The sequence below is a fragment of the Callorhinchus milii genome, unplaced genomic scaffold (genome assembly GCF_018977255.1).
Source record: "Callorhinchus milii isolate IMCB2004 unplaced genomic scaffold, IMCB_Cmil_1.0 Scaffold3, whole genome shotgun sequence".
Lineage (NCBI taxonomy): Eukaryota > Metazoa > Chordata > Chondrichthyes > Chimaeriformes > Callorhinchidae > Callorhinchus > Callorhinchus milii.
In genome coordinates, this window is record NW_024704744.1 from 92538096 (window position 1) to 92682274 (window position 144179).

At 42.4% G+C, this 144179-nt stretch overlaps 1 protein-coding gene across 1 annotated transcript in view; it reads right to left on the minus strand.

Annotated features, from left to right (window-relative positions):
- Positions 1-139777: 139777 nt before the first annotated feature.
- Positions 139778-144179, minus strand: part of LOC103189618 (leucine-rich repeat and fibronectin type-III domain-containing protein 2) — an 8775-nt gene continuing 4373 nt past the window's right edge. The window contains exon 2 of the mRNA XM_007910069.2: positions 139778-140976. Coding sequence (XP_007908260.1) covers positions 140064-140976 — 913 coding nt within the window. The 3' untranslated portion in view covers positions 139778-140063. The remainder of the gene's footprint in view (positions 140977-144179) is intronic.

Genomic DNA, 144179 nt, shown 5'->3' on the forward strand with positions numbered 1-144179 from the left:
CCAGGAATCCCCCAGTGAGTCAAACTCTGGCTGCAGTGCCACATTAGGAGAATTATTATTATTATTATTATTATTATTATTATTATTATTATTATTAAGTGAAGCTCATTATAGTGTGTGAAAAGGGAGTTTGGCCATTCGGTTCATCCAACCTCCTCAGCCAATTATCCCTTCAGACCAGCTCTTTTCTCCAAGTTGTTCCAGACTATTATTTCTCAAGCTTCCATCTCACTCCTGCTTAGACACCTCAAATAATCTAATAATCTAACATCTTTAGAATGTGTACAATGTACATTCCCATAGTGCTTTCACGTTGAGGTAATGTCCCAAGGAAGCTGGGCAATCCAGGGTTTGCACCCGAGCTGGGTATGTGGCTGGGGACTGGGGCAATGCAGGTGATTAGGGGAAGATGGCCAAAGCTTTGTCAAAGATTAAAGTTTGGAAGTGTGGCCAAAGGGCTCCTGAAGAATGTGAGGGAAGAGACAAGTTGAAGGAATTCCGGGAATGGATTTCCAGAGAGTGGGAACAGATTTGCCTAAAACACAACTGCTGAAGGAGGAGATGGTGAGGCAGGAGACATGAAGCAGTTATAGTCTACTCTGCACCTCTTGTATAAAAAACTCTTGTGTAGAGTCATTATAACTTAGTGCTCTCCTGTATTACTGTTATATTCAAATCGGTTTTGAATGGTTTCTACTTCACTCATTGACATTCTTGTTATTAATGAACTGATGCAAACATTGTGATATTTCGCTTGATAACATAAGCACTTTTCACTCTCTTCATAATTCATTGGTCTCCTTTCGATGCTCTCTACAATTCTTGCACTTCAATGTCTACAACGCTATATCAAATGCAAGGATTATTATTATTATTATTGGTATTTTCCTCTCATAATACGGCACTAACCACTTTTACACACTGCAAATGAAATGTGTGAACATTGCAAATGGCTGGGATTTATGCAGAAAGCATGGATTTGTACAGATTTGTAAAGTGTTGATTATTCTTGCTGAAACTACATGAAGGGAATAGAGTTAGCACTGTATTAATAAGAAAAGAATTAATAGAACGTTAGAAAATGAGTAATAAACAAATTGTAAATGTTTCTTTTCAGGTATAATAGTTCCTGTCTCTGTTCCTCTGGCGCTCAATGTATTGACAACCCAGGATAATGTGGAACAGAATTTCACAGTGTTTCTTTCCATCCCTCACTCGGTTGTTAATCCACCACAACCAACCGATGACAGAGTTAAGTTGTCAACTGTTGCTGATTTCTCTTCGTATGTAAGGTGAGTGTCTGGTGATCTCTGGTAACCTTCATGATTGCATTGATTTTCTTGGCCACAAAGCCTAGCCGATACTGTGACTGTCTCTCTAGCTAGGAACATCGCTTCTCAGGCTTTTGGCTAAGATGAAGTGAAATATCTGTTCTTATCAGTTACATCTTGAGCTGACACCTACCGGAAAGCCTGTGGTACATAGAGCACAGCAGAATCTCACCAATAACTGGGGTCTGTTACGGGTGGGATTGACCTCCTGGCAACAGCGATGCTTTCAACCCTTTGTTGGCTGGGATTGGCATTGCAGTACTTCTTAACTGAGGAGTTTGATCTGACCTCACAAAGAGGAAGCAGAGATATTGGATTGGAGAGCTCACTTGAGGACTTGGACACTTGGCTCAGGCCAGGCTTGCCCTGCTGGAAATGGTATTCAGTGGTCATAAAGACAGGTATCTGGTCCTCAATGCCCTATGACGTAGAGGGGCGTAGAATGAAGTGGAGGGGTGAGGTGGTGGGGTTAGCATCTTGGCTGCGGGTCAGCCCTCTTTCCCCATTGGAACACATTTCTCTCTAGTTTTGTTAATAAGGCCTGAGCAGGACCTAACTGTGCCGACTCTTTGAAAGAGCTATTATCTAATCCCACTCCACACCATGTGAGATTCACATTCACATCCTGGTTTGTGATCAGATCAAAGCAGATGCAGTGAAAGCAGATTTGAAAATAGCTTTCCAAAAGCAATTTTGGAATAGCTACTTAAATAGAAAGCATTTGCAGAGCTATTGGGGTAAGAGTGAGGAAGTGTGACAAGTTAGCAATTTTTTTCAATGATCCGGCAAAGGCATGATGATTCGAATGGCCTCCTTCTCTGCTGTAAATTTCTATGTTTCTATGATCAGGAGCAGGAACATTGTCTTGTTTGTCTTTCCATAACCACACTGTACTGTGGACTGTTATAATCCCCATCACTGCTGTTCCAGCTCAGTTCAGCCACTTCAGTAGAAACCATCTATGGATCCTGGTGCTGTCTCATTCCAGGAGTCACAGGGAATAATCCTCAATGGGGTATTCCAGCCATCAAAGGTAGCTCAATAGATGTGCGGACAGGGAATATTACAGGACAAGAGATGGGGAAAACAATCTTGAAATATCTCTTCATTATTTTTTTCCAGGTTTTTCCACCAGAACTTGACTGTTGCTGAACTTGGTGGAAAGGCGGCAGAATTTTTAAGTGACTTGGAAGCTGACAATCAGCCCATTTTCAAACAATTTTATACAGTAGGTTGGATTGGTAAAGAATACAGTACAATTTCCTTTGTGAAAAAGAATGATTGAAAGCTTCCCCCATGTCAAATGTATGAAACAGTAAGATGTGCTTCAATCTATTCTGCCGCTTTCATTAGTTTGTGCTTTCAGGTCCTGAGTCCTGATTGTCTAGCGCCTTGGCACGTCCTCCTGACATTAAAGGCGCTCTAAAATGCAATTTTGTTGTTGTTGTTTCTGCCCAAATAAACAATCGGTTTTAACTTTGTCAATGGACAAATATTGGATGTGTTTAAAAACGATGCTTTATGTTATGAGGTACTGGGAGGGTGTATTGGACACCTCGGGCCTCATCCAAACCCTGATTGGGAATTCACTCCTCCGTGTTAATACTGCCCTCTCGTGGCTGTGGGCTGCTTTTGTCGTCCCTTCAATGCTGCATTATCTTTATCCTTCTGAAACCGATTTCAGCTTTTAATAATTATTTGTTTTGAACAAATTAAAACACATTTAAAATTGACATTAAATTGACTTTCTCAATCGATATATCAGTCACTTCCCAAGTGATATCCACTTAGTCTTCCAACCACACAATCACCAAACATTGTGCCTCATCACACTTTAATGGGTTAAAATAACCAATCAATTCACATCAAGATATTCAGTATAATCTGTGGACCTGTAACTATCAGAAGTGTGGTGCAGCCTGGAGAGATATCTCTTCATATGAGCTAAAAAACTGTTGATCTTTTTGCTGTTGTTGAGCGTTTCTGTATTAATCTGCTGGGAATATACTCTTACTGTGAAATAAAAGGGTGTTGCATCAATGTGTTTGGTTTATGTTTGATTCTTAGTCCATATGGTGGTCTCGGTAATCTGCATCCTGAGTCAGGACGGTCTGCAGTGTTCCAGGGCACTGCTGATGATAGACCTGCAGCCTGACTGTTTTGTAGGATTTAAAGTGGCAGATTGGTCACGAGGAGAAGGGATGAGTGGTATAGCATAGAGCATGAAATCTTGAATCAGCTCGTATGTCTACGGTTTAAATTTCACTGGTTAGTGTGGCACTAAACAGAGACTTTTTGGAGAAAAGAGCAGTGTTCGAAGTGCAAGCAAAGGATTGCTGATATGGGAAATGGAATTGAAATTTGTACATATATATGCCCTTAACACTGGGAAATTTTCCTGAATTTCACTTTCTTCTCAGGAGATGTAACTTGCTCACTTAATTGGGGAGAATGTTAGGCTGTATCAATGCATTTACCCACTGAGCCATCAGAATCTCGGTTTAATGTTTATTTCTGACGTTTTAACAAAAAGGCAATAACCAGGGAAGAGATGCTTTGGACTTTGTTATTACACTGGAGGAACATTTACTCTTACCACCATCATTGGCACCGGCTGCATATTCCATTACTCATTTCTATCCAGTCTCAGCTGCACTCAACAAATCTGTTCCATTAAACCAAGTTGAATCCCAGTTGAATGCTGGAAAGACTTTGCGATCTCCACATGGCAGGAAAAGCGCTATATCAAATCAGGGATTATTAATATTATGACTAACAATTATTTTACTTACCTCATACTATGTAATCAGGTCAGGTATAGGGCAAATAGTTTGTTTGCAGAAGTCTGCCAATTTGGAGTCCTGTAGCTCAGTGGTTAGAGCACTCACCTTGCAAGTGAGACACCTGGGTTCAATTCCAGGCAGGGCAAAACCTTGGGCAAGTTTCCTTACTCCACACGTCTAATAATAATCCCTCCAAAACAAAACAATAATAAATTGTTCATTTTCAATCCATGACTGTTTGTGGGACACTGCTTTGCCAATTGGCTGCCGCGTTTAGCCCACAAATATATGGTCAATTCACTTTACAGTCTATTCTGTGAAGCGCTTTGAGATGTTGAGAAGACGTGAAAAGTGCTATATCAAATGCAAGGAATATTATTATATTATAATCTCTGATCTGCTCCTGTTCCTCCAATTTGAAGCATGAAAAAATCAGAAATAAGGCAGCAAAGACTCAGTAAAGTGACTGGTTCTTCAATCACTGTTGAAAGCAGCAAGTCTCTCTTGGTACCTTCAGGTGGATCAGTAATGTAACTGGAATCTTTTATATGCTTGAAGGAGTTACTTTGAATATTTTTTGTTCTGTAATTGTATGATTTAGGGCTATTCATCAGCAAATTGATGATGGAATTTTCATATTGTAAATTTTCCAATGAATTTCAGAACAATTACTCCAGAGTGGCTGGAGCTCTGGAAATTCTGCTGTCAGTTCCTGAATTTGGGCATAACTATTGTTCACACAATTCAACACTGAAAATCGCTTAATATTCCAGGGATAAAATAACTGAAATTTCAGGAGTATTTTTCTGACCATAATATTAAGGAAGTTCTGATTTGATGCACTTTCCAAATTGCTAAACATTAAATCATGGGCACAGGTCACCAATGGGGCATATTGTACAAGGAACATTATGAAGCTGATGTTTGCTGACTGGAGGTAGTATCCAGAGCAATGAGTGTCAGATGCTTACAGATCAGTGTTGTATGGCACTGCCCAGAAGAGTGGGACCTTCTATCTATCTTATATCTTATTACTATACTAATAATACAACAATGTCTGTCTGTGCTTCAAGAAGAATCTCAATAGGCAATTGACATAGAGACACAATTCTACCTCATCAGAAAGGTCTTCCATCTGTGAGTGACATGGGCATATTTGTTTTTGGGTATCTCTTATTGTTCATGAGTTACTTGTGTCTTTCGCTGCAGGTAAACCTGGTGGCGGCCGAGTCAAAGTGGCATTGTGGCATCGGGAACAAAATAATAACAAGAACAACAAAATTACATTTGTATAAAGCCTTTCACATCAGGAGGACGTCACAAGGCTCTGGAGAATCAATATTTCAAACCCAAGCTGGAATTCGGGATCAAGGAGGCTGGAGGACGGGGGGGATGGAGGGTCACTGAAGGCACAGTCGAAGAGGAGGGTCTTGAGTTGGGTCTTGAAGGAGGCAAGGGAGGGGGCGACGCCGAGGGACTGTGGGACGGAGTTCCAGATGTTGGGGACAGAGTGGCAGAAGGCCCACCCACCAATGATGGAGCAGGTGAGGTGGGGGACCTGAAGCAGGCTGGAGCCTGCTGAGCAGAGGGAGCGCACAGGTTGGTAGGGAGGTTAGAAGGTTACAGATGTAGTGGGGAGCAAGGCCATGGAAGACTTTGAAGATGAGGACCAGAATGTTGATATGTATCCTTTGTGTGATGAGAAGCCGGTGGAGTTGGGTGAGGATGGGAGTGATAGGGTCACGGAACCTTGTGTGAGAGAGGACATGCGCTGCAGAGTTCTGGATGACCTGGAAGCCATGGAGGGAGGAGTTGTGGAGGCCAACAAGCAGGGAGTTTGCTCTGTCAAACCTGGATGCTATGAACGCGTGTGCGAGAGTTTTGCCAGCCTGCACTCCTCCCACAGAAGTCCTCCCAAGATGAGTATAGATAAAGATGATATATCTGTGTGTCAATCTACATTCCATATTGAATCATTTGGTTATAAGCGAAGGAGCCACTATGATGTGAATATCGGCACAAAGAGAAAACCACAAACCTAAGCATATTATAATCAACTACTTAACTGTATTATACTTCATGTTATTGGTAAACAGTAATTAGTGCAAACAATAGCATGCCGCAAACAATGCATGCATCAATAATATGTTGATAAAATGGGATTCTCTTCAGAGAATAAGAAGTTAGTAGTATTTCCCAATTATCAGAAGCAGATAAATAACCACAATAATAACAATGCTTGCATTTGATTTCGCAACTCTCAGGTCAGGAGGACATCTCAAAGAGCTTCATAGGATTTACTTTAAAGTGATGTAACTGTATACTTTTGTAGGCGAAAGCAGCAGCCAATTTGTGGCTTTCTGTGTTATACTTCATATTATTGGAAAACGTTGATTTAAATCAGACTGACCTAGACGAGGGTGAATGATCGGCTGGCCACTGGTTGATGTCGGTCGCCGCTTGACAGAAATGTGACATGGGCCATGGATTTGCCACGACTGTGATAGTCAAACGTTTGAGTTTGCTGCTCTCTTCTGCCAAATATATGCACAAATCTGCACAGATGGAGCAGCAAAATTATGTAAAATGAGATGAAATCCACATTGTCTCCCTGCCCCACAGATCAATTTCCAGATCTTTGCAGATAACACACCAATGTATTTTTCTTCTTCCCATCACAATCTCAAACCTACAATTATTTCGATTGTTTGCTTGCCTGACATCAAGGCTTGGTTGAGCAACAACTTTCTGTAGCTGAACATGGACAAGACAGAAGCTGTCCTAAACTTCAATTGAATGTCAACAAGACTGAGGCCCTCCTGCTTGGCTCCCATCAGTGCCTCTTCACCTCAGGCACTGACAGTATCACTATTCATAGCTGCACTCTACACCTGACTAAGCCGCTACAAAATCTCGGTGTCCTGTTCAACCCTCAGCTATCCATTCGTGCTGTGACCGGTTCCGCCTTACCTCACCTCCACAAAATTGCCCGCATCAGCCATTATCTTTTACCTAAGGCTGCTGAGACCATTATCCATACCTTCATCATGTCCTGTTTTGATTACGCCAACTGCCTGCTCGCTGGACTTCCCAATTCTTCCCTCCACAAGCTGCAGATTATTCAGAATTCTGCAGCTAATGTCTTCTCCTATACCAGGCTCTGCGATTGTAAAATGTTAGATTTTGTTGGAAATGTCAGATGAATATTGGTCATAAGTTGTTGAGAACTATCCTCCCAGTTATCTTTAGTCCACGCTGAATTTACTGGTGAGGACTGGAAACCAATTCATAGCCATCAAAATTGCCTGAAACAAACAAAACAAAGTATTCACTTTACAATATAGCCTGTGAAGCGCTTTAACACGTCTCAATGATGTGATAAGGTGCTATATTAAATGAAAGGAGAGAAACACATCATGAGATGAAGAAACGTCTTTACTCTCAAATAATTGTTTCACAGGTCACATTGTAGAGCTATGTCGAGAAACACATCTCCATGTATACGACTATATGTTACTTATAACAACCATGTGCAGTAGGTACCCCTATTAAAGACAACATGGCACCGATCACCCCCACCCTTGGCCAGCTTTGCTAGCTTCCCATCCCTCAGAGAATCAAGTACAAAACCATCATTCTCACCTTCAAAGCCCTCCACGGTCTTTCTCCCCCTTATCTCTCCGACCTACTAACTCCATATCAGCCTGTCTATTCCCGCTGCTCAGCAGACACCAGCCTGCTTCAGGCCCCCATTTTCCATCCCACAGTTGGTGGTTGGGCAATCAGCATCTCTGCCCCTACACTCTGGAACTCTAACCCGCAATCCCTCCACCTCACCCCCTCTCTTGCCTCCTTCAAGTCCCGTCTAAAGACTTTTCGACTGTGCCTTCAGCGACCCTCCCATCCTCACTCCCCTGCCCTCCACCCCTCCTGATCCCAACTCCTAGCTCCGGTCCAAAACCACTGACTGTCTAGTGCCCTGGGACATCGTTCCGACGTGAAGGGCACTGTACAATTTTAATTTGTTATTATTGTGACTGCTAGTGCCTGCCAGTAACTGATGGTGACTGACTGACTGACAGTGACTGACTCTGACTGACTCTGACCGATAGTGACTGACTGACTGACTGTGACTGACTGTAACTGTGACTGTCAGTGACTGACTGATTGACTGACTGACAGTGACTGACTGACGGTGACTTACTGTGACTGCTGGTACCTTTTATTATTTGCAGTTTAAACAGTAGCATAGACGAGCTTGGTCTATTTCCATGCTGTAATGGTCTAAGTAACACCCCATTCCTTAATTAAGGAATAGGATGTTTAGGAATGCCTCAATATTGACGTCAATATTTTCCTTTCAATGCGGTTTTGTTAGAATGAACGGAAAAAGGCTATTCAACCGTGGAGTATATCCCACCATTTGGTCATGGCAGATCTTTTAATTCCATTTCTCCATCGCTTTCATCTTTTCCCCTCAATATCTTTACTTTCCAACCTCTCATCTCAGTTTAACCTTCCTTTCTAGATTTAATCTGGTGAATTGTCAGTGGACACTCTCCAAGGCTTGAAACAAATAGGGCACTTGCACTTATTTTGATAGCTCTGAAGCAGGGCAGATAAGTGCAGATGTCACTCAAATGTATCCAACATCTGCCTCCGCCCCCACCCACCTCCCAATCCAACATAGAGCTGAAAACTCAAGTTTCTGTTACTCAAACACTATTAACAAAGGTGGATTGTAACGTGCAGAAATCAATATAATATATTCACATTTAATAAAATGTGTTCATATACGAATTAAATATTGTATTCATATGGAACATTGTCAAGATTGATTCAGGTTCAATTACTGGAAATGTGCAGCTAATAAAAATCCCATTCTTTCAATCCCCTTGAGGAATAATTGAAAACTATGATAATTTTGAAATCAATTTAAATTTTAATGAAGCCTTTAAAAATTCTGAAACTTAAAGTCCCATGGCTGTCAGTCCCACCACGTTGGCTCATTTCCTTTTGTAAGCTCACCCTCTCTCTTTCCTCTGAAATGATTTTTGGTCTCTACTTTTTTGTGAACTTTGACTTCCCTGAAGACAAGGTGGTGTTTGTCCTGATAAATGGAATGCTTTCCCATTGACTGTGTGTTTGTAGACAAACGCAAATGGCAATTTGTGCACAGCGAGGAACAACTTTACAGGCAGCTATGAAGTGAACAATTGTTTCATTCATTGCACAGGACAGAGCACCAGGAGAGACTCACTTCTCTTTCAGATGTTTTTCTGCAATTTCAACAGTGCAGTGCTCCGTCAGTTTAGAATTGGAGTTTCAACAAAGCCTGATGCAGGGCTTAAATCCATAACCGTTTGACCGATCCAAAGTGACACTGACTGAGCCTGGAGTTGATAAGAGTATAAGTGAACAAGAGTATAAGTGAGGGATGAGGTAGTGGCCTGAGGGGTGAGGTAGGGGCGGAGTTGGGCGATGTTATCGAGGTGAGGGAAGGCAGGGCGGGTCATGGCTTGGATGTGTGGAAGAAAAATCAGTTGAGGGTCGAACAAGACCCCAAGGTTCCTGACTGGCTGGTGAGCTGTAGTGTGGGACCATGGAGGTTGATGCTGCCAGAGCCTGAGGTGCTGAGGCGCTGGCGTGAGCCCATCAGGAGGGCCTCAGTCTTGTTTACATTCAACTGTAGGAAATTTGCCCTCATCCAGGACTTGATGCCTGACAGGCAGTCTGTCAGGACAGCAGTGGTACTGGAGTTGAGGGTGGAGGCAGAAAGATAGAGTTGAGTGTCATCCGCATACATATGGAAGTTGACCCCATGTCTGTGGATGATATGACAAAGGGGGAGCATTTAGATATTGAAGAGGAGAGGACCAAGGACAGAGCCCTGGGGGACGCCAGATGTGACAGTGCGGGGGCTGGAGGAGAAACCATTAGAGGCATCAAAGTGTAGACGGGAGAGAGATAGGATTCGATCCAGGCAAGGGCAGGTCCTTGAAGATTAAGTAAAGAATATGGACATTTTCTTACAAGCCACACTCCTGTTTGCTTTCCCTTCTTTTTACCCCCATCCCCCTAATCTACCATTTTTCTTTATCCTCTTCCTCCTCCTCCTGAGAAGGATCTGATTCTTACTACTCACTTTAATCCTAACCTCACCTGTTTTCCACACACACATGTGCTTTCCAACATGTGCTGAGGATAACAGCAGAAAACTTGACCGATTTGCCCCCCTCTAACCCAATGGCCCTGAGGCCACATGTAACAAAAGCAGCAAATTGCATTTATATAAGCCCTTTCAAGGCAGAAGGACATCTCCAGGTGGTAGACAAAGATGGGTTTGCGCCTGAGTTGCAGGTTGGGATCAGAGCAGGGTCGAGGAGGGAAGATGACTGAAATCACGGTTGAAAAGGAAGGTCTTGAAGGAGGCAAGAGAGAGGACGAGCTGGAGGAGCTCTGGGTTGATGTTCCACTGGGTTGAGGCAGAAAGACTGAAGGCCCAGCCACCGATAGTGGAGCAGGCCAGTGCCAGCAGAATGGAGGGAGCGCACAGGTTGGTGAAGTTTTAATAGGTCACAGAGGTAGGGAGGAGCAAGACTGTAGAAGGGCTTCAAAGGTGAGGACGAGGATCTTGAACTCGATCCTCTGAGGGATGGGGAGCCAGTAACGGTGGACAAAGATGGGAGTGATCGGCTCACGGAGCTTAGGCAGGAGAGGATACGAGTTGCAGAGTTCTGAATGATCTGCAGTTTATGGTGGGAACAGTTTGAGAGACTCCACCTGAGGTCAGATAACTTCACACAGAGACCCACAACAACAACAAGATTATATTTGTATAGCGCCTTTCACGTCGGGAGGACGTCCCAAGGCGCTGAATAGCACTGATACAACTACCTTTTGTATCAGGAGAACATCTCAAAGATACAGCTTAGTGGTTAGAGAACTCGTCTCGCAAGCGAGAGGGCATGTGTTTAATTCTCGGGCACGGAGAAACGTTAGGCAAGTTTCCTTACTCCTTATGCCTCTATTTACCTAGGTAAGTGGGACGTTGTTAGTCAATTGGCGGATCGCTTCTCCAGGGATAGTAATTCCTTCAAAAAATAGGGGGTGTGGAGGTGAGCTGGGGATAGGAAAGGGAAAGGTAGCCTAAAGCACAAAAGAATCGAACCTGGGACCTTCCCATTTTGTGTGCAATAGTTTCACTGCAAATAATGTGCTTACGAATAAAGGCATCAGAGGAAGCAGCTCTCAAATGCTTTTCTTAGTGAGACATTTAACCTTTTTGTACCATGTTGGAGGAAAGCAGACAGCAGAGAGCAGTGTTGTATCATGTTAGAGTCTCAGTGCACAGCTGCTCCATTTGATGGCAGAGAATAGTATTGACTAAAGAGAAGTTTTCAGCTTGTTATTTTAACAATCAATGATCCTTACATTTGATTCACAGTTGCACCTTTCGCATTAGGAGGACGTCTCAAAGCACTTCACAGGATTTACTGTGTTGTGCCATGACTGTGTATTCTGTAGGTGAACCAGGCAGTCAATTTGCCCAGAAACGGCGATCACAATTATTATCTGCGGGATTGTTGGCCTGGACACCAGGACCATCTATTTGCACACCAAAGTATCCATAAATAGCTATGGGGTCCTGTAGCTCGGTGGTTAGATCAGTCGCCTCTCAAGTGAGAGGACTTGGGTTCGATTCTGGGCAGAGCAAAACGTTGGGTAATAACCGTTTAATAATAATATTAATAATTTGGTCGCTCAATCCATGACTGTATGTGGAACACTGCTGTGGCAATTGTAGCATTTTGTCCACAAAATGCACAAAATGCACAGTCAATTAACTTTACACTATATTTTGTGAAGCGTTTTGAGACGTCTTAAAGATGTGATAAGGCGCTAGATCAAATGCAAGGATTATAGGATTATTATTAAATGAATGACTAATTTATCTGGGGATCACAACACTGGGAGAAACTCTCTTTTCAAATACTACCTTGGGGTTTTAATGTCCTCCCGAACAGACAAGACAAGACCTCGGTTTTAAAGTCCCACCCAAATAATACCTTTGACATTGCAATGCTCTTCCAGTCCCCTGGACTGTGAGCTCAATGTCATACAGCTTGAACTAACAATCATCTGAAGCTGAGGCTGAGAATCCAGTGACATATTGGGGCAGTGCTGCATTGTCACAACTGTTCTTCGGGTGAACTCTTAGACCGAGGTGCTGTCTGCAAATTCTTCATCGTCACTACCCTGTTTGGATATACCGGTGTCCCAGAGGTGAGATCATCAAGATCCAATTTGAAGAGTTTGACCTAGAAAGAGACTACGATACTTTGACGTTGGGCGATGGAGGAAAAGTAGGAGATACCAGGACTGTTTTGTATTTGTTGGTATTGCTTTCCGAAATTCCTGCTACTTAATCTTATTGGTCTTCTGTGCCCTTGAAGGTTATGCATTCAATAAGGTTTTCTGAATGATTTGAACATGACTGAAGCATAGAGAAAATTCAAGTTAGCAATCTGTTTGGAACATTTTTTACCATCCAGTTTGTGAACATTTATAAATGGTGCAGGCATCAAGTGGAACATATTGGGATGTGTGTTCCCTGCAAATAGCATAGTGGTTTAATTCACCCCTACCGATCCCAACCCCCAGCTCAGGTCCAAAGCCCTGGCTGTCCAGAGCCTTGGGACATCCTCCCAATGTGAAAGGTGATTTACAAATGTAATTTGTTGTTGTTGTCTTGTTACACTGCATTCGTGACTTCTTGTCTTTTTAGTGAGCACAAGCTCAGTGTCAGAGAGGTTGCATTGTGATGGTCAGAAAAATCTGACAAAAACTGTTTGAAGCTCATTCGTTGGTTTTCTGCATGCCAAGTGAAATCCTGGATATGAGGGAACATCTTCCATGTAACCTCTTCCCATAGCTTTCAACCCACAAGCAACCAGAACTGTTTGGACCGAGATTCCAATAATTCATTCTGCTTGAATCAGAATTTCCAGGAGGTAAAAATAGCCAGTCGGCAGATTCTTCCCCCACAAGCCACTTAATCATCCATCATCTCAGCAGCACAAGAGGAAAAAGCTGCATTTTTATAGGATCTAAAACATAAAACACTTCACAAATAATTACCGGTACCTGTAGACCCTCTTTTTGTAGGCAAATGTGGCAGCCATTTTGTGTGCAGCAAAGTCTCAGAAACAGCCATGAAGTGAATGACAATTCAACCTGGAGGATATTGGCCAGGACGTCGGCTGACACTTTTCCCCTCTTGTCCAAATGCAGCGACTCTGAATTTAAGATTTTTAATCGATTCTGCAATATCTTACATTTTAAAACTAAAATGGTCCTATAGGCTAAGCCTCTATGTTAAAGCGCAAGTTGAACCATCACCAACACAGCTGGCTCTGACTCAAACATAAGATGAAATGTTGCACCTTAACAGGAGTGACTTTTCTTCTGATTGGGCACTGCTCGCATTTCAACTCAGTGCTCATTTCTCAGGTGACGAGGACTTTAATGGCAGGTGAATGAAGGCTTTTTCAGATAATGGATGGCTTACCTTCATCCTCAGAAGTTTTCATTCTTCAACACCCTGTCACAACTGACTTGGCGTGAGTACTCTGGATGATTGATGACTGAAAGACTTCTTTCAATATGGTGTAGGTAGCCCACAATTGATGAAAGCAATGGCTTCTCGAGTCTTAGAAGTTGTTTGGCGCTTTGTGGAGACAGACTGTCACTCACCACTGTAAACACTAAACATGTTTGAACCATTCAAAAAGGAAAGTATTTGAATCAAATGAATCAATTTAAGATTTAACAGAGAGTAGATGTTATTGATATCATGGGGAGGAGGGTAAAACAAATACTGAAAATGTTTGAATCATGTATAAGTTGCTGGTTTGACTTAGTTGGTGTCATGTTTCCCCTAAATAAGATGGTCGTGAAGTCAAACCGCACGTCTGAACTTTGAGCTCACAGTCTAGGCTGAGCCTCGATTGCAGTGCTAGGGGAGTGGCTCAATAGCAACAACAACAAATTACATTTGCCTAGGGCCTTTCACCATTGGGAGGATGTCCCAAAGTGCTGGGCAGTCAAGGATTTGTACCCGAGCAAGGAGTTGGGATCAGAAGGGGTGGAAGGCAGGGAGGGTGGGTGTAGGATGGTGGCTGAAGGCGCAGTCGAAGAGGAGGGTCTTGAGAAGTGCCTTGAAGGAGACAAGGGAGAGAGCGAGGGGAAGGGACTGTGGTATAGAATTCCAGGGGGTGGGGTAAGAGAGGCTGGAGGCCCGACCTCCAATGGTGGGGTGGGGCAGGTGGGGGACATGGAGCAGACCGGAGCTTGCTGAGAATAGTGAGTGGACAGGTCGATATGGTGTTAGCAGGTCACAGAGATATGAAGAACCAAGTCATTGACAGAGGTGTTTGTTCTTTGGATGTGGCATTAAATTGAGGTCCTATTTTTCAGGCTGCTATTAAACAAAAACAGCAATAACTTGTATTTAGAAAATGCCCTTCACCCACCCTTCATCCTGAAAAGTGCTGAAAAGATCCCGTTTTGCACTATTTGAAGAAAGAATGAAGAGACTTGGGCTGACAATTCTCCAAGTAATAATAATAATAATCCTTATATTTGATATAGCACCTCATCACGTCTTCGAGACGTCTTAATGCACTTCACAAAAAGTTAATTGACTGTATATTTTGTCGATGAATCCCGGCAGCCAATTATGCACACCAGAGTCCCACAAACAGTTGTGGATTGAGTGACCATATTATTATTATTATTATTATTCTTTTAAGGGATGATTACCCCCTGGAAAAGCAATCGGCTAATTGACAGGTAATAATAATAATCAATCACTTGATGGCTGTTTGTGTAACCTCGCTGTATGCAAAATGACTCCTGCATTTTTTTTTCTACAACTCTTAAAAAATATCTGGCTTCCAAATCAGTACAATCAGACATTTTAAAGCAAAATGGTCTTAGATGCTAAGGTGAAATTTTGCACCTCAGGATTCTGAAGGACAGCTATCCCGTTTGTAGTAGCCATTGGCTTTCAAATCTTTTGTTGGACCTTTCCGAGTTATCTCAAAGCAAAATACTGTCGGTGATCACATAATGGATAGTCTTTTAATGGATTAGCTCAGTGACATCTGGTCTGCAGATGCTACATTTTAACTTGTTAGTATATTCTTTTAATCAGATGTGCCATTTACTTAGCTATAAACCAAACACATGCTGACGTAAAGTGTTGGGTGTCAGCCTACCTTAGCTAATAGCACTCTTGCCTCTCAGTCAGAAGTTGTGAATTCGAACCTCATGTCATGACTCTGAGCTTATTATCTGACTGACACTTCAATTCGGCACAGGGTGTGTACTGCAATGTCGGAAGTGCCAATCTTCAGATAAGACTTTAAACTAACGTTCTGTCTACCTGTTCAGGTGGGTGTTAAAGATCCCATGGTGCTATTTTAAAAGTACTCCAGATAAAATTGTTCATTTCATGGCTACTTGTGGGACAATGTTGTGTGCAAATTTAGCTGCCAAGATGGAATACAAAATATATCAAATCACTTTACAACCCTTTACAATAAAATCTATTAAGAGCTTTGAGACATTTTGAGGATTTGATAAGGTGCTATATCAATTGCAAGGATTATTATTATTTTGTATTTAACAAGGAACAACCTTTCTTCTTGCAAACACATATTAACAAGCATTGTACATTTACTGTGCAGACTCTGAGGCAGTAAAGGGATCCATTAAGCTGCTTCAAAGCTGTATTGTTTACTTCAAAGTCAATGTGTTATTTTTAAGAGGGAGAAGCAGAAAGTTTGTATTCATTGTCAGTACTTAATTAGTCTAAATGTCAGATGTGGGAATGCTAATGGAGTTTTAATGAGTGATGTCTGTCATGTTTGACCCTCTGGGTTCCACAGAAACATATCTGTACACAGACAAAAAGATCATTTAGAATGAAAGATAACATTTGCTTGAGAACACGTGCATGCAATAGTTCACTGAGTGGCAATTGGACTGATTTAGGAGTGTTTTCAACACAACTTTAAATTGAAAATCTGTGTTTTACTTGGCTTCCAGATATCCAGAGAACATTGCAACTAATAAATAATCCTTGCAATTGATACAGCATCTTTCGTGTCTGGAGGATGTCTCAAAGTGCTTCACTGGATGTAATCTAGAGATGTAAGGACTGTGTTTTGTAGGCAAACGTGGCAACCAATTTGTGCTCAGCAATGCCATGAAGTGAGTGACCAATTTTGTTTGGGGGCTTGTTGACCAAGGCACGGGGAGAAACTTCTTTCTCTTTTTGAATAATGCCTGGGATCTTTAGCATCCACCTGAACAGATAGACGTGACCTCAGTTTAACGTCTCATCCAAAGAACGGTATCTGCAACAATGCAGTGCTCCCCTGGTATTATCCCCTCCATGAGCGTACATCTAAACACCATTACATTGGTGTCAAGACATTTGCACATGTTCCAAGTGACACTGGAATTTTTTGGTTGGTCTCAGCCACTCAAATTCTGTGAGGAGGCATTGAATCCCTACATCAAATGCAAGGGATTTTATTATTATTATTATTGACCCCAAATTTAACCACCATTTAATGATCACATCTACAGAATGCAAGGGAGTTACAATACTAGACAATACTAGAAAGTTAAAGTTATCTGTGTTTGCTAGACTGTGTGAGGGAATGGGATGCAAGAATGGATAGTCTGTGCACATAGGGAAATTCAAGCATTCGAGCCTCTCAAGCATTTCCTGAGATATATATGACTGAGGCAGAGAGATCCTTTGGACTACCAGGAAATGCACACCTCAGGCATCTTGCCAAAATAGGTGGGGGCCTTGATTGGCCACCTTTCCCAAGGCCATGGATGCTTCCCTGCTATCTGAGAGACCGAGATGGCTCAGAGTGCCTCCAATGAATAGCCACCTTGGAATATTAAGGAATGGATAGCTCAGGCAGTCAGTCAACAGTAGATTTGGTGTGCAAATGTTGGTCTTCTAAGCAGCCAGAAGCACAGATACTTGAGAATCACAGGCATGGAAGTCAGATGGTTTGAATGCAAAAGACATCAAAATAAAATAGTAACTATAATTTTCCCTACTGCTTGCTGCTTTCCTCTTGCAGACTCCAGAGGCTAATAATTATACTTATATCATAAGTTAACATTGTGTAGAATTTAGGAAAAAAAATTAAATCTAGTCATCATTGGCTGCAGTATTTCGCCCACAAAATATATAGTCAATTTACTTTACAGTATATCCTGTGAAGCGCTTTGAGACGTCTCTAAGATGCGATAAGGCGCAATATCAAATAGAGGCTTATTATTATTATTGTCATTTGGAATGCTTTTTTTTAAAGGACTGTAGAAAACGGACTTCCAATTCAAGACTGGATATCAGAATTTTCCAACATTTTGGAATTTTGAATTTTAACTTGTTTTTCTCTTTGCATACCACGCTTTGTGGTTAAAGATCAGCTGAGACACTTTCATCATCTGACTTGTTCTTTGAAACGTCGCAATGATCTTTGGCTATTTGAGGTTTTCCAAACCAGAAATTTAATTTGCCTTCAGTTGATTGACATCTCAAGCTCCAAGTTGATATCGAGTTGCTGATAATATTCCAGCTAAGTGAGAGGACTGTGATGTATAGCGGGTAGTACGTTACTTCACACATTTACTCTTTTTGGTTCTCTCTCCTCAGCCCAGAACGTGTGAGAAGGATTAAAGAGTTGATATCCCTTCCGTTTATTTGCTCAATTCAATGATAGAAGTTGAAACTACCTTAGCGAATCAGCTTCTCAGAAACCTTTGCAATTTGGTGCATTTGACCAGAATTATGGATTTTGAGCTGAGCTTTTCATTCTCACCGATTTGAACAAAGTTATCCCTAAAGTTGCCATTATCTTTTAAGAGCTTATCCTGTAATAATACCCTTTTTTCTCTTGTCCTTAAAGTAGACAAGTGTTATAGGACTTAAATTTATTCTCATGTTGTTTGGGTACTCACTGTGGAATTTACTGTCCACTTACAGAGTTGCTATTGTCTCATCTCATGAAAGGTAATTACAATTTATTGCTGAAAAAAAAACCGTTCACATCGGGAATGGCTCTCATGAGGAATTCCCTTTTCTACATTGATGCTGATCAAGCTCGGAACCGATCGATGAAGCTGTAAAGCTTCTCAAGCAGATGCTTTACTTTGTCCAATAACTTTTTTTTAAAAAAAGGACTGCAGTAAATCCATCAGTTATTCAACAGCGAGACAAATGCAGGCTCAGGAATGCTGACTATTTAAGAGGCTTTACACATTAGTAATGACCATTTGGACAAGGTATCAGAGACTGGTTGGTACTGTGCTATAGGTAAGGATCTTTCAGGAAAAAGTCAGCAAGGCAAAACTGCAAAAAAACCTAAAAGCATTAGCTCATGAAAGAAACAATTGAAAACTCCATTGTTGGACAATCAGGCTTAATAAATGGTCACTTTATTTCTTAATGCTATACTTTTCTTTTCATCTCTGCTTCAAACACTATAGCGCCATTCAGGTTACAAGATAGGGTGGCTGAGGTCAGGATGCTGGATTCAAAGAAGGCACAGGTTGATGCTGCAATGAGAAGATAGGCTGGGTATTCTTTAAGGATGAAATCCTTGCATTTGATATAGCACCTTATTATGTCTTCGAGATGTCTCAAAACGCTTCACAGAATACACTATAAAGTGAATTGATTGTATATCTTGTGCGCAAACCGTAGCAGCCAATTGCACATGGCAGCGTCCCAGAAACAATTATGGAGTGAGTGACCAAATTCTGTTTTTTAAAAGAATTATCCCCGGAAAAGTGATCCACCAATCGACTAATAACCGGGTGCCTACTTATTCCTAGGTAAACAGAGGCGTGTGGAGTAAGGAAACTTGCCCAACGTTTCACCCTGTCGGGAATCGAACCCAGGTCCTCTCGTTTGTGAGGTGATGGAAATGAATGGGAACGGGTTAGGGCATTGGAATTTTGTACAGCTGGAGTGAATGGGAATGGGTTGGGGCCATTAGAATTACATCCAATACAATGGAAGTGAACGGGAAACGATTGGATCCATGTAAATCCTGAACAAAATCCTGAATGGTAAGAAATGGGGAAGGGCTTGCTCCTTTGGAGTGCGATATCTGCATCAGGATTACGCACTGATCAGATATGTTTCTATCTGGATTGAACATTCCTCTCTCCATCCCTGCCTCAAAGCTCTTTCTCTGTCCCAGGTCACACTTCTATTCCGACCACTCTCAAACTTGCTGTAAAACTCACTTCAACTTAAGTACATTTTTTTCATGGAATTGAAAAATAAAATGACTTCAGCGTGGAATAAATCAGCTACCATCTTTCTTGATGGGTCAGAGAAATGACCTGGCTGGTTTCAAATTTAAATTAAAATTGAATTTTCTTGAAAGCGCTGAGATTTTTTGGCTGTGGTGGGGCAGGCGGGGGTTGGGGGAGCGTGTGGGGGAGGGAGGGGAAGACTAGTGCATTTTACCATCTCTGATGAGGTTTAATTGGAGTCTAAGTGAAGCCACTGAACGGAAAGAGGAAATGTGCGTTAAGTTTCCTCGAAAGATCTGTGTCGATTTGAGATCTAACTGCAACACATTACTGTGTTTAATACTTCCTCTCACACAATCAACTGCTAAGAATATGAGGTTGTCAAAAGGAATCGCTACTTAATGATAGTGATAATAATCCTTGCATTTGATACAGAGCCTATGTGTCGAAACGTCGTGAAGCGTTTCACAGGCAATTGCTGTCAAGTTTCGAAACTCTGTATTTGTAAGCCAACACATAGCTAATTTTTTTTTAAAATCTTGCTTTCGGTCTTTATTTTGAAGTCAGTTTTACATAGTTCTGTTTTAGACCACGAGAAAATTCCGGTCTGCCACCCGGTCATCTCCCTTGCACTTTTCAGAGGAACCACTGGATGGCAATGAGGAACATGTCTCCGCCTGGCTGTCTCCGCCAATCCTCAGCCCAGGGACTGCAATAGGGCAATACAATGTGCTGATTGTCACCCCCCCCCCCCCCACCCACTTAATAGGTATTAGCGAACTTTAGATAGAGACCCAGAGGTGAACTGGCATCATCAGCCTGTGTGTTATTCTGTAAAAAACACACACTAACCTGTATGTTATCCTCTGTAAATGAACCACCTCTGCATACGCATTACCAACAAAACAGGTTGGGGTGTGTTTTTTTTGCAGAATAACACACCAGGGTCTTGGGATGTCCTCCCGACATGAAAGGTGTTAAACAAATGTAATTTGTTGTTGTGTTGTTGATTCTTTGTATGTTAGTAAGCAGACTGTGGCTGCTAAGCATTCTTTAAACAAGTAATAAGGGCAAGGTACTGGAACGGGTCATTGCTGCCCAGCTTTGCCCTTTCCTCTCCCTTGACCCCGACATGAATCGCTCCAAACCGGCTTCCTCGTTGCCCCCTAGGGTTCTCTCTGCCTCCTTATCCTTCTTGACCGTTCTGCCGCCTTAATCACTGTCAACCACTCTATTCTTCTCCACCAGCTTTCCTCTCAGTTCCACTTTCACGGTTCTGTCCTTTCCTGGTTTCATTCTTACCTATCACGATGTCTGCACTTCGAATCCGCCAACAGCTTCTCCTCCCACTCCTGCACCATGACATGTGGCATTCCTCAGGGCTCTATCCAGCACCACTGCTGTTCTGACTGATTGCCTGTCGGACATCAAGTCCTGCATGAGAGTCCTGCCTCCTCTCTCTGAAACTACATCCTAGAGTCCCTTCATCTCTATCCTTCCCTTGCCTCCTTAAGGGTCTGTCTCAAAACCTTACTCTTTAACTCAACCTTCAATCATCTTTCCACCTGCACCCTCCTTGGTCCTCAGCACTTCTGAATCTAATCCTCACTCACTCTTGTGTTCAAATCCATTCACTCCCTGGCACCTCCCTCCCTCTCCGACCTCCTCACTTCCCAATCCACCAACCGGTGCCTCCACTTGACTGGCACCAGCCTCCTGCTCGACCCTCACACCCCCCGCCACACCATCAGAGGTTGAGCTTTCAGCCATGATGCCCCAAAACTCTGGAACACTCTCCCTCAATCCGACCACCTTGCCTCCTCTCTCCCCTCTTTCAAGTCCCGCCGGAAGACTTTCCTGTTCGAGTGTGCTTATGGCCACCTGTCCCCCCTCCTCCCAGCTCGGAGTCAGGCTCCGCCACTGTTAAGCGCTATGAGACAGTACCCTGCGTGGAGGGCGCTATATAAGTGCAAGATGTTTTTGTTGTTGTTCTTGTTGTAACCCCCAGGTCACGTGCAGAACCCTCACTGTCCTGCAACTTGGGACATCCTCCTGATGTGAAACGTCCTATGTAAATCAATTTGTTGTTGTTGTTGTTGTTGTTGAGGGAGCTTTCCAGTGGGTAGTGTTCATTTCAATTTTGAATGAACAGATTTGGGACCAGAAAGGGTTAAACCTAATTTAACAGCAGAATAAGAAAATAGAGGAAATAGACCTCAAAGAGACCTTAAGCAGCAGATTACTGTGGATATAGCACACAGTTGATACCTAGAATGATCCACCGACTCCAATTATGTCTTTTGATATTATGTCTGGATATTATTATGTGCATTTCCCTGTCGCAAGCAAAAACTGCGCACTACTCAAACATCATACTGAAGGCCAACAATAACTCCAAAATCCTATTCTCCACCGCTCACCACTTCCTCCGTATGTCCTCTCAAGCTCTTCAATCATCACATCCAACTCCAATGCAAAGAGGTGGTGGACTTCCTTACCTCTAAAATTGACATTGCCTGGCAGCTTCATCCTTCTGCCCCATGTCGCCTACCGCCACCCCCATTCTGCCTCCCTCACCCACCCTGCCCTCAGCTCCTACCATGGCACCCATCCTATATTCATTTGCCCCCATCTCTCCTTCCTCCCTCTCATTCACCATCACCACAATGAAACCCACCAATGGCTGCCTCGGCCCCTTCCCCACTCAACTGCTGATCACCCAGCTCCCCTTCCTCTGCCCACTCCTGGCAGTCTATAAACCAGTCTCTCCTCAGGATCAGACCTACTCGCCCTCAAAACCGCGATCATCACCCCACTCCATAAAACCCTTCCCTTGATCCCTTCAACCTTGGCCACTACCGCCCTGTCTCAATCCTGCCCTTCCTTGCCAAAGCTCTGGTACACATGTTGCCAACTAACTTTGTGCACACCTCTCCCTCCATATCCCACTTGAACACTTCCAGTCCGCTTTCCGCCCTGACTGCCCACAGCGCAGAGATAGCCCTCGTGCAAGTCACAAGCTATATCCTTTATATCTGTGACCAGGGCTCCCTCTGCCTCCTTGTCCTCCTGGACCTCTCCGCCACGTTCGACACAGTCGATCACGCCATCTTCCTCCACCGCCTGTCCTCCATCATTCACCCAGTGGGACTGCACTCATTTGGTTCGAGTCCTACCATACAAACAGCCAGCACTACATTTCTGCAAATGGCTTTTCTTCTCGCTTCCCCCGGTCACCTGTGGGGTACCCCAGGGATCCACCCTTGGCCCCCTTCTCTTCCTCATCCATATGCTTCCTCTCGGTCATCCGCAGATATGGGGTTAACTTCCACATGGATGCGGATGACACTTAACTCTACTTTTCCACCTCCAGCTGTGACCCCCAGTCCCCTGATGTTCTGTCAGCTTGTCTATTGGACATCGAGAGTTGGATAAGCGCAAATTTTCTGCAGTTAAACTTCAACAAGAAGGAAGCCATACTCTTTGGCTCCTGCCGACATCTTCTGTCCCATGGTTCCGACCTCATCAACCTGTATGACCTGTCCTTAAAACTCTCTGAACCCATTTGCACTTAGGCTTCAGGTATGGATCCCCAGTTATCTTTCCTCCCCACATCCAGTCCCTAATCAGCACCGCTTTCGTCCAGCTCTGCCACATTGTACGTCTCCATCAATATCTCACCCCAGAAGCTGCCGAAACCCTCGTGCATGCCTTTGTCACCTCTCGGCCAGACTACTCTAACGCCCTCCTCACTGGTCTTCCCTCCTCCACTATTCACAATATGCAGCTCATTCAAAACTCCGCCGCCCGCATTCTCGCACGCATCAAAACTTGTACCCCGATTACTCCAGTCCTGGCCAAACTCCACTGGCTCCCTGTTACAGAGTGGATCCACTTCAAGATCCTCACTCTAGTGGTTAAATCCCTCCATTCCTTGGCAACCCCCGCCTATCTCTCTAACCTCCTCTCTCCCCATACCAGTACCCGCTGCCTCCGCTCTCCTGGGTCCGGCTTCCTCCGTGTCCCTCGAATCCTCTGCTCCACCATCGGCGGCCATGCCTTCAGCCACTACAGTCCGAAACCTTGGAACTCCCTCCCTCAACCCCGTCGCTTCATCCCCTCCTTCCCCATCTTCAGTCACCTTCCCCCTCCCCCTGGTTCGGCCTTGGGCTCCGCCATTGTTAAGCACTCTGAGACGCCACCCAGAGTGGAGATCGCTATAGAAATGCAAGTTGTTGTTGTTGATATGAATTAATTTGCATTCCCTTACATATTGATTAAAAAAAACAGTTAAGGCAGAGTTTCATGCCTCTTGTTCTCTGGTAATGCTGTGATGAGTTGTTTATCTATCGGAAGATCTGATTCCTCACTTCCCTCAGGATAAATTGAGGCAGTGTAGGAAAGTGTCCTCATTACTTGTTTGCAGAATGTTTAGTAGCCAAAGGCTGCTTATTAACATGCAATGTTCATTAAAATGAGCTTACACTTTTTACCCTGAATGTTATATCCAAAGTTCCACATCTGATTCCTTTGTCTATTAACTCAAAAAAAATAGAAATGAATAAACATCTAGTTGAGAAATGTATAGGATATTGTAAGCATTGCGAGACACTACCCCACATGACAGGCACTATATAAATGCGAGTTGCTACTGTTGCTGTATTTAGAATTACATATAATAATCCTTGCATTTGATATAGTGCCTTTCACATCAGGAGGTCGTCTCAAAACAGTTCACACATTTTATTATAAAGTATAACGTATTTGTAAGCAAACAAAAACAGACACATATACACACACACACACACACAAACAGAGAGACATAGAGAGATTAATATGTTAAAAAAACATGCACACATGCACTCTGGGTGGTGTTCAGGATTGAATTGGTCATTCACTTGAAGGCTATTTGTTGGGCATTACTCCGTACAAAATTGGCTACACAAAATCTTTAAATACACATTCATGACTCTTTACAGCAAAGCCTTTTAAGACATTTTGGCAGTGTGTTAAGACTTTATTTAAAATTCAGTGATTATTATCTGCACTGTTTTCATATCTGGAGTGGGTCTGACCCAATTATTGTGAATATAGTTTCCCCCAAAAAATCTACAGTCAATTCATTTTACAGTATATCTTGTGAAGCGCTTTGAGATGTCTCAATGATGTGATAAGGCACTATATCAAATGCAAGGATCATTATTACTATAGGACCTTTTTAGTGTGCTGCTGCCTGGTTGTATCTGGAAGTACTGTCTGGATTTATTCTCTATCCCATTCGTCGTTTTATAGACCTCTGCAAATTATTTTTCCTCTCCTCCCTTTCATCTATACTGAGTGTGCAGTGTACAGTTCCACATTTGTCCTTCAATACCTTGCCTAGGTGGCAGCTATTTATGTGTGAGCTTTGTCAGGAAGTGTCTGCAGACTAACACACAGTCACTTTACAGAAAAAGGGGGAAGGGGGAAGGAGTCCTGGGTAGTGTTCAGGAGTGGATGGAAATCCTGGCTGATTTTCTCTCTTTCTAATCCTGGAGCACAGTGACCAATTGTCGCGTCCCTTCTGCTGCCCCGTGGATGTGAAAGGTTACGAGGAGACCTAATAGAGGTCTTCAAAATCATGAGGGGATTTGATAGGTTAGAAAGGGAAAAACTGTTTCCACTGGTGGGTGTGTCGGTGACTCGAGGTCACAGATTCAAAATAGTCTCTAAAAGAAGCAGAGGGGAGGTGAGAAGACATTGTTTCACGCAGCGAGTTGTTCGAATCTGGAACGCATTGCCTGAAAGGGCGGTCAGAGGCCGATTCGATAACTACTTTTAAAAACGCGGTGGACGGGTATTTGAGGAGGACGGGGTTGCAGGATTATGGGGAAAGGGCTGGGAGTGGGAATGACATTAATTGCTCTATTCAAAGAGCCGGCACAGACTCGATGGGCCGAATGGCCTCCTTTTGTGCTGTACAATTCTATGATTCTGTGATTCTATTCTATGAACTCCTCACTGAAATTTAAATTGCCTTCCAGTGTGGGTGGCCAACTTCTACACTGGTACCTTTACTGTAAATAATAATAATCCTTACACTTTGATACAGCGTTTTATCATATCTTTGAGACATCTCAAAGCGCTTCACAGGATACACTGTAAAGTGAATTGCCTCTATATTTTGTGGGCGAAACATGGCAGCTCACTAAAAAATGAAAATGAAAAAATTAAAAATTAAAATCAGTGAATTAAAACCAGTAATGGGTTTCGTATTCTCACGAGCCTCAATGTGAAGAGGTCTAAAGCCAGTGCAATCTCAGTCACTTTCTGATCTCTCTTCTGATCAATTTAGATCCAAATTTAAGATTGTTGTTGATCTAGATACGCAGCGGCTTCTGTGGAGCAGAAATGTGACTGGATTCTGAGCAGTGTGTAAGCAGAGAGGATTGTGCAGTGAAGAAGAGCTTTTGTCAAGGGTTAATTCTCCTGAGCTCAGTATTTTTCCATGCTGCAATCCAGAGACTATAGACAGGGTTTAGTATTAATGTGTCCGGTAGATATCTACAAGCATCATTTACGTATCAAATGTAATCCAGAAACTAATTACAAAACAATACTAATGCATATTGGATTAAAGGAAGAGCGCATAAAGGGCTGATGAATGTGTAATTGAGGTAAGATCATCACATACTTCTTTGTATCAGTTTGGTAACACTCACACCCCTGCGTCAGAATGTTTTCTGTTCAAGTCATATAATGGGATTTGAGCTCCAAATCCAATGCAATCCTGGGGGCCATGCTGCATTGTCAGATATGGCATCCTTCTGATGAGACCATATGCAACCAAGTCCCATCTGTGTGTTTTTCAGGTAGTCAATAAAGATCTCATGACACTATGGGAAAAGAGAAGGGATTGCATTCAGCAGTTTAGGTGTCAGTTTGGCTAACATGATCACACTTTTGCCTCTGGAGTTGAAGCCCTACTTTGGGCCACTGAGCTCATAGCCCAGGCTGATACAACAAGTAGCAATGCAATGTTGAAGGTACCAGCTTTTAGCTGAGACGTTAAACAGAGTTCCTGTAGGCTTGTTTACGTGAATGTTAAAAGATCCTAGGAGACAATTGAAAAGGTGAAGGGAGTTTCTCCTGATATCCTGCAGATATTGATCATTCACTGGATGGCTGTTTGTGGGATCTTGCTATGAAGATATCGATTGCTGTGTATGTCTACAAATACACAGTCACTGCACTGGACAGCAATTACCTCAGAAGTGCTTTTGTGATGATCTCAGCACTGTATCAAGTGCAAGGATTATTATTCATAAAAAAGGGCAGACTCCACAGATCTAAGAGATTCAGCTCTCTGCTACTCCCAGGTGCTCAAGGATAATTTATCCTATCTAGTCAGACACTGGACAGCTAATTCTAATGATTAAACATGATGATACAAGATAAAGATACAAGATACAAGAGAAACTGTGTTTTTAAAATAAAAACAAAAAGACTTGTACAGATATTACCCAAAACAATGTAGGGCAATCCTCCCCATTTATTATGGTGTCACAGTAACAACTGCAATTATTCCAGTTGCTTTTCTTTGGCCTCTTTATCTCAAAACCCCTTACTGCACCAGTGTGACATTTCATAGGAACATTGGAATAGGAATCAGCCATTTGATCTGCAGATCCTGCTCAGTTATTTCATTATATTATGTCAGCTCTAATCCCATCTTCTCTCTATCTCCTTTAATATCCTGACATCCCAAGTCCCTATCTACCTCCCTCTTTGAACAACTCAAGTAGTTCAAGTGCTGCCTGCCGCTCAGCCCTCAGTTCCATCATTGGTGGCTGAGCTTTGAGCCATTATTCCCTCCCAAAGTACCCCTGCCTACACTTTCCCTTCCAAAATCCCTCCACCAACACCTACTCTCCCTGTTTTCAAAACTGTTCTGAAAAGCTACTGTAACTTCAGCCAGTACCCTCCTCTGCCTACTTCCTGTCTTGCTTGGATTTTCAGTTTCTGTAGCGTGCTTTTTAGCCTGCATGAAAGGTGTTATATAAGTGCAAGCTTTAAGTGCAACAACAAGATGCGGTTGTTCTGTGTGTGTCTGCAGTGCATTCCACAATCACATACCTTTGGGTCAAGAAATGTTTTTTACATTCACTGAGAGTGAAAAGTGCAGCATACAATGTGATAATTATCATCTCTGAGTGGAGACGAGTTCCCATGTGAGGTGGTTCCAATTATCGGAAGGAGTGCTTCCTTTTGCATGACTCCAATTCCCCAATAAGGAATTCCAATAAGAAATACTGTAACATAGTTCCCTCCATCAACACCCATCTTCTTGAACAGTGCAAAATTCCTGGAAAATTAAGTGGCGGCACAACATTGCAAATCATCCTTAGCATCAGCTTCAGCATCCAGATAAAATGCAGCCCATAGAGCAAGAGTTAGAAGGATCACAAAGAGTGAGTTGACTGACCCCAGTCCATTTATTGGTTTTATAACAGATGAAATAAACATTGGTGTATAGTAGGGAATATTGAGTGAACTGCTGAATGTGGGGTTGGTTTGAGTTAGATAACAAAGGGTAGACAAGGACCAAAAAGACAAGTCATAGTTAACATTTACGTTAAGCTACACAGAATGCTGAATATAATCCTAAAGACAGTCTGGTGAATTTTGATTTCAACACTGTAAAGATGTGGGGAGGAGTAACAATGGGAGCAATAATGAAGGAGTTTCTACGGAATGCATGACTGTCGATGTATCAAAAAACAGAGAGAAACGAGAAAGGTAGTTAGTGAAAGAGTGAGAAATTAATAAAACATACACTCCAGAGTCCAATTCTTCATGCAATACAAATCACAGGCAAAAACAAAAACCTCAGCAGTCCAACGATTTCCAAAATAACCAAGATTAAAATGAGAGAAATAAGCCTTAAATATCAATACGTCTACAAATTAAACATGTTAAATTGAAACCAATATTTAGGGAACTTGAGGCTCTGCTCTTCGCGAGATTCACACAGAAACATTTTCATTGTAAGATCAGCACTTCAAGCTGTCAGTAAATGAAGCCAGGGCAGGGTAATTGGATGCACCAAGCAACAATCTCAAGATAGAATGAGAAATGCAAGTCAATTTTGCAAACAGTATTCAACTAGGAAAGATAAATACGCAGTATATCCAATATTACATTTCATAAATGTTTCACAAAAAAAAATCTTAGCTGAAACCTTAGACCATTTTCAATCTTCTAGGGTGTTTTTAATAATCCCTTATATTGGGACAGCTCATCTTATGGGCAATTCATTATACCAAAAAGCACGAAGCTCTTTTTAAATTCAATTTAATGTCTGCTGGTACACAAACATATAATGTTTTGCTTGTCCTAGTCCCTCAGGAGCCACTCAGATCGCGTCAGGCAGGAATGGAAACTGTTGCGGGGATGAACTTTACAGTATTGAAGACAGCTATGATTGGTAGTGCAGACTTTTGGAGGTCAACATCTCATTGACCTGTCATCAGATTTCAGCCTGGCACATTTTGTAGCTCTCTCTTTCCTCTCCTTACTGCTTGCTGCTTCCCAATTTTTTTGTGAAGCTTTTTGACATATTACAACAACAACAAAACAACATTTAGGATACTCATACAGTGAGGATGAGGATCTTGATCTCAATCCTCTAGGGATGGGGAGCCAGTGGAGTCGGGTGAGGGTGGGAGTGATGGGGTCGTGGAGCCTGGAGCGTGAGAGTAAATGAGCTGCAGAGCTTTGGATGATCTGCAGCCTGTGAAGGGAGGAGTTGGAAAGGCCGATGAAGGAGTTTCCGTAATCGAGCCTTGATGTGACAAATGCATGGGTGAGGGATTCGACAGCCTGAGGGGTGAGACAGTGGGGGAGTCTGGCAATGTTGCGGAGGTGGTGGTAGGCAGTGCTGGTCATGGCGCGGATGTGGGGGAGAAAGGACAGTTCAGGGTCAAACAAGACACCCAGGTTCCTGACCGACTTAGTGAGGTTGAGTGTACAGCTGTGGAGGCTGATTACTGCCAGTGCCTGAGGTGCGGAGGCGCTGGCGCGAGCCAATCTGGAGGGCCTCGGTCTTGCTGCTGTTGAGTTACAGAAAGTTCTCCCTCGTCCAGGACTTGATGTCGGACAGGCAGTCGGTCAGGACGCCAGTAGTCCTGGAGTTGAGGGTGGAGGCAGAGCAATAGAGTTGTGTGTTATCCGCATACATGTGGAAATTTACCCCATGTCTGCGGATTATGTCATCAAGGGGGAGCATGTAGAGGGTGAAGAGGAGGGGACCAAGGACAGAGTCCTGAGGAACACCGCACGAGACGGTGCGGGGGCTGGAGGAGAAACCGTTTGTGCGATGAAGTGGAGGCGGTGTGAAAGGTAGGACCTGAACCAATCAAGGACAGAATCTTGAAGGTTGAAGTGGGAGAAGAAGCGGTGGAGGAGGATTGAATGGTCTACGGTGTCAAAAGCGGCGAAAAGGTCGAGGAGGACGAGGAGTCAGAGGGAGCCCTGGTCGAACATGGTCAGGATGTCATTTTTGACCTTGACCAGAGCAGTTTCCGTGCTGGCACTGGCATCTGATCGGCACTGCCTACCACCAGCTCCGCAACATTGCCAGACTCCGCCACTGCCTAACCTTGCAGCACGGATACCCGATTGGAAGGGTTCATGGAGGGAATGGGAGGATAGGAAAGAGCGAAGCTGGGAGACAACGGCTATCTCAAGGACCTTGGATAGGAAAGGGAGGTTGGAGATCGGCCGGTTGCTGGATAGCTGTGATGGGTCAAGGGAAGGTTTCTTCAAGGTGGGGGTGATAATGGCTGTTTTGAGGGAGGAATAAAACAGCGCCAGATGACAGGGAGAGGTTGATGATGTCGGCGAGTAGTGGGGCAAGGAGGTGGAGCTGGGATTTAAGGAGAGGGGTGGGGATGGGGTCCAGGGTGCAGGTGGTGGGCTTCATGGAGGATATGGTGGTGAAGACAGAGGAGGGGTTGACAGGTTCAAAGGTGTGGAAGGAGGGATGGGTAATTGTTGGAGTGTGTGGTGGGGGGGTAGGTAGGGAGTGGAAGTTGAGGGGGCAGTGGCAGCTGAGCGGATTCCCTCGATTTTGGACTCGAGGAGGTCCAGCATTTTCTCGCAGTGCGAGGCAGAGGAAAGATATCTACCAGGCGTGGTGGTGCGGGCAGAGGAGCCGGTTGGCTCCCCTATATAATAAAATATCCCCTATGTATCCCCTATATAATAAAAGCCCCTATAAAAGTACAAATTGTGGTAATGAACACAAGGGCAGGGCTTGTAGTTTGGATCGTTTGTGATAAAAAGAAAATAACTTGTATTTGTTTTTAGCAGTTTATCACATCGAAATTTCTCAAAGCATTAAAAGGGTAATTAGTGCAGTGCAGTGGAGTGACTGTTTTGTAGGCAAACACAATGTCCATTTTGCACACAGGAAACGTGTCAAAATTATAGGTGATGCCGTTTCTTTTTCTCTAGTCCTATCCTCATCATTGAAGTCAAATCACCTACTGATATCTATATCATCTATTATTATTTATTATTTTATAGATCTGCATAATGTCACTCCCTGCTCCTTTGCCCTAAGAGGAACTCTCTGGGGGTTCTCTTTTGATAAATCAGAGCTCCAGATTCACTGTAGACACATCAACTTTGCCAACCAACTTTGGAGGTCATTGAGTCCATTGGGTCTGTGCCATCTCTACCTGTGGGTTTTCAAAGTGTTTTTTTTATTAGATCTGCTTTTTAATTCTTTCCCTATATAGTTTAATAATAATAATAATAATCATTGCATTTGATAGAGCGCCTTATCATATCTTCAAGCCGTCTCAAAGTGCTTCACAGGATATATGGTAAAATAAATTGACTGTATATTTTGTGGACGAAACGTGGCAGCCAATTGCACACAGCAGCGTCCCACAAATAAATGTGGATGAGTGACTGAATTATTCTTTAACTTATTTTGAAGGGATTATTACCCCTGAAAAAGTGATCCCCCAATCAATGAACAAACAGGTTCCTATTTACTGCTAGGTAAACAGAAGCGTGTTGAGTAAGCAAACTTGCGCAACATTTCGACCTGCCCAGGAATCGAATCCAGGTCCTCTCGCTTGCGAGGCAAGTGCTCTAACTACTAAGCTACAGGACTACACGCTTAATGCTTTTCCTGCTCAGATGCTTTGGCCAGTTCTCCTTTGAAGGATTCTATTGATCCAGCCTTAATAACTTGTAATTAATTCCAAACTCTAGCAACCCCCTGAGTAAAGAAATTCCTTCGAAAAATGCTGAGACTGTGTCCCCTTGTCAACAATGCCCCCTAACTAAATGAAACACAGTCGCTTCAATTTACAGTGTATTAAATTGTTTCCCTTTGGAAATTTGAACACCTTTACCGTACGATCTCTCAATCTTCTCTGTTCCAGTGAAAAGGCTCCAGCCAGCCTTGGCATTGTACATTGGCAGTAGATACACAGATACACAGACAAGAGTAGGGACAGAGGCAGCATTCACGGGCTATCCTCCCTTTCACCTTTCGCCTCACCAACATTGTATGACTAACATATCCCAGGATTTGGACAAGCAGCATTCTCGGGTCCAGCTGGATGCATCTCAGGGTAGTTGATTGAGGCCTTGGTTTATTGTTTGGACTCAAAGCACGTAAAAAACTCATAAGGGAAAACTTCTATTATAGCTTCCAGCACTTCATCTTGATGCAAGCACGACAGCACTTGAGGGATTCGGCATCACTGTGAAAGGGTATAAGAGCATCCATTTTATTGATGTTGGGATGAGAAGCGTGATCACTCCATCTTGTTAACTCCCTTCCAGATGGGAAAGAGAGCAGCCTCCAGGCAATACCTGGTATTTGCTCCGGTGATATTTAACTGCATTTGTATGCATTTTACACTTCAGCTCCTGAACGAATAACCATTAAAAAAAATTACATATACTGTACTGAACTGACAGGCCCATGTTATAATTCAAAAGGACAAAGTGAAGCATTCCATAGCTTAGTGACTAACACTCTCCGCCATTAGATGTCAGGGAGTATGCGAATGGAAACCACTGATTACCACAATGTAAGGTGCCCACCCAATCTCTGCAAGACTGATCTCTAGTGTTAGAGAAATGAGGAACAGCTGGATAAGCTGAAGCATTTCAGCCTTGAAAAGAAGTATTTTCAGAAGCATTTAAGGAGGTAAACAGGGTGATAAATGGCAGAAAGAAAGTAATTTGAGAGCAATACATTCAGCTAAGCCAAGGCAGCAATAGGACACAGAAGAGATATTTCATAGAAGACCATATAGAGGTCCATAAAATGCTAAATGCGATTGAGAAAGTAAACCCTGAGCAATACTTTCAGATATGCCAAGGCAGCAGAACAGGACACATGTTCCAAATTATAAAGGGCAGTATTGGATAGACAATGGAATTTTATTCTTTCCCTCCCTCTCTTTGTTTCTTTCTTGCAGCACTCACTGAGGAAATCAGACACATACACTGAGCAAATCAGACATATATACTGAGACAATCTTACCCATAACTAGAAAATGGGTAAGATTGGGTAAGATAAGATAATGGGTAAGATAACCACTGGAGAGAATGAGCAAGGCAAAAGGGATTCCGGGTGAAAGTTCCAGAGAGCAAGGATGCAGCACTTGAAATTTAGCCCACAGAATGATTCCATTGATTTTAATGGGAGTCCATACTTGCCCTGGGGGGGATCTGATGCATGACAACTCAAACACTTGGAACGTTCCTACCAGCTGAGTCTGCAGAAGCATCCAGGCAGAAACAATTAGTTCCCAGGCTGTTCTGAGACGCCAACTCTTATTAAACTCAATGGATCTACTTGACCCCCCTCTGTAACCTCCATTAGAGGGAGTATCCCAAACAACTGTTCAAGCTTTGCTGTAGAGCAACAGTAAACATGTCTCACTAGACCATCAGCAATGAGATACAGAATAATAATAATCCTTATATTTAATATAACATCAATAATGCCAAAAGTAAATAAATAAAATAATAATTTGGTCATTCAATCCATGACTATTTGTGAGACACTGGTACGCACAATTGGCTGCCGGGTTTAGCCCACAAAGTATAATTAATTCACTTTACCGTATATCCTGTGAAGCTCTTTGAGATATCTCAAAGACATGATAAGGTGCTATATCACATGCAAGGATTATTATAATAATTGAAACATCTTGAAGGAGTTCACAGGCAATGGCTAACAAGTGCGGTGACTGCATATTTGTATAGGCAAACATTTAATAACGAATGACTGGGAAACATGGATTTATTTTTATTCCTTCACTCCAAGTCACCCTTCCAAAGAGCACTGGGTAATCAAAGGCACACTCATCATTACAGCACCAGGAATATGGCTGTAATCCTAAACCCCAACCCAACAGTCAGCTATTTGGGCATAACAAAATACAGTAATTAGATATAACATATTTAAAAAAGGCCTCCACTAGTAGCCAAGGGTATGGCATTGCTCATATTCTTAGAGTTAAGATATTAATTTTAAATTTTATTTCATGTAGAATTTTAGAAAATTAACTTCAATTCAATCTTAATTTGGAAGCATAGTTTATTCTGGGTACTGTGGTAGTACCTAATGTTACTAGGATTTTTTGGATAATAGATCTGGATAAGTAGAGCAAACTATGTCATGGTCTATTGCTTCAGTGTTCCAGGAGGTCAAGAGAATTTTGGTCTCATTGGAGCTCTTACCTTTTTAATATTATATAATAATAATCCCAGCATTCGTCATTACACCTTTTACATTGGAAGAATATCTCAAAGTGTTTCACATTACTGTAATGTGTAGTGACTGTGCATTTTGTGGGTGAACATGTATTTTAAGAGTGGCAGCATTCTCAGTCCAATCAGTTGAGATACTGAATCACAAGGTCAAGAGAATTTCAGTCTCCTCGGGCTGGTCACTTTTTAATAGTTTTTTTAAAGCGTGGTAGCATTCTCTATCAGAATGGTTGAGAAAAGTGATTCACATGTCATAAATATATTGGAAAGTGTATTAAAAGATAATCACCCAAGGATAATCACCCCAGACAACTAAACGAGAAATGAAATCCCTAGGAAGAGGTTGGAAGTATGTTCTTTAATAATGCATCATTTGATGATAATGTGTGAAATTCAGGCCTAATGTTTTATTCAATTAGCTAAGAACGGTTAGCTTGATTAAGGACAATGGATGTCCACATGAGAAATGCTCAATTCACAGATGAGGGCCCTGCAATAGTAATCAATGACGGAAATGGGACACAGCACAACTGTTGCTATTGGTCTTCACCATCAGGCCTGAAATTCCACTTCGCCTTAACGAGAGAGACCAGTACGTCATTAAATTTTAAATCTTGTACAATGGTCGACGATAGTTAAATTCAGTCTCAGTTGGAAGCATTGTTTATAGGAATATGGACAACTGGCTTCCAAATTCAGAATAATTTAAGAATCATACAGTGGTGTCACAGGCAAGGGCTTGGTGATATTTGGGTCTCTGTCCTTTGTAACCACTGCTGTTAAGTTAGCATTATAGAAGCTTTAGGTGTTAATGTGATTTCTCAGTCTTAGCACGTACAGCAGTCTACACGTGATTTCAGTTTAGAAATTCCTAAAGCATCCAATAGAAATGTGTGCGGATGTGCTGTGCGCATACAGCTCCCTTCACTCCCAATACCGTTCTCAATTCTAAAACCTGTGAAGCTGGGTCACTTAATTGGTTTCTGGTTAGCAAGTCATCATTTTATACAAAACAAAACTGATAACGTAAGAGTTTAGTCAAGTAAATTTGTAATGGAGAGAGAGACAAAAGTTAGGGATTCCACTGATGATGTCAATGTCACTCATTTGGTAGTATCTTACCATTGGATCAGAAGGCTATGGGTTCAATCATAATGTTGGGACTTTGAGCTCACATTCTTGGCTGACACTCAAGTACAGTACTGAGGGATGATTCTTGTCAAACAGTCCGCTGGATAAATTCCTTAATCACATCATGACTCAAACGAAAATCTTGGTGCAAACGGGCTGCTGCATTGGCTTACAGTCACTACACCAAAGAACAAGTAACTTAGAGATGTTTTTATGCCATAGTTGCTGTATCAAATAGAGAGATTATAATTATATCTATGTATCAGACAAGTTTGCAGTGATTGGCAATGACTGAAAGATATTATGAACTTTGTTTAAGTTCATATTTGAATTGCTGAGGTTGAAGCATTTTCTTCCATCTGTACTAATCTTTATATCGATGCTAGTATCTGTGTTCTGAAAGATGGATCCAAAGGATAATCTGAATTATCGCTAACCGGCTTTGCTCACACCTCTCCCTCCACTCCTCCTCGAGCCCCTCCAGTCTGGTTTCCACCCTGCCCACAGCACAGAGACAGTGCTTGTCAAGGTCACAAACGATGTCCTCTCTCTGTGACCAGGGCTCCTTCTGCTCCTCATCCTCCTGGACCTCTCCACCGTGTTCGACACAGTTGACCACAACATGCTCATCTACCGCCTCTCCTCCCTCATCCACCTTAATGAGACTGCACTAGCCTGGTTTGAGTCTAACAAACTGTCTTCACTTTGTCTCTTCAAATGGTTTCTCCTCCTACCCCAGTCCACTCACTTGTGGTGTACCCCAGGGCTTCATTCTTGGACCCCTCCTCTTCCTCATCTATATGCTCTGTCTTGGCAATGTCATCTGCAAACAGGGGATCAACTTCCACATGTATGCGGATAAAACACAAATCAACTTCTCTTTCAGCTGCAACTCCCGGTCTGCCGATATTCCCTCGGCTTGTCTGGCGGGCATCAGTGCCTGGATGAGCAAAAACTTCCTACAGCTCAATGTTGACAAGATAGAAGCCATACTCGTTGGCTCTCATCAATGTCTTCCTTCCTGTGGCTCTGACCTGCTCAAACTCCCCGGTCTATCCCTCAGGCTCAGCAAACTTAGCACCAGGTTCGACCCACAGCTGTCCTTCCTTCCCCATGTTCTGTCCCTGATCAAGACTGCCTTCCTCCACCTCTGCCACATTGCCTGCCTCTGACTATACCTTACCTAAGCCGTGCTTTCAGCCACTATGCCCTGAAATTCCGGAACACTCTAGCTCTATTCTTCCACCTTGCCCCTTCCTTCCCCATCAACAGGTTGTGCCTGAAGACCTTCCTCTTCAAACACGCCTACAATCACCTTACCCTCCCTCTGACTCGGCATCATGCTCCGCCACTGTCAAGCACACTGGGAAGCTACTCTGTGTGAGGGGCTACTATATAAATGCAAGTTGTTGTTGTTGTTGTCTGGGGGCTAGATCACAGCCTTGCTTTGTATAGTCCAAGATCAGGAAGTGATCAGAAATCTTGCCATCGGCATTACTCAATACTGATATCTTGACCTTCCGATGAAACGTTAAACAAATGTCTCATTTGATTGTTATAGTCTGCTTCAGATGGGAGTTAAAGGTCCCATTGCCCTATTTTGAAGAAGAACAGTGAGTTTTCTGGTATATCCGGGCTAATATCACTTTCTCACCCCCAAAAAATACTTACAAAGGGAGAAATGAAACATTTGTTAACAACAACAACAAGATTCCATTTATTGAGCGCCTTTCACGTCGGGAGGACGTCCCAAGGCACTGTACAGTCGGGTCAGGACCCGAGCAGGGGGGAAATGGTCAGGGTGAGGGCAGGGAAGGGAGGGAGCGAGGAGGGGGTAGAGAGTCGAGAGGGGAGCTGAAGGCACAGTCAAAGAGAAAGGTCTTGAGACCGGCCTTGAAGGAGGAAAGGGAGGAAGCGGCGAAGGCACTGGGGGACAGAATTCCAGAGCCTACGGGCTGAGAGGCTGAAGGCCCAGCCACCGATGGTAGGGCGGTTGGGGCGGGGGATGTGGAGCAGACCGGAGCCAGAGGAATGGAGGGTACGGGCAGGTAGGTAGGGGGATAGTAGGTCGGAGAGGTAGGAGGGAGCGAGGCCGTGAATGGCCTTGTAGGTGAGGATGAAGATCTTAAAATCGATCCTCTGGGGGATGGGGAGCCAGTGGAGGCGAGCGAGGGTGGGAGTGATGTGTTCCCGAAGTCTGGTTAACAGATTTGATTGATTTTAACTGTCATGAAAGGCTCCATTTTTTCTGCTTCACTTGATCAGTCACCTCATTGATGGATGTGGGACTTTGCTGGCTCTGAGCAGCTGCCAGGTTCCCCAACATAACAGTCATTGCACTCATTGGGCTTGATCCTATGGCAATTGTTAATAATACCAATCACTACAATCTTATTACAGCTAAAATCCATCATAGAGATTACATCTTTTAGCAATCATAGACTGTTTGATCAAGACTGCCTTCCCCCCTCTCCTTCCACCATATTCTGTGCAGCACTTTGAGACACTGCAGCTAATTTAACAGTACATTCAATATTCTGTGGCTTGGTTGTACCTGGAATAAATGGCTTCCCTGGTGTCGTTCTCACTGGTAAAGTTGAGGTCACTGGGCTTCTGACATTAACCTCACCATTAGAAACTTATAACCCATTCTGAGCCAGCATCACTCATTTAGATGACCCATTGTATTGGAAACTCAAAATGACATCAGCAGCATTTCAGCCATAAAAAAGTCCATCTTCTTCTATCTTCTTCTATATTAATAAAATAACAATGTCTATCTGCACTTCAAGAAGGATCGCAATGACCAATTGACATAGAGACATGGTTTATATCTCGTTGTAAAGGCCTTGCATCTAGGAGTGACATGGGCATATTTGTTTTCAGGTATCTCCTATCTTTCATGAGTTATTTTCAGTTTGGTGTTGTTCACTGCCGTTACACCTGGTGACCACCGAGTCAAAGTGGCGCTGTGCCATCCTGATCATAAAGCATGCACGTAGCTAAGCGGTGGAAACAAAATAAAGAATACAGACGAAGCTAAGCCACGGCAATAACAACAAATTAGATTTTTAGAGCGCCGAGTCCTCCCACTGAGCCCTTCCACAGGAGTCCTCCCAGATGAATATAGATAAAGATGAAATGTGCGGCTGTCTGTGTGTCAATATACATTACGTATTGGATCCTTTGGTTGTAAGTGTAGCTGCAACCGGTACAGCTAGTTAACTCATAAAGAGATCAGCACAGGAAAGAAAAAACTACAAAATTCTCTATTAATCTATCACAGATAACATAGATTACACTTGGCATCACAAAGATCATGACCTCAACATAATATCTGGTGCCTGACTGATAGCTTTATCCAGATATTCCTGTCTTGCACAACTTAATTAAGGCATAGAGCGCTTCAGTGTCTATAAATCTAAAAGTATTGACTTGAATATTAAACTTAACAGCAAAATTTGCAGATGTGCACCGCTTAACACAATCTCATTAGTTAACACTGCACGGCGATCAGTTTTTTGAATTTTTTTGTTAGGCATCTCTCATATTAAAAATGATTAACTTTTAAATCTATTCGTGATAGGCGAACATTAAGCAAATGGCTCTGGGGCATTCAGATCTCCTGTTAGTAATGGCAAGGTCATTAAATCTCTTAATTTTCCAAATTATGTTTTTCGTGCAGCCTGAAAAAAAATCTGAACTTTTCAAAAGTTAAACGTTTGAGCTTGCAGGAAAGGAGGATGCATTCCAACCTCAGACTGCATGTAGGAAAGGTCAACCCACATTTAGTGGAGTCGAGACTGTTCATCTTATTTGGATTTATGTTGACTGGTTCTACATATAGTCCTGTATTTGCCTCGCAAGCAAAAGGACCTGGGTTTGATTTCTGGCCAGGGTGAGACCTTAGGCAAGTTTCCTTACTCCACACACCTTTGTTTACCTAGCTGTAAGTAGGAATCCAATTGTTAGTTGATTGGAAGATCGATTTCCAGGGGCAATAATTCCTTCAAAAAAATAATAGTCATAATAATTTGGGTCTCAATTCTCGACTTTTTGTCGGTCACTGTTGTGGCTGCCGCTTTTCTCTCACAAAATTCCTGTAAATCACTTTGAGATCTTAACAACGTGATAAGGCACTATATCAAATGCAAGAATTATTAGAATTATTATTACCTGAACTCACTTTGGTTATACTGTCGGAATACCTATTAATGACAAAAGATCACAGAGTCATTCGCTTGACTCGGGTTGGGTTCAACATAAACAGTTGAACCCGGCCCAAGAAATGATTGGATTATTGCCCTAAAATAAAGTACTAGTTTCAGGAGGAATAAATCATTGATCTATCTCGCTTACCCATATATATTCATATTCAGTATATGCCCACATAGGCGGTATATTAAGGATTATTATTATTATATGCCATTCAACTTTCCAAAAGAGTTCTCCAAAACTTCTACCATCTTCTAAGAGCCCTGATTCCAATTAATGTCCAGGACTTATGTAATTTATTTTTGAAACTCTTTATAGTTTCTTTTCCACCACCTTTCTTTTCAGTTCATCCCATTTGCTTACCACTCTTGGGCCTAGAAAAGGTCATCTTTCCACCTCTTCCATAGACCATCTATAATCTATTCTACTCTATGGTAGACTATCCCATCCAATTGATCTTCTGGGTGAAAAATATTCTCTTGCTTCCCAAAAATTCCAGAACATCTATCCATTCTGATCACTTTGGTAGCTTTCCACACATAACAGTAATTCCTTCCCCACTGTAACCATTTAGTTCCATGGAGCGCTTGATCTCTAGCCAGATATTTCCCTATAACATTCAACCTGATTGCCTATAGCCTTTATTGGGTCATCCCAACTGCTATCCCAGTGAAGACCAGTTAACTCAGAACAAACCAGGGACCAAACCAGAATCCTCCTGATCCTGGTCCAGTGCTTTATTGCTTTTTGATAATTATGTATTATGTATTGACTGAAAACTTTCAGTAATGATTCATAATTGGTCTAACAGCATGCATTTCCTTACACACAGCATAGTTAACAACTGGAATGGGTTACCAGGATGAGTATGTGAGGCCAGGATGCTGGACTCATTCAAGAAACAGCTGGATGCTGTAATGGGAGGAATGCAGTGTGAGTATTCTGGAAGGATAATAATAATCCTTGCATTTGATATAGCGCTTTTCACGTCGGGAGGACGTCCCAAAGTGCTTCAAAGAATATACTGTAAAGTGAATTGACTGTATATTTATTATACAGGGATTATTGTTAGGGGTGTGGAGTAAGGAAACTTACCCAAGGTTTTGCCCTGCCTGGAATTGAACTCAGGTCTCTCACTTGGAAAGCGAGTGCTCTAACCACTGAGAGCTACAGGATGAGATCAAATGAGCCAAAGGGCCTCCTTCTCCAAACCTCTATTGCAATCTCTTTGATCTTGTGATATTTCCATCACCACATTCATCAATGGACACTCTGCAATCGCATGCAGATGCTTTCTGTTCCAAAATCCAAAGTGTTGCATTTAAACTCCATTAAAATCCATCTGCAATGCCCGAGACCATCTGCTTAATTGATCTGATTTCATTTTGAATGTTATCAATCTCTCTTGCAAATCATCATCTGGCCCCACAGCTTGGTGGCATTAGAAACATGTATAGTATACCAAATGGCACTCTCCTCCTTAGTGAATACCTAATCCAATGAAAATGCATCCCACTGATTGCTTTCTTTTTGTTTCAGGCAGTAATGGGTGTATTGTGGCTTTCCAGCTTTTATTTCTGTAGCATTTGCATGCTTTCTGTTTTGCCTCACCTTAATATGGTTGAGTCCAGAATAAGAACCAAAGCGGAATTTCAGATCTCGTGCTAAACCCTCGATCGATTGTTGCTTTGTGCCTCAAATTCTGAATCCTACACAACATGGTTTTGTAGGCCAGGATGGTCCAACCTTTTAGCTGCTGAGGGCCGGATGCCCTATTTGAGAAATGTGCTGCATAAGCAATATATTTGTGTTTCCCTTCCAGAAACATAACATTTACGGGTTATGGAGGGAGCCAGTGGGCCAGAGAAACAGAGGGAGAGCCATTTAGACCACCAGATAGAATTTTGGACTTGAATTTCCAAACCAGCAATTTCTTATATTTATTAAAGTTGAAAAAAATCTCGGCAGTATCAAACAACAACATCAACAAAATTACAATTTGTAAAGCGCCTTTCATTTCAGGAGGACGTCCCAAGTCGCTGAATTCACATTTCAGTATTAAGTTCTGTGCTCATAATACTACCCGGAACATTATTTGGTAATTAAATTAGCCTTGCCGCTTGTGCTTAATGAGGGAACAAAACAAAACCTATTTTTTTGGCTGAGGGATGCTGCTTGAGTAATGTAACACAGGCTAGCACACTGCGGAAAGATTCATGCAGTGTGTAACACTTCTATTTGTGTCTACTTGTCTCACTTGCTTCTGGGTCAGAAGGTTTGTGGGTTCAAGTCCAAAATAAATTCATGGCTGGCACTCCAGTATACAGTACTGGGAGAGCATTGCACTGTATGAAGTACTAAATGGGTGAGACGTTAAAATCAAGGTCCCATCTCCCTATTTAGTAGGATTTTAAAGATATCATGACTATTTGAAAAAAATAGTTATCTCTGGTATCTTGGCCACCAATACTCCATCTTACTTTTTCATTCACTTCATGGCTTTTTGTTTGATTTTGCTGTGTGCAAATTTTCTATTTTATTTGTCGACAAATATTCAGTTACCACAATTGACAGCAATTACCTTGCGAACTATTGTGAGAAATTTCTGGTGGAGGCATTGTGCAAAATGCGAGGATCATAATTATTGTAATACAGGAATGAAATCCTGTATCTGTTGAGAGAAGAGATTAGAAGAGCACGTAAATATGAAGGGTCATGATGGGCAAAGTAATGATTGTATAATTGTATAATAGATTATTTCCATTAGTAGGGGGAAAGGAGGAGGTGAGCATAGTTACGATAAATTAAGTAGATTTTAAGGCAGATTTGAAGACAGATACGAGATGGGTGAGACCAAGGGCTTGAGAGAGGATGTTCCAGAGAATAAGGGGCAAGTTTCTTCTTAAGAACTGTGGACTTCCAAAACACTGGATTTAAGAATATTCCACAATTTCTTAACTTTTAAGACAATTTTTATCAATGTTGACTTGATGAAAATTTGGGACAGATTTATGGTGGTGCTCTTTAAGTTTGCATGTGGAGCTTTTACGTTTAATGAAAAGATTTTTTTTCACATTCAGCTTTTGCGGAAATCAGACAGAAACATCAGAGGGAAAGACATCAAAGGAAGCATTCAGTCTCTGCTTATCTGCAGTTCTCAGCTTGCTTTTAGGCTGCAGTGTTGATAGAGTTGTCACAGATGACCTTCAGTCTTATTTGCCATTGGCTTCTTAACCTGTTTCCAACAGTAGCTGCCCCTTTGCCTTTGCCCCTTGCCTCCCCTCCAAGTTCATTTGACTCAATATTAAATATTAAGTGAAGCTGGTATTCCATGAACTGGCGCTGAGAGACTGGAGTCCTTTAACTTAATGGTTAGAGCCCCTGCCTTGCAAGCTAGACGACATTCCCGGCAGGGCGAAACGTTGGTCAAGTTTCCTTACTCCACATACCTCTGTTCACCTAGCAGTAAGTAAGAACCTAGTTGTTAGTCGAAAAGCGGATCTCTTGTCCGGGGGTAATGATTCCTTCAAAACAAATAAAACAACCTGGTCATTTAATCCACGACTGTTTGTGGGACACTGATGTGCGCAATTGGCTTCTGCGTTTCACCCACAAAATATAGTCAATTCACATTACAGTATATTCGGTGAAGCGCTTTGAGAAATCTCTCAAAGTCCTGGGGTCCTGTAGCTCAGTAGTTAAAGCGCTCACCTCTCGACCTGGGTTAGATTCCAGGCAGGGCGAAACCTTGGGCAAGTTTCCTTACTCCACACGCCTGATAATAATCCTTCAAGAAAGAAAAACAATAATAAATCGGTCACTTCAATTCCCAACTATTTGGGACACAGCTGTGCACAATTGGCTGCTGCATTTCATCCACAAATATACAGTCAATTCACTGTACAGTATATTCTGAGAAGCACTTTGAGACATCTAGAACATGGGAAAAGCGTTATATCAAATGCAAGGATTATTACTATTATTATATCTCGAAGACCTGATAAGGCGCTGTATCAAATGCAAGGAATAGTATTATTATCATCAGCAAGGGAGCAGATTTGAGGTGGCCAGTCTCAAAGCTGTCACAAGCAGAATTGTGCCCAACCATTTGCCAAAGTCAGATGGTGGGGGGCATGACTATTCAGTCATCGACTGGGGCGTCAACTGGAGATGAAAGTTCACTGAAGTGATAATTATCATGCGGATTGGAGCATGTTTCAACTTCATATCTATCATGAGTCACATGACTCCTCAGGATTATTGCTTAGTGTTTCGCCGACAAAACACACAATATTAACAACAACTTGAGTTTACATAGCACCCCTCACATTGAGTAGTACCTCGGAGCACTTAACAGGGTTGAAGCCTGACCCTTGGTCAGAGAAAGAGAAGAGGTGCGGTTGAAGAGGAACATCTTCAGGTGTGATATGAAGATGGGCAAAGAGGGGGCAGGGGGTGAGATATTGAGGCAGAGAGTTCCAGAGTCTCAGGCGTAGTGGTTCAAAGCATGGCCACCGATGGTGACGCAGAGGGGACAAGTGATATGCAGGAGGCCGTAGCAAGCTGAGACAGGGTCAAATAGAGAAGTGGGATGTAAGAAGGACAGAGAAGTAGGGAGATACTATGTTATGAAGGGATTTGTCCATGAGTATAAAGGTATTGAAATCAATCCATTCTTCACTGAAATCATTACACTTTACATTATGTCTTATGAAGCGCTTTGAGACATCCTCCTGATGTGAAAGGCGCTACGACAAATGCAAGGAGTATTATTTTCAGTTAGCTTCAAGTCTACAGGCAATCGTAGTTGATCATAGATCCCATCCTCTACGATCTGAAGCCCAACATTCCAACTGCTAGACGTGACCTGGAAGTCTTAAAATTTAAAATGCAAAAAATTGTGGAAAATTCCAAAGATCATTACTTTCAATTTACCACCAAATTTATGGATAATCTACAATTCTGCACAATCTGAAATTTTAAGACAAAATGGTTCACACAGGCATTAATAAAACAGACGTCAGTTTTATTAACAGTTTTATTAATTCTACCTTTACATACAGTTTACATATGGTTAGTTATCATCAACACAATTGTGCAAGCCAGCAACCCCTCCAGAGAAATTGTTCAGTCACTTCATGGCTATTTGTGGGATCTCAAGGTATAAGCAATTAGCTGCAGCATATACTTACAAATGCTCAGTTGCTGCACATTTGGCAGTGATTCCCCGTGAAGCGCTTTGAGGCAGTTCGACATTATAGGCAGGGTATCAAAAACAAGGATTATTTTTATTATCAGTATTCTGAGCAACTCCGAAAGGCTCTCAAGAACACACTCCAAAACTAACAGCCCTTTAACATGAGAGTATCTCTGTAGTTTGCTGTCTTGAGGGTTTCTCAGTTTTTTTCTTCCTAAGATTGAATAACAGCTCCTCTCCATGGCCATGTTCCAGTGTTGGATGACAACAATTCTGGAGTTCACTAGGCTCATGGCAAAACTGCTTTCCAGCTCAAATTTGTAATTGAATTTTTCCTTTGATCTATAGCGGTTGTTCTTTGAAGATGAATTTGCCAGCCGATATTAAAATTCAATGGTGCTTCCGCCAATGGAACTACATACCCTACTTTGAATTCCCTCTACCCTATGAAAAGAACTGGCATTTTATAACACGTATAATGTTGAAACGTCTCAGATGTGCTTCGCATTTGTGATTGGTTTTCTTTGGTAGGCAAATGCAGCAGACACATATCTACAGCAAAGTTACACACACTACCAACAGGTGAACACCAATTGATCTAGAAGATTATTTTCCAGTCTCGTTCTTTGCATGCATGCGTTTGTCACCTCCCGCTTGGATTACTCCAATGCACCCCTCACCGGTCTTCCCAGCTCCAACATTCAAAAGATCCAGCTCATTTAAAACTCTGCAGGTCGCATACTGACTCGGACCAAACTCCGTACCCATATCTCATCAGTTCTGGCCCAGGCTCCACTGCCTCCCTATCACCGAACAGATCAACTTCAAGATCCTCACCCTCATGCTCAAATCCCTTCACTCCCTGGCACCTTCCTACTTCCCAATCCACCACCCGGCCCCTCTGCTCGACTGGCACCAGCCTCCTGCTTGTCCCTCGCACCCTCCGCCTCACCATCGGAGGTCGCGCTTTCAGCTGCTATGCCCCAAAACTCTCCCTCAATCTCTCTGCCTTGCCCCCTCTCTCCCCTCTTTCAAGTCCCAAACTTTCCTCTTCGACCATACTTGAAGTCAGGCTCCGCCACTCTGAGACTCTATCCTGTATGGAGGGCGCTATATTGTTCAAGTTGTTGTGGTTAATATTTGGGTCTACAATCCACAATCTTTTGAGTCAGAAGCGAGACCTATTTAGCCAAGTTGGACCCCTAGGTGGGAAAAACGTGAAATATAAATATCTCGGCACTGAAAACCGATTCCAATGGTGGGCACAAAAAGATTTGGGCTGGCTTCAGGCTTAACTATTGTGTCAAAGCTGAATGGGGAAGAATTTCATTCATACCAGTGGATCAGTTGACAATTATTATATTTCACATTGTTCACCCTATTTACAGTACAGCTCCCCCCAACAACACCCCTACCCCTCCACCCACCCCCATAATACACTTTACTATAATGCAAATTAATTTATCGGGGGGGAAACTCTGTGGACTCCCTTCACTGTACATGGGCGCAACTAGCATGTGATGCCTGGCTTTTCGTGCTATAATGGTTGATTAGATCATGGCTGATGCACTACCTTCTTTGCTGCTGATGGGTAAAGGAGGGTAAAGTGACATCAATGGTGACCTAATTTTCCAGACATCAGCCATTTCCGCTTCCTGCGTTAAAAAATATATACATGACCTCAGAGTCATCAGATTGCTGCAAACATCGTTTCCCACTTTGTGAATTTATGCCAATGGAATGGTCAATGGCAGAGTAAGCATCACGGTGGAGTGTTCTTCTCCTGTTTGTAATCTCCTTGGGCCCTTCATGAAAAGGGCCATTGTGTTCAAAATAATGAAGGGCTTCGATAGGGTAGATACAAAGAAACTATTTCCTCTGGTGGGGAATCCAGAACAAGGGGGGCATCATCTTAAAATTAGAGCCAGGCCATTTAGGAGTGAAATCAAGAAGCATTGTTTCAAAGGGTAGTGGGAATCTGGAACTCTCTCCCGCAAAAGGCTGTGGATGCTGGATCCATTTGTGTCTTAAGACTGAGCTGGAAAGCTATTTGTTAGATAAAGGTATCAAGGGAAATGGGGCAAAGGTGAGTAATTGGACTTGAGGTATAGACCAGCAATGATCTAATAGAATGTTGGAACTGGCTAGAGGGGCTGAATGGCCTACTTCTGTTCCTATGTTTCTATGTTCCTCAAGGCAAGGAAGTAGGGAAGGGAAAATAAAATAGCACATTAGTCACCCTTCGGAATGATTAGTGCTATTATATTCGTTAGATGAGTGTCTATAAAGTAATGTAAAGGAACACTGTTTCCTGGTTTCCGCCAGACTGACTGCATTCATTGAACCAGCAAATTTCTGACAAAACTCATCACTATTAAGGCACAAGCAGAGGCCCGAATAACTCATAGTCTTAGCCTTTTGTCAAAAGTCTGAAATCTCACTTAGCCTTAAAAGGAACTGCATAAAACAGCCTCAGACTGAATTCATGAATTTTTCACAATTCTGCAATTTAATAATACTAATCCTTGCATTGTGATATAGCGCCTTATTACGCCTTCGAGAAGTCTCAAAGCGCTTCACAGAATATACTGTAAAGTGAATTGACTGTATTTTGCGGGAAACGCGGCAATTAATTGCGCACAGCAGTGTCCCACAAACAGTCATTGATTGTGTAACCAATTTTTTTTGGAAGAAATTATTACCCCTGGCAATCCACCAATTGACTAACAACCAGGTTCCTACTTACTGCAAGGTAAACAGAGGCATGTGGAGTAAGAAAACTTGCCGAACATTTTGGCCTGCCTGGAATCGAACCCAGGTGTCTCACTTGCAAGGCGAGTGGTCTAACCCACTGAGCTACAGGACTCCAAATTTGAAGGTAAAGTCATTATATACTATAGTTAAGACAATATGAAATGTTGTGGTCTGGAGCCAGCCAGTTGGCTCTTGATGGGGACTGAGCCTTACAATCACCTGCTCATGAGACAAACGTTGAGACGTCCACCTATATAAATGCAAATTGTATTCTATTGTACACATGCTACATAATAAGTAGTCACTTTACAATCTATTCTGTGAAGCAGTTCTGTGAGACATCTCAACGATATGATAAGGCACTATATCAAATGCAAGGATTATTATTATCATGTTTTCGAAAACTTAGATTTATCTTATGAAGCCTTGCAAGGAGCAGAGTTAGTCAACATAATATTTTTTGTTCACATCTGAGCAGAGGTCTGAAATGTCACCAATAAAAATATAAAAAATATTCATCTTAAATCTTAAGATTGCACATAATTGTGGAAAATTCTTCAGTCCTGGTTTAATTTAAGACTCATTTTCTTTTTAAGAAACATTACAAATTAAGAATGAATTGAAGAACTTGCATCAAGTTTATTTTTTTTAAGTTCACAAAAATTCGCTGTCAACATTCAACAGGCGTTGAAAGAGCAGTGAAGGCCAATAACAAAATGAACCATCTCAGCATGTGAAACCCCCAGACTAACAATTATTGTGCTGAAAAAGGAAGGAGAGCATTCATTACGAATTATTTGTAGTTTAAGGTGCTTATACTTTAAATTGCAAGACAAAGTAGTCTCGCAGGCTAAGCAAGGTAGAATTTCAGGCTCACTGATGCCCACCTTCCTTTCTTCATGAAAGGAAAAGCTTTATAGGAAAAAAAATAGACCTTCAAAAGACAGTGTTAAAAGAGTCAGTTGATCAAAAAGCGAGCCAGGTGTAATATATCCTTTGGATACATGTATCGACCTTGGCAAATTTAAATGCATCAGTTTGAGAAGGAAAGCTTCTCTCTAGCCTTGAACTGTGTTTGCTATACATCGCTTGCTAACAATCTTCATGCCTGTTATTTTTTCCCGCTGTTCTTTCCCTTAACTATTTTTTGGGGGTGGTAGGGTTGATTAAAATATGATTATTAGATGAATTCAGTTTTTGTGTTGTCGTGACCTTTGGAGAACCAGTAAATTGTAAAGATTACTGGGATAAACATGTGTCATGTTTATGAGACAGCAGAAATTTCGATTGATAATTTTCAGGTGGTTTCCAGTCTGAGCCCTGCCCCCTCCTTGGAGCTTCTGACAATGTTTCGGCCGCCATTGCACCGAGAGGCAGAAATCTAGGAGTAAAACTTGGGTGTTATTTAAAGAACATTCCATAAAAACCTGCAGGGGTCAGACCAGATGATTTGTTCCTCTCCAGGTCTAAAGTGCTACCAACTGAGCCATTTTCCTTTGGTCAGTTGGGTGTCTCATACATGCAGAAACCCATCATCATGCTTAAGCTGAATAAGACTGGGAGCTCCACATGTATATGCCATCCACATGTGGAAACTTCTCTGTGCCTGTAGAAGAATGCATGCGCATAGCGTAGTGGTTAGCTCACTTGCCTCACAAGCGAGAGGACCCGGGTTCGATTCCAGGGCAGGGCGAACGAAACCTGAGCCAAATTTCTTACTCTACACGCCTCTGTTTATCTAACAGTAAGTAGGAACCCGGTCGTTAGTCGATTGACCGATTACTTTCCAGGATAATAATCTCTCAAAAAAAAATTCACAACTGTTGTGAATTTTGGCAATTTGTTTGTGCAATTGGCTAAAGTGTTTCACCCGCAAGATACATAGTCAAACCATTTTACAATATATTCTTTGAGCCGTTTTCAGATGTTTCAACGATGTGATAGATATTAATTGCAAGGATTATTATTATTATATTACTTCTTCCCAGAGGGATGCACCCTACTTACCTAAGTCCTGAGAGCATTAGGCATAGGTTAGCAAGAGCTAAGACTTAGGGACCCGAGAGTGTGCATTGAGGTACTGCTGGTGCTTATCTGGATAAAACCTCATAGCTTGTCATTGAGGGTCCTGTCTGGTAAGCATTTCGTAGCTTGGCCAGCCTTGAGCCCTTCCCTCCACACCCCACCACGCATTAGGGCTTTGGCTTGCGGGGTTAACAAACTCATTGGGTATTAGCTCATCTGGACATACTAGAACCAGTGATGAGACATATCTATTCCTATTTGATTTGTGTGCCAAGTCAAAAAGTCAGTGTTAGTTCTTTGGCCACTTTGACGTGAATCAGAGTTGGCCCATTTCTCCTTTCATTTTATCCTATGTACAATTTTCATCATTATTTATACGTATTTATACTTCTCCCCCTCTCTGATCGTAACTTAAAACAAGCTTTTTAAAGCACTTTGCCGACTGAGAGACAAAGGAGTCCTCATTACATTGCATTTTTAATGAAAACCATCACGATATGGCTTTTGATGAGCTAGACTTGGCACCTGAATTAAAGCATGATTTACTGTAGCAGAAACAAAGAATTCCCCAAATACATCATTATTTCATGTCAATAAAAGTGCCTACAGCTATCTCTATGCTAAGTAGACTTAAATCGCCCATAATGACAGATTTTGTTTAGTGACTTATGTATCCACGCTTCTCATGTGTGATAACAAGCTCACAGCAGTTCACTGCCTCTCAGCTCCTGTGCGTCTCAGCTGGCCTGTCATTCCCTCTCTCTGTCTACTGTGCCAGTTACCAAGGCAATATGTTGATAAGGACATATATTATCCAATACATGGGATATAGCATGTGACGTTTCAAAACTCATTCCTCGTTAATTACACAAACTCAGGATGAATTGCCACACTTAGACCCATAGAACCGTAGAAATTCAACAACAACAACTTGTATTTATATAGCACCCTCCAGGCCGGATGGCGTCTCAGAGCGCTTCTAAGCGCTTCGAATTCACCGCACACAAGGAGGCCATTCAGCCCATTATGCCTGTATTGGCTCTCTGAAAGAGCACTTAAAGTTATATCGCCTTTTATTTTTTTTCCATCCGTTGGAGTTGCTAACTGCAATGATTCATAACAGATTCAGCGTGCTAATTATCACACCCAGTTTGCTAAGAAATAGTGTAAGCTTAGTCGATAATGAGGAAAGAACAAATAATAACAATAATTTGGTGACTCAATCCATGACTGTTGTGCGTAATTGGCACATTTCGCCAACAAAATATACATTCAATTCACCTCACAGTCTGTTCTGTGAAGCGCTTTGAGACAAATAATGGGGGAGCATTGGAGAGGTACCATGTTTTGGATGAGACATTAAATCAAAGCATGGTAGCTCTGACAATGCAGTGGATGTTAAAGATCCTATGGAACTACTGGTAAAGAGAAGGGAGTTTCTCCCAATTTTCCAGCCTTCAATCCACCGGATAAATGAATCATTCACTCCATGACTATTTCTGGGATCTTGCTGTGTGCAAATTGACTGCTGTACTTGCCTACAGAAAGTCACTATTCATGATAGTAATTACTTCAAACTAATTTGAGATGCTTCAACGCGATAAGGAGCTATAGGAAAGCAACTTTTTTCTTCCATTTGCCATATGAGTAATTCTCGTGCTCTTCAACGAAAATAAATGACCCATAGGAGGTACTTTAGACTATTGAACTGAAGTCACATCAGCCTTTCATTAAGCCACACTGAGTAAAGCTTTGATGAACGTTCATTTCACACCATGAGAAAAGGCTTAAATTCAATTTTAAACATTATATGTTTAAAAGCACATTCCCAATTAACAAAAGCCTGAGAAGTTTGGTATAAATCTGCAGGAGACAATACTCCTTTACGTAGAATACAGGTTTGTCTCAATTTTTAAAGTTATCGACCAGGTCAGGACAGGAGTAGGAATTCCGACATTAATAATTAATTAATAATTAATAATTCTTGCAATTCATGCAATGCCTATCATATCAAAATGTTTCAATGTGCTTCCCATGTAATTTCTGTCAAAAGCAATTATTGCATTTGTGAATGCAGTGTCTGTCTCACAAGAAGCCACAAAGTGAATGATCAATATATTCGAAGGATTGTTAACTGGGACACAGGGAAAAACTCCCTTCTGTTTTCAGAGCCACCTGAACAGGTAGACTTCCTGACACGTAAACTTGGGATGTCCTGATGGGAAAGGCTCTATACAAATGTAATTTGCCATTGTTGTTGCATCTGAGTTTAACTTCTCATCTGAAGAATGGCATCTCTGGCAATGTAGCATTACCCCCCACTCCACACACACATCCTTCCCCCCTACTTCCCCATATACTGCCCTGAAGTGTCAAATTGTAAATTGTAAACTAGAAATCTTAAGATGGAGTTTGAATCAGCATTTTCTGACCCGATGCTGAGAATGCTTTCAACTGAGACAAGTTGACTTCGCTATAAGTAACTGTGGCAGTATATTGCAGCCACATGTCACTGCAGACCACTCCAGCCAACAGACTATGCTGAACAGACTTGGTTTACAAATCAAGTGGTTTGTTAACACAGGAGAGAATTTCAGCAGCCACCAGCAGCTCTAACAGAGGCAAACAAGAATCACTACCTCTAACAGACTTGGAGAGGTGCAGGCACCTTGCTTCGGTGACCTACGTGTTCTGCAACCTCTCTCAATAATTTTTGCATTTGATGTAGAGTCTTTCAGGTCAGGAGGATTCATGATTTATAATAATCATATGATTATTATACATCATGAATCATCATGACCTGAAAGACTCTGCATTTGATATCGTGCTTTATCATGTCTTCAAGACTTCTCAAATTATCCCGGAAAAGCGATCTACCAATCGACAAACAATCGAGTTCCTACTTACTGCTCGGTCAACAGAAGCGCGTGGATTAATGAAAATTGCCCAAAGTTTAGTATACTGTAAAGTGCAGTGACTGTGTCTTTTCTGGGTGAATATGGCAGCCAATCTTCACACAGCAATGTTCCACAAAAAGCATTGGGGTGAATGACCAATTTTATTTGAGGGATTTGTTGACCAAGGCACCAGAAGAAATTCCCTTCCTTTTTTGAATAGGGCCTTGGGATCTTTAACATCGACCTGAACAGAACAGAACAGGGCCTCAGTTTAAGAGAAGGACGAAAGTCGAAAAATGCAATAGACTCACAGCACTGCATTAAAGTGCTGGACTACACTATATCAGCTTCAGCTGTATCATTTCAGCTTCAGCTGTATAATTTCAGCATGGGGTTGGAACCCTCAACCTTCTGACTCAGGTGAAAGTGCTACCAACTGCACCACTGACACACTTCCACTAGGAGCTTCCACGCTGCTCATGTACTAACCAACAGTCTCTTAGTCACTTAAAAACTGTGCGAATCCTCCACAACTGCACAGCATTGCTGCACCTGCCAAACAACTAAGCTCCAGGTTTGCTTGGTGCTCCTTTCTAGAATTCCAGGGCAAAGAGTGAATGACTATGGGCTTGGATCAGAGTGTTTGCATGGTCCAAGTTCTCCTCTTTTCTGAAATTGGAGTATCCATCTATTTTCCGCTTCAATTTCTTTATTTTTCTGTTAGAGGTTCTGATGATGAAGGCCCTTTGGTCCATTTGTGGAGTCCTGTAGCTCAGTGGTTAGAGCACTTGCACTGCAAGCGAGAGATCTGGATTTGATTCCTGCCAGGGCAAAACGTTGGGTAAGTTTCCTTACTCCACATGCCTCTGTTTACCTAGGAGTAAAGTAGGAACCCAGTTGTTAGTGGATTGTTGGATCACTTTTCCGGGGGTAATAATTCCTTCCAAAAAAAAAAAATTGGTCACGCAATCCAAGACTGTTTGTGGGATTTACTGCAGTGCGCAATTGGCTGTTGCATTTTGCCCAAAAAATATACATTCAATTCACTTTACAGTATATTCTGTGAAGTGCTTTGAGACGTCTCGAAGACATGATAAGGCTCTGTATCAAATAAAAGGATTATTATTAATTGATCTCATCCTTCAAGAATACCCAGCCTACCTTCTCATTACAGCATGTACCGTGTTTGAATCCAGCTCCTGACCTCAGCCACCCTACCTTGTAACCTGTCCCACCCATGATACTACCTTGAATGGCACTATGCAAATGTAATTTGTTGTTGTTGGATGTCCCACCTCTCCCTTCATAAAGAGCTTAAATAAAGTGAGCAGGCTTAACAGTTCTGTTCCATTTATCCCGTTGAGGCCCAATATTTCACCTAGTATCGGCTAGTAGGCAGCATTTGTTTTAATATTTAAGATCGGGCCACATTGTGGAAAACTATTCAATTCAGTCTTAATTTAGAAGCTGTTTAAGAACAGTGCAGAAATCACGCTCCCAATTATACAACTGGCTTGAAGAATGTTGTCCAATTCTATGTCACTTTAAGACTGCTAAGAGTGAATTCTAAATTGAGATCAGATTGGGTTTGTATTTACTTGAATGGAATGGGATAGATTTCATCGCACGATCGGAGAAATCCAAGGGAAAAGGAGTAACAGGGTGGACAGCAGCAAGCAACAGTCTCATCATGTCATTGAAACTCTGTTAATAAAACCGATAGCGTCATCGGTTACAAGAAGCCGGGCAGACGTCATTTCAAACCCAGATTAAATTACAGCCTCATTACTCACTCTACACCATATTTAATTTTATTATAATATGTATTCTGCTTGCACTGAGTCAGAACAGGGCCAATCAGTGTCAACAGGAGACTATGTATTGACTGTAGAGTGCACAAGGTTATTGTGACAGGGCCCTGAAATAATGTGGCAGTGTGCTGGTCAGGGTGAAATATTTTGCAAATTTCATTGGCTAGTCTGGGGCTCGCATCCTGAAATTCTATTCCGACTTAGCCTGCAAGATTACTTTACCTTAGAATTCAAAAGCTGCTTTTTTTTCCAGCAGTTTGAAGAAAAAAAGCTTCCAAATTAAGCCTGAATTGAAGCATTGACTACAGTTCCTCACAATTTAAACTATACATTTTAAGACATAAAGGTCTTCCAGGCTAGTATGTAAATTTCAAGCCTTCGACGTATAATGGTCATGTAGCACTCTACAACCACGTTGTTTTTAAACTTATTTGCTTTACTGAGTAACAATGACTGATGGTAGTGAAGATGCAAGGGCAGGGTTTCCAACTAAGGTAGGAAATTGCAGTGGAGGGGTTTAAAGTAAAATAACAAGTGGTGGGTGATGCCAAGGGAAGTCAAGTCTGAGTATTAAGTATCCACAGATTGTAGGAAGTAGTGAAGATTCCTCTGACCTCCCCTTTAGCAATCATTCATATAAAGAATCTACCTGCACTTTACGGGATGCCACTTGATTCATTTTGTTAAAATTGTATTAAATAACGGCCACAGATATGTTAAGGCACAGGGAGAGAAGTTTTATATGAGAAATAACTACTACTTTGTGCTGCACTGTGTCTTCATTAGAATGACCTCCCCTTGTTAAATGATATTGTCCATTGATTTGGGGCTTTCAGGGATTCAAAGGACTCCAATGATTCATGATAATCTACGTGGAGGACTACGTGGCAACAAAACTGACTCAGTTAGGAGCAATATCAGCAAAAACTGACCTCAGATTCTGTTGGATTACTAATTACTTGAATTTACTGGCACTGTGCATGGAGTGGTGGGAGAGCTGTCTGTTATTATAACAATAATAATATTAATAATCCTCATAATTAATATAGTGCCTGTGGCCTCAAAATATCCCAAATGTCATCATAGGTAATTGCTGTTAAGTTTAGTGAGCGTGTGCATTGTACAACAACTCGCATTTATGTAATGCCCTTCACACAGGATAGCCTCTCGAAGCACAGCATTGCAAAGCACAGCTTATTTTTGCATAGCAGCGTCCCACAGACAGCTGTGATGTGAGTAGAAAATTGATCTGGAGGATTGTTACCCAGAACACAGGGGGAATCTCCCTTCTCTTTTCCAATAGGGTCACTGGAATCTTCACACACACGTGAACAGGTTGACAAAATTCAGTTTAGCAATCTGTCCCATGGATGGTACTTCAAAAACATCTGACTGAGTTCTGAAGAAAGGTTATCAACCTGAAATATTAACTCACTCGCCTCTCTCCAGAGATGCTCTCTCCCTGACCTGCTGAGTGTTCCCTTCACCTTCTGCTTTCATTTGACATCTTACATCTATATACTGTAGCTCGTTTCCCAGCAGGAAGAAATCTCACAAGACATCATGCAGCTGATTGGGAGTCAAAGCAACCAAGTGTTTCAGTGGAGTGTAAGCCTAGACTAGGAACCAAAGTCCCAATTTGGGCGCAAACTCACAACCTTCTGATTTGGAAACAGGAATGTGACTGACTAAGCCAAAGTGACAACCAAAAATTTTTATATTTCCTGAGATTCTCGTATGTGCTGCATTTCAGAGCCCATTTGAGTCAGGGCATTCAGTAATGTCTTGGCTCAATTGGTAGTGTTTCTGCCTCAGCAATTATTGGGGGACAATATGATGATGGACATATGATTCGTTGCCAGCTGGTGAAGTATAACCAAGAGATACAAACCTGAGAAAAGATAAATGGCAATCCTCAATGTCTGACAAATGTCTCAATGTCTGTTTAGGGGCAAAATAATGTGGACACCACAAAACAGCTTACAATTCAAACCAAGTGAGTGATTCATTGGCCCCAAATTCTACTTAATCTTAGCCTGTGAGATCATTTTGTTTTGGAAGTTTAAGACTGCGCAGAACTGTGCAAAAGACTTCAATTAATTCTCCATTTGGAAGCCAGTTTTCCACAGTTCTTAAAACAAAACTGTCCACAATTTAACTCTAGATTGAAAGATATTTCACAATGCTGTACCAATTTAAATTTTGAAACAGGATGGTCTTATAGGAGCTATGGGAATTTCAGGCCTGAGGAAGGGAGAACCTTGGATAATATTGTTATGTCCATCCTAAAACATGGAGCCAATTGTAGCTTTCCTTTCACCCCTTTATTGCCCACCAGAAGAGGCCGATGGGCCTTTGGTTTAATGGCTCATTGAAGGACTGGTACCTCCAAAAATATGAGCCTTCAGTTGTTGTTGAAGTTGGAATGCTCCATAACGTTTCACTTCATCATTTTGCACTTCACCTCATTTGCAGCAAAATGTATTGCCCAAAGGTGTAATGCTCCATTAATTCAAAATGGAATTTGAATTGAGGCATAGTTGTAAGTCCAGTACTGCTTGTCAGGGTTACTGCTCACAACCTGAATTCTGTGTACTGTGTTGACATATTGTATATGTACTGTATATATAAAGCAGGGTGAACAAGATGTTCCTTGGTTGAACAGCATGATATGTCAGGAACCTGCACCCTGGATTGTCCATGTGGTGAGCTATTCTGTCTTGCTCAGTTGGAAACACTTTTCCCGGTTGGTAAGAAACACTCCAATGTTATACTGAGGGAGTGCCACACTGCTTGAGGTGCCGTTCATTGGAAAAGATGTTAAACCGACATTCGGTCTACCGTTTAGGTGGATGTTAAAGAACGCAACTTTTTTGGGGAAAAGAGAAGGGAGCTTCACTGGTGTGCTGATCAACAGTCCTCCAGATGAATTGATCGTTCACTCATGCTTTTTTGTGGGAGATTGCTGAGTACCAAATGGCTGTCGCGTTTAGTTACTTGTTCACAATCACTACTGTCAACAGCAACTGCCTGTGAAATAATTTAATTCTGATGTTATAAGTACTGCATCAAATGCACGATTATTATTTCTCTTAGGACACCCTTCACCCCACCCCCCCCCATAAATTGCGGCATTATTTTAGACTGATCATTTTACTTAGCGATCAGCATACTTTAGACCCCCACTATCTCAACAAATCTTGTTTTTTTCTCTGCTATGTAAATGGGGAAAAGCAGGTGAGTGAGACCTGACCATAGCCTCAGCTACGACGCTGCCGACCATTCAAACTATTGTATCAGTGTGACGGTTTGTTCCTCCAATGAAGCCGTCAATTCTGACTCCTTTCTCTTACCCCATACCCTCTAAAACCTTCTGCCCTGCATGTGTTTATCTGTCACAGAAGGCAGGCACAGGCACAATGTCTCTCTGCTGAAACATCCTGTTATTGTAAGTTTCTATTCAGATTCCCAATGAAGCAAAACAACCACACACACTGGAACAGAGCAATCCCAGAAGCTGTTCTGACCCTGAGTAGGTCACAGTGAACTTAACAATAATTACAGCACAAGCCTCCTCAATCATGCACACACGATTGTCAAGCTGGATTTCAGAAAGGTCAAGACATAAGGGATTGAATGCTCAATCTCTGAATTTTGTTCAGAAAAGCAATAGAGATGAGCTGGCACTTGGTAGCTGTCAGTGATTACATAAATTGGGAGTCATTTTCTTGCAGTGTGGCTTCCAATACGATAAGAAAAGAATGCTTTTTACTGCATCAGAAGCCTCCAATTTATCATGGTCATATCCTCGGGTCACTTGCCTTATACTTTAAGGTGGTGCAGAATTGTGGAAAATGACTAAATTCAGTCCAAATTTCGAATCAGATGTTTCTGCAGTTCTTAAAAATAACCAACTGCAAAAGCTGTGACTGAGTTAAGTGGCTGCTGTAATACTTACATGTGATCTCCGTGGAATTGAGGAATATTCCTCAATTGATTCATAAATTGGAAACCCCTTTTCCGCAGTTCTTATGAAACAAAATCCAAGTATTTAGAATGCAAGAATTTTCCAGATTTCTGCACCATCTTAAAGGCTAACACAATGGTCTTAGATATTTTGAGCCTTCAGTCAAATTTATTTACAAAATCACAAGCAAGATTTGTTGTGTTAATTGCACACCTCGGATTTACAACCTTTGTAGCAAAATAAGCATGGCATCCAGCAGTCTGAAAAATTATATCCGACAACTACTATCCAGCAGAGCTAAAGATCAAAACTATGATCACAGGTCTTCAGATACTAAGAGCCAACACATAATAACCAACATAGGACCCATTAGGCATTGTCACTAGTACTGCGGTGTAACATCAATGCTGAGCAGATTAAAGGCATTGATAGTGAAGGCTTCAGAGGTAGTTGATCAATTCACAAAAGTAAGGGATTTGTAGATGGGCAGGGGAATGATCAATTACATGAGCAATTGCTCAATACAGATAAAAGAAATGAAAGAATTAAGAATTGGAAAACAACGCCAAGGACTCAATGCGCACTACCATTGCATAACATCAACTCTGATGGAATTCTAGAATCAGCTTTTCTTTAGTGAGCATCGCTGCATCCATCTTCCCACGACTCACCAATCCTCTCCCCAATTCCAACTGCGAGGAGATGTTGGATTTCCTTCAGTCCAAAATAGAGGGGATTCGCTCGGCTGCCTCTACCCCATCTCTGCCACTACCCCCTCCCTATCTCCCCCTTCGACCCTGTCTCCCCCTCTTCCCTCACCTCCATCATCACAAAATTTAAGCACACCACCTGCTCCATTGACCCATCCCTAGCCCTCTACTCACTTCCCATCTCCACCTCCTGCCCTCTTTTAACTGACATCATTAGCCTCTCGTTATCCACTGGCACTGTTCCCACCCCACTAAAAACAGCCATCATCATCCCATCCTCAAAAAACCTTCCCTGGATCCATCCCTACTCTCCAGCTATCACCCAATCTCCAACCTTCTTTTCCTCTCCAAGGCCCTGGAATGAATCATTGCTTCCCAGCTTCACTCTTTTTTCTCCCGCTAATCCTTCTACAAATCCCTCCAATCAGATTTCCATGCTGCCCACAGCACAGAAACAGCACTAGTCAAAGTCACTAACAGTATTCTATCCATCGATGACCAGGGCTCTTCCTGCCCTCTTGTTCTTTGCAACCTCTCTGCTTCCTTCGACATTGCTGACCCCTCTAGCCTCCTCCACCATCTCTCATCTCAGTTGAATTCTACCTCTCTGCCTCCACCCTCGAATCCAGGATCACTGCAGTCCTCACAGACTGCTTGCCAGACATCAAGTCCTGGATGAGAGCTAGCTTTCTCCAGTTGAATGTTAGCAAGACTGAGATCCTCCTGCTTGGTTCCTGTCAGCATCTCCATAGCTCAATTGCCGACAGCACCATCCTTCATAGATGCATTCTACCCCTCACGGAGCCAATACACAACCTTGGTGTCCTGTTTAACCCTCAACTGTCCTTCATATCCCACCTCCAAAACATTGCTCAGCTCCGCCACTGTCTCTCACCACAGACTGCTGAGACTCCCATCCATGTGTTCATCACTTCCAGGCACGACTACGCAAATTCCCTCCTCAACTTCTCCCTCCACAGGCTGCAGATCATCCAGAACTTTGCAGCCCAAGTCCTCTCCTGCATTAGGCTCCGCAACTCTATCACCCTCATCCTCACCCAACTCCACTGGCTCCCCATCATTCAGAGGATACAGTTCAAGATCCTGCTCCTCACTTTCAAAACCCTCAATGGCCTTGATCCTCCCTACATCTGTGACCTCCTAAACCCTTAGCAACCTGTCCGCTCCCTCTGCTCAGCGGGCTCTGGCCTGTTTTGCATCCCCCACCTTGCCCACCCCACCGCCTTTAGCCTCTCTGCCCCCACCCTCTGGAACTCCATCCCACAGTCCCTCCACCTCTCTCCCTCCGTTGCCTTTTCAAGACCCATCCCAAAACCCTCCTCTTCAACCGTGCCTTCAGTCACTCTCCTACCCTCCCTGCCCTCCACCCTTCCAGATCCCAACCAACAGCTTAGGTGCAGATCCCTGACTGTCCAGCACCTTGGGATGTCCTCCTGCCATGAAAGGCACTGTACGAATGTAATTTGTTGTTATTGTTGCAAAATGGGGGTTCCCTCAACTGACTTAATGTTGGTTAAAACATTGCTCAGTGTCCAGAGAATAGTACGGAGCAGTGAGGTTCAGGTTTAATCCCCAAGTCAGAGAGAGAATTATTGAAAAGTTGCAATTGGGCTTTGTATTACGGAATCATAGAATGACACTACAAACATTAGAAGAGTGGCAATTTCATTGAGAGCTGCAACTCAGTCATGGTAAAATTGCATTTTTTTTCAGCACAGCAGAAGGTTATCCATTCCCATCATGTCTGTTCCACTGCTACCTGTTTTCCCAAATCATCCATTTTAAGCAATCCTGCTTTTCAGCTCTCTCTTCACATGTCAAGTGCTTGTCTAATTCCCTTTTAAATGATTCTGTTTAATCCAGTCTCAATTGTGTTTTGGGACATTGAATCCACACTCCCACTTTCTCTGAGCAAAGAAAGTCATTGCAACCTTTCCCCTCGATTTTCTGCTAACAATCTTGAGACTACACCCCATTGTCACCGAGCTCCCAAATAAAGGAAATATTGTTCCTTATTTACCCTGTCATGCCCCTTCCGAACCCTAAGGACCCCGATCATATAACTTGATCAATCTTCACTGTTTCAGTGTAAAAGCTACATTTGAATGACATGACATTTGCTTTGGGCAGAAAAGACATAGTGAATAAGATTGGACAATGACTGAGTGATACAATTGGAAAATGAGGATCGATAGATGGTTTAAGTGATAAATGCACTATTGACTTGACATTTATGATACATTAGACTGATTAAATATTTGCTTGAAACTGATGATGACTGAGCTCCCTCCCCCCCACCCCCCACTTCATCAAAACAGAACAAAAAGAGTAAATTAAGATATTGTATATTGAATCTAAATAGAACTGTAAAGGATTAACCAGAAGGTAACAGCCAATGAGATGAAACAAGTGCCCAATGGAGGCTTAAATTCCACCTAGTGTTAGCCTATAAGAACATTCTGCCTTCAAATATAAGAGTGCAGATTTGTGCTAAGTTCCACAGTATTCATCTTAATTTGGAAGCTGGTCTCTTTTTATGAATTGCAGAAACCCGGTTTCTAGATTATTAATGATAAAAAGAAAATCTTTACATTTGGCATAGCACCTTTCGCAGCAGGAGGTCATCTCAAATTGCGTCACAGGATATTACTCTAAAGTTGAGTAACTTTGTTTTTGTTGACACATTTAAGACTGAATTGAAGAATTTCCAACGGTTTCACACACTTTCAAATTTTAAGACAAAACACTTTCAAAGGTTAAGACTACAGTAACAACAAAATTGCATTTGTATAGTGCCTTTCACGTTGGGAGAACGTCCCAAGGCGTTGGACAATCAGTGTTTCGGCAGCAAAAGCCGACAAGAGGCACTCTAGGGACATGGAAATTTCTACAATTCATGCAACCATCTCACAGGAAAGTTAAAGCGTCCCTTTTATTTTGGTCAGCCAGGTATCTGACACATGGAAACCCAGCAACCAAGCTTACCAATATCCAAACTGCTAATTGGCAACATCCATGTGCCTGCTAATGACATGCACACTCTCTCTTTTTGGAGGGATAATAATCCTTGCATTTGATACAATATCTTATTGCATCAATGAAATTTCAAAGCACTTCACATGATTTAGTGTAAAGTGACTGGTTGGAATTACAGGGCTCTCTGACTCCATGACATTCACAGAAAAATTGCAAAAGAGGAAATGGAGGAATCCTAAAGTGCAATTAGAAAATATGTGAAATTATCTGGATCTGAAAGATGAGGCTGTTAAATAACAGCTATTATAGTGCTTTTGCAGTTACTCTGATCGTTTTGTTTGAAATGTATTAAGATGTGGTGGAAAGCTCTCCAAAGACCTCCAGCACTATATAATTATACATGAAAGGGAATATTCAACATAGGTTGACAATTATTGCAATCAAGCCATGGTAATTAGAGCTGTCATCAGCTCTTAAACAGGAAAACTCATGCGTTTAATGTTATCTTTGACGGGGGGTGGGGGCCCTGTTTATACTTGTTTACAAAGAGGATATTAATTATACAAACAAAAGAGATAAGGTTTTAAGAGGATGAGAACTTCAATATGAATGCAAATGCTTGCTGGGAAAATGCTGTAAAGGTCACATAAGAATTGATTTCCGGACAGAGCAATGTATCCAGGGTTTTGATTTAGCTCAGATAGTAGTCATGGAGTCAGAGAGCCCTGTAATTCCATCTAGTCACTTTACACTCTCAGCTCAGAGCCAGAAGATTGACATATTCTATGGCTGACACTCCAGTGCAATGCGGGATTAAATTAAAAATAAACCACGCCTCTTTGTGGGATACTGCTGTGTGCAATTGGCTGCCACGTTCTGCCCACAAAATATAATTCACTTTACAGTATATTCTGTGAAGCACTTTGAGACGTCTCGAAGACTTGATAAGGCGCTACATCAAATGCAAGGATTATTATTATTATTATTGAAGTGTTGCATTATTGGTGGCTTTCAGTAGTATTTCACCTGAACATTAAACTGATTTTTTTTCTACACAGTCATAAATATTTGGGGTGTGCATTGATTGTACTTTATCAGAGTGTAATTTATTTCCTTAGTTTACCATTGGGTTTTGAGTGGTAACTGGTAACCAACCACTCATCCACCCAATCCTTCATACCAGTGTTTGGAATTTTTTTTTTTTTTTAACTGTGATTGCTTCAGAAGAAAGCTCTTTTGTGCAGGGAACTGAACTCTTTCCATCATCAAAAACAACTGATACTGTGTTGATCACCTAGTTTAAAAAATAAACTATCTATCTACTTTAGCAATTGTTTAAATGCTTTGAGATGATACGTCAGGCATTATATAAGGGTAATTTTGTAATTGCTGTGGAATCGGAGGTTTGAATTTTTTTACTTTGCTTTGTGAATTTTCTTACTTTGCAGCAATTTTGTGTTATGAAATGCCACAAACCTTCCCCGATAGAGATTAAGACAGATTAATGCTCCACAAGAAATGATGGTTGCAGTGCTGCCTGGGCTGCGCTCAGGGAATTGTTTCCTCTGATGGTTTAATAAATAGATTTGTGAGGAATGTTTGAAAATTGCGCTGTGTTGCTTGACAATGAATATAGACCAGAGGGAATAAATACAAAACGTTCCATCTGAAGATCAAAGGAGATGTCTGGTTTGAGCTGAATAGCCTTCTCTTGTTCCATGCTTTCTTATCTGTTCTCTTACATCTAAATGTACATTCTCTATTGTTCCTTCCAAATCATTTCACACACTTTACAGTTTGCATAAATGATCAAAACAAGGAATTAGCACATCAGTTTCAATGCACTGTTCACAGGAGTGATAGGATATAGATTTTCACAATTTGCTGTGTGGTAAGGACCCCAATGAAACAATAGTGATATGGAAGATATAAAGAGAGAAGGATGGGTGCCTATGGATTAGCAGATACACTTCCAATTACCCTGTTTGCATGACTTGAATTCACTATTAAAGAATCCTGTTAACAATTCCGCATTTTAGGCCCCATTTATTGAATTGATTGAACAAGTGTTCAATAAATGTCTCTCAAGGCTTTGCTACTATGGCTTTGATCTTTGTAGCATTGATGTCGCAAGTGCTGGTGCCTAATAGCTTCTATTTTGGTTGCTCAACGTTGCAGCTCTTTAAGTATCTCAAGTAACAAAAACCTCTGATCATGCTTTGGATCTTTAGCCCTTCTGGATAGTCAGAAGCAATTTTTCACTGAAATTGTGTGAACCCCATAATGATTTTTTAAAAAAAGAAAATAAATCCCATATTCCTCGCTGAAGATGTGACTCCGGTGGTGACAAACAGTGAAAGAAATAACGCTCCTGCTGTCTGGCCGACAATCCCCCAGATAAATCATTCAATTCATGGCTGTCTTGGAGCATTTCTCTGCGCAAATTGGCTGCATGATGATGACCCAGAAAATACACAGTGTGTCCTGTGAAGCACTTTGAATAAACAAAATGTAAGGATTATAGGATGATTATACAATACATAGAACCATGCCTACATCATGCCTACAGTGTGTCAGCCTGGCTCAGTGGTAGCACTCTTGCCTCTGAGTCAGAAGGTTGAGGGTTCAAAGCCCCACATTTGGACTTGGAATCACATAGTCTAAGCTGACACTCCAATGCAGTGCTGGGGGTGTGATTCATGATCAGAAGTATTGTCGTTCGGATGAGACGTTAAAAAAAAATAAGATCACGTTTGCCTGTTCAGGTGGAAGTTAAAGATCCAATGGCACTAATCAAAAAGAGAAAGGAGTTTCTCCCAGTGTCCTGGCCAACAAATCCCCCAAGTAAAAAATTGGTCACTCGCTCCATAGGCTGTTTATGGGACACTGACTGTGCACAAACTGGCTGTTGTGTTTTGCTCACAAAATACACAGTCAATCCACTTTTGCAGTAGATCTGTGAAGTGCTTTGAGACACCTCAATGACAAGATAAGGCTTTGTATCAAATGCAAATGTAACGATTATTATAACTAGTTCTAATGTGTTGGGAACTCTTAACAGGATTCCTTAATAACAACAACAACTTGCATTTATACAGCACCCTTCACAAGGGAAGAGTCTCGGAACACTTAGATAAGGAAGTTGCGAAAATAGAAATTCTTTCCAGTAACCACAACTATAAAGCACTCTTATTTGCTTTGAAACATTTCGATGTGATAAAGTGCTACCAAAATAAGCAAGTTTTTTTTTCCCCCCAACCCAGTTTTCAATAGTCTCTCAGGAAAGATTATAATTCAGTGCTAAACAGTTAATTTCACTCAGTGGGGGAACAGGATGGCTGATACACTTTGTAGGGATGAAACTGCACTCTGTAAGTGAGCAGGGTAAACCTGGCTTGAGATTGCTGAGCACTGACTATTGGGTTTATGAAAGTGCTCCATAGGGATGTGTCTTCCAGGCATTTCCATTAGAATCGTGGTGCTTCTATTTGGTAAAAAGGGAGGGGGGAACAATGCAATGCACAATACAAAATTACACTTTTGTATAGCGTCTTTCACATTGGGAGGACGTTCCAAGTCGCTGGAAAGTCAGAGATTTGGACGGGAGCTGGGGGTCGGGATCGGGGAGGTTGGAGGGTAGGAGAGTGGCCGAAGGCTTGGTCAAAGAGGAGAGTTTTGTGACGCGCCTTGAAGGAGGCAAGGAAGGGAACGTGGGGAAGTGGGATGGATTAAGTGGGGGCAGAAAGGTTGAAGGCCTGACCCCTGATAGCGAGCCGGGCAGGGGACATGGAGCAGGCCACAGTCTGCTGAGTGGAGGGAGGTAGGTCACAGAGTGAAACAGCTGCTGCTCAGGATTATCTTCCTTGGGGGGAGGTAAGTTGGCAGACTAGACACTGGAACAGGGATTCTTTGTACTTAGCTCCTGTTAACTTATACAAGTCAAAGCCCTAATGAATAGGGTGATCCTAGTTGGACAAAGTAGCGGGAAGCTTGCCAGACAGCATTCGTAATGGCAAGCTACAAAGTTGAACCCCAGCAGTAAGTACACCAGCGCATACTCTGGGGTCCTGTGCCTGATTTTTTCCGGAATTAGATAAACAGGGTGCATTGCTTCTGGGAGAGAGTTGAATTCCATTCCAGACACAGGGACATGTTCACAGGTAGGTGGTATACACATGTGGGGGGGTCTTAGTCTGGTTTAGATATTCTTAAGCCTTCAAAAGAAAACCCACCTGAGCTTCTTCTCTTGCCCTGTCAGTGCAGAACAATCATCAGAATGTCTTATCTTTTCAAAGCACTTCCCAAAGAAATGTTTGGACTAAGCTTTATAATAATAATATTCCTTGCATTTGATATAGCGCCTTATCATGTCTTCGAGAAGTCTCAAAGCGCTTCACAGAATGTACTGTAAGGTGCATTCCCAATGTTGCTTGCAGAATTTGGGAATGCACTTTAACAATAAATTGAATTTAACAAACAAAATCAGGGTCTCAATCGCAAGGTCTGGGAGCAATTAAACACAAATTTGGTTAGGTTAGAGACAAGTCTGTGATGTGAGGCTGGTTATGTAATCTCAGTGGCTCTTTATGCTTTGTGTAAATGTAATATGCAGGTATGAGGCCAGCTGGCTCAGCAACTTTAAATTTGACAACTTCTACTTCATTAAATAACTAAAACCTTCAGTCAAATGGGCTTGCCTATAAATAGTCGCTATACTTGACAGAATAGCCTGGTGAAGCATTTCGCCATTATGCATGCATGAAGAAATCCATCCTAAGCTCCCTTTTAGATCTGCTTCTGACTATCTTATATTTATGCCCCTTTGTTTCTCTTACCAAAACGTAAGTGCCGTGCCTTCAGCTCCCCTCTCGACTCTCTTCCCCCTCCTCGCTCCCTCCCTTCCCTCCCCTCACCCTGACCATTTCCCCGCTCCTCGCTCCCTCCCTTCCCTCCCCTCACCCTGACCACTTCCCCCCTCCTCGCTCCCTCCCTTCCCTCCCCTCACTCTGACCATTTCCCCCTGCTCGGGTCATGACCCAACTGTGCAGCGCCTTGGGACGTCCTCCTGACGTGAAAGGCGCTTTATAAATGGAATCTTGTTGTTGTTGTTGTTGTTGTTGTTGTTGAAACATCCTATTGACATCCATCCTGCACAAACTTTTCTTAATCTTAAACGTCTCTCTCAGGTCCTGACTCAATTCTCTCATGTCTGCAAAAAAAAAAGCACTACAATGAAGGATTAACTGCAGATTAACATTTGTGGAGTTCTACAGAATCAGATTTGGGATTTGGAGTGAAACTTTCCATTTCCGCTGGAAATGTTTCTGTGATAGGATTGTTTTTTACATATTTTCTTCTCTCATTTGTGGGGGCTTGGGATGTCCTTCCGACATGAAATGCACTATATACATGTAAATTTGTATTGTAATTTATATTGTAATATTAATATATATAATTATTATTATATATTATCAGACATATCACCATTGTCACCTTTATATTTTTACCATTTGGTACAGTTTGAAGTAACATATTTTACATTACAATCACATTGGATTTTTTGTATTGAAAAGATTTTGTGTTAGTGTGGTTCGTATTGTCACGTTAAAAGGTTGTAGGTTCAAGCCCCAGGTTAGGACTTGAGTTTACAGGCTTAGACTGACACTATGGTACAGAACTGAGGGAGCTGCATTTTCGGAGATGTCATCCCTTGGATGAAACGTTAAATTGGAGTTCTGTCTATCTGTTGTACATATCTTGTAACACCATTCAGTAAGGGAAGAGAGTTTCTCCAGGTTTCCCAGGCAAAAATCCTAAGGATAAATCAGTCATTCACTTCACAGATGTTTGTGGAGCTGTATAGTTCCTGACACTCAAGCTCCCTTCCTCTATCCCTCCGTCTTTCTGTCAATGAGTCCTACCTTAAATCCTACCTCTTTGAATGTGCCTATGGTCACCTCGTCTTTCCTCCTCTCCCTTACTCAACATCTAACCCTGTCTCTGTAAAGCGCTCCAAGGCGTGACCATATGTGAAAGGGAAAAATGTGCAAAATGGCTTCTGTGTTTGCCTACAAGCAAGCAGTCACTAAACGTATCTCTTATCTGCAATACCCTAGGAAGCACTTTGATATATGTTGAAGTTGTAAGCACTGTAAGGAATTCAAGGATAATTATATACTGTCTCCGTTCCCATCCTTAGTTCCTGTTGAGTGTGTCACTCACCCATCGGGAAGAATTGTCGTTACTTCATTATTGCATTCATTTGTGTCTGATGTTGAGTGCTATTCTTTAATGGCAATCCTATTACCATCCTGAGTTTTGTTTCTCCATTCTTCACCCCAGAGTTATCATTAAAGAAGTCAAACTGTGTCAAAATAAGGGAACATGTGTCAAAATACAAGTAGTTATCTTTCTGATGGAAGGGGTGTGTTGGGTTTAATCTGATAGAATCACAGAATCTTTAAAGCACACATGAGGACCAATTAGTCTATTGGATCTGTGTTGGCACCAACTTTTCCCATTGGATCTATTTAAAGAAAGAACTTGCATTGTTATTGCACCTTATCATGCTGAAATGTATTTGAGTCCTTCATAGGTAATTGCTGTCAAATGTAGTAACTGGACTTGTAGGCTAACACAGCAGACACATGTGCCAGAAAGGTCCCATAAATAGTGTGAAGTAAATGGCCAATTTGTAATAATAATAATATTATGATAATAATAATTAATAATAACTAGCAGGTACACAAAATGCCCACCTCCTACAGAAAGGATTTTTTCGGGGAAGTTAAAATATACTAAAACAAGGAACATCAATTAAAGTGTAACATGGTAGTGTTATTAGACTCATCACTGAAAACCATTAAGAAACTACCTCTATGGAGTGATCTAAACTGCAATAACATCATAATAATAACAATAATCCTTTCATTTGGTACAATGGCTTTCATGTCTGGAGGATGCTCTTTAGTCCTTCACTGAATATACTGTAAAGTGGAGTGACTGTGTGTTTCAGAGGCAGATGTGGCAGTCAATTTGTACACAGCAATATCCCACAAACAGCCATGACCAGTTTTATTTGGACGACTGTTGGCCAAAACACTATAAGGAACACTCTTCTATTTTTGTATAGTGCTTGGGGATTTTTAATGGCCACCTGAACAGGTAGACGGGTTCAATGACTCATCCAAAGGACAAGACAACAAACTCCTGCATTTCAGGTTAGACTATACGAATTCCAAATCCTGATTGTGGGGCATGAACTTACAATACGCAAAGATCATTGATCTTGGGAAAAACTCCATTTTCTTTTCGAATAGTTCATGGAGTCTAATGTCCACCTAAAAAGGCAGGTAGAACCTCAGTTTAACATTGTCTCCCAAAGATAGCATCTCCAACATTGCAGTGAGTATTGCATTGGAGGGACACCCCACTTTACTAGCTGCCTCCGTGTATCTGGAAGTATTGTTCTGTTTCTTTATCCTATTTAGTGTCTTCTATATCTCTTTTAGGTTTCCTGTGAGATATCTCTTTTCAAGGCTGAACAGTTATAGGTTATGTGATTGTTCCTTATAGTTCCTGACACTCAATCTGATTTCCAAATTAAGAGTGAAACTAATATCTTTCCACAATTCTAGATGATGTCAAATTCCAGGCGAAGACATCTTACAGACTAAAGCTAAATGGAATTTGGAGCATCTATGGCCTGAGTTATGGAGGATGTTACTACAACTGGGATTGCATAGTCCTTACTTTGACACAATTAATCAGCAAATCATACTGGTCACGACAGAATAATTATAACATTACATTTTGCTCACACACGAGTCACAAGAAATGTGTTGAGATCATCAGTTGAGAGGGAGACACCAGCAAACTGCTGTTTATCCTTCGCATGTAATGTGGAATTAGTACTTTTCTGCTTCTAATGAAACCTGGCTGGCAAGTGCTAATGGCTTCCTCTCTCTCTACTCTCCCCCCCCCCCCCCCACCCCACCCCAGTCACTCCGAGCAATTATCGGTTCTCCATGCTTCATTGTTGATAGTGTTGGTAGACTTCACACTGTGAATGACATGTCCCCTATAAATTACAGGATCACCATCAGCAACAATTACATCTCCTGAAGTTTTTTTTAAGGGTAAAGTTATTCTGCGGAATGTGTGGGTCTTTTCTGGGATAGGGGTGATTGAAAACCAAGTAAAAGAATATGTAACTCTCAGAAATGTGGAGTGGAAAGGAGAAAAATGTTGGTCTAGATTTGAAGACAAAATTTTTGTGTTGTATGATTTTATATTTTAGCATGATAGGGAACTAGATCAAATGTAAGAATGCTATAGACATCTCCAAGCACTCGTTAAAACATTACCCTTCCTGAAGGACACTATATAATTACAAGTTGTTGTTAATGTTGTTGTCTGTCTATCCATCAATGTTCCTTTAAAATATCTTAAGCAATTGATTGCGCCTTGGGATGTCCTCCCGACGTGAAAGGCCCTCAATAAATGGAATCGTGTTGTTGTTGAGGGATTCAGGAAGATGAATCAATATTTAGGCAGCAGAACAATTGCAGGATATTTTGGGAAGGTAGGGAGAAAGTTATGTTGTGTAATGTCCTGGAGTGGGCTGCATGACCTGAGGGTACTTCTCCTGTTCCTATATTCCCCTGTAATCTATTATTATCAGAATCCTGTAGCTTAGGGGTTAGAGTACTTGCATCGCAAGTGAGAGGACCTGGGTTTAATTCCCGGGCAGGGCGAAACGTTGGGCAAGTTTCCTTACTCCACATGCCTCTGTTTACCTTGCAGTAAGTAAGCATCCAAGGCTGCACTCTCCACCTCTCAAAGCCAGTCAGGAACCTCGGCGTTTTGTTCGACCCTGAGCTGTCCTTTCTCCCTCACATCCGCACCACAACTGGCACCGCCTTCCATCACCTCCGGAACATCGCCAGACTACGGCACTACCTCACCCCTCACGCGGCTGAAACTCTGGTCCACGCCTTTGTCACCTCAAGGCTGGACTATGGGAACTCTCTCCTCGCCGGCCTTCCCGGCACCTCCCTCCACACTGCCGGTCATTCAGAACTCTGCAGCTCGTGTACTGTCCCGCACCAGACACCGCGACCACATCACTCCCACCCTCACCCTCGCCCTCACCCTCACCCTCGCTCGCCTCCACTGGCTCCCCATCCCCCAGAGGATTGATTTCAAGATCCTCATCCTCACCTATAAGGCCATCCATGGCCTTGCTCCCTCCTACCTCTCTGACCTACTATCCCCCTACCTACCTGCCCATACCCTCCGTTCCTCCAGCTCCGGTGTGCTCCACGTCCCCCGCCCCAATCGCCCTACCATCGGTGGTCGGGCCTTCAGTCTCTCAGCCCCCAGGCTCTGGAACTCCATCCCCCAGTGCCTTTGCCTTGCTTCCTCCCTCTCCTCCTTCAAGGCCGGTCTCAAAACCTTTCTCTTTGACCGAGCCTTCAGCTCCCCTCTCGACTCTCTTCCCTCTCCTCGCTCCCTCCCTTCCCTCCCCTCACCCTGACCATTTTCCCCCCTCCTCGCTCCCTCCCTTCCCTCCCCTCACCCTGACCATTCCCCCCCTCCTCGCTCCCTCTCTTCCCTCCCCTCACCCTGACCATTTCCCCCCTCCTCGCTCCCTCCCTTCCTTCCCCTCACCCTGACCATTTCCCCCCTCCTCGCTCCCTCCCTTACCTCCCCTCACCCTGACCATTTCCCCCCTGCTCGGGTCCTGACCCAACTGTGCAGCGCCTTGGGACGTCCTCCTGACGTGAATGGCGCTTTATAAATGGAATCTTGTTGTTGTTGTTGTTGTAAGTAGGAACCCAGTTGTTAGTCGATTGGCATATCGCTTTTCCGGGTGTAATAATCCCTTGAGAAACAATGATATTAATTCGGTCACTCAATCCACGACTGTTTGTGGGACACTGCTGTGCGCAATTGGCTGCCCCCTTTTGCCCACAAAATATATAGTCAATCTCATGCTACAGTATATTCTGTTAAGTGGATTGAGATGTCTCAAAGAGGTGATAAGGCGCTATATCAAATGCAAAGATTATTATTATATTATCCTATATGAGAAAAGCTGTATCTGCAGACTTCTGAGGCAATGCTACATTCTCATAACCATCTGGGTGAAGACACGTTTTCTGATCTCACTTTTCACCAGCTTAGCTTTAGTTCCATTTGAGGTGTAGTGACTGTTGATACCCATCCACTACTGCTCCACAATACTCAAATTCTCCAGTGAAATCTTTCTGACCCAGGGACATGGGTGTATCGATTGAGGTCTTGTCTTCTTGTTCACAGAGTCAGTAAAGATCACAGGACTGCACTGTTTGCCTCTGAATATAGTCATGATGCGTGACAGTAATTATCCATCAAGTACCTTGAGAAAAATGTATTCACATTAGCAGAGGGACATTTTGCTCGCTGTCCTTGACCTGCCAATCACTACATGTTTTTTTTCTCTTAAGAAATTTGTGGTAGAGAGATTTCATGTTACTCTGTGTTGCCAGAGCTGCTCTACCCTCCTCCCAGCAACACATATGTTTAGAGGAGACAGTTTTGAGGATTGTTCACAAAAGCTTCTGCAATGCAGTCATCTTGTTGACACCGGCTCCAGTTATATAAACTAATGAGTTATGGTAAGGTTCAGAGATATGGCATTGTTGAAATTTGCTGCTATTCAGATTGATATTTGTGGAGGTTTGCAAGGCCATATGTAGTTATGGAACAGACACAGCAAAGCAGAGGATTCTGAACAGGATCCTTAAAATTTAAGTGAGTCATGGCAAGGGATGAACTCTTAAAGAGAACTCTCCAGGGTGTTGAGTGTTAAAAGCAGTGTGATACTGAGCCTCACACAGAAGGGAAGTTCCAGGTTGCTGAATAAGCTGTTTAAACTCAAGGCTCTAAATTCTTCATGTTCTCAGGCTTAAGACCGTAACTTTAATATTGTGTTCAATGTTGTAAAAAAAATCCAGTCTTACGCTTAGAACATGGAACAGCTTTCTATAAGTGTCTGTTAAAACCGAGGCTACAAAATATACAGTTAATTCACGTTACAGTATACTCTCTGAAGTGCTTTGAGATGTCTCAAAGACATGATAAGGCCTTATGTCAAATGCAAGGATTACTATTATTCTTATTCTTATTATTATAGTGAACGCTGCATTTGATAGGACCCGTTATCACAATGAAAACATTTCATAGAGTTTTCTGTAGAATGTAGTGACTGTGCAGGGGAGCACAGAAGTCAATTTGTGCACAGCAATGTCCCACAAACAGCCATAATGCAAATATACACAATTGTCCTTTCAGGTGGACATCAAGATACCATGGTTTACTTCTGTGCTGAAAACATCCTACAGTTCTATGAAGCCAAATGATAAATTGATTATGAACTTAGAAACTAGGAGCAGCCCTGTTACTGAATCGTTGCGAGTCTTGCGAGATAGATGTCAAAAATCCCATGACATGCTTGAAAATAGAAGGAAGGGTTTATGGAGCCAAGAGACAGCATTTGAGTTCTGCTTCAACCTAAGTTAAGCTGCACTAAAACTGATCTCTGTGATTGAGAGGAAAAATAGTGCATCGAACCATTGTGCCAAAGTCTGTGGATGATGGGGCAAAGGGAGAAAGAGGGAGGTATTCACCTCATGGCAAGGATTTAGAAATAGATGGTAAAACACAATTATCATAACATTTTTCCCAATTATCAAATTGCTACACAATTACTGCAGAACTTTGTTTCTGAACCACAATTACAGCAGTTCAGGAATTGTCTGGTCCTATGTTTTATTCGGCCAGTACCAGTTACTTAATTGGCCACCTGGAACAACAGCGTCAGCCTATAATTAACACGAGCATTTTGTAAGTGCAGCAAACAGCAAAGCATTTTTTGAAGCAAAGCAGCTATTATCATTCCTACAAGTACCGTAAACAGCAGTTCACAAAACATACAATATGAATAATGTATGTCTTAAAACGTGTCTATTACTCAATGTGAATTTGGCGATTTAATTTGATGCATCTCAGGCCTAGTTCTTGTTGATATTTCTGATTGGCCAGGACTCTGGTATCCTCCTGTAATGTTTTGGAGTTTATAAGATTCTGTAATATTAATGCTTGTATTTCATAAAGTATGCATTTCAAATAAAAATTAAATTAAAAAAATAAAAATAATTCAGTCACTCAATCCATGACTGTTTGTGGGACACTGCTGTGCGTAATTGGCTGCTACATTTCGCCCACAAAATATACCAGTTAATTCACTTTACAGTATATCCTGTGAAGTACTTTGAGACATCTTGAAGACGTGATGAGGCGCTATATCAAATGCAAGGATTATTATTATTTATTATTCAAGGTTTTTTTATTTAAGAAGGGTGGGAGAGAAAAGGATGCAAACTATAGACCAGTTAGTCTGACATCAGTGGTAGGGAAAATTCTTGAGTCCTTAATTAAGGATGTTGTTATGGGATTCCTGGAAGACCATAACAAGATTAGGCAAAGTCAACATGGCTTTACAAAAGGGAAAAAGCTAAACTTTTAGTTTAAAAACTAAACTTTTAAAGTTTTTTGAAGATGAATCTGGCAGGTTAGATAGGGGGAACCAGTAGATGTAGTATATTTAGATTTTAAAAAGGCATTTGACAAAGTGCCACACAAAAGGCTATTGTACAAGGTTAAGGCCCACGGGATTAATGGGAACATATTAGCATGGATTGACGAGTGGCTAACGGGTAGAAAACAGAGAGTAGGGATAAACGGATCATTCTCGAATTGGTAGGATGTGACTAGTGGAGTGCCACAAGGATCAGTGCTTGGGCCTCAGCTATTTACAATTTACATCAATGATCTGGACGAGGACATTGAATGTAATGTATCTAAATTCGCGGATGACACTAAACTCGGTGGGAGAGTAAGCTCTGAGGATGATGCAAAAAGATTGCAACAGCATCTAGATAGGATAGGGGAGTGGGCGAGTAGGTGGTAGTTGGAATTTAATGTGGGGAAGTGTGAAGTTATTCAGTAGGCAGTAAAAATAGAAAAACAGATTATTTTCTAGAGGGGGAGAGATTAGATAGTGTTCGTGTACAGAGGGATTTGGGTGTCCTTGTACACTAGCCTCAGAAAGTTAGTTTGCAGGTGCAGCAGCAACTAAGAAGGCGAATGGCATGTTAGCGTTCATTGCAAAAGGTTTAGAGTACAAGAGTAGGGAAGTCTTGCTGCAACTGTATAGGGCTTTGGTGAGACCGCACCTCGAGTATTGTGTGCAGTTTTGGTCTCCTTATTTAAAAAAGGACATACTTTCCCTAGAGGGGGTGCAACGTAGATTCACTCGGTTAGTTCCTGGGATGAGGGGACTGACCTATGAGGATAGGCTGAATAAACTAGGGCTATATTCTCTAGAGTATAGAAGAATTGGAAGTGGAGTCCACAGAAGTGGAGTTCTGTAGCTCAGTGGTTAGAGCACTCGCTTTGCAAGCGAGAGACCTGAATTCAATTCCAGGCAGAGGGCGAAACCTTGGGCAAGTTTCCTTACTCCACACAGAGCCTAATAATAATCCCTCCAAAAACCAAAAACTATAATAAATTGGTCATTTTCAAACTACGACTGTTTGTGGACATTGCTGTGCGCAATTGGCTGCCGCGTTCGCCACAAATATACAGTCAATTCACTTTACAGTGTTCTGTGAAGCGCTTTGGGACGTCCTCCCGACGTGAAAAGCGCTATATCAAATGCAAGGATTATTATTATTATTATTAATTAGAGGAGATCTTATTGAAACATATAAGATTCTTAAAGGGTTGGATAAAGTAGACACTGAGGGTCTGTTTCCCCTGGTAGGAGAATCTGTAACCAGGGGTCACAGTCTTAAAATTAAGGGTCAGCCTTTTAGAACAAAGTTGAGGAAACATTTCTTCACTCAGAGGGTGCCACCATCACTCCCACCTTGAAAAAACCCTCCCTTGATGCGTCGCAGCTATCAAGCTACCGGCCCATCTCCAACCTCCCCTTCCTGTCCAAGGTCCTTGAACGAGTTGTCGACTCCCAGCTGCGCTCTTTCCTCTCCACCCATTCATTATTTGAACCCCTTCAGTCGGGTTTCCGTGCTGCCCATAGCACAGGCACTGCCCTGGTCAAGGTCACCAGTGATATCCTGACCATCTGTGACCAGGGCTCCCTCTGCCTCCTCGTCCTCCTCGACCTATCGGCAGCATTCGATATGGTCGACCACGCTATCCTCCTTCACCGCTTGTCCTCCCACCTAAACCTTCAAGGCCCTGTCCTTGAGTGGTTTAGGTCGTACCTCTCCCACCATCTTCACTTTGTTTCCACAAATGTTTTTTCCTCCAGCCCCCGCACTGTCTCGTGTGGTGTCCCTCAAGGCTCTGTCCTCGGTCCCCTCCTCTTACCCTCTATATGCTCCCCCTCGGTGACATCATCCGCAGACATGGGGTTAACTTCCACATGTATGCGGATGACACCCAACTCTACCTTTCCTCCTCTACCCTCAACTCCATGACCACCGATGTCCTGACAGCTGCCTGTCCGACATCGAGTCCTGGACGAGAGACAACTTTCTTCAGTAAAACTGAGGCCCTCCTGATTGGCTCACGTCAGCGCCTCCGCACCTCAGGCATTGACAGCATCAGCATCCAAGGCTGCACTATCCACCTCTCAAAGCCAGTCAGGAACCTTGGTGTTCTGTTCGACCCTGAGCTGTCCTTTCTCCCTCACATCCGCGCCACAACTGGCACCACCTTCCATCACCTCCGGAATGTCACCAGACTACGGCACTACCTCACCCCTCACGCGGCTGAAACTCTGGTCCACGCCTTTGTCACCTCAAGGCTGGACTATGGGACTCTCTCCTCACCGGCCTTCCCGGCACCTCCCTCCACACTGCAGGTCATTCAGAACTCTGCAGCTCGTGTACTGTCCCGCACCAGGCTTCGGGACCACATCACTCCCACCCTCGCTCGCCTCCACTGGCTCCCCATCCCCCAGAGGATTGATTTCAAGATCCTCATCCTCACCTACAAGGCCATTCACAGCCTCGCTCCCTCCTACCTCTCCAACCTACTATCCCTCTACCTACCTGCCCGTACCCTCCGTTCCTCTGGCTCCGGTCTGCTCCACATCCCCCGCCCCAACGGCCCTACCATCGGTGGCCGAGCCTTCAGCCTCTCAGCCCCCAGGCTCTGGAACTCTGTCCCCCAGTGCCTTCGCCGCTTCCTCCCTTTCCTCCTTCAAGGCCGGTCTCAAGACCTTTCTCTTTGACTGTGCCTTCAGCTCCCCTCTCGACTCTCTAACCCCTCCTCGCTCCCTCCCTTCCCTCCCCTCACCCTGACCATTTCCCCCCTCCTCGCTCCCTCCCTTCCCTCCCCTCACCCTGACCATTTCTCCCTTGCTCGGGTCCTGACCCAACTGTACAGCGCCTCGGGTCGTCCTCCCGACGTGAAAGGCGCTCTATAAAGGGAATCTTGTTGTTGTTGTTGTAGTAAATTTATGGAATACACTACCCAGAAGGCTATAGATGCTCAGTCCTTGAACATTTTCAAGGCTGAGACTGATAGATTTTTAAAAAAATAGAGGGATTAGGGGATATGGGGATAGGGCAGGTAATTAGAGTCAGGTCAGAAGATCAGCCATGATCTTATCGAATGGCGGGGCAGGCTCGAGGGCCGAATAGCCAACTCCTGCACTTATTCTTATGTTCTAATGTTCTTATTTTCAGCTCATATACAATTCCATAGAATCTACAGCACCTTAAAACCATTATTCAGCCCAGCTCGTCTGTGCAGGGTTTATTTTCTTCATGTATCTCCACCCGTCTTAATCGTCCTGTCTCAATCCCCACTCTTTATTTGTTTTAAAATCCCACCTGAAGATGTACCTCTTTGACCACATCTACGGTGATCCACCTTCTATGTTGGTCAGTGTCCAAACCTGCCACTATTCAGGGTGTTATCCTGGATGAAGAGCACTTTGTAAATGTAAGTTGTAATCTTCTCTTCCTTGCCTCCCCCTCCATACCTCTCCATTTCCTTCTTGCTGATGTCTGTTACACGTTTGCACTATGTCTGCAGAACCGAGCTGCTATCCACTGTAGACAGATTAAGAAGGGGCCATGGTACAGACCTTTAAATAAGGAAATGTAAAGCTAATAACTGAATCACAAGAATTTCCACACAGATGGCCCCATGGCCTTGCACAGTGATAGCCCCTGCTAGAGCTGCCCACCCGAATCCCATTCCCTGCTGTTTCCTCTTATTCTTTTGTATCTTGAGTCTTCAAGTATCTATCTAATTCTCTTTTAAATAATGTAATTGACTCGGTTTCTACATCCACTTGTGATAATACATTCCACATCCTAATAACCTTTTGTGTGTGTGTAATGTCAAAAAGAAATCCTTTTCTGTTCTCAGTAATTTGATGTCCCTGATGATAATGTGGAGACTGTTCAACATAAATTGCAATCTCAAAACAAGAGAAGATCCAAACCACATTAAAAAGCTTCAAAGAGCTACCACAAAGGGAAGAAAGTTATATTTCCACTCTTTCCCCACTCTCACCAGTAGAAGTGTATGATTAACTCTGGGCTGCTCAGGTTAATATCATTGTAAGCTGCAAGACCAAAGCTATATGCATGGTTAGAGAGTTCATTCTTGCTCCGTCCTGAGTTAATTAATCTCAGCTCAGGCTGCAAGTGAGGGTTACAGTTAGGAAGAGGAGGCCATTCAGCCCATCAAGCCTGTTCTGCCAGTTTATTAGATCATAGCAAATATGTTAATTCCATTACTCGATCACTAAGGTCATTCATCTCACTGATTGTGTGCAAATTGGTTGACCATTAGCATACAAAATACAGCAGATCTTATAAATCACTTTGAGACATCCTGCCAATGCCAAAGGCACTGTGTCAAATGCCAGAATTATATTTCTCCATATCTCCTTACTTTTCTTCCTTTCTACATATTCATGTATCTCCCTTTTAAAATAGGAACATAGGAATATTTAGGACCCGGGGTAAAGGAAACTGGGAGGAAAAAAAGGTACCTGCATATGAAGGATGCTAATATACATACAAGATGGTGGTGTTGTTGCTCCTGTTTGTTATCCAATACCTGCCACCTCTCCACCCACCTACCCCCCGCCACTTGAAAGTGTGCGCATCTGGATGTCAGCTGAGAAGTGATAGGCTCCATTGTTCTTCACAGTAAAACTGGCCTCCAGTATTCACCATAGGAGCTCTTACATGTAGAAGGAGCACAAGAAGTCTGCTGGTTCCTGCAAGTCTCAATGCCATTTGATTGTTTATTTTTTATTTTAAGTTAATTTTTATTTCATTGGAGTTGAGGTACAGATCAGCCATGATCTTATAGAATGGCGGAACAGGCTCAAAGGGCTGAACGGCCTACTCCTGGTCCTATGTTCCTCTGTTCCTACGTTTCTTCAGGCGGCAAGGAGGGAACTGGTGACGACATTGAAATAAAAGATGGATATCTGATTAGGAATGTAGAATCATCGAACATGTGCAGTGGGGAAGGATAATAAAAGAATGGATTTGGAGAAAGAGCAGGGGAATGAGATTAGGTTGGGTAGCTCCACTGAGGTCATTTAGTAGCAATGGAGCTATCCATTCTAATCCAATTCCCCTGCTCGTTTCCACACTCAACCCATTAATATTATTTTCCACGAGTATTTGTCCAATTCCCTTTTAAATGAAGGATTCAGCTTCATTGGTCATTGGTGGAAAAATATAACCTCCCTTTTCCATTTTGAAGGTTTGATGGTTAAGTAGAGAAGTGGACAGCTGGGGCTAGGTAAGATTGCTTTTGGGAATTGGGGAGAAATTTTAAAGAACTTTCCTTCAAGAGATGGACTGAGTGGGGTGAGGGGTGTTGTAGAGTCTATGACAGGAGTGGAATACATTTAGTCAATAGAAGGAGCGTGCTGGGTAGCTAAATGCCACTGCTCATTCCATGCTGTCTTATGTGCTTATAATTGACTGGAACATTGTGAAATGGAATCAGATCAAGAACCAGCCATGGGTGGAAGTAAATATCACCCTTAACACATTGGTTAATGCAGTTTATGTGCTGCCATCTTCTGCGGGGGTGGGAACAAACAATCACAGTGTTATATAACTCACCCGAAACAGGAATTTATGGATCTCTTTTATAGCAGAGAAGAGGCTCTCCTGTTGGTGCTCATGGCTCTGTGAGTTAGACTGGTATGATAAATGATTGCCCTCGGTTTCTACCTTGACAGCTTCCAATCCACAAATGCTGAAATAAATCAGTCTCGAATTATGCACTGCTATGTGACAGGAGTGCACCACGCAGAGACTGGAGCCATGTTTTCACCAGATGACATTTCGAGAGCCCAGATTCTAGCTGAGCATTTAAGTTGGGGACATTTTCTTTTTTTGGTGTAGAGTTTTCACATTTGAATGGACTCACAGCAGGTTATCCCCCAAAAGTAAGATCTACAACAACTAGTGACATCAAGAACAGCACGAAGGTTAAAGCAATAACAACTTTTCTGGGTTGATGGCATAAGAGGACTGTCCAGGTCATAGAGACAGTTCAAAGGAGAGGCAACAACTGTGATTCTCGACCACAAAATACAGTAAATCCTTGTGATGTCCTCTCAACGTGAAAGACATTACATCAAATGTCAAGATTATTATTAGAAAGGTGACTCAGAACAATACTTTCAGATGTGCCAAGGGTAAGAGGTCACAGGTTCAGAGATGTGAAGGACAAATCTTGGTTAGACATCAGATACAATTTCTGTGCACAGAGGGTAATCAACATTTGGTACAGTAAGGGGAGGGGACTCACAGACTGGGACTCATTCGAGAAACAGCTGGATGCTGTAATGGGAAAGCAGTAACAAGGATATTCTGGAAGGATATGATCAAATGCTTCCCAATCTTGTGGTAGACAAAATTATTAGTGTCCCTATTTTTTTCCCGCTGACACTAATCAAACCTGTATTACTTTAGTCAATAGCTCTGAACAAGTTCCTTCATTGTGTGACATATCAAAATGATTGCTGGTGATGAATCACCTTGTGCACATAAATTATTCATCGGTTTAAAGATTAAGCAATGATTCAGTTTCTTCAAAAATACTAAAACTATCTGCATTCCAGAGGCTTGATATTTATGACGGTTTTAGCTTTTAGACCATTTTGTGATAAAATTGAAGATCCCACAGAAATGGAGAAAATTCTACATTTGGAAGTCATATTTCTGCAGGTGTTGAAAAAAAGCTTCCAAAATAAGGCCGATTGAAAGAATTTGTTTTAACAATTCTGTGTGATCTTTAATATTGAGGTAAAATATTTATTTCAAACAGGTACAAGGTAAGACTAGCTAAAATTTCAGGTCTAAGATTGTGCAGAATTTTGGAAAATTCTTAATTCCGGCTTTTCATGGAAGCTGATTTTACGCAGTAGACAAAAAGAAACCAGCCTCCGATTCAATATTAAGCAAATTCCATTTTATCTCTGCAGCTTGGGATATCAAATTAAAATGCGATTCATTTTGATGCGTAATGCAGCATTAAATCACAAGGATATTTCTGTTAAACGTTTAAGGAGTCGTCAAATTAAGACAATTTTGTTTTGAAAAAAACACAAAAAAAGTGAGAAATGTTGCCGAAATGGCATTCAAGCAATTATATTCCAATTTACTTTGCTTAGTCCAGGCACTTATGCCTGTGTACACAGTAGGCGTCTAACAGCTGTTTGCACACATCATCATTCACAGATAAGCAAACAATTTTGCTCCTGATATTTTCAATGTTAAGATTCAGGGGGGAAAAAGGGAAGCAGTGCATTACGGCAAACTTTCCAATCCAGAGATCTGCAGAATTACAGCGCCCTGAGCTGAATACAAAGTCCGCAGTTGCCACTTATGTACCGGTCTCACACTTTACGAATCTAGAAAATGCTGGGGGCAAAACCGTGTAAGTGATGTGAAAATTATCACTGGCCAATCCAATCGGAAAAAATTACAAGCCAGCGCTGGCTGGTGTGTGTGTGTGGGGGGGGGGGTGGGGGCGGTGGGGGGTGGGGGGAATTTCATTATTTTTCATCAGATCCACGACTGTTTGTGGGACTGGCGGGTTTCGCCCACATAATATGCAGTCAATTTACTTTACAGTATATTTTGTGCAGTGCTTTGAGACGTCTAGAAGATGTGGAAAGCGCTATATCAAATGCAAGGATTATTATTCCTGCACTTGCGATGGAAGAGGGAAGAATTTTTTTTATATAGCTCATTATCACACTGAAGCATCTCACAGAGCTTCAGAGAAATTACACTCAAATGCTTTTTTTTACAGGAAAGTACGACAATCATTCTGCACGCAAGAAGGTTACAAACATGAGCTGAATGATCAATTTATCCGGAGGATTTTTAGCACAAGACCCCTGAAAAGATGGGGCATCCACCTCATTCAATACGAATCTGATAGTGTAGAGGTTAGCCCGCTCGCCTCTCAATCAATATGAGTCCTGTAGCAAGAGGATCCAGGTTCAATTCCCGGACAGGGCGGAATCTTGGCAAAGTTTCCTTACTCCGTACACCTCTGTTATCCTAGCAGTAAATAGGAAACCGGCTGTTAGTCAATTGGATTGCTTTCTGGTTGTAAGAATCCCATTCCCCCACTCTCAAAAAAAGTCTGTGTGGGACATTTCTGTGCGCAATTGGCTGCTGCATTTTGCCCACAAAATACCAGTCAATCAACTTTGCAATATATTTGGTGAAGCGCTTTGAGATGTCTCAAGGATGTGATAAGGCGCTATATCAAATGCAAGGATTATTATTACAAGATTACTGTAATATCTCTCGCAAAGAAAAGCACCTCTCATTATGAAGCACTCTCCCAGCAGAGCACTGAAGTGTCGCCCAACATTATGAGGTCTAGTCCTAATGTGGAACTCGAACCCACATTTTTACTGACCTAAAGAGAAGAATGCTACCAACTGAACCAAGCTGACGATAAGGTGAAAGAAACAAATATTTAACGCTGTCTTTATACTGGCAGTTGAGCAACATAGAACAGCAAACTTGAATTATATTTTATACTGCACGTCTCATTGCAACATTTTTAACACAGTTAAAAATGAGCGCTCGACTCCAGAGTTCTCCACATGCGTAACTCAAATGAGCAGAATTGCAGATTTCTGAACTCAGCTGATAGATTTTTACACATTATTAGAGCTAGTCATGTAATCCACTAGTCAATGTTATTCCTTTCCACCAGATCACTTATTCCAGTCACATAATACACAATTACCATAATCTTACTCCACACGCATCTGTTTACCTAGCAGTAAGTAGGAACCCGGTTGTTAGTCGATTGGTGGATCGGTATTCCAGGGGTAAAAATAATAATAATAATTTGGACACTCAATCCATGACTTCAAGATCCTCATCCTCACCTACAAGGCCATGAATGGCCTTGCACCCTCCTACTTCTCCGACCTACTATCCCCCCACGTACCTGCCCGTACCCTCCATTCCTCTGGCTCCGGTTTGCTCCACATCCCCCGCCCCAACCGCCCTACCATTGGTGGCCGGGCCTTCAGCCTCTCAGCCTATAGGCTCTGGAACTCCATCCCCCAGTGCCTTCGCCGCTTCCTCCCTTTCCTCCTTCAAGGCCGGCCTCAAGACCTTTCTCTTCAGCCGTGCCTTCAGCTCCCCTCTCGACTCTCTACCCCCTCCTCGCTCCCTCCCTTCCCCCTGACCATTTCCCCTCCTGCTCGGGTCCCAACCCAACTGTCCAGCGCCTTGGGACGTCCTCCTGACGTGAAAGGCGCTCTATAAATGCAATCTTGTGGTTGTTCATTGCGGGACACTGCTGTTGTGCAATTGGCTGCCACGTTTCACCCAGAAAATATACAGTCAATTCACTTTACAATATATTCCTCCCTCGCCATCTTCAAGACCCATTTCAAGACTCTCCTCTTTGATCGTGTTTTCAATCACCCTGCTTCCCCCCTTGCGCTCCACCCTCCCCAACCCTGATCCGCACCTCGGGTCCAAAGCTCTGTCTGGCCAGCACCTTGGGACGTCCTCCCGATGCTATACAAATGTAATTTTGTTGTTGTTGTTATCCTGTGAAGCGCTTTGAGACGTCTTCAAGACATGATAAGGCGCTATATTAAATGTTATTATTGTTGTTGTTATTATTATTATTGTGCCTCAACCTATCTCCTCTGCTCTGGTGAGAGAATTAATCTCATAAACGTGATGCAGCTCCCCTCCCCCAACTAGTGTCCCTGCCATAAAGCTAAGATATACTACAGGTATCAGTTCTAACGATTCCCTGCATCATCTTGATATGATCTATTTTCTTTGATCAACTTCCACAATTTAACATAATCAAACCTACACTGACTCTTGGTCAAAAGGCTGTTCTTTAATAACACTGAGAAAAAAACACTTCATTGAAACTCTTCGAGCCATCTGTCTGCCTGTCAATACGAACAGTTCTGCTACCAAAATCACAGTGGGAAGTGCTTTAAGATGTTCTGAAGTGATGAGGCGCTGTATCAAATACACTATTATTATTTCTTGCTGCATTTGAGCTGTTTAGTGTCTCACCAGAATGTCAGATTCAGTAGAATCTACATGAAAATCCATCCTACTTGAACAGCAAGCAGGGTTGGATTGATTCCCTAATGGTTTATAGAGACATCCAACTTTTTAATACAGTATTTGCTGTATTACAGAAATATACTGCAGTCATGTTCAGGTATTGATACAGAGACGCTGTCACTTGCATCTATCACCAATTAAATTCCTTGCACTTCAAAGATAAGCATTTTAGCAACATTCATTTTGGTGATTTTCTTAAAGATCTTTTTGTTCTTTATTTCTCGTCCAATTTTCTCTTCCTACGTTATGCCACACATAACTGGGGTGGGGGTGTCATATAATTGTCCAACTACCTTCCAATCCAATCCAACCCAACCCAACTTCAATCAAATGACCATTCACCATATGTAAGCTTGGTGTTCATTTTGATCATGATCAACAAAAGGAACAATCTATTCATTAATTCTTTATTATGGGATTTACACTGAACAGATCAGCATAGGATAGACAGCCCCATCCCCACCCCCCAACACATACACACACACATACAAATATATATGTATTGATTGGTGGGAGGGCCTTTAGCCACTCTGCCCTCACCCTCTGAAACTCCATCCCACAGTCCTTCTGCCTTGCCCCTCCCTTGCCTCCTTCAAGACCCAATTTAAAACCCTCATCCTTGACCATGCCTTTGGTCATCCTCCTTCATCCCCTACCCTCCATCCTCCCCAATCCCAATCCTGGGCTCGGGTCTGAAACACTGATTGTCCAGTGACTTCGGACAACCTTCTGATGTGAAAGGCACTATACAAATGTTGTTTTGTTGTTAATATCATTTTGTCTCAGATCATTCTGCCTTAGGAGCCTCACTTTGGGACTTTCAGCTCCCAGTGCAGGCTGGCACTCCAATGCATTGCTCTGACCCAGGATTGTTGGTCAGCACACCAGGAGACACTCCAATGGGACCTCAGATTAATGGCTCATCTCATCAGAAGAACAGCGTTGCTAATAATCTCAGTACCCCTACAGCAGTGCCCTGGGGTGTCGACCTGGACAGGGATCTTGGTTCCCTTGTGGGGTTTGAATGCACAACCTTTTGATTTCGAGGGGAGAGTGCTAGCACCTGCATCAACGAGGAGGAATGACAATTTTCCTTAATCCACTCTGTTGTGATCACAAGTGAATTATTAAAATGTTTGGTTGTTACGTACGCTGATGGTTGTTAACTAGTTTCAAGCCTACCTGCCGAATCTTCATTATAAAGTGGTATGTTGAGTAAGTGAAAGAAGCTTATTCTCATTAGCAGATGTTGAGATGACTTGCAGAACTATGATCTCGATGATAAAATGCTGTTTTAATTAAATTGAGCTGAATTGCAGAACTTCTATCCAAGGGTAGCAAGTGTCACGGAGCAGCTGGTATAACGCTAGGCAAAATAGTATGAGGAGATTTCAATACACAGTGGATTGTATCATGAAGAGCTAAATTGGCTAAAAAATGAGTGAATTTGTGTTTGTAGCTGTAGATCGTTGTGTCGTGAATTAAAATGCTGTTGTACGGATCTGTAGCCAAGACCGATGAGATTAGGTGGGTGAATAAAGTGCTGACATGCACTGATCAACATGTAGCAGATAACCATGATATAAGGAAGTATAGCTGGAGATGCACTTCAGTGGTTGGGCAGTTAGAGTTGGTGCGAGATCAAGCATATCATTAACTCATCCAGATGGCCAGACCTCCCAACTGAGGTTTTGAGTTTCGAGTCACTTGAACATCCGAGATTCAAGTAACTTCAGAAGAAGAAGGAAGAACAGGCGGCTATGATACAAGAACACAGTTGCAAGAGATTCATCCGCTATCATCCACTTTTCAAAAACAAGTCCGCTGCCTATGAACTTTGATATTGTCACCAAATGAGCACTGAAACATAGTACAACTATAACCCTGCCTATTGTAACCCGGCTTATTGAATTAACAGGAAACTACATGTATCTTTTTGCCTCTTGATTGTTAAGCATAGAATATAATTGACTTCAGTTCCTCTATTCTCAGGTTCCCGACTTGATAGTGTGGCTGAACAGAATAAGCTGCTCCATTCGGTCAAGTTAAACTTTGTCCCAGATTTAACAGAATGATTAGTTCCACCTGAAGTTCCATGTTAGTTCCACCAGAGGTTCTATGTTAGTTCCACCTGAGGTTATTTGTGGATAATAATAATAACAATAATCCTTGTATTTGATATAGAGCTGTATTACATCTTCGAGACGTCTCAAAGCGCTTCACAGAATATACTGCAAAGTGAATTGACTGTATATTTTGTGGGCGAAACGCAGCAACCGATTGCGCCCAGCAGCGTCCCACAAATAGTCGTAGATTTTTAACTTATTTTTAAAAAAGGATTATTACCCTCGGAAAAGCGATCTTCCAATCGACTAACAACTGGGTTCTGACTTACTGCTAGCTAAACAGAGGTGTGTGGAATAAGGAAACTTACCCAGGCCCTACTCGGGAATCAAACCCAGATCTCTCGCTTGCGAGGCGAGTGCTCTAACCACTGAGCTATAGGACTCCACTACTGGCTGCACTTTTGAACCCAACAACTTTGCACGGAAAACCACAAAGTCTCTCACTCTTTATATTCATGTCTTGCAATGGAAATTTAAAAAAAAGTAGAATTCACATGAACAGACTGTCAGGTTGATTTTCACATCCGCTCCGGTTTGTCTGCCAGCCGGGCACCGATGTGACAATTAACTGAGTCAGATTGCAAGCAATCTGTGAGATTTCCTGTGTTGTGAAGCTTTGAGCTGAAACACAGCTCATCCTAGTCCTGAGATGCACTGTGTTCAACACAAGTGTCAGTCACTGTCTTATGCAGCGTCACCTCAGATATTGCTCTTTAAAGTAGTACAACCTCCCCTCTCCCCCCTAACCCCCAGCATGGTCTTGCAGAATTTCGAGAAATTATTAAATTATATAGAATTCTTCTACTTCTAAAACAGATGTTAAATGGTCATGAGAAAATAAATCCAATGTACTTTTACAATGTTTTGCAATGCTTTCAGATATACCCAGGCAACAAAACAAGTGGACTCAGATTTAAAATTGCACAGGGCAATTTTTTTTTAGACAGATGCCAAGTTATATTTCTTTATCCAGCAGTTGGTTAATTAATGACTGTAACAGGTTGTCAGGAAGAATGGTTGATATCAAGGATACAAGATTCATTTAAAAAAAATACAGCTTGATGCTGTTACAGGAAGGCAGTAGAATTTGAAAGTATAGATCAACCTGACCTAATCACGTGATTGAACATCAATAGAGCCTAAAACGTATCAATATTCATAGATAGTTTGTGTGGGAGCTTTCCTAATGATCTTGTGTTTGAATGGCTTTCTTCACTGACCCCACCAATCGAATGCTAAGGTCAAATTCATGTAGTTCGCAGATTACCAATATTATAACAGACAGGATGACGTAGGAAAGTCACATATATAACACCCGCCGACCTGCTCCCATGCTTGCACAGATCACACTCTATCAAGGCTCTAGGATGAAGAACGGACAATTGGGAGAAGTATTAGGGGACACTTCTGAAACTGTACCACATCAACAATAACAACAAGATTACATTTGTATAGCCCCTTTCATTTCGCGAGGACGTCCCAAGTGTACAGCATTTCAGACTCGAGCTGGATACTGGGGGGAGAGGGGAGGGGAAGGGGGGGTGGGGTGACCAATGGCATGGTCGAAGAGAAGGGTTTTGAGGTGGGACTTGAAGGAGGATAAGGAGGGGGCGAGGCCGAGTGATTGGGGAATGGAGTTCCAGAGGTTGGGGGCAGAGTGGCTGAAGGCTCTCCCGCCAATGGTGGAGCAGGCCAGAGCCGGCTGAGCGGAGGGAGCGGGCGGGTTGGTAGGGGGTTAGGAGGTCACAGAGGTAGGGTGGGGCGAGGCCATGGAAGGCTTTGAAGGTGAGAACCAGGATTTTGAACTGGATCCTCTGAAGGACAGGGAGTCAATGGAGTCGGGCGAGAATGGGGGAGATGGGGGTCATGGAGTTTGGTGCGGGAGAGGACACAGGCTGCAGAGTTCTGGATTATCTGCAGCCTGTGGTGGGAGGAGTTGGGAAGGCCGACAAGCAGGGCGTTTGCATAGTCGGACCTGTAGGTGAGGAAGGCATGAACAAGAGTTTAAGTGGCCTGAGGGGTGAAGTTGTGGCGGAGTCGGGCGATGTTATGGAGGTGAGGGAAGGCAGAGCGGGTCATGGCTTGGATGTGGGGAAGAAAAGACAGTTGAGGGTCGAACAAGACACCGAGGTTCCTGACTGGCTGGTGAGTTGTAGTGTGGGACCATGGAGGTTGATGCTGCCAGAGCCTGAGGTGCTGAGGCGCTGGCGAGAGCCCATCAGGAGGGCCTCAGTCTTGTTCACATTCAACTGTAGGAAGTTTGCCCTCATCCAGGACTTGATGTCCGTCAGTCTGTCAGGACAGCAGTGATCCTGGAGTTGAGGGTGGAGGCAGAAAGATAGAGTTGAGTGTCATCCGTATACATGTAGAAGTTGACCCCATGTCTGCGGATGATGTCACCAAGGGGGAGCATGTAGATATTAAAGAGGAGAGGACCAAGGACAGAGCCCTGGGGGACGCCAGATGTGACAGTGCGGGGGCTGGAGGAGAAACCATTAGAGGCAACAAAGTGGAGATGGTGAGAGAGATAGGAATCGAACCAGGCAAGGGCAGGTCCGTGAAGATTGAGTAAAGCGGAGAGGCGGTGTAGGAGGATGGAGTGGTCGACAGTGTCGAAGGCGGCAGAGAGATCGAGGAGGACAAAGAGGCAGAGGGTTAGGGTTAGGGTTAGTCCTGATCCTGATCATGAGTCCTGATCACAGATGTTCAGAATGTCATTAGTGACTTTGACCAGAGCTGTTTCCGTGCTGTGGGCAGCGCAGAAGTCAGATTGGAGGGGTTCAAAGAGGGAATGGCGAGTGAGAAACGAGCGGAGCTGGGATGTGACGACTCGTTCCATGACCTTGGAGAGGAATGGGAGGTTAGAGATGGGGCTGTAGCTGGAGTAGGGATGGGTTCATGGAAGGTTTTTTCAGAATGGGGGTGATGACGGCTATTTTTAGGGGAGTGGGAATAAGGAGACAAGGAAAGGTTGATGACGTCAGACAGGAGAGGGGCCAGAAGGTGGAGCTGATTGATGAGGAGGGAGTTGGGGATGGGATCGAGGGAGCAGGTGATGGGTTTGAGTTTGCGAACAATAGTGGTGAGGGAGGAGGGAAAGATAGGGTCGAAGGGGGTGGGTCATGAGGGAGAGGTGATGTGGGGGTGGCTGTGGGCGTGGCAGAGGAGGCTGAACGTATCCCCTCGATTTTGTTTTCAAGGAAATCCAGCATCTCCTCACAGTTGGAGTTTGAGGAGAGGATGGGCGAGGCGTGGGAAGGTGAACGGAGTAGACGGTTTGTGGTGGAAAAGCCAGGGGTTGTGCTTTGCCTCCAAGATAACCTTGGAGTAGAAGGAGGATTTGGCGGAGGCATCATAAAGGCAAAAAGAAACCAAAACGCCATCAGTAGAGGAGGAGGAAGCAAATCAGAGGAGAAAATAGATGAAAGGTGGGTGGAGCAAAACTTTAGGCAAATTAGGCGATTAGGTGCAAGAATCAAATGCAAATCAAATGCATCAAATGCAAGAATTATTATTATTATTAATGAGTGGAACTGGTTACCAGGAAGGGTGGTTGAGGCTAATGTGCTGGACTCATTAAAAAATAAGACTGTTTGAAGGAAGGACAGAAAGAGATAAGAGCAAATGGGACAAAGGGATTTCATCATCTGAACCTGTTTGGATGTTGCGATCTTGTGATACAGGCTGAACGTGAACAAACTCTTGCATCAGTGGGACTGGCTCTGCTCATATTTCATCTGCCTGCCGTTTCCATTCAGACTCAATCAGACTGATCAAAATGCTATCTCCAAGGCCTGTGAACAAGGAGAGTGTCACACGCCTACAAAATGGCTCAGGCATCTATCACCTGTTGAGCGAACCAGAGAGGCAGAGAGAGAGAGAGAGAGAGGAGGGGAGAGGAAAGGAGAGGAGAGGGAACAGATTTAGAGCATACAGTTTATTGTTTTTGAGATAGAAAATGATAAGGGAGTACAACTTCGCTTTATTTCAATTCATCATTTTTCATTACAAATGCAGTAAACGATCCATCTCTCCACATGCATAAATATCCTGTCAGCATAATAAAGATTTCAGGAGAAACACTGAGGGTAGTTAGGAAGAGAGACTCAGGAGGAATGTGATTCAATGTTTACCTAAGTATGGCGGTTAGAGTAAAGGTATCTTGGGGACTGGGCGGTACAGTGAGTTGCAATAGTCAAACATCACTATCTGGGAATCAGATTTCTACACAACTAATCTGATGGTGTCTGATTCTCTGTGTTTGCCTTACGTAAAGATCGTACACAACAGGAGCTGGGAAACAACCTCAACTCCGCTGATAATTTGGAACAAATTCTTGTGCAGTCTGGGGGAAGGGGAGGGGAGAGGGAGCAGCATTTTAAGAGGTGCCGAATAAATATTAAGTGTAAATAACTAATGTGTCTTTATGCCCAGATGAGACTTCCCTGGGTATGTTCCTGCCCACTGAGGCCCCGTCTGTTCAGTTGGATGTTGGTGAAGATTTTGTGACACTATTTGAAAATAGCAGGAATTTCTTCTGGCCAATAATTTTACAGTTAATTTGATCATTTGTTCACAGATGAATACCTCTACATTTTACAATATATTCTGTGAAGTGCTTTGAGACATCTCAACAACGAGTTAAGGCGCTATATCAAAAGCAAGAATTATTATTATTATGGACACTCGCTGGACCCAGCTGTGTGCAAAATGACAGCTTCGCTTGACTGCAAACACATAGTTATTACAATTGACGGCAATTTTCTGAGATGCTTCAATATTATAGGTGCTACGTCAAAAGTAAAGATTATTAATATTATCATCATTAAGAATGTCTAGTGTGGGGAATTTAATTGTAGCTTGTTATTATTCAATTATAATATTATAATATTGTAATAGCCAGGTTAAAGCTTACCATAGTGGTTAGGGCACTCACCTCATAAATGAGAGGACCCAGGTTTGATTCCCAGGCCAGGCCAAGCCTTGGGCAAGTTTCCTTACTTCACACGCCTCTGTTTACCTAAGCAGGAACCCAGTTGTTAGTCGATTGCCGGATCGCTTTCCGGGTGTAATAATCCCTCCGGGGCCCCGCAAACAAAGTTTGGTCATTCACTCCATGATTATTTGTGGGACATTTCTGTACCAAATTGGCTGCTGTGTTTCACCCACAAATGCACAATCTTTATATTATAATTACATTATATTTTACATTATATTCTGTAAATTGCTTTCAGACGTCCAAATGATGTGATAAGGCGCTATATCAAAAGCAATGATCATGAGCTGCTGTGTCTGCTGCCATTACCTACAATTACAGTAACAGGGACCACTGCATTGTTGGAGGTGCTACCCTTTGGATAAGACTTTAAATCGAGACCCCATCTGCCTGCTGAGGTATCACCTGGATGAAGCCAGAAATCCAACATAAATAGAAGTTTTTGCTGTCGAGTTTCACCCACAAAATACACAGTCAATCCACTTTCTATTATATTCTGTAAAGCTCTTTGAAACATCTCAACGACGTGATAAGGCGCCATATCAAATGCAAGGATTATTATTATTAACACTATTTGAAAACGAGAAGGGAATTTCTCCTGGGGTCGTGGTCAACAATCCCCCAGATAAAGTTGGTCAATGATCTCAAGGCTGTTTGTGGGACTTTGCTGTATGCAAATTAGCTGCTGTATTCACCCGTAAAGTAAACAGTCATTACACTTTACAGTAAATCCTGTGAAGCACTTGTGAAGAGACATCATCCCGGCGTGAAAGGCACTATATGAAAATTAATAATTAATGCAATTACTGCTTTGTGACGTTTCAGGACGATGAAGTCATATAAAAACACAAGCTCAGTTTCAACAGTCAAGTTGGAAAGAATTCCTCACCTCCCCTTGGTGAATCCTCTTTCCTTCCACTGGGCTCACTTTGTTCTTTCTGTAGTGTGGGATGAAAGCTTGAAATCATTAACACGGTGATAAGGTGATGAAAGGAAACGAAAAGCGAGGACAAATTCAACACAGGTGCTGTGAATGATAATCCACACTGACTGTATCCCATTAAATCCTCATTATGTAAAATCTCCATTATGCTTCAGTCTGAGGAATCAATAAATTCTCCAATAATGTGCATGATAATTTTAGAAAAAAATGACTTGATACTGAACAGAGCCTTAATCTAATTTGAGCAATTATGTTTGGACACGTTAAAAACCATTATAAGAGATTATAATTAAATGTAGAGAAAGCTGTGTTAATTTGTATGGGGAGAGGACTTAATCCAGTCACATTTTAATTGTGCTAATCTCATTTGGTGTGTATTTTTGTGTGGGTATAACGTGAAGCAAAGATGCGGGACTAAATTGATTTCAGCATTGTCGGATCTTAAATAAATTGTGGCACTAACGAAATTAAGGCTCAGAATCTTTCAAGTTATCAGTTGTTATTTTCTTTTGAAAGCCGAAGACACAGTTAAGAGTCTCTGTACTCTGGAATCGCAGAAGCATAGGGGTAACGTGCGCTATTTCTCAAAGGACTCCTTAATAAGGAATTAAACTCTAATTTCCATTGATCTTAAGGGAGCTCTCCTCTGGAATGAGATTCGAGTAGATTTGGCACAATGTACTTCCAGACATCTTTATTTGCATGACTGCTTATTAAGTAATCTCATTAAGAGCTACTGTAAATTAAACCCTGTTGAATTATTAGAGCCCGTTATCAGAGTTTCGCCCACAAAATATACAGTCAATTCACTTTACAGTATATTCTGTGAAGGGCTTTGATGCCTCGAAGACATGATAAGGCGCTATATCAAATGCAAGGAATATTATTATTAATCCGACTTTCCCATAACCCTTCATTCTTTTTTTTTTAGTCAGCAGGCATTTGACACATGCAGAAACCCATCAACAACAACAACTTGCATTTATATTGCGCCCCCCTCCCCCTACTTAAGGTAGCGTCCCAGAGCTTGTGACGGAGCCTGACACCAAGCCGGGGGGAGAGCGGAGGTGACCGTAGGCATGATCGAATATTAAGGTCTTCAGGTGTGATCTGAAGATGGGGAAGTAAGGGGCAAGGTAAAGGGATTGAAGGAGTGTTCCAGAGTTTCGGGGCATAGTGGCTCAAAGCGCAGCCACCGATGGTGGAACGGAGGGCACGAGGGACATTTAGGAGGCCAGTCGAGTGGAGGCAGCGGATAGTGGGTTGAGGAGTAACAGGTTGGAGAGAAAGGGAGGTGTAAGGGCATGCAGGCATTTGAAAACAAGTGTGAGGATCTAGAAATTTATCTGTTTGGTGTTAGGGAGATAGTGGAGCTTGGCTAGAACTGGTGTGATGGAGTTTAGTCCGGGTGAGTATTCAGGCGGTGGAGTTTTGGATCAGCTGGATTTTGTGGATGGTGGAGCTGGAGAGACGAGCGAGGAGGTCATTTGAATAGTCGAGGCGAAAGGTGCCGAATACATGGACAAGTGTTTCGGCTACGTCTGAGGTACAGTACGGTTGGAGGCGGGCAATGTGGCGGAGCTGGAGGAAGGTGATCCTGGTGAGGAAATGGACGTAGGAAGGATATCTGTTAGTCAAACCTGACACCTTGGTTTGTGTGATGATCTGTGTGAGTCTGAGTCTTAATCATAACCATGACTAAGAGTATTCAAACCAGACTGAGATTTCGACAAATGTATTATACCTACGTATGGCAATTTGTCTGTGTCTAGAATGGATTGCGCACTCTCTCCCTGGAGGAAAGCACCCTGCTCACCTAACTCTGGAAAGAATCAAGTGGAGTTTGTAGAACCCAGAGTATGCACTAGGGTAACTGCTGGAGTTTAACCATCCAAAAATACATAGCTTGCCATTGAGCACAATGTCTGGCAAGATTCCCATTGCTTGACCAAATTCTACCACCCTACCCATTAGAGCTTTGACTTGTAGGTTTAACATGAGTCAAGTGGGAAGAATCTGCTCCCAGTGACTGGTCTGCCCCTCCAATTACTCCCAGCAAACTAGCCTGGCTAGTCTGTCATCAGCAGTGCCCTAGAGTACTGAAAATTGGAAAAGAAAATAAAAAATCCTGTGACAATGTTGCAAAGGCCATCTGCACCTAATCATTCTTGTGTGAAAGAGCTTTGTATTGTCAAATACATTGCTACTAAATATTGCATTGCCCTCTATGACTATGATTTCCCAATATCTGATAAACCCACTGGCTAATGCCTTCTACAAGCACAATATGTTGACTCAAGCTTTTGTGACTTGTCGAAATGGCATGTGAACAGATATTATTTTTTGTGTGGTAAACAAATCTTTTGATGGCAAAACCGGTCACAACTTTATCGTTCACACAACCTGTCACGAGCTTATCAACTGAACCGGGATTGTTTAAATTTCACTACAAATTGCTTCACAGAATTCAAAGATTTGCTCTTATCTAAATGCCTTTCATTCTTAAGGTATGTCTCAGATCACTTCACAAATATAAGAGCAGAGAGAAGGAAAGAACATTAATCAAAGTTCGAGCAAAAAGTTTTTTTTAAGCAGGGTTTTGCGACCAGAGGCAAATCAAAGGTAAATGCAAATAATGGGAAGATAATGATGAAATGTTTCAAAGTGCATACATTTGTATACAAATGCCATTTGCCACACAATACCACACAGCAAGGGCCCACAAACAGCCTATTAAGTCAATGAGAAACTAATATTGAATATTGTTTGGAAGGACACCAGGAGAAACTGGTGTCCTGTAGTCCTGGTTAGATCGCTCGGCTCGCAAGCGAGGGGACCTGGATTCGCTTCCCGGCAGGGTGAGATGTTGGGCAAGTATCCTTACTCCACACGCCTCTGTTTACCTAGTAGTAAGTAGGAATCTGGTTGTTAATCGACTGGTGGATCACTTTTCCAGGAGTAATAATTCTTTCAAAATAAATTTAAAGAATAATTCAGTCACTCAATCCACGACTGTTTGTGGGACACTGCTGTGTACAATTGGCTGACACATTTCCCCCACAAATATACAGTCAATTCACTTATGTGTATATTCTCTGAATCGCTTTAAGACGTCTCAAATACGTGATAAGGAGTTATATCAAATGCAAGGATTATTATTATAAACTACCTTCTCTTTGCAATAGCTTCATAGTTTTGTCCACACGACCAGAAGGCAGATCAGAAAAGGAAACTTCAGTGAATTTGAAAGTAAAATGTCTCTGCCCAACTATTTTGACAGATACAAACCGCCTGCATGCATCTTAGCTTTGGTCTATTTAATGTCTCAGTCTGCTATTGACTTTTGGCAAAAATTGCATTGCTTATATCATGCAGACTGTTTCAGACTTACCTTAATTGAAAAATAGATGAGCTGTTGAATTGAAACAGTGCTGGAGATTGTTCATGTTTGCTTCTTTTATCACATTGTTTTGTAGGGATGGTGAATTGTTTTGTGATTCAGGATCTGAAAAAATCCAATATTCACATTGTGGTGATCTGTGCAGTCCTGCATCATCCAGCAAAAACACCCAGAGGCTCCAGCAACAGAGCAGAAAATACTTTAAAAGCTAGATATCATAAAATGACTGAATGATTTGGTGGTGATTATAGCCAGTGATCCAGTCTCAGGGTTAAATCCATGTTTTCTGACTTCATCCAAACCTTTGATTAAACTCCAGGCTCTAATCACTCCCAGACACAAGAGATCGTATATACATTGCAGCCCCGTTATAACACTTATCACAAAAGTAAAAATTTGTTTATAACAGTTCTTTTCTTCTGCCCGCAGCCGGCCTGCTCACCTCCCACCTGCCCGCTGGCTTCTCGTGCTAAAATGGCTGATTTCTGGGTCGTTAGGTCGCTGTTAGCGTCAGTGTTCTCTGCTCCCTTTCCAAAGGTTTGCTGATTGCATGACGTTGGCGTGGTATGTAGAGTGATGCAGCAATTGAACATGGGGTCTGTGAATAGCCTGGCATGCTTTCCAATCGCATTGTTTGGCATCACATGGAAATGTCAGACCACAGACCAGTTACCCTTTGTCTCGGCGAAAGAGCCTCTCCACCCCCGGAGTGTTTTGGTCAAGGTGCTGATCTTGCGATGAGGTGTGATACACAGATTGGAGTAACTGATGCATGTTATAATATAATAATAATAATCCTTGCATTTGATATAGCGCTTTTCACGTCGGGAGGATGTCCCAAAGCGCTTCACAGAACACACTGTAAAGTGAATTGACTGTATATTTGTGGGCGAACACGGCAGCCAATTGCGCACAGCAATGTCCCACAAACAGTCATGGATTGAAAATGACCAATTTATTATTGCTTTTGGTTTTGGAGGGATTATTATTAGGCTCTGTGTGGAGTAAGGAAACTTGCCCAAGGTTTCGCCCTCTGCCTGGAATTGAACGTTGTGCTACAAGTAATTGTGCTGAGGTACTCAACCACCCAAAGATATTGCTGACCGTAAAGGCTTGGTTTGGGTCATGGCTGATGGCATAGATCTGACCATAGATGTCGCAGCCAAGGTTTCTCATGCTTCTGCTATAAAGTAGTAAGCAAACCGAACCTTACCGCCAGCTCTCACCCAGCAAGCCAGATTCCTGGTTTGAATACTCTCAGGTATTGCAAGGGGTTTATATGTGTGCCAGACACCCGGCTGACCAAAATAAAATATATAATAAACATCCAAAGCCGTTTGATTAGATTCCCTTTAATCGCCTGAATTCAGCCATAGTTTTCTTCTGTCTCTTTAATCACTGGCTTGTAATTCTTTACAGCCGCAAGCACACAGCGTTTTTTTTACAAGGATCTAATTACACTTGCCTAAGCAGGAGCTGCTGCACCTTAACACAATCTAGGAGCAATAAATATTCTCTTGCATGCAGAACGAGCAATCTGCTTCAGTCATGCCAACTAACTCAGACCTATTAGAACCAGCTCAGTAATGATTCGCTCCACCGTTTCCGAGTACCATCAAACAGATCCATCACCCTTCAATGCAATATCGAAAGAGAAATGACCTGATACTTCATTACTCATTTCCTAATTGTCCAGGTCTTTCATCAGTTGCATATCACCAAGGGGTGACACAAAATAAGAGCTTAAAAATGACTTCTCTTTGATGAACATAACTTGAAAGCATCCTTTCCCTTGCCCGGGATGGAAGATTCTTGCTCAATCTGAGAGCCACCCTTGAACTCTCACGTTTGAGCCTTTCAATGGCAATACTCCACAAAATGTGTCTTTATTAACTTTAAGGATATATAGTGGTATCAACTTTGCCCCAAATTCTGCCTAGTCTTAGCTTTAATAAAACCAATTCATCGTAAAATTTAAGACTGTGGAAAATTCTTAAAATCCAATATTAACTTGTAAACCATTTTGCCACGGTTCTTCAAATGAGACTGATTTCCAAATTTAGATGAGGAATATTTTTAGTGGACACAGAATAAATGATCCAAATGCTTTAAAATGTCAGCACTGGAATATTATACTATGTTATTGATTACTAGCCATTGAATTATAGAGCACTCCAGAACTAGAAAATATCATTATAGTCTATCTCACTAGCTCCAAAGTAACAAAAAAAATCCAACACTTCATCCGAAATCTTTCATCCCACCAAACGGAGATGGTTATTCACTTTTGAATTTGCTGATATCATCTATCTCCATTTCCTCGGACAACCTGTTCTAGATAATCACCCCACTCTTTGTAAAGTAGTTAAATTGAACTGGCGGCTCACTTTCTCTCTTCGGAGTTTGCCACTGTGTTCCCCCCACCCCATTGTAAGTTCTTATATTTGAGCCGAGAAGACTGATGTAGTCTCCATTGATTCTTGGGTCCACCTTCACAGTGAATGAGGATACCAATTATAAGATTATTTAAATACCAATTGCTTATCAGAAGTTTTCTGCTGCAATATTTACCTGAGGGTCAAATAAATGACTGTATAATATGCCTTCAGCTGAAGTCCAATTACTTTGGCTTTGGCTGAAGTCCAATTACTTTGGACTGAATTAAATGTTGGTTAATTTAATAGCTTATTGGAAAGTGGCTTTTTAATTAACAAACGAGTGGCTTTTATGAGTTTTTACTTTCTGCGTTTCTTAATATAGAGAAGTGGACCTATTTCAAGACAATAACTTCACTGGCATTAACTACACCGCATTCACAAGACTCCCAGATATTGAGCCACATCATGGCTCAGATTTCTCCTTCTTTTAAATAAAAAACAACTTTTTACAGACAAGAAATCGAACAGGGAATTTTATTAACCAGTGGGATCTTGAGCTTGTCCCAGGCTGGCAAGTGACCATTCTCTTTCCCAACCAGAGTCAAACGTAAACTGGTCAGAGACAATTAGGAAGACTATAGGGCAGGATACAGTTTTTGATCTCCAGAGGGATCAGACTAGTGCTGTGCTCAAGTGCTGGCCAGGACTGTCAAAGCATAAGGTAAATGCTCTCACTCAGGTCGATTTAGTAATAATGGATTTAGCAATTTTGCCCAACAGTTTCCCAATAACAACAACAACAAATTACATTTGTATAAAGCCTTTCAAGTCGAGAGGACAGTCAGGGATTTTGATACCCCATCATTCCATTGTTTAGCAGGACACTGCATATGAGGGGCCCAAATCCCACCTCTACTTAGCCTGTCATCATAAAATTTACGATTGAGCAGATTTTTGTAAATACTTAAATTCAATCTTAAAAATGTGGAAACCAGTTTCTTTTAAGAACTGCAAAACAAAGTCTTAGAGGCTAAGACTAAATTCAATTTTGGGCTTCACTGATACATGCAATAAATATTCTCTGCATAGAATTACATAGATCATTGCAACACGTCCGTGCCAGTATTTCTACTTCACAAGTGCCTTTACATCCTTTCTAATTCCCTCTCCTGTACTCCACTATCCCTTTCTCTCTCAACTATGCATCCAGTTTCCTCTTAATTACTCTATTTTGGTTCCTCGCACCATGCAATTGCTTTACCATCCTGGCGAGCTCAGTCAGTTGACTATGAGTTGTTTCTGCAGGCAATAATCAGCTTTATTTTCGACCAAGAAAGTTTGGTAGATCTGTGCGATAGAAGACCACTAGAGGCCAAGTTTTATTAGATAGCACCTGAGTGAGAGCATTTACCTGATGCTTTGACAGTCCTGACCAGCACTTGAGCACAGCACTAGTCTGCACTGTCCATTTCAGTGAATTTTAATGATTCTGTCTTGCTATTTGAAAAGAGAAGAACGTTTTTCCCATAGTCCTGGGCAACAATCCTCCAGATAAACTAGTCACACACTTCAACGTCATTCCTTTTGTAGGTCCTTGGTACCCGCTGACTGACTGCTGAGTTTGCCCATAAATACACATCACCAGCTTCATATCAATTTGCTGTGAAGTGCTTTGAAGTGCTTTTACGTCACAGGTGCTGCTATGCCCCGAGGCTCTGGAACTCCCTTCCTCACTCCCTTCGCCTCGCCCCCGCTCTTCCTATTTTCAGGTCTCTGCTGAAGACCTTTCTTTTCGACTGCGCCTTTGGTCACCTTCCTCCCCCTCCCCCTGTCTCCTCCCCCTCCCTCCGGCTCGGCCCCGGGATCCGTTATTGTGAGGCGCTCTGAGTCGCTGTCCGGAGTGGAGGGCGCTATATAAATCCAAGTTGTTGTTGTTGTTGTTGCTGCATTAAATGCAAGGAGTATATTTTATTATCATAAAAACATCAGTGTCTTTATCAAAGCCGGCCACTGCCAGAAATGAAAGCCAATTATTTTAAATTCCTGCCGTAAATTACATTTGTCTCTGGAAATTTAATCATTGATTTTACAAAATCTGCCAAGCAAAATTTATGTTATATTTTTGACAATTACCTGCAAACATGCAGAGATCAATGTTCTGTTCATTTGATAAAGGCACTTCCTTCCCTTAAGATCACTGACTCAGTATAATCAATGCCCCTCCACAATATGCTGCACCTTTCCCATTCCCTGCATACTCTCCGGGATGCTACCCCATGTGAAGGGCGCTATATAAATGCAAGTTGTTGTTGTTGTATACGCTTCACAACTTGCAAATGGATTCCTTTTCCCTCTTCTGATTGTGCCCATGAATTCTGAAACCCCACCCAGTTTTACCCTGAAAGTCCATTTCGCCTTAAAATTTTAGACTGCTCAATATCGTGGAAAATTCTTAAACCAACGCTTAAAAATTTGTAGCCATAGTTCTTGAAAAGAACTAGCTTCCAAATTAAGACAAAAAGGGTCTTGCAGGCTTTGATGATGGGGAATAAACTTTGCAATTATGGGAGTAAAGGAAGCTCCTTCTGGTGCAATTCCATGGTTAATCAATAGGAGACACACTTTGAAAGCATATTTCCAGGAGAATTTTTTTTCTGCCTCCTCTCTTCCCCTCATGCCTCACAATGGAACACTCTAATTCGGGAATCGTTTCAGTCTGGAATCTCAACTGAAAATCGACTGGAAACACTTACCAATGAGGGAAGGAGCAATAATGTGAATCTAGCTCCATTGGTAATAATAATCCTTGCATTTGATATAGCCGTTATCACTTCTTTGAGGTATCTCAAAGCGCTCCACAGCATATAATATAGATTAAATTGACTGTATATTTTGTGGGAAAAACGCGGTAGTCAATTGCACACAGCAGTGTCCCACAAACAGTTATGGATTCAGTGAACAAATTATTATTATTTTGAAGGGATTATTACCCCCCAGAAAGCAATCCACCAATCGACTAACAACCAAGTTCCTACTTTCAGAGGCGGGTGGAGTAAGGAAACTTGCCTAATTTTTTGCCTTGCCCAGGAATCAAACCCATGTCCTCTTGCTTGCAAGGCAAATGCTCTAATCACTAAGCTACAGGACTCCACAGGTCAGAAAATTGTGGGGTTGAACCCCACAACATAGTCCAGGACGACAGCACAGTGCCGGGCTGAGAAACCCCTGGATTATAACAGTTACTGTTCTTTGCACTCTTTCTTTCATTTCATTTCCAGATTTACGTCACACCAACGCACTGGAACTCCACTCCAACACAATCTATTTCCTGCAGTTGAACAGGAATTCTACCAGGATTTTTCATTGAGGAATCAGGCCAGTGTTAAATTCCTCTTTACGGAATATGGAATTTATAAATTCCACATTGTGGAGTTCTGTGTGTGTTGGTCAATGAGTGCTCCGTTGTGTATTCCAACCACGTATAATGTCCAGCTTACTCAGATTGAAGCATGAATCATCCGCAAAAGACAGAGAAATTCAAAGGAAACAGTTTCTCTCCCGATGGTTAAAAAAAAGAACTCCAACCCACTAGGATCTCCTAATGCTCTAAAGTTCCTCACTTCACCAGACTAAGTGAACATTAAACAACAAATTTAACTCTGATATGATGCAATGATTCAGCTCAGACTATTTGGTTCCCACAACTTATTCTCTAGAAGGACCTCATTGTGAAATTTCTTCAATTCCATTTTAATTAAAAGACGGTTACATTATAAGAAAAGTCCAAATTAAAGCAGAAATGAAGAATTTTCTACTTTTGTTTATCTTGAATTTTAAGGTAAGGTGGATGTTGAGAGACTGTTTCCACATGTTGGTGAATTAAAACAAGAGGGCATAAATATAACAGAGGATTAGATCCAGTAGGGAGGGAGTTCAGAAGGCACATCTTTACACAGAGGGTGGTGAGAATGTGGAAACTTGATGCATCCATGTAGGAGTAGGGAATAGAGGTATATAGGAGAGGGGAACAAGAAGGATGGGCACTCATGTCGAGTTTAAACACTGGCATGGAAGTTTTGCCCCAAAAATTTAATAAATAATGCAGGAGAGGACATGAGCTGCAGAGTTCTGGATGATCTGTAGCTTGTGGAAGGAAGAGTTGGGAAGGCGGACAAGTAGGGAGTTGGCCTAGTTCAGCCTAATGTGATGAATGCACGAATGAGGGTTTGGCGGTTTGAGGGGTGAGGTAGTGTTGGAGCCGGGCGGTATTAAGGAGGTGGGGGAACCCAAACGGGTCATGGCATGGATGTGGAGTAACAAGCACAGTGAGGGTTAACCAAGACACCAAGTGAGGTGGAGAGTGCATCCATGGATGATGATGCTGCCAGTGCCTGAGTTGTGGAGGCACTGACGGGAGCCAATCAGGAGAGCCTCAGTCTTGTTGAAGTTCAACTGAAGAAAGTTAGCTCTCATCCAGGATTTGATGTCTGACAGACATTCTGTCAGGACAGCAGTGGTCCTGGAGTCGATGGTGGAGGCAGAGAGATACAGTTGGTGTCATCTGCATATGTGTGGAAGTTGACCCCACGTCTGCAGATGATGTCACCAAGGGGGAGCGTGCACATGCTGAAGAGGTATCATTGAAGAATGGTACCAGGGATGAGGTTACTTCAGTTATTTGGTGAGACTAGAGAGGATGGGATTATTCTCCTGAGAGCAGAGAAGGTTGAGGAGAGGTTTACCAACAACAACAACTTGGATTTATATATCGCCCTCCACGCAGGACGGCATCTCAGAGCACTTTACAGTAACGGATCCCGGGGCTGAGCCAGGGGGAGGGGGAGGAAGGTGACCAAAGGCGTGGTCGAAGAGAAAGGTCTTCAGCAGAGACCTGAAAATAGGAAGAGAGGGAGTGAGGCGAAGGGAGTGAAGAAGGGAATTCCAGAGCCTCGGGGCATAGAGGCTGAAGGCACGGCTGCTGAGGGTGGAGCGGAGGACTCGGGGGACAAGGAGGAGGCCAGACCCGGAGGAACGAAGGCAACTGGCACTGTTTTGAGGAGAGAGGTCAGATAGATAGGGGATACAGAGGAGTGGAGGGATTTGAATACAAGGGTGAGGATCTTGAAGTCGATCCTCTCTGGGACAGGCAGCCAGTGTAGTCTGGCAAGGACTGAGTAATCGGGGAACGGAGTTTGATGCGGGTGAGAATGCGGGAGGCAGAGTTTTGAATGATCTGGATTTTATGGATGGTAGTGGATGGGAGACCGGTGAGGAGGGCATTAGAATAATCCAGACGAGAGGTGACAAAGGCATGGACTAGGGTTTCAGCGGCTTTCGGAGAGAGGTATTGGCGGAGACGGGCGATGGGTCGGAGGTGCAAGAAGGTGGTGCTGGTGAGGGACCGGATGTGGGGGAGGAAGGATAATTGGGGGTTGAACCTGACGTCTAGGTTGCATATGGGTTCGGAGAGTTTTAGAGGGAGGTCGGGTAGGTGGAGGAGGAGAGAGCCGTAAGATTTTGGATGTTGACGAGAGCCAAAGAGTATGGCTTCCGTCTTGTCAAAGTTCAGCTGAAGGAAATTTGCGCTCCTCCAGCCCCTGAGGTCTGACAGGCAGCTGACAGAACATCAGGGGACTGGGGGTCACAAAAAGAGGTGGAAAAATAGAGTTGGGTGTCGTCCGCGTACATTTGGAAATGTACCCCATGTCTGCGGATGACATCCCTAAGAGGGAGCATGTAGATCAGAAAGAGGAGGGGGCCAAGGATGGATCCTTGGGGTACCCCGCAGGTAACCGGGTGAGAGCGGGAGGAGAAGCCTTTTGTGCAGATGTACTGCTGGCGGTTTGTGAGGTAGGACTCGAACCAGACGAGTGTGGTCACAATGAAATGGATGACAGAGGAAAGGCGGTGGAGGAGGATGGCGTGATCGACTGCGTAGAACGCGGCGAAGAGGTCCAGGAGGCCAAGGAGGCAGAGGGAGCCCTGGTCACAGATAGAGAGGATGCCGTTTGTGACTTTCACAAGTGCAGTCTCTGTACTGTGGACAGGGAGGTAGTGGGTGGTGGAAAAAAGGATTTTAGAGTTGCGTTTAGCCTCCAAGATGATGTTGGAGTAGAAGGCCGTTTTTTCGCGTGTCAAAGACGGCGGTAGCTGTGGAGATCTTGAGCTACAGTTGGTGGTGGACTTTCAGGCCAGTTTTCTGCCATCTGCGCTCGAGCAGCCAGGTTTGGGTTTTTAGGCGGCAGAGATGGTTGTTGTACCAGGGGGATCAGGTGGGTTTGGAGATGGTCCCGGCCGTGCTTTATACGTAGCTAGGCCTCAGCTTCACCCGGCGCTCTACTGACTCCGCTCCCGTCTGAGTCTTTTAATCATTTAATAGCGGTGTTCAAAATTATGAGGGGTATTGATAGAGTAGATAGGAAAAAACTGTTTCCTCTTGTGGGTGGGTTGGTAACCAGAGGGCACAGATTTTAGATAATTTGTAAAAGAACCAGAGGGGAGATGAGTAGAACCAGAGAGGTTGCAAAGGCGTTCTCATGGGGACAGAGTGACGTATAACGCATTTCTCAATAGCTCAGATCCTTTATTGAAAGTTATCGCAAGTTAGGCCCCCATTAGTGGAAATGACGATAATAATGTTTACATTTGATATAGCGCTTTTCACGTCAGGAGGACGTCCCAAAGCGCTTCACAGAACACACTGTAAAGTGAATTGACTGTATATTTGTGGGCGAACGCGGCAGCCAATTGCGCACAGCAATGTCCCACAAACAGTCGTAGATTGAAAATGACCAATTTAATTATTGTTTTTGGTTTTTTGGAGGGATTATTATTAGGCGTGTGGAGTAAGGAAACTTGCCCAAGGTTTCGCCCTGCCTGGAATTGAACTCAGGTCTCTCACTTGCAAAGCGAGTCCTCTAACCACTGAGCTACAGGACTCCACGAGTCACCTCGTTGAGACTTCTCAAAGTGCTTCACAGAATATATTATTAAGGGAATTGACTGTATATTTTGTGGGCGAAAGGAGGCAGCCAATTGCTCCCAAATCGTGTTGGATTAAGTGACTGAATTTTTTTTTGAGGGATTATTACCCTCCAAAGTGATCTGCCAATCGACTAACAAGCAGGCTCCTATTTACTGCTAGAAAAACAGAGACGTGTGGTGTAAGGAAATTTGCCTAAGGTTTTGCCCTCACCCCAGGAATCAAACCTAGATCCTCTCACTTGCAAGGCAAGTGCTACAGGACTCCATTGATGGTAAGACAAGGGGCGAACATGATTTGATTTTGCACCGAGGGAATCCTTTTTGATGAATTTCTATGACAGGAATTCACTACGAAATGCTAGAGCCCAGGAGCTCCAACTTGTTTTAGACTCAGACCATTTTCTTAGCATTTTCTGCAGTTCTTAAAAGAGTCTGCAGGAACCTGGCTCCCAATTAATCCTGAATTTAAGAATTTACCATTTGCACGTTCTGAAGTGTTAACAAAGTTTCAATCTAAAACGCGGTAGAATTTCTAGCCTGTAGACCATAGATAGTTTGGTTCCATCCATCACTGTAATTACTCGCACAAAATATAAGAAATAAAAACTGAAGTTGCTGGGAATACGCAGCAGTCAGGCAGCATCTATGGAGAGAGGAAAAGGGGTTAATGTTTCAGATCGATGACCTTTCATCAGAACTCACTTTTCTCTCTCCAGAGATGCTGCTTGACCTGCTGCGTGTTCTCAATGACTTCTGTTTTTATTTCAGATTAACAGCGTCTGCCGTATTTTGCCTTTTGTTTATAAGAATGTAAAAATTTGCTAGGCAACAGGAGCACAAGGTCCATCTAGTTTGCCTTCCACCATCCTGGCAGTCGCTTGACATGTCATCTCCCAAACTATATACTGTATTCCCAGATATTATTTTCTAGCAGAAATCTATCTAATTTGTTCTTGAAACGAACACTTTCTGCTACCACCGTCCTCCTAGAGAGCCCGTTCCATAAGTTTACGACTCCCTCACTGAAGTTGTGTTTCCTTCATTTTGTTCTGAATTTACCCCGCTTCAATCACAGGCCATGTCCTCTGGTTCTACTGTTCAGTATACACGATAAAACAGCTTATAAAACAGATAAAGAGGAGTTCCTTATATTTGAAAAACCTAATGTCAAGAATACTTCGCTTGGAAATGATGGTAAAAAACTGAATGTTCTAATTCTTTCAGTACCAATCAGCCAAAGGTACAGTTCAGCAGACACTTGACATTAACCACAGCAGCAATTGTAAATTGCCCTCAAATGTCACTGAGCCATTGTAAATTTATTTTTCTCTCTGTCATCCATATAATTAAAATGAGATTAAAACATAAGAACATAAGAATTAGGAGCAGGAGTAGGCCATTCGGCCCTCGAGCCTGCCCCGCCATTCGATAAGATCATGGCTGATCTTCTGACTTAACTCTAATTACCTGCCCTATCCCCGTATCCCCTAAAAAGGGTTTTCTTTGTAGAAATTGCTTGCTGAAGCTTGTCACACCAGCATTCATAACATGCAGTTCAAAAGTTGTTAACTTACAAATGTCATCATTTTGATGGACCTTTTCGCTTCTCCGCAAGCAAGCAAACCTGACTTCAGGTTAAGATTGGGGTTCATAAGACATGTGTGGAAACACTTCTCCATCAAAGTTCCTAAGCAGGCAGCAGGTTTCACATGACCCATGTTTGAGGTTTAGGGACAATTGCAGTTGTGCTAAAAAGGAAAAGTGAGGGAGTTAGACAATTAACTGTCAATTTGCATCCTGTAGATTGTGTGCCCTGTTCATCAATGGGGTCAATCAGTAGCACTATCGCCTTTGGGCCAGAACTTCAATCTCACTTGAGCTGCATTGGCCTGGGCGCCTTCCTGATAAGATGTTAAACTGAAGTCATGTCCTTCAAATATCAGGGCCAAAAATGCAGGATTTCTGATCTCGCAACAAACTAGAGCTCATCGGATTCTTCAGAATCCAACTTGACACAAAATGGACCAATTTGGTTTATTTATTGTTAGACCACAAGGGATTTCCAGGTAGACTGCATGGACTAGTGGAGGCTGTATCTGAGACAAAACACAGCAAGGAACTGAAAAACGAATACAGAGTTCAGGTGAGCAACATTTTATTTGAAGTGAGAGATTAGGTTTCAGACCCAGGGCCGGGAGGGCATGTGGAGTAAGGAAACTCCAGTCCCTCAGTCCTGGTAAATCTCCTTTGGTTTGGAAATGGCGCAGAGGAGATTTACCAGGAAAGAGGGACTTCAGTTATCAGGAGAGACTAGAGAAGCTAAGAATATTCTCCTTGAAGCAGAGAAAGTTAAGAACAGACTTAATAGAAGTTTTCAAAATTATATGGGGATTCGATAGGGTGAACAGGGAGAAACTATTTCTACTGGTGGGTGGGTCGGCAACCTGAGACACCAATTTAAAATAAGTGTTAAAAGAAACGGAGGGGAAGTGAAGAGAAATTTTTTCACACAACGAGTTGTTCGGATGTCTGAAATGGGTGATGGAAGCCAATTTGATAACAACTTTTAAGAGAGAAGCAGATAATTATTTGGGAAGAACACGTATGCAGGGCTACGGGGAGAGAGTGGGCGAGTGGAATTGATTTGGATAGCTCTTTTCAAAGAGCCAGCACAGACACAATGGGTCAAACGGTCTCCTTCTGTGCTGTATAATTCTATGAAATGTGGAAAAAAGGAAATCGAGGTTGAGTGAGTGAAGTGTGAATCGGTACAAAACCATTGNAAAAAACATTACCTGGACAACAGAACACAAATTGCACGATACACACAATTGTTTCCCCGCAGAATTTTCAATTACAAATTGCAACTGAAATTAAGCCTGGTCTTAGCGGGGAGTTTAAATAGCACAGATGAAATTGAAAGTGACAAGACTTCCCAAGTGACTTTTCACAGCGACTTCTTCAGAATGAATTCAATACTCGGTGCCTGGCTGAGACGCAACTATTGATTATCTGTCTCAGCCAATGATCGTTGAACTCCACCACTCTCTGTGGATGTTTCGTTACTTAATATTGAGCCCTGTTGTAACTTTATAATTCTGGACTTTGATTGCAATATGTGCTTGAGCTACATTTTAGATTTATAAAGCGAGTGGTGGTTTGACTAAGTTGACGGGTCTGAAGTTTGTGAGGTTGTGAGTTCAAGCCTTGTGTTGGTATTTGAACTCAAAGTCTTTTGGATGTTAAATCAAAGTCCTTTTGGTTGTTGGATGTTGTTGCATTCAGATGCATGTTAAAGATCTATAACACATTTGAAAGATAGAAGAATGTATCCTGGCCACCAGTCCTCCAGACAAATTGAACATTCATCTTATAGTAGTTTGTGGGATATTGCTGGACAAATGGGTGCTCTGTTTGCCTGCAAAAATCATTTACCAAGCTAGACAGTAATTACTTATGATAAGGTGCTTAAAAAATATAAACTCAGTAGTCTGACTGTCTGCTTATACTGTATTTCGATTTTCATTCATTAATCTTTATTTCGTGGTTAGAAGATATTATTAAATCCATGCAAAGGATAGTCCAGTTAACATCAGAAAAATGCTTTAATGGCCAAATGTCTCATTCTTCATGGTAGCTTTGTTCAATACAAGCCAACATAAGTGAGTGCAGCTTTTAAGATGGGCAACAGACATGCTGATAGGATAAGTGACCAATTTGTTGCTGTTTGTTGACCTGTCAGGCAGAATGATGGAATCAACAATAAAAGTCATTGAGGCTTCAAATGGGTAAGAATTTTATTAACTTCTTTTCTGTCTCGGCATTGGAGAGGGTACAGCAAAGGGCAACTAGATTTATAGCAGAAATTAAGAATTAGGTGCCTAAGTTATGAGCTCCAAAAGTTGGGAATTTTCATACTAGAGAAGAGAAAGCCGAAGGGAGATCTTATTGAAGTCCTCTTGATACGTCAGGTAACCCAAACTCTAATAATATGTTTAACATTAGCCTCAATCTCTATAACAATTTGGACCTGGACTCTCGAGCTCGGTTGAGGGAAGTTGAGTGGACATTTTTTTCAGGGTGTAAATGATCATATCGAGTCTGTTATGAAATGTTGCAAATTTCACTGCTTAAGAGTGTTGAATGTGTGGCATGAAATAGCCAGGGAGGTGGGAGAGACAGATTGTGTAACCGAAACCAAAATAGTCTTTTCTCATCCTGTATTCCTACATTCTATGAAATGAATCACCGATGATCTCATGCTTCACAGGTACAGTCAAGAAGTTGAGACATTTATTACCTGCTAAGATTTTGTAAATGTGGACAATATTAATAATAAGGTGCATGAGCACAAGTTACACAGTGGTCAATTGAAGTATTACTTTGGCCAAATGTGGGACAATACTAATTCTTGGATTTTGATATGTTGCCTATCATATCAAAATGTTTCAAAGTGCCTCAAGATGGCAGCTTGTCTCAGTTGGTAGCAATCTTGTGCCTAGATTTAGAAGCTTGGGAATTCAAACCCCACATTAAGACTGTGAGATCACAGTCTAGGCTGACACCCGGTCGAATACTGGGTTAAAAGTGTCTTGGTTCAGGCAAGTCATCAAACCAGATGGCTTTTACAGATCCTAATGCACTGTTTTGAAAAGAGAATGAGGGTTTCTCCCAGTGTCCTGGCAGATGCTCCTCCAGACCAAATTGGTTGTTCACTTCATGGGCTTTTGTGGTACTTGCTGTGCGCAAACTGATTGCTGCAGGACACAGTCACTACGCTTTAAGGCAATTACTGTGAATCGCTTTGAGATCTTTTCATGTTATAGGGGTCATATCAAATGCTACGATTCTTTATTTTTATTAATAACGGTGATTCCCATGTCTTCCTGTGATTTTCCCAATAATGCATTTTCAACGCAAAAATTACTGGTAATAAAGTGTTTGACAAAAGTGCAGAACAAAGCATTTGCAACTGGTACTGAACAGTGTGTTTGTTCGCTGCAGGTTCTCTCAGTTCTTTGGGCAACTCTCCTCCCAAGCTCCTCACTTTGATGGACATCAGATATGACTATGAGATGGAGGACCACTTTTGGAGAGATTGTTCTGGCAGAGTTTGATTGTTCTGGCAAGTAACAACTACAACACACATTCTTGCCTTTTATTTTTAAAATGATGCTTTTATTTTCTAGTTGCATTTTTACTGCATTACACAAAATAAATAACCATATACTTATAAATAATATATATTATATAATATAATACCAGGAGTAATAATCCCTTTTAAAAAATGTGGTCACTCGATCCACAACTATTTGTGGGACAATAATAAGATTATTATTTTTATTAATGCCTTTGACCTAGTACCTATTAAGTCAAGTGTTTTAAAGTGAAAGATATGTACCTGCAAAGTCAGCGCAGTCACAGGCAAGATATTGTATATAGGAATTAAAAGTGCAGTGACTATATTTGTAGGCAAACATGACAGCCAATTGTTGCACAGCAATGGCATAAAGTGAATTACTGATTTATATAGAGGATTTTTGGCCACCATTCCGGGACAAACTCAATCGTAAATTAAACAGTCAGAAAAGTTCCTTGATTTCACTCATAAACTCTCTGTGTGGATCTCTCTCATCATCTCATTACTATCCAGGCTGAAGGAAGATGAGGTTACTTGAACCCTGCAATGTAATTTGAAGCCAGCGATATGCTTATTGTGGTCAGGCTCATTGATGTGCAACCTCTGGAACAAGTAATTTGCTTGTCAGTACATTAAGATATTATTATGAATGTGATAGACTTATTGACTTGATTCAGGTCATTTTTTCTTTAACTACGTGTGTAGCAAAGCCATCTGAAGGAATTTTGGTAAGATATGTACCTGAGCTCAGCACTTGCAAATCAAATGCAATGTAGACACAGGCAAGATACTGCATATAGGAATTAAAATAAAGTAGGAGGCAAATGTGCTCAATGGTTAGGACAAAACGTGTAAAGTGAGAAGTTGAAAGAGAGTTAGAACGGTTAGTTACTCATTACTAACCATTTTCCAAACAGTATGCATTAAACAAGGTCATATGTGCCAGCCTGGAGCAGTGGTAGCACTCTCACTTCTGAGTCAGAAGGTTGTGGGCTCAAATCCCATGTGGGATTTGGAATCACATAGTCTAAGCTGATACTACAATGCAATGATGGGAAGGTGTTGCATTGTTGGAGGTACTGTCCTTCGATTGAGATGTTAAACTGAGGTCGATAATAATAAACAATAATAATAATTGTTGCATTTGATTAGCGCTTTTCACGTCCTCCAGACGTCTCAAAGCGCTTCACAGAATATACTGTAAAGTGAATTGACCGTATATTTGTGGGCGAAATGCGGCAGCCAATTGCACACAGCAGTGTCCCACAAACAGTCGTAGATTGAAAATGACCAATTTATTATTGTTTTGTTTTGGAGTGATTATTATTGGGCGTGTGGAGTAAGGAAACTTGCCCAAGGTTTTGCCCTGCCTGGAATTGAACCCAGGTGTCTCATTTGCAATGTAAGTGCTCTAACCACTGAGCTGCAGGACTCCACTATCTGCCTGTTCAGGTGGATTTTAAAGAGTTCTCTTGGAGCAACATAATATATTGAATGGGACAGAGAAAGTTAACTCAGAATAATACTTTGCTATGCCAAGCCAGCAGCACAAGAGGGCACAGGTTTTGAACTATGAAGAGCAGGTTTACAATGGACATCAAGAAACATTACTTTACACAGAGCATAATTAATAGTTAGAGCGAGTTATCAGGAATGCTGAAATCATAAAAGGAACAGCTTGATGCTATAATGGGAAGATGGTAAGGTGGGTATTCTGCAAGGATGAGATCAAGGGGCTGAAGGATGTTCTTCATCTAAACCTCTCCTGTGATCTTGTGAAACAAGTTTCATTATATTACAGGGAGCTTCATTCGAGCACAGCATGAGGTCTGCCTGGTTCTGTCTCTCATTAATCTCTTACTGTATTTTCAATCAAACTGTGTCCAGCACTCTCTAACCTTGATAACGGACAGGAAATCAAAGCTTACATGAGGCTTCAGTTCAGCCATTTGTTTTGTGACTGAATCAAATTATAACTAAACAAAGAAAGGTTCTTACAACCAAAATGATAGGCTTTGTACCAGTTCATGTGTTTTTTACAGTGATGAATGTGACTTTCAGCATCGTTCTCATGTTGGTTACAGCCAGCCACGGCCTGAGCTCCATTAAGCCATAGTGTAGTTATATGTACAGGAACAGAGGCGTGAAATTTGTAACATTTCATTATAGATTCAATGTGTTAATTATCAGTTTGAATCCAAGATCTTCTGACCCGAAGGCATTCAGATTACCCACAACCCATGTCGACCCCTTATTGTTTGCAAATGTGGGGGTGGGGTGGGAGGGAATGGAAGTCTATATTACTAGTCTATTTACAAGAGCAAACAATCTGAAACCTTTCTCAAATAAAAGCGTACAGCGCTGACGTTATCCCCCAGCAATGTTTCATATTATTGCATCTCCATGGAAACTAAACAGAATTCACAGGTTCGCTTAATATCTTTGAAGATATCTATCTCACTGTGCACTTCAGTAATGCACTCTGTACAAAACAGTGGGGGACGCCACTTGTGTGCAGAATAGTAAGTGAAACTCACTGTGAAACAAGAAATGCTATTGGAGATGCTTGAAGAAACAAAGCAGATAAAAGGTGTTGGAAACCTAATTTGTGATTTTATTGATTAATAAGTATCATTGGTGCTTAGGGGCCCTTGCTTTGCTTTCTCTGTACAGGAAGGGGCCATTATTGGAATTTAGCATTTTACCAGACTTGAAACGACAATGAATAGATAGATACTTGAGAAATAAGGGTGTTAAGGGTTTGGAGGGAAGCCAGGTAAATAGGATTAAAACATCTACTATGCCAATAAAGGCTTGATGGGTTAACTGGCCTTCATCTGATCCTACGTTGTATATTCCTTGGATCCTTTGCAAAGAAATACTCAGAGTAAAGCATCAAACTCTTCAATCTTCGGCAGGACTGGGAATGAGAAATGAGAAAGGATGTTCCCTGCTTATATTAGTGGATAGGCACTGACCATGGTTTGTGGAGTCCTGTAGCTCAGTGGTTAGAGCACTCGCTTTGCAAGCGAGAGACCTGAGTTCAATTCCAGGCAGAGGGCGAAACCTTGGGCAAGTTTCCTTACTCCACACAGAGCCTAATAATAATCCCTCCAAAACCAAAAACAATAATAAATTGGTCATTTTCAATCTACGACTGTTTGTGGGACATTGCTGTGCCCAATTGGCTGCCGCGTTCGCCCACAAATATACAGTCAATTCACTTTACAGTGTGTTCTGTGAAGCGCTTTGGGACGTCCTCCCGACGTGAAAAGCGCTATATCAAATGCAAGTATTATTATTATTATTGCAGGATTGATGGTGTCAAATTACCCACAGATATAGAGAATGCCTTAGGTAACAGGGTAAGGCAGGAAAGCAAGCAAGTTGAAGGCTAGCTGCTGTACAAGGCATAGCCATCTGATGAGGTTGTGACAGGTGAGGGGGAAAGAGGCTAAGCAGGAGAGCCAGAAAGCATTGGCCTGTGGATGCCCTTGTCACTTCTGTCAAACCTTTTGCACACAAAAGGAATATAATTGATTCTTCTCAAAGGCGATTCAGTCTGGAGGTTGCAACTACAATCAAATTGCTCAACAGAAAGAGCTTCATGCATTTTCCTAGTTTAATTCTTACAGTACAAAAAATCAGAATTATTTTCAGCACAGTGTCAAATTCCTGAGACAGGGATCAGACATACTCTGTTCAGGCCAGCACCCCACTGCGCCTTGTTAAAGGGAAGGCAGGTAACCACAGATGTCCATTTGATCTGAAATGACTTCAACAAAGAGAATGCAATAAGATGGGCTGAATTTTGCTGTTCCTATCGTGTTGGGGGTGGAATGACAGCTCCTCACATTCCAACCATGTAATGGTAGCCCTTGAAACAGCACATGCAACATTGAAGCATCTTAAAGTGCTTCACAGGTAATTGCCATCAAATGTAATGAGCGTGTATTTCTAGGTATATATGCCAGACATTTTGTGCACAGCAAGGTCCCGCAAATAGACATCAAAGTGAATGTTCTGGCATTAGTGAATTAATCTGGAACATTGTTAACCAGGACACCAGGAGAAATTGCCTTCCCTTTTACAAGACCTGGCTTTTTTTAAATGAGAGATACTATATAACTAAAAGCTTGTCTGCCTATTCAGGAGGACATTAAAGATCTCATGACACTATTCAATAAGGTAAATGAGTTTCTCCTGATGACATAGAATCATAGAATTATACAGCACAGAAGGTCATTCGGCCCATCATGTCTGTGCCAACTCTTTGAAAAGAGCTATCCAATTCAATCCCACTTGTCCGTGCTCTCCCCATAGCCCTGCAAACTTGTCCTCCCCAAATAATTATCTGCTTCTCTCTTAAAAATTGTTATCGAATTGGCTTGCACCAACCTTTTAGGCAATGAATTCCAGATCCAAGCAACTCTCTGTGTAAAAAATTTCTGCTCACCTCCTATCTTTTAACAACTATTTTAATCAGTGTCCTCGACCCACCTGCCAGTGGAAATAGTTTCTCGTTGTTCACCCTATTGAATCCCCTCATAATTTTGAAAACTTCTACTAAGTCGCCTCTTAACCTTCTCTGCTCCAAGGAGAATATCCTAGTTTCTCTAGTCTCTCAACCTCTCAATCCCAAATACAATTGGTCATTCATTTCATGGCTTCTTTGTAGTCCGTGCTGGATGCAAATTGACAAATACATAGTATTTATACAACAAGTCTGTATGGCACTTTTCAACGTTATAGGTGCTGTATCTTATGCAAGTGTTGCTATAATCTTGGTTTACAACCAGATGAAACAGTGACTAATATCTTGAGAAACGGAAACACAATTACTTGTTACAGAAGCTGGACATCTATGAACCCAGCAGCAGTACATAGCTCTACATACATACAATCTAGATAAGAAACTAGAGAGGGAGTGCTTGAGCAAGAGGTCACTGTGGAATAAGGAAGCTACTCAACAGCTGGAGGCTGTGCAGTGGAGAGCAACAAAGCTGATTCCCAGTGTTACAGGGATGAGCAATAAGGAACGTCTAGATAAGCTGGGCTTCTTCAGCCTTGAAAAGATGTGTCGCACAGGGAACCTTATATAGGAATATAAATTCTAAATAGGATAGAGAGAGTAAACCCAGAATACTTTCAGGCAGCAGAACAGGATTGTGAATCTAGTTTAATTATACAACACATATCGGGAAATATTTTTTACTCAAGCAATAACTGACAGTGAGTTAACTGAAGGGTGGCAGAGAGAGCAAGACATTGTATTCCCTTAAGAAAGCTATGATGCTGTAATTGGAGGAGAAAGACTAGGTATCAGGGATGATGAGATCAAAGTTGTTGAAGAGCCTTCTCAGTTCGCACCTCTCATGATCCTGTAAGAGGAGCTTTTCATGTTGCAATGCACTGACACCGGGTGGCTTTTGCTGGAATGCTGGAAGCTGACAATCAAACCTGACCACCACAGGAACACAGCAATTTTCAGCCCATTGAGTCTGTTCCTCTAGTTTTTAAGTCATGGCTGAACTTTTAATCTCATTACTTTTGATTCGGTCTCTATGGACTTCTACATTTTCATCACACACTCTTGATCTAACGTCTAACTGGTTTATCTCTCATTTTCTCCTTGAAATTTGTTCACCTCTGCCATTGTCTCTCTTCCAGAGCTGCCGAGGCCATCAATCGCACATTCATCACATCCAGGTTAGACTATTCAATGCCCTCCTCGTTAGACTCCCCAGCTCCTCCCTACATAAGATGCAGAGAAACCAGAATTTCTGCAGCTTGTGTTCTCTCCTTTACCGGTCTCCATGAGCGTATCCTCCCCATCCTCACTTAGCTCCACTTGCTTTCCATCCCCTAACAAACTCAAGGTCATTGTTCTTGTGTTCAAATCCCTCCCAGCCTTGCCCCACTATACTTCTGTGAACTCCTGCAACCCTACCACTCCAGCCGCTCCCTCCACTCAGTGAACCACAGCCCCCTACCCCAACTTAGGTGGGCGAGCTTTCAGACAATCTGCCTCTGTTCTCTGGAACTCCGTCCTTTTTTACTAATTGTGCTTTTGATCACTTTATTTCCAACTCCTCTCTTTCTATGACTCTTGGCTCTTCCCACTTCCAGCTTGGGCTCCGGTTCACTCTGTGAAGCACTTTGAGATTCTTCTGAATACAATAACAACAACACAATTACATTTATAGAGTGCCTTTCATGTCGGGAGGATGTCCCGAGGTGCTGGACAGTCAGGGGTCAGGAGCCAAGCATGGGGGAGGGTGGGGTAGAGGTGAGTGAAGGCAGAGAGGTGGGAAGGTAACCGAAGGCACGATCGAAGAGGAGGGTCTTGAGACCAGTCTTGCAAGAGGCAAGGAAGGAAGGGAGGCGAAGGGACCGTGGGATGGAGTTCCAGAGTGTGGGGGCAAAGACCTACCTCTTTGTGCTCTCAGTCATCTATCCCCACCCCAGGCTCCCTCAGCTCCCAACCCCAGTTTAGGTGCTCAGCTAGTTCTGTTAGCTCTTTGGGATGTCCTCCTGACATGAAAGTTGATGTATAAATGAAAATTACTATTGTATTGTTATATCCCCCCTGATGTGAAAGGCAATGCATAAATATAAAATTGTTATTGTGGTAATTTTAGAATGGCATTTCTGAGTTTCCCAGCTTTTTGCCAGAGGGAAAAGACATCCATTGCTGATGCCCACTGTGTGTGTGTGTGTGTGTGTGTGTGTGTGTGGAAATCGTATGAAGCCAGCATTGAAAAGGGCACAAAGGGTTGCCTCCACTCAGGCATTGCTTATCTCACTAACTAGATGGCTGCAGCAGAGCTCAGATTATTTCACTTGTGACTTGTTTTTGACAGTTCGCTAACATTTGATTAAGTGCATTAAAAGAGTAACCTACAGAAGGTTTCAAGGGATTGTATTTCCGGCATTCCTTGAAATACCCCTTATTTTTATGCCCTTCTCGACCAACAAACAATTAATTCCAGGACTATCACCCTTTCCTAGACTGATCAATCAGAACAATCAGGGGTGCTCAGAACATAAGAACATAAGTAGACCAAGGTCCATCCAGTTTGTCTTCTACCATCCTGGCAGTTGCTTGATATGTCATGTCCCAAACTATAATGTATCCCGAGATATTATTTCCTAACAGAAATCTATCTAATTTATTCTTGAAAGAATCAACACTTTCTGCCGAGGAAGCCTGATACATATGTTTACTACTTGCTCACTGAAGTAGTGTTTCCACAGAATTGTTCTGAATTTACCCCCTTCAATCGCAGGCCGTGTCCACTGGTTCTAGTGTTCAGTCCCAAATAAAACAGCTTATCATGGTTTAAATTATCTAGAATTGCTCTCACCTGGCGGTGCTAATAATAAACCTCGCATTTGATATAGCACCTTATCAAGTCTTCGAGATGTCTCAAAGCATTTCACAGAATATACTGTATAGTGAATTGACTGTATATTTTGTGGGCGAAACACAGCAGCCAATTGCACACAGCAGCGTCCCACAAACAATCGTGGATTGAGTGATCAACTTTTTTTTGAATTAATTATTACCCCGGAAAGCGATCCACCAATCAACTAACAATCGGGTTCCTACTTGCGAGGTAAACAGAGTAAGGAAACAAGCCTAATGATTTGCCCTGTCTGGGAATTGAACCCAGGTCCTTCTCGCTTGCAAGGTGAATGCTCTAAAGACTGAACTACATGACTCCGCTAAGATCTTGAGAAGAATAAACCCTTACCTTGGAGAGGTCTTTAAATACATTGAATGGGCTTGACAGGGAACAGAATTTATTTTCTTTAGTTGCAGAATTGAGGGTAAGGGACTACAGTTTCAACTACCACAACAACAACAACTTGCATTTATATAGCAATAAGGTCTCAGGTTTCTTACCAGTAAAATAGTGGAATGGCTGAAAGGAATTTCTTCACTTCGAAGAGTTGTTAGGGTTTGGAATTCTTTGCCACAATTGGCTGCTGAGGCTGGATCAATAAAATTGTTCAACAGGGCACTGGATAACCAACTGAGCAGTAAAAATATTAAGGGATATGAGCAGAGAGCTGAAAAGTGAATNAAAAAAGTTAGAAAATTAGTTATTAATGGCAAAGACACAATGGGCTAAATGGCTCCCTCCTGTGCAAAGCAAATGTCTATATCACTATGTTTCTGATTGGAGTGGAGCTCAGATACGTGACCAGTTTGAGGTGGTCTTACTCCTTATCGACCTACCCACTCCCTCCGCTTAGCAGGCTCTGGCCTGCTCCATGTCCTCCGCCTGACCCACCCCACATCGGTGGTCGGGCTTTCAGCCTCTCTGCACTCACCCTCTGGAATTCCATCCCACATTTCCTTCACATTACTTGCTTTTCTTACCTCCTTCAAGGTGCACCTCAAGACCCTTCTCTTCAACCGTGCCGTCATCACCCTCCTACCTCTACCCTCCCTGCTCTCGACACCTCCTGATAAAGTCTGCAAATCCTGGTCATTCATGTATACAAGGAACGGGAGGGATCTCAGCACAAACCCTCGAGGCATCCTACTCTTTTGAGACTTGGTATGATCAAATTATTTAGAGATTTCTGTTTTGTTGTACGTCGGCCTTTCAGCGAGGCGAGGCAGCGGGATTTACCCCCAGCCTCAGCCACAGCTCTCCCCTCGTGATGGGGCAACTTGGTGGGGGTGAGTGGGAGGGGAGGTGGGGGCAGAGAGAGAGAGAACAGAAAGGGCAAGCCAACAACATCAAGCGAAGCACAGTTCTGTTTGTTTCCGTGAAGGTTTGGGATGGGGTGAGGTGGGGGTGTGTAAGGTCCCTGAAAGTGACAGTGGGTGTGATATGGCTTCATTGTGGCATAAAATGTTCCTGTTTCTTGTACATCCTTCTCTTCCTCTTAGCTTTCTGCCCCCAATACCCCACACCCCCCACCACTCTCCGGCACCACGTAGATTTGTTTTTGTTGAGCAGCCCTGTCCGCTTTTTAGCTCAACTGAACCATTGTCACCTAGAGTTGTGGAGTTGAGGAAAGGGAGAGCAAAACATCCCGGAGTCCCATACCGTAGTGGTTAGCACACTCGCCTCACAAGCGAGAGGACCCGGTTGTTAGTCGATTGACGGATCACTCTTCTGGGGGTAATAATCCCTTCAAATAAAATAATGTTAATTTTGTCATTTTGACTGTTGTGGGACACTGCTGTACGCAATTAGCTGCCACATTTCACCCATGCAACGCACAGTCACTCCGCTTTGCAGTGTATTCTGTGAAGCGCTTTGAGACGTCTCAACGACCTGATAAGGCGCTATATCAAATGCAAGGATTATTATTTTATTTATTATTCCTCATAGTGTATTCTGCTAATACCGCAAATCATCTGTTTTTCTCGCTATCGCCACCAGCACATGATCAGTTCCCTTATGTAGCCCATCTCTACCTGGCCTCTGCTTTCTCCCTATATCCATGGTTTGGCAACCTCCCCACAGGTAAAATCAAGTGAGTTCAAAATACTTTGTACAAATGTACTTCTCTCTGAGAGAAATTTCACCTTGGCAACATTCACCAGCTGTCATCTGCCAATAAATATTTCTGTATCTGACTGCCAAATCTTGTAAGAGAATTTGAGTGTTTATCCCCAGATGCACCATTATGCTGAAGGGCAACTTTGATTCACAACTTTGATGAGAATTGACTGGAATCAGCAATGCGTCACACCCCTCCACAGGCACTGATAACCTTGCCCAGTGTATTTATTCTCCAAATTAAAGTGGTCTACCTTCAAAGTCCTCCATGGCTTCACTCCTCCCTACCTCTGTGACCTCCTAAGCCCCCTACCAACCTGTCCTCTCCCTCCGCTCAGTGGGCTTTGGCCTGCTTCACATCCCCTGCCTTGCCCACCCCACCATTTGGCGTGAATGTAATGCAAGGGAAACACTAAAATATTGTTTATGCGGCCCACAGATGTTTCTCAGCGGCCAAAAGCTTGGACAAACCTGCTTTAAATTTTAAAAAAAATGTGTGGGTGTATATAATGCACCATAAATAAAGAACTGTTTCAAAGCACTATTAGCATGTGGAATTCATCACCAGAAGTGCTGAGTACTGAAGCTAAATTCATAGAATCATTCAAAAGGGAATTGGAAAAGCACCCTGGCAATAAAAAAAAGTGGAGAAAAGCTAAAAAATGGGATTAATAATAAGTAATTTAGGTGATTTAACTAACCTAGGTTTAGCCTGTAAAACCATTCTGTCTTAAAATTCAAGATGGCACACAATTACAGAAACATTTTATGCACAGTCTTAGTTTGGGTGTCAGCCAGGTCAGTTGGTAGCATCTTACCTCTGATGGTCAACAGTTCAAGCCCCACATCTGAACTTTAAATTCACAGTCAAGTGCAATGCTGAGATAGTGCTGCATTGTCACTGGTGCCATCTGTTGGATGAAACATTAAACCAAGGTCCTGTCTGCATGTTCAGGTGAGCATTAAAGTTCCCATGGCACAATTTGAAAAGAGAATGGAATTTTTTCTGGTGTTCTGGCTAACAATCCTCCAGATAAAATTGCCCGTTAGAATAGCGCATATTACTATGTGCATTTGCCTACAAAACACAATCATTACACTTTACAGTATATTCTGTGAAGCACTTTGAGATAGCCCCTCAATGTCAAGACCGCTATATCAAATGTAAAGATTATTATTGTGAAGTTCTGTAGCTCAGTGGTTTGAGCACTCACCTCACAAGTGAGAGCGCCTGGATTCGATTCCAGGGCAGAGTGGAACGTTGTGCAAGTTTCCTTATTCCTCACTGTGTGCAATTGGCTGCCACATTTCGCCCGTAAAATGTACAGTCAATTTACTTTACAGTATGTTCTGTGAAGCGCTTTGAGACGTCTTGAAGATGCGTTAAGGTGCTATATCAAATGCAAGGATTATTGTTATTACTTTTGAAGCCACTTTTCTAAAGTTCTTAAAAACAAATTTAAGAATTTTTAATAATTTTATGGCAAGACTGGGACGGGCAGTCCAGTTACTGGGGCAAGGATTCTTCTCACTCAGCTCCTGTTAACCCTGCAAGCCCAAGCCCTAATGGTGGTCCTAGATAGCAGCATGAAAGCTTGCCAGATGGTACTATGTGGTTAGACTCCAGCAGTACCCCTAAAAAAACTCTGGAGTCCCCAAGCTTTGGCTTTTGTCAAGCTGTGACTAATACTTTATGGAATTAGGTAAGCAGGATGCATTCCTCCAGGGAGAGAGTGTGCATTCCATTCTAATAAATATCTTTGAAATTTCCCTGTATAGGTGGGATACATGGAACTTTGTTTGGTTTAGATATTCTTAAGCATGGTGTTGAGTTTCTGCATGTGTCAGACACCCGGCTGACCCCCTATGATGGCTTACTTCATAATTTGAGTACACATATAAATCCATGGAGACCTGTTCATTAATAGAATTGTAATGCAGTTTTTGAAAGCAAATTATTTTGCTTTATTCTGCTGTTTTAATTGCTTTGACTATCTCTGTCATACAATTACAATGCCTCCTGGATATCACTTGTACCTATTTATTATTCAATGAAGGGAATCACTGAATAGTGCTTCACGGATATTAGAAGCACATCAGAAGTTAGGGCACAAGTGATCCATACGTGCAGGCTTGTCCTTCATTAAAACTTCCATTCAATGTCATAGCTGACAACATGACTTTTTCTCATTTAATTCCTTGATCTTCTTTTGTTTGCATCAGGCACTCAATGCTGGTTTGGGACATTGCAGGGTACTGACCCATCTGCTGTGATTCTTCATATCACTAATCAAAGTCTAACGTCCCAAAGCTTGTGGAACTGATTGGCACAGTAATAATATGGTCACCCAATCCACGGCTGTTTGTGGGATGCTGCTGTGCGCAATTGGCTGCCGCGTTTCACCCACAAATATACAGATACAATACAATCTGTGAAGCGCTTTGAGACGCCTTGAAGACGTGAAAAGTGCTATAACAAATACGAGGATTATTATTATAACAGACAGTGGATCCCCCAGCCTTGGCCAATTCTGTTAAAGCTACGTCCTTGCTTTTCATGAGGAGTCTATAACATTCTCGAAGCAATTTACATGAAATTATTCTCAACTGGAGTGACTGTATTTGTAAGCAAATGTAGCAGCTAATTTAGCACATAGTAAGACCCCACAAAGAGCCATGAAGTGAATGACTAAATGTACTCTGGAGGATTGTTGGCCAGGACACTGGGAGAAACTCCTTCCTCTTTTCAGATAGTGCTGTGGGATCTTTGACAGCCACCAGAACAGGCGGACATGACCTTGGTTTAGCATCTCACCAGAAGGTACCCTTTACAATGACAACACATTACATTTGTATAGCGCCTTTCATGTCAGGAGGACGTCCCAAGGCAGTGCCACACAGCTCTCCCCTCAGACTGCAGTGGAGTGTCAGCCTAAGCTGTGAGTTCCTACTTCAGGCTTGACCCCCATCAACATTCTGTCTCAGTTGGTAGCACTCTCACCTCACTCTGAGTGCTACCAACTGAACCAAACTGGCGCCATAGCACTTTTAAATCTCTTTGAAAAAAGAAGCTAACTTCAAGCCGCCAGTTCACAGCTCTGTCCACGTATTGAGGGACATAAACTACAGCATGTCAAAGCTTGCTGAACATTGTTGAAGTGACAGGTTGACGAGAAATGCACTTCACATCAATCATACAAAGAACACTTGTTAGGTGTTTAAATTTGTGTTACTGTACATGTTGATATCCAGTTTTTTCATTCCCTTTCTAAATCAATCCATATATCTCTCGGAATCATACGGTGCAGAACTGTTTTGAAACTCCTCCAACACTTGACAGTTCTTAATGGAAAAGCGTGATGTGTTAACTGAACAATGCTTCTCAGACCAGAATGAGCCATAAATTGAAGTTCATTACCAAAACACAATGAGAGAGGTTGGGAGAATTTGTATTTTTTACACAGAGCGATATTAGGACGCACAATACCTTACCAAAAATGGTGGTTGAAGCAGAATCTCTAATTGCTTTTAAAAGCAAATTAGACAAATAGTTAAAAAGGAAAATAATAAAATGCTACGAGGAAAAGGGGAGATAGTGCAATTAAATCAATTGTTCTTTCAGAGAGGCAGCACAGGTATAAAGGGTCAAATGAGTTCCCCCTTTGCTGTTTTGCCCACAAATATACAGTCAATTCACTTTACAGCATATTCTGTGAAGCGCTTTGAGACGTCTAGAAGACATGAAAAGCGTTATATCAAATGCAAAGATCATCATTAGTAGTAGTATTACAATGATTCACTAAGTTAGGGCTCTTCAGTCTTGAAAGAAGATGTCTTAGAGGATTTTATAGAGGATTATACATTCTTAAATGGGATTGAAAAAGTTAACCCAGAATAATACTTTTAAGATGCATCAAGACACGAGAACAGGAGAACATCCGCTTAAAGTTGTGAAGGGCAAATACCAGGGGGAATTAATGACTGAAACAGGTTACCTTGAGGGGCAGGTGAGGCTAGGACACTGGATTCATTTAAAAAGCAACTTGATGCTGTGATGGGAAGATGGTAGAGTGGGTGTTGTGGCATAAGGGGAAATCAAATGGGCAGAAGGGCCTTCTTCATCCAAACCAATTTTGTGATCTTGTGAAAACAGTATGATTTTGGAAGCAGGGAGGCCAACATGATGGTAAGAATAGATCACAGCTCACTGAGAGGCAACTCCTAGACAGCTCAAGAACTGGGACTTGAGAATGGATAACATGATTATTATTAATGACATGGAGTTCAAATGGCTACATTCTGCAAAACAATGGGCAAGTTTCCTTATTTCCTTAATAGAGGTGTGGCAAGTTTCCACACCTCTATTTACCCAGCAGTAAGTAGGAACCCAGTTGTTAGTCAATTGGCGGATTGCTTTTGCAGGGGTAATAATCCCTCAAAAAAAAAATGTGGTTACTCAATCCACGACTGTTTGTAGGGCACTGCTGTGCACAATTGGCTTTGCTTGTTTTCGCCCACAAAATAAATAGTAAATTCATTTTACAGTATATCCTGTGAAGCACCTTGAGTCATCTTAAAGACAAGGGGCAGTGTTAGGAATATTATTGCATACACAATGTTAGTTGAAGTAGTTCAGAAAAGTACTGCTATTTTGACGATATTGGAATGAAAAGAAAATTTGGTGCAATTTCTGCATTTCATTTGGATTGATTGTAATGCAGAAACCATAAAGCTTTCAGAGAATGATTTACAGAAATTGCTCTTCCTTGGGATTAATTTGTTCCCACCTAAATAATATGTTCAGAGATTTGAGATACGCAGTGATTTTAGATAAAGTTAGAGTGTTTATTTTATTGTGATGCCCCAATCCCAAATCAGATATTAAACAATACATTCTTCCTTTTGCTGAGGAAGTTGTGGTTCTAGAACATTCTGTGTGAAGCCAAACACATTGTGGAGTCCTGTAGCTCAGTGGTTAGGGCACTTGCCTTGCAAGCAAGAGACCTGGGTTCAATTCCAGGCAGAGGGCGAAACCTTGGGCAAGTTTCCTTACTCCACACACCTAATAATAATCCCTCCAAAACCAAAAACAATAATAAATTGGTCATTTTCAACCTACGACTGTTTGTGGGACATTGCTGTGCGCAATTGGCTGCCGAGTTCGCCCACAAATATACAGTCAATTCACTTTACAGCGTGTTCTGTGCAGCGCTTTGGGACGTCCTCCCGACGTGAAAAGCGCTATATCAAATGCAAGGATTATTATTATTATTGTGAATTGTGGGGCTTGGTAAAAAAACACATTCAATACATTTGGAAGGATTGGATTTTTAATTGAAACACCTTCTTGTAAGTTGAGTACTTTCCAAGATTTGCCGAAAGCAATACAGAATGACGTCTTAGCAGCATTTGTGCTGAGATAATATGTTTTGTAAAATAAATTCTTTATTTCAGATTCTCAAAACTCATCTCATAGAAGAGGCAGGAGAGATAACCAACACAATTTAGCACACCTGAGCTATCATTTTCATTACAATTCACAGTCTTATAATAGTATGAAGTGAGTAAGAAAGAACTTACAATTTTCTAACACCTTATCGTCTTCGAAAAGTCTCACACTACCTCACCAGTAAATGTAATGATTGTTTTTTGTACGCAAATGCGCAGCCATTTTGCACATAGCAAGGTCACAAATAGTCATGAGATGAATGCACTATTTCTCTAGCACCTTTTTCTTACACTGGGAGAAATTCCCCTCACTTTTTAGTCCAACGGGATCTTTAATGTCCACCTGAAGAGGCAGACAATCTTTCAGGTAAAATTGATTATTCATTTTAAGGCTGTTTGTGGGACATCGCAAAATGCATGAGATGGTTGCTACGTTTGGCCTCCCATACACAAGCACTGCAGTTCATTTCCCCGTGAGGTGCTTTGGGAGATGACATTTTTGATGGTGTAACAAAATCAAATTTAATCTGGCTATCTTTTGGTATAACCCATCTGTGCTGGATTAGTGGGGGCAGGAAGAGAAATGTGAAGCAGCGTTGTGTTATATGAGGTGGTCAAAAGGGAAATCAATTGATTTGTGCAAATGAAAAAATCTGCTGCCTTCTACGGTGGCTGCTGTCGCCATCCATCATCTGATGTGCATCTGCTCTACTCTGTGAGCGACATAGCCCAAGGGGTCACAACCTTACAGCTATCTCAGAGACGTTGCAGCAGAGATAATGAAGAGAGAAAACTCCCATGGGCACATAAACAATGGTACACAGGGAAGATCTTGAACTCAGTGATTCAATTTCAATATCAAACAGAGATCATGTAGTATTCTAGAAAGTTCTTAAATTCAGGCTTAAATTGGAACATGTTAAAACATTCTTCCAAATTTCTAGCACAGAAGAAGGCCATTCGGCCCATTATGTCTTTATGATTAACTTAATTTGTGTTGCCCTTGAAACAAAACTCCTTTCTCATTCTTAATACTGCCCACGGGATTTTTGAGGTCCACCTGAACTGACAGAAGTGACCAGTTTAAAATCTAATATGAAGGATGTACCTTCATAAGATTACTGAATAATAGTTGGCTCAAAATTATTCGGGAAAAGAAGCCAAGACGCTTCACCAGAGAGCAACTGCCGGGCTCCCATCATTAATATGGAAATGCCACGGATACAACAGAGCTCTTGACACTAATGGCTGTTATTACAAAGCACTACACTGCTCGCAGCTGAATCAGTTCAGTGAAGCAGAATACTTAAGTCATTTCTCTCCCAACAGTAAACGTTCTACCGACATGACTTTTCCCGTTATTAGTGAATGATATCGGCTTCAGGAAGTTTATGTAAGAACGTTTAGAATGATTAAGTTCTGCATCACTTTTGAGAAGTTTATTGGGGAGATTGAACTTCTTGGGTCCCATTAAAAGTCACAAAAATGCTTTCACCAGCCATGATTAGTGTTGCTTTTTAGCCATTCAATGTTAATTCCAGAGATGAGCATCCTGGTTGATGATCCTCGACAGGCTGCGTTCTAATATTACCCAAAATGGAGTCTTCTATTAAAACTGTACCAGAGAATGCCCTCAATGTTTCTAACACCTGTGTGTTGAGAAGTGCAATGGAGTCAGACTGTATATCAATACTCAATGCCTTAAACTCCCTCTCCCCCCTGCCCATTCGGTACAGGAGAGATTTGGGGATACTAATGGGATTGAAGGTTACTACAATATCTGTATTATAGTGCGTGGGACACTAACAAATATGATGGCCCTATTGGGATGGCTGGAATAACAGCTGTGGAATGAAAACAATCAAGATTGATAGAATGGTAGGTTATATTTTTAAATGAATTAACACATTTGACCTTTGGTGGTCATCTCAGTTAAGACCATAAGAACATAAGAATTGCTTGACAAAATAAGACCACGGTCCATCCTGGCAGCCACATGCATGTGTCATGTCCCAAACTAGCTTTATTCCCTTGGACGTTTTGCATATACCTAGTCAAAGGAAGAACTTGCATTTTTTCAGCACCTTATCACAAGTGACTGCTGACAAGTGGAATAACTGCTTTTTGACAAGCGTGGCAGCCATTTTAATCCTTGCAATTGATATAGCGCTTTTCATGTCTTCTGGACGTCTCAAAGCGCTTCACAGAATATACCGTAAAGTGAATTGACTGTATATGTGTGGGAGAAACGTGGCAGCCAATTGTGCACAGCAGTGTCCCCCAAACAATCGTAGATTGCGTGACCAGATTATGATTGTGTTTTTTTTCTTGAGGAATTATTATCAGGTATGTGGAACAAGGAAACTTGCCCAAGGTTTCACCGTGCCGGGAATCGAACCCAGGTCTCTCACTTGCAAGGCGAATGCTCTGACTACTGAGCTACAGGACTCCACACATTTTGTGCTGGTTCCTCAACCACACATTAAGTAAATGGCCAAGTGAATTGGAGGCTCACTGGCATTTTCTTCCTTAATTTTTCTCCCTCTCCAAACAGGGGCACTGAGATCATCTGAAGCACCCTAAATTCTGCTTTCATCAGCAAGCTCAGCACAGGCAGGAATTCAGACATCTGATCTTCCAGGCAACATGGTAAAACTTACTGTAATCCTTAAATCCTTTTATGGTGCACCTTTCCCTGTTCATTTTCAAAACCCTCTTAAAATCCTTGACCGTGCCTTTAGTCATCACCCTCAAAATCCCACTCCTTTCCTCCCCTCTCGGTGATCCACATGCTTTTGTGAGAGACTTTGGGATGTTCATCCTGAAAGACTGAAAGTCCTGTATAAACGCTAGCTTTTGATGTTAGCTGAGATCAATGCTGTCTCGGTTTCAAAATCCTCACACTCATTTTCAAATCCCTTCATGCCCTGGCACCTCCCTACCTCTCCAACTTGCTTACTCCGCAATCCACAACCCGCTGCCTCTGCTCGACTGGCTCCAGCATCCTGCATGTCTTTCATGCCCTCCACTCCACCATCGGTGGCCGCACTTTCAACCACTACACTCCAAAACTCTGGAACACTCTTCCTCTACCATTCTGCCTTACCCCTTCCTTCCTCATCTTCAGATCGCACCTGAAGACCTTCCTCTTTGACCGTGCCTATGGTCACCTTCCCCCTCCCCCAGCTCAGCATTATGCTACATCACTGTCAAGCGCTCTGGGATGCTACTATATAAATAATAGTTATTGCTGTTGCAAAATATGTAGCTTGCAGGAGGTGGGGGAAGGCAAAGTAAGGCGAGGAATTCTACAGTCTTAAGCTCTTGGGAAAGAATTAGTTAAGAGTAGAAGAAGATGCAACAGGTATTCATTTTAACACAGGAAGGAGCACAAGCGTGGAGGATGGTGTATTTGGAGCTCGTGAAACTTCTGAAGTAGGTCTCTGCGGTGCAGCTGTCAACCGTTGAAACAGGTTAACCACACAACCTAAAAACAGCACTTCTTCCTGAGTCAGTAAATGGGGTGACACAATGCAGCCAATTCACAATCCAGACCATCACTTGACAGCAACAAAAGATTGTGTGGGAGAAGCCAATTTTGCTACCACTGGGGTTCAGTTAACAACTCTACAGAAAGCAATAGACAGTTTAATTTTCTTTCGAGTTTGCTGTGCACCCCTTTTATATGATTAAGTTCACACCAGTATCTTTTCTTCAGGATGTGGATAGGAACTATCTCACAGGCGTGCTTGCCATAATAAAGAACATTGGCAACAAATATCTCAGCTACAAGCTGGAGGCACACTGAAAGATAGTTGCTGCAAGAGAGATAAGCGAAATGAAGAGCTCCAAATGGAGCCACAGACAACAAACTTATCTGGCCATCTTCGGGATGCTGTAGCTGTTTCCCTGCATACCAACAGTCACTTGCAGGGAAAGGGTGGTGGGAGATGCTCTGCATCCAAAAGGACTGGCAAATTTCACAATCCAGCAAATCTTTATATGAACATAGAAATTGCTAGATGAAACAAAACCAAGGTCCATCCAGTTTGCCTTCCACCATCCTTGCTGTCACATGCACATGCCATGTCCCCAACTATATACTGTACCCCACAATAGCATTTGCTTATAAGACCATTTTTTGGAAGTTGGGAATCCTGTAAAAAATAAAAAATGTTGTATTTGATATTGTGCCTTTCACGTTGGGAGAACATCTCAAAGCACGTCCCAGGATTTAAAGTATAGTGACTGTGTATGTTGTAGGCAAACACAGCAGCCAATTTGCGCACAGTACTATCCCACAAACAGCCACAAAGTGAATAACCATTTATTGTTGGAGGGATTGTTAGCCAGACATCAGGAGAAATTCCTTTCTCTTTTCAAATAGAGCTAGGGGATTTTTAAAACTAACATGAACAGACAGACAAGACCTCGGTTTAATGCCCCATTCAAAGGTCAGCACATCCATTGATACAGTGCATCCCCATGACTGCACCAGGTTGTCAGCCTAGACACTCAAAGTCCCGATGTGGGGTTTGAACCCACAACCTTCTGACTCAGGGGTAAGAGTGCTACGAACTGTGTCAGGCCACCACGCATTTTATCAATAAAATAATGTACTGCTATTAATTTCAATTCCTCCATGTCCTGCAGTGAAGTCGTGAGGCCATGAATGGGGGTAAACACTCAATGCTCACTGCAGAGAAAGATCAGATAAGATCACCTCACTGCGCACAGAACTAACTTTGGTTTAAGACAGATAATTGTAGCTGCAGTAAGTGAAAATAAAGTTTCACTTAGCAGAACATATACCCCACCCCACTCCATCCAATCTGCTATTCTGATCATTTCTACAGGGGAATATAACATGTTTATCCCTACTGCAATACAGCACTGGTCTGAAAACAGGCTAAAATTATGGAAATTACAATACAAGCTAAAGGTGGTTTAAGCCCCATCCATTAATGAGGGCTAATTGAAGTTTTTATATCAGTAATGTCAATTTCTTAATGCCACAAAAAAAAGCTTATGGAATTTTGCTAGGATCTTAAGACTGGTTACTTTTTTACTTTCCAGATTCTATCATTAACATCACTAAATTTATGTTACAATTTCAGGGCCACAGCCTTTTAACAAACTCACAGATATGATAGCTGACCTTCAAGCATTTGAACTTATTGTTGCACTGTCTCTTCTCATCCATTTACTTGTTGAAGTGTGATATGAGAATCAAGGACAATGGCCTGTTTCCTTTTCCTCTTTACACGATTAAACAGAATTATCTTTATGTAGGATCAGGACTAATTTCATGCCATGGTGCTTCACTGTGTTGCAAATATTCCATCGGAGCTCACTGCATATCGCCAGATTTCTGCTGCGTCTAATTAACATGTTATAGTAGTGGAGGTTATAACAAACATTCTGGTGTACAATATACTCAGTCCTTTCATTTTGCATTGTACCCATAACAACGAAGCATTTTCTAGATAATTGCTGCCTATTGTCACTGTGGACTTGAAGGTAGGAGCAGCAGCAAATTTACAGCAACGTCCCTGTAAACAGCCATGAAGTGAATGACCAATTTATACGGAGGAATGTTTGCCAGGACAGTTTCGAAGTGTCACAGAATCTTTCATATCAAGCAGCAGAGGCAAATGAGACTTCAGTTTAAAATCACTTCCGAAGGATGGCACCTGCGACAATATAGTGCGTTCCCCCCAGTGTTGCATTCAAGTCATCTTAGAATATGGGTTTAACTGCTGATGTTGGATACAGAGGCAAGAGTGCCAATTGATCCAAGCTAATACCTAGCTTTCTGCTTGAGGATAACTGGGAGTGATGCTGAGTGTTGATGTTTGGGGTTTGGACTAACATCCTTTGATCGTTAAACTCGGTATGTTTTCTTTAGTTTCCTCCTAAAGTTAATAAGATTTTGCCATTTCGCTCACAAAATATACAATCAATCCACTTTAACAATATACTCTGAGAAGTGCTTTTCAGACATCGCAATGACATAATAAGCTCCCTTATCAAATACAAGGATAAATATTATTATTGTTAATAAGATTTGGCAGAAATCTCTATACTTTGGGGTATCAGTGCACATACAACATCACTGAATGGGAGGATGGAGACTTCAGCACTTGCTCCCAGTCCAGCTCTGACCTGAGCAAGGTCAGGAGGCACCACTTGGAAGTTTCTGGGTCCTCAAAAAGGTGGATTCTGCTTCTGCCAGAGGAATTCTCACAGATTAATGGAAATTCTAATGGGATTCCTTTATTCCCCATGGGTGAAACCGCAGTGTGCTAAATCTCCCAGCGTTAACCAGTTTATAAAATGGTCCATAAATGCCCCATCAATTATCATTAGATTCATTGAAGGGATTATTTATTGGGCTGATTTCTCATTTCTCATTCCTGATTTTTTTTTCTCCTGAATCATAGAATCGAAGAATACTACAGAACAAGAAACAGCCCATTTAACATTCCTCCACCTGAGCCATTTAGTATAATCCCATTGTCCCACTCACTTTAATTAGACTCAATTAATTCTAACAGTTAGGATTCAGAACTAATATCATAATTCCCTTTGTTAGGAACATAGGAATAGGAAGCCATGCCAGTTTTCTGCAAGTTTTTTTAGTTTGTGGTATTCATCCCATTTCCCCAGCTCCACTCCATACCCCTAAATACTTTTCTCCCAAATTTGATCTATCTCCCTTTTCAGCACCCTCGATTCCTCAACAACCCAATCTGTGGCCTGGGATCTGTCACACCATTGGTGTATGAATTTTTATTGTGCTTCACTGATAATAATAATAATCCTTGCATTTCATATGGCGCCTTACCATGTCTTCCAGACGTCTCAAAGCATTTCACAGAATATACTGTAAAGTGAACTGACTATATTTTGTGGGTGAAATGCGGCAGCCAATTGCACACAGCAGCATCCCACAAACTATCATAGATTTAAGTGGCCAATTTATCATCTTTTTTAAGGAATTATTACCCCGGGAGAGCGATCCGTTAATTGACTAACAACTGGGTTCCTACCTACTGCTAGGTAAACAGAGGCACGTGGAGTAAGGAAACTTGCCCAATGTTTCGCCCTGCTTAGAATTGAATCCAGGTCTCCAGCTTGCGAGACAAGTGCTCTAACCATTGAGCTACAGGACTCCACGGAGTAAAATTTCAACAAGGTTAGCAAAAACCATAATTAGAAGTTCTCGTGCTTAACGCTTTTTTTCTGTATCAGATGCTAAATGACATGCTTTGCTGCATTGAATTATCAATTCAGTGCTATTTCCTTTTGCTGTCTGTGTGCCTGTGCTCATTAGGAGATGAGTTGGGATTGCAGAAGCATTTGCGGAGGACTCTTACAAGATGCAATGAGCTTTCATCCCATCAGATGGCTGGATTCGTGCTCAAAGAGGTTGAAGATCTGGGAGCATTCATGCGCACCAACATCCATCAGAAATATTACACATCATGTTACTGTGATGCTTCACACATACAACTTATAGGGAGCAATGAGTAAGGAGGCAAGAAAGGGGAATTGAAGTATGTTGACCAAAGGGATGACTTCCAATTTCTCATAGTTCTGAATGCTCCCAAAATTGATTCATTCTCCTGAACCATCATGCTGACGTTAACCAGTTTAAATCAAACGGTTTCTAATTCTGAAACAGTCTCTGTTTAGGCTTTTGTTGGATGGGGGGGTTAAGGGAGGGTTCAGAGTTCAACTCCACCACAGAAACTGACGTAAGGTTTGGCTTCTTCACTTCTAAGGAGGCCAACACAAAGGTTTCATGAAGGTTGGACTGGATTTAGAATTTAGTTCAGTGATAATCTCCTCCTAAGCTGGAGAGGTTAATAAAACAACACGCAGCCTATGACACACTGAAACGTATATTATTCTGCAGCTAAATGGGATGCAAAGATCTTGTTCTGTCTCTACGTTTTTTGGGGGGGATTTACTTTTATTCACCCGCTTCAAAAACAGTAATTATCTGCTAAGAGATGTGGCCAGGGATGCCGGGAGTTAAAAGACTCTGGCAATGTCCCAGGCCTTGGTCTGTTGGTTACAGCCTGATCTTCAGAAGCATAAAATAATCCGTATTAACAACAGCCCAATTTTACTGCACATAATATCCTTGGCTTAATCTGAATGCGTGCAAAGTCACGAGCCTAGGCGGAGCAAGCACAATCTGCCTAACTCCCTGGGAACCTGCTTTAGTTTCGTGAAGGCACTTAAAAAGAACACCGTTCAGCAAGATAAAATGAAGAGCTGGGTGTGTTATGTGCATTCAGTGAGCTTCTCCATGTCTGTATAGTCATCTTTATGGAGTCTGCCGGGCATCTGACACATGGGGAAATTTAGCAGCATTCTTAAGATATCCAAACCAAACTGAGATTTCCATGCATCCCACCTACACATGAAAATTCCAGAGATATTTATTGGGATGGAATGCACACTCTCTCCCTGGAGGGAAGTATCCTACTTAACTAAGTCTGGAATGTATGAGGCACAGGTTAGGAAGAGCCAAGGCTTTGGGACCTCAGAGTGTTTGTAGGAGTGCTGCTGGAGCAACTGAACCCGCATAGCTTGCCATTGATATCACTGTCTCGGAAGCTTTCCTGTTGCTTGTCCAGCTAGGACCACTCTACCCTTTGGCTTGCGAGGTTAACAGGAGCTGAGTAGGAGAGTATGTGCCTGGTGGGCAAGCCAGCTCAGCATGAAATCAGTGAAAACTTTGCCACCATCTTACTGTCCACAGCTGGACACATATCCCTTCCCATTGAGTGATGGTTCCACCAATTGGATGTGCGGAGAATAAGAAGCAGCTGCTTACCTCTCTGTGAACCAATGAAGGTGGATTCCAGACATTGGATGCACGAATGTGTGTCATGAACTCAAACTCCAGGTAAAGCCTTCCAGCAGGTGGCATCCCAAGCCTCAGAGTTTCCTCTCGAGCTGTCTGGTGGCCATCTGTCTTCAGTGTGGTGGAAAGACATTTACAGGACAGCATGCAACATCCAAGCCATTTTGATGTTCTCGAGATCCAACTTCAATGTCACATGCCAGGCTTACTCAGCAACAACTGCTGAATCCAGGGCCTCATGTAAGGGGCCTTGGCAAATGTCTGTCTGTTTGTGTGTCACTGTGTCTGCCAACTTGACTAGGGCAGTAGCACTCTCGCACCCGGCGCGAAACATTGGTGCGCCAAAAGCCCACATCGGTGATTTGAGCTGACAGTCTATGCTGACATTCCAGTGCTGTACTGGGGTTGTTAAGGACCCTTTTGAATTTTTTTGTTAAAATAGATCTATCTTCAAAGGGAAGGGACCCTCAGCTGCCTGATTTACTTCCAGTTACTGGGAACAAAGTTCCCTTTCAGATTTTCTTATGAATTAAGTGCCCACAACAGGATGAATAACTGTCGTCACTGAGTCCTTACAAGAATCACCTGTAATCCCACCATTGCTGGTTAATTGCATACTTAAGGGCACATGACTGTGTTTTATCCTGATTAGCCCATGGGTTATTAAGCCCAACCTATATTTTAGACTCTACATTCTGTAACAAAAGTGGGATTTGGCAAACAAAGCATTCTGCCCATCGTATCTGTGTAATTTAAGACCAATCCTTTAATCCCATTTTCCAGCCCTTTCCTCATACCCCTGTAGCTGACTTTGAGATATTTATCTAATTCCCTTCTAAAAGTTAGTATAGATTCTCAACCGTTTTATAGCCTAACTCCTATTGGTGAAACAAATTCTCCTAACCTTCCCGTTTGCTCATTTGCTAACTATCTTAAATTGATGCCCTCTCGACACTAACTCTTCAACCAATGGAAAAAAATTCTCCCAATCAAAACCACTCATAAATGTAAAGACAGATTACCCCTCAAACAAAGGTATGTCTTTGTTTGACATACCTGTCTACTTATCTCTTGAAACCCATAATGGACTCTGCTTCTCCCACCTTATCTTAAGCTCCAGTGACATCCACATCCTCTTTGCTACTTAAGAGAAAGAATGCCATCAACTTTACTCCATGTCTCAGAAATTGCTGTTCATCCCGTTGAGCCTGTGCTTGTTCAGATCTGATTGAGAATCAACCACAACATCACTTCACCCACAGTAGTTTTAATGCTTCTTTGTCATTGTTTAAAAAAACAACTACATTACAACAATCTTTTTGTGATACCTTTTTTTCCTTGTGTAGAAAAACAAACACATAAATACACAATTTCCAATAAAACAATTGAACATTCCCACCTCCTCCCACCCCCAAATAAAACAGTCAGTTAGTTTGAGATGTTCCATAGGACATTCTTAACACTGTAAAACAGAGCATGTTTGTGAGAACCGGAGACCTGTGGGAAGATGGAAAGGAATCTGCAGACAGTTACTTAGCACATCAGTCGCTCTGTGACTTCTTATTCATCTTATCTCGTCGGTTACTTCATCCAATTTTCTGTTCTCCTCTCCTGGATGGGTTACCCTCATTTTCCCTAATCGTGGGATACAGGTACCCTGCAGAACTTCATCCCAAGTGGCCATTCACGGTAAACACCGACAGACTTTTGGCAACTCAGAGAAGGCCCTTTTATGTCCTCCTATGATGGCCACACATTGAGACACATACATTGTCTAAGCCTGTAAGATCATTTTGTCCTAAAACATAGGATTGTTCAAAAACTTGGAAAATTCTTCTCAGATTCAGTTTGATACTTTTTTTTTGATAACTGCAGAAAATTGGCTTCCAAATTCAGGCCGACTTTGAGAATGTTCCACAATCTTAAATTCTAAGAGAAAATGGTCTCATAGACTAAGACTTGGAATTTCAGGCCTCAGGAAAGATTTGAATTGTTTTCTCCCTTCCTATCTTGTGTATTACTGGGATAGGCTTGTCTCAACACATTTGCCAAGTCCTTTTGCTGGGGAACAAGGGAGAGAGAGGAAAGGGTCCTGAACCGCATTTCAATGAAAGCCTTCTCTCTGCGGGAGGATAGGCCCTGAATAGAGGCACCGAGGCACGTGGGGCAAAAAGCCTACCAAGGTCCATGTGCAATGGGAAGCGGATCTGAAAATCAAGCTCTGCGGAGAATAGCAATGGTACAAACAACTTACCATAGAACTACTGAAATCTATTACACAGTAGGAGGAGCTTTGACCCATTGTATTAATGTTAGCAGCCAGTGTAGTATTACAACAATGAGGGAGGGTTGACAGTGGTCAATGTGTGGGTAAATTACCCATTCATTTACTGGGGTTCCTTAACTAACGCTGGCACAAACTATTGCCCACCTGGAAAGTGTGCGTTCAGATTCTAGCCTTCACCACCCTTTAGCAGTCAAACACAAGATAAATGTAAATTTCAGACACTTTCCTAGTGGCCAGGAACACTTAAAGACCAATGTGGGTATTCTGATAAGACCATTGCGATGAAAAATAAGATACTTGCATTTGATATGTGCCATCTGATTTGATATTCATTACAAGTGTAACTCAGGGTTGGGCCATCATTCTGTTCAATGGGACTGAAAGATTCTGCACTGGTGCTCAGAGAACTTAATTGTGCTGCTGTGGTGGGTACGGGTGAGTGGTTAGGGGGTGTGTTTACTTTAAAACATGGCTGGCAATCATCTGGATGATTATTTGTGGGGCTTTGCTGTGTGCAAAGTGTCCGTCGCGTTTGCCTCCAAATATGGTCATTGCACTTGACAGAAAGGTTCCATATTATAGGTGCTAGATCAAATGCAAGTTTTATATAATTTTGATTAGATCTGCCCAGGAACGCGATCCTGCCACTCATCTCCAATTTATTTGGGTGCATAGGTGTTTGGTTTTGCCTATGAAGCATCATCCAAGTGCAGAGGATTTGGATGATGCTTCATACGTTACTGGCTTAACTCTGGTAGACAAAAGCTTAGATTGGCATTGGACCAACAACAATGTTCAACAACATGGACCAACAACATTATTCAAGACTTCTGGCCCTTTCAGTGGTTTTTGTACAGATCTTGGACAATGTCAACACATGTCTCAGGAAAGATAGAATTAACACAGCCCCACAAACTAACCATGCCAGAAATAGGTACATACACAAACTCCTGCTTCCAAGAATGATGTAGTGAAATACGTAGTGTTCCTTTTTTTAACACCAGCATAAAATAGAGCCAGCATAAACTATCAGGTGCTAGCGACCCCTCCAGATAAGTGATTTCTCCCTCTTCAGATCCTAGCAGCTGCCAATTTTCATTAATCTGAGGCAGACAAATTTTATTTTGTAAAATTTAGGCCTTACATTGAACTCTAATTTTTATTTTGGTTAGATAATTGTTTCTGAATGTCGATCTGATGAAAAGCATGCTCTCGTTGGCCAAACATTAACTTTAAGCAGTCGAGCCAGCTAAGGCTGGAAACCTCTGAGCCATTTGCTAAAATAGTGCAATATTTACCATGGTAACGCTTAACACAGGTTTTGGAACAGACCATTCAATATTTTGTGCTTCCAAACCATTCAAAAGGTTGCCATGGAATCTAGATTGCGAGAATTGTAAAAGGATCAATAAGGAATCATTGAGAAAGGTGTGAATTTACATAGGAGGAAAGATGACAAAGCGGTAGCAATATCCACTGTCAGGAAGTGGTCTCTTGTTTTCATACCGGGACGATGCTAGCCACAATCTCCTTTGAGGCGAGATGCGTATAAATGTCAATTCTATCAAAAGAGGGGCTCCCGATTCATTATGTATGTAGAGCATTTATCTTCCAGCATTGACCTAGCGAGCTCTCCCCAACTCAGATTCTTTTTTTTTCGCGAATAGGATTAAAATAGCCAACTTTACTCCAACATCTTGTCACAACAATTTACGGTAAATTCTGTGAAGCTTTTTGAGACATTTTGAAGACGTGATAAAGTGCTATATCAAATGCAAGGATTATCATTATAATCGTTATTATTCTGATTACCTCACGAATCAGGCAGGTACCTGGATCTGTTTTAGGCTTGTCCTCTGAACTTCTGCTGAGGTGCCTTCTACATTCTTGGAGCCAAATCACAGGCAGAGGAGACTCCTGACAGGAGATAGGATGCTCAGACACAGTTTCACAGGGTCAGTTGCAGATCCTCTCAGATCCACTATTTACAAATCCTTTTGCAAATTTCGCAAATTATTTTTTTTCATTGTGCATGTCAAGGTGAGGCATTGCTGGGAACACAGAATACTTTATATCATAGTTGGTGCCTTAAGTCAACATCAAACACTCCCAAGTCAGGTAACACATGGTTAATTCAGAGGAAAGCTCCCTTTGATATGGTCCAATCTTCCATCTGGACTTGAGTCTAAGGCCTGAAATTTCTCACGTCCTTGGCCTGCCAGGTCATTTTGTCTTAAAATTTAACAGCGTGCACAATTGTGAAAAATTTGCACACTCCATATTAATTTGGAAGATCTTTTTTCAAAAAGAAGTTAGCTTCGAAAATGGAGAGTGAATTCAAAAATTTTCCAAAAGTGGGCGCAATTTTATATTTTAAAGCTCCGAGAACATAAGAAATTTGGGGCCCTAAGTTGTCAAATTAAGGGCCAGTTTTGTGTTGTGGTCTCATAATCACTCGGAACTGGGTTGAATCTGCACAGACTCACTTCAGACAAAAAGAGCCCTTGCAGTCAAAAGCCAGAGGTGGCTTTCTTTCCTAAAAGTGTATGCTGAACTCAGCCCTAGGTCCCAGAGATGAAAGGTTAGCATCCAATCCAGCCCTCAATAACAACATCTTATTTTGAACTTACATCCCATCCATAATGGGAGGATGGGAGGGTGGAGTGGGTGAGGGTGGGGTGTTGGGGGCGGGAGGGGAGGGGTGGGAAGGCGGGTGAATCAAAACAATTAAACACATTTCTTCACTTGTCCAGTTTTCTTTTTTTTATATAAAATCCTTTTATTTCAGCTTCAGTATCGCAATAAGTAACACTTGACTGCATGCTAATCTTCCAGCTTCACTTCCTTGGTGAGACAGTGTCACATTTAACATTGATCCAGAGCTGAGTGTTCTGCCCTTCAGCCTGACGAGAACTGGGAACACCCAATGCCTTGCCACGGGCGGCCATGTTGGGGAGACTGCAATGGCCGCCGTGACAGCCTGCCCAGGGACAGACTGTGAGAATGATGAGGGTCCCTTTACGTCCTGGACACTGTTTGGCTGAAATCAAAAACACGGCTTATCGGGTTCATCTGCCTTGTTGGGAAATGGTGACCACAGTAAAGGGTGATGGGCAGAGCACTTCTATTTTCTCCCTCCTTTTTCTGAACCTCCTTGGAGGTCCAATCCCGTTTTCTGGTAATGCGTCGCCCAGGCTTTCTAAGACCCCAATGCCCTCTCCTCACCTCACACCAGGTCTTGGCGGGCTTTGCAGTAATGTCCCACCAGTGACACCCTTAAACCGTGCTTTCCATCACCCACTCCGAGCTACAGTACATCCCCTTTGTACTCTCGAGGTCTTCCTCGTCGTACTGCAAGAGCGTCCCATTCACAGACAGGCTTCTCCTAGTCCAGATGTTTGTTATTCTCCTCGGGTAGTTGTAGCATGGTGTCGTGGCAAAGTCACTCATGTCAAAGGAATGGCTGCGTTTCGTCTTCACCTCCATGGGCAAGGTGAGCAGCTTATTCAGTCTGGACTCGCTGTGGCCCAGCAGAGGCTCTTTGTCTGAATAGTGAGCCAGCGTGGACGCTCTCGACTCGCAATTGTCTTCCTTTCTCTGGCATCTCAAGTCGAGGGAGGCGAACGCACCCATAAGGCGGTCAATGTTGTGTCGGGATTTGGACCTGTGCCTCCATTTCTTGGAAAGGGTGCTGGCGTTGCTGTTCAGGCTGTAGCAGTCCTCACAGTCCTGGCTCGAGCCGGTGGAGGAGGACATGCTGCTGTGGATAGACCCGCAGTTGAACTCCAACATCTCGTCCCGCCCCACCACCTTAGGGTTCAGTTGGGGCAAGATCCCGTTCAGCACAGGCTGCCCGCCGTTGGTCTGCGAGCAAACATTGTTAACGTCGGGTAACTTCTCCTGACCGTTACACAGCTTGTACTTGATCGTCAGAATGATGATAAAGACCAACAGAGAGGCCACAATGATGCCCCCAATGATCAAGATCATGGTCCCGCCCAGGAACTGGCTGTGGAATGACTTGCACTGGGTGTAATCCTCACTGGTCGTGAACCGGACGCAGCCCACCACGTTGGTGGCGGTCAGAGTGGTCAATGTGTCGTCCCATATGGCCAGGACACAAAGGTCGTAATTCGAGGAGGGCACTAAGTTTTTCACCACAAAGGCTTTATTCGAAGCAGGGATCATCCTTCAAAAAGGAAAGCAATGACAGGATTACAACAACAACAACAAATTACATTTGTATAGCGTATTTCACGTCTGAAGGACATCCCAAGGCACTGGACAGGCGGGAATTACCCATAGTTATTGCATCTGTAAAGCCAATGAAACAACAACAGCAACAATTCACATTTATACAGTGCCTTTCATATCTAGAATACCTCTCAAAGTGCTTCACACAGTTGACTACGAATCCGAATGGGGGGGCTAAAAGGGGGGCTGCTGAGGAGGGGTAGGTGGGCGGAGATGGCCAAAAGAGCGGTCGAAAAGACAGGTACTAAGGTGGTTTTGAGGGCAGGGAGGGAAGTGTTGAGGTGGAGGGATTCCGGGATAGATATAACAGTGATCAGTGATTCAATCCTTTGGAAGAAGTGGAGCCATTGGAGCCAAGCAAGAATGAGGTATGATACATTTGTGGAGCCTGGTGGATCTCTGCATGATCTGAATTTTGTGTAGGGAGGGGCTGGGAAGTCTGGTAAGTTGAGCATTAGAATAGTCGAGCCTAAACATGGTGAAGGCATGAATGAGGAACTCAGCAGCAGCCTGTGGGGAGAGGTAGGGTAGAGGCAGGTGACATTGCAGAGATGATGGAAAACTGAGCAAGTGAAAGACTTGATGTAGGTTTTGAAGGACAAGCGGGAGTCGAACAGAACATAGAGGTTCCGTATCAGCTCCAGGAGTTGTAGTGAATGCAGTGAATATCTGTGCAAGTCGATGCAACCAACACTGATGGGAGTCAAGCAGAAGGACATGTCAAATTTTTCGCAAATATTTGCCCCAACATTTTTTGTAGGCAAATGAGGCAACCATTTTGTGAACAGCTAAATCCCACAAATGACTGTGAAGGGAATGACTAGTTCATCTAGAGGACACTGGGAAAAGCATCCTTCTCTTACGTCCACCTAACCAATGCCAATTGGGGGCTTCACCTTCTGCCATAGAAATGGGATTTGTACCAACTGAACCACGCTTTCTAAATAATAATAATCCTTTCATTTGATATAGCGCCTTATCACGCTTTCTAGAGGTCTCAAAGCGCTTCACATTATGTACTGTAAAGTGAATTGATTGTACGTTTTGTGGGCGAAATCTGCAGCCAATGCCCCACAAACAGTCATGATTTAAATGATGAAATTATTATTTTTTTAAGGGATTATTAGGCCCAGAAAAGTGATCCGCCAATCAACTAATAATCAGGTTGCTACTTGCTGCTCGGTAAACAAAAGGCGTGTGGAGTAAGGAAACTTGCCCAATGTTTTGTCCTACCTGGGAATCAAACTCAGGTCCTCTCTCTTGAGAAGCAAGTGTTCTAACCACTGAGGTACAGGACTCCAGGAGTAGAAAAGGGAATAACTAGAAAATCACACATATTTATGTGATCTTTGTAATGAATTTCCCTTTACATTTATACACACACGCACAAACAAACACACACACATGCACATACACAGACACACCCAAATGTTCAAAAACACAGAGAGTGGCGTACGCCTACACACAAAGAGACCTGCACTCACAAGCAGGCACCACACACACAACACACACACGTGCTTGTGCGTGTGCTCAGTACACATAATTGACTGCCAGAGCTGAAAGGCACTCAGAAATTTAGTGACTCACTGGCTTTATTTCAAAGGGAGAATTAATCTTGTCAAACTAAATCTACAATACCCACAATCTCATTATTGTTTAATTTGATTATGCTCCCATTCATTTACTCTCAAAATTAAATATGCAAATAACCAGCCCCATGTGAGAATCTGTTCATCCTGAAGCAGCAGAGAAGAAAGTCTCTGCTAAATTTGTTGAGATATGAAGAGTTCCGTCTGCAGAAATCCCTATTTTACACGTCATGTCTGAAAAAGCATCATTACTTTTTGAAGATGCTAAAAATATCATATTTAGTCAAATCAAGATTCCAGGCCTAGGGGTGATAGCTGCGATGTTAAGTTCTAATGAACTTAGACTGTGCATCACTCCAGAGTGACTCTTCGCTGTTGAGTGAGGTATCAGCCTGTCTCTGTCAGTAACATTATTAATCTGTAAACCCCATGCCACAAGCTTTGAGCTCACAGTTCAGGCTGACATTACAGTGCAGGAGGAGCTCTACAGACTTTAAACTAAGTTCTTGTCTGCCTCTTCCAGTGGACATTAAACAACTAAATAATAATAATAATCCTTGCATTTGATATAGCGCCTTATCACGTCTTCAAGACATGTCAAAGCGCTTCACAGAATATACTGTATATATATATAACGGTCTTCTGACCAACAAACAATTTGGGCATTTGCTGTTTGGGGGACGTTATTGGTGGATTCACTACACTTGAGAGCATTTTTCTGTGAGATATGTGCGTTATATCAAACATTATTCATTAATGATTATTCAGTTGTCACACAGGTTAAGACTAGGTGGAAATGCGTGCGCTGAGAAGCCCGTGATTGTGATGAAGAGCGATGCTTGGCATCCCATCTTAACAATCAACGTAAGGTCAGTCAAATTTTCAGAAGTAGCCTTTCAGGGCATTGGCATGGGTGGAGGGAGAGGGCGAAATCTGCTTCAACTCACCCAGAGTCAGGTGGGTGCATTAATCCTTATACATTCATTAAATTGAATGTATATGTTAGTCAGCGTATAGGTCTGAATTAACACATCCACATATCACCCGTTGCAAATTCTACCTGGACCTCTAATACATGTGCAAATCTCATATTTATATCTTGCCCGTCATGAAGACTATTTCTGAGCCAGGCTTCTATCTTTCTCCACGTGTAGGTATTGACTGCTTTCCCAGGTCTGTGCTCCTCACCTATCCTATTTATCATAATTTTTATTCTTTTTCTTCCCAATATTGTGGTGATCAGAACTGTATCCAGTTCTCTAGGCATGGCCTGACCACAGACCTACACAGCTTGAGTATGATGTCTGGGGATCCGAATGTAACTGATCTGACAATATAGCTCAGCATCCGGTTTGCCTTGTTTATTGACAACTCACACAGCTTTGGCACAGTGAACGATGAGTCAACTAACTTCCCTAGATCTCTTTCAGCTTCCCCCTTGGCCAGTTATCAGCATTTGCTAGTTATTATTATCATTATTATTATTATTAATAATTCCTCTCTCACATCACACCTGGGCCCTCTCCCGTCACCACCTGATGTCCACACA